This window comes from Aegilops tauschii, chromosome 1, assembly GCF_002575655.3.
Source record: "Aegilops tauschii subsp. strangulata cultivar AL8/78 chromosome 1, Aet v6.0, whole genome shotgun sequence".
Taxonomy (NCBI): Eukaryota; Viridiplantae; Streptophyta; class Magnoliopsida; order Poales; family Poaceae; genus Aegilops; species Aegilops tauschii.
In genome coordinates, this window is record NC_053035.3 from 373,432,807 (window position 1) to 373,576,985 (window position 144,179).

Consider the following 144,179-nt stretch of genomic DNA (forward strand, 5'->3'; position numbering starts at 1 on the left):
TGGAAAAAGGATAGTAGCATTGTCCCTTTTATTTCTCTTTTTTTAATTTGGCCTTTTTTTATTGGCCTTTCTTTTTTTTATTTGGCCTTCCTTTTTTTCTTTTTTGGCCTTTCTCCTTTTTTTTGGGACAATGCTCTATTAATGATGATCATCACACTTCTATTTATTTACAACTCAAAGATTACAAGTCGATACTAGAACAAAGTATGACTCTATATAAATGCCTCCGGTGGTGTACCGGGATGGGCAATGACTCATGAGTGACATGTATGAAAGAATTATGAACGGTGGCTTTGCCACAAATACGATGTCAACTACATGATCATGCAAGGCAATGTGACAATGATGATGCGTGTCATAATAAACGGAATGGTGGAAAGTTGCATGGCAATATATCTCGGAATGGCTATGGAAATGCCATAATAGGTAGGTATGGTGGCTGTTTTGAGGAAGATATAAGGAGGTTTATGTGTGATAGAGCGTATCATATCACGGGGTTTGGATGCACCGGCGAAGTTTGCAACAACTCTCAAGGTGAGAAAGGGCAATGCACGGTACCGAAGAGGCTAGCAATGATGGAAGGGTGAGAGTGCGTATAATCCATGGACTCAACATTAGTCATAAAGAACTCACATACTTACTGCAAAAATCTACAAGTCATCAAAAACAAGCACTACGCGCATGCTCCTAGGGGGATAGATTGGTAGGAAAAGACCATCGCTCGTCCCCGACCGCCACTCATAAGGATGACAATCAAAGAACACCTCATGTTTCAAATTTGTCACACAACGGTTACCATACGTGCATGCTATGGGACTTGCAAACCTCAACACAAGTATTTCTCAATTTCACAACTACTCAACTAGCACAACTTTAATATCACTATCTCCATATCTCAAAAAAATCATCAAGTATCAAACTTCTCTTAGTATTCAACGCACTTATATGAAAGTTTTTATTATACCCATCTTGAATGCCTATCATATTAGGACTAGTTTCATAACCAAAGCAAATTACCACACTGTTTGGGACTCTCAAAATAATATAACTGAAGCATGAGAGTTCATCTATTTCTTCAAAATAAAACCACCGCCGTGCTCTAAAAGGATATAAGTGAAGCACAAGAGCAAATGAAAAACTACTCCGAAAGATATAAGTGAAGATCAATGAGTAGTTGAATAATTATGTAACTATGTGAAGACTATCTAACATTTAAGAATTTCAGATCTTGGTATTTTATTCAAAAAGCAAGCAAAACAAAAGAAAATAAAATGACGCTCCAAGCAAAATACATATCATGTGGTGAATAAAAATATAGCTCCAAGTAAAGTTACCGATGAACGAAGACGAAAGAGGGGATGCCTTCCGGGGCATCCCCAAGCTTAGGCTCTTGGTTGTCCTTGAATATTACCTTGGGGAGCCTTGGGAATCCCCAAGCTTAGGCTCTTTCCACTCCTTATTCCATAGTCCATCGAATCTTTACCCAAAACTTGAAAACTTCACAACACAAAACTCAACAGAAAACTCGTAAGCTCCGTTAGTATAAGAAAATAAATCACCACTTAGGTACTGTTGTGAACTCATTCTAAATTCATATTGGTGTAATATCTACTGTATTCCAACTTCTCTATGGTTCATACCCTCCGATACTACTCATAGATTCATCAAAATAAGCAAACAACACATAGAAAACAGAATCTGTCAAAAACAGAACGGTCTGTAGTAATCTGTATCAAACGCAAACTTCTGGAACTCATAAAAATCTTCCAAAAGAGGAAGACATAGATAATTTGATTATTGATCTACTGCAATTGGAATCAGTATTTTATCACTTTCTGGTGATTTTTAAAAATTGTTTTCTTGAGTAGAAAGTTTCTGTCTTTTTCAGCAAGATCAAATAATTATCATACAAGAAGATCCTATAGGTCTTACTTGGCACAAACACTAATTAAAACATAAAACCAAATCTAACCATAGGCTGGATGATTTATTTATTACTAAACAGGAACAAAAATAAAATTGGGCTGCCTCCCAACAAGCGCTAAGGTTTAATGCCTCTAGCTAGGCATGATGATTTCAATGATGCTCACCTAAAAGATAAGAATTGAAACATAAAGAGAGCATCATGAAGAATATGACTAGCACATTTAAGTCTAACCCACTTCCTATGCATAGGGATTTTGTGAGCAAATAACTTATTGGAACAATAATCAACTAGCATAGGAAGGCAAAACAAGCATAACTTTAAAATTTTAAGCACATAGAGAGGAAACTTGATATTATTGCAATTCCTACAAGCATGAATTCCTCCCTCATAATAATTTTCAGTAGCATCATGAATGAATTCAACAATATAACCAACACCTAAAGCATTCTTTTCATGATCTACAAGCATATAAATTTTATTACTCTCCACATAAGCAAAATTCTTCTCTTTCGGAATAGTGGGAGTATCATAAGAGACTTGAATACTATAAATTGTTTCCACATTAAAAGAGTAATGTTCGGAAAAAGGGTAATCATAATCATCACAAGTTTTATAAATATAATCATCACTACTTTTTATAGCATAAGTGTCATCACAATAATCATCATAAGTAGGAACTTTGTTCTCATCATAATCAATTGAAACCTCTTCCAAGATAGTGGATTCATCACTAAATAAAGTCATGACCTCTCCAAATCCACTTTCATAATTATCACAATAAGATTAAACACCCTCCAAAATAGTGGGATCATTACTTCCTAAAATTGACACTCTTCCAAAGCCACTTTCATCAATATAATCATCATAGGTAGGAGGCATGCTATCATCATAATAAATTAGCATATCAAAACTTGGGAGACTAGAAATATCATCTTCATTAAACATAGCATCCCCAAGCTTGGGACAAACATTAATTTCAGCAAATATATTCTCAAACATGTCATTCTCATAAAAAATAGCATCCCCCAGCTTGGGCCTTTTCATATCATAAGCATAATCACTCTCATCATTAATAGTATGGATAGCACCAATAGTATAGCAATTATCATCATCACAATGAGTAATAGGAGAAACATCATTAGGGAGGGATACCTTTTCACCTTTGCTTCTCCGTCTTTTCTTTTTCTTCTTCATATCATGTGTGGGTTTAACCCTCTTCTTTGAGCTCCTTATTGATGAGATTGGTTGAATAGAAGGCTCCTCCTCGTTACCTGATTCATCATAAGAAATAATAGGAGGATATTGGGAAGCCTCTTCCTTTTCATTAGTATTCTCTTCATCCTCTATTTGTTTTCGTTTCTTTATGTAATTGGCAATATAAGGATTTTCAATGCAATTCACCGCACAATACATATAAATTTCTTCTAGATCAATATCGAGGAATTTCTCAAGGTTATATTCTGGAATATGCTTAGTTTGGCGTTTCATTTCTTCATAACCCAAAAGCAAACTAAGTTCATTATGATGTGCAAGGGAAATCAAGTCATCACAATTTTTGGACACGATTCGATCATGAAACAATTTGCATTTGATATTTAAATGACCATGTTCATTGCAAAGTTCACAAGTATGGCGTAGAAATTTTAAATTTTCAGCACAAACATCTAACCTTTCTTGCAACCATTTGGTTTCTAAATACTTATGCCTCTTGCAAAATCTATTTTCCCTAATTGGTATGTATTTGCAAACTCTATGTCCACAGAAATTGACATGCTTATAGGAAACATTTACATCATGACTAGTGCAATCATCATTAGTATCATGGATATTCAAAGAGTTCATACTAACAACATTGCAATCATGCTCATCATTCAAAGATTTAGTGCCAAACATTTTATAGACTTCTTCTTCTAGCACTTGAGCACAATTTTCCTTTCCATCATTCTCACGAAAGATATTAAAAAGATGAAGCGTATGAGGCAAACTCAATTCCATTTTTTCAGTTTTCTTTTATAAACTAAACTAGTGATAAAACAACAAAACAAAAAGATTCGATTGCAAGATCTAAAGATATACATTCAAGAACTCACCTCCCCAGCAACGGCGCCAGAAACTGCTTGATGTCTACTACACAACCTTCTTCTTGTAGACGTTGTTGGGCCTCCAAGTGTAGAGGTTTGTAGGACAGTAACAAATTTACCTCAAGTGGATGACCTAAGGTTTATCAATCCGTGGGAGGCGTAGGATGAAGATGGTCTCTCTCAAACGACCCTGCAACCAAATAACAAAGAGTCTCTTATGTCCCCAACACACCCAGTACAATGGCAAATTGTATAGGTGCACTAGTTCGGCGAAGAGATGGTGATACAAGTGCAATATGGATGGTAGATATAGGTTTTCGTAATCTGAAAATATAAAAACAGCAAGGTAACTAATGATAAAAGTGAGCGTAAACGGTATTGCAATGTGTTGAAACAAGGCCTAGGGTTCATACTTTCACTAGTGCAAGTTCTCGCAACAATAATAACATAATTGGATCATATAACTATCCCTCAACATGCAACAAAGAGTCACTCCAAAGTCACTAATAGAGGAGAACAAACGAAGAGATTATTGTAGGGTATGAAACCACCTCAAAGTTATCCTTTCTGATCGATCTATTCAAGAGTCCGTAGTAAAATAACATGAAGCTATTCTTTCCATTCAATCTATGCTAGAGTTCGTACTAGAATAACACCTTAAGACACAAATCAACCAAAACCCTAATGTCACCTAGATACTCCAATGTCACCTCAAGTATCCGTGGGTATGATTATACGATATGCATCACACAATCTCATATTCATCTATTCAAACCAACACAAAGTACTTCAAAGAGTGCCCCAAAGTTTCTACCGGAGAGTCAAGACGAAAACGTGTGCCAACCCCTATGCATAAGTTCACAAGGTCACTGAACCCGCAAGTTGATCACCAAAACATACATCAAGTAGATCACGTGATATCCCATTGTCACCACAGATAAGCACATGCAAGACATACATCAAGTGTTCTCAAATCCTTAAAGACTCAATCCGATAAGATAACTTCAATGGGAAAACTCAATCCATTACAAGAGAGTAGAGGGGGAGAAACATCATAAGATCCAACTATAATAGCAAAGCTCGCGATACATCAAGATCGTGCCAAATCAAGAGCACGAGAGAGAGAGAGAGAGAGAGATCAAACACATAGCTACTGGTACATACCCTCAGCCCCGAGGGTGAACTACTCCCTCCTTGTCATGCAGAACGCTGGGATGATGAAGATGGCCACCGGTGAGGGATCCCCCTTCCAGCAGGGTGTCGGAACAGGGTCCCGATTGGTTTTTGGTGGCTACAGAGGCTTGCGGCAGCGGAACTCCCGACCTATTCTGTTCTCCAATGTTTTAAGGGTATATGGATATATATAGGCGAAAGAAGTCGGTAAGGGGAGCCACGAGGGGCCCACGAGGGTGGGGGCGCACCCAGTGGGGGCAGGCGCGCCTCCCTGCCTCGTGGCCACCTCGAAGCTTCCCTGACGTCTACTCCAAGTCTCCTGGATTGCTTCCATTCCAAAAATAACTCTCCCGAAGGTTTCATTCCGTTTGGACTCCATTTGATATTCCTTTTCTTTGAAACACATAAATAGGCAAGAAAACAGCATTTTGGGCTGGGCCTCCGGTTAATAGGTTATTCCCAAAAATCATATAAAATAGCATATAAATGCATATAAAACATCCTAGATGGATAATATAATAGCATGGAACAATCAAAAATTATAGATACGTTGGAGACGTATCAGTGCGTAGTCCCCAGGATATGATTTACTACTTCTATGAAAAATATTTTCCTGCTCATAAGAAACAAGCTGCCTTACAGGAAATATTTAACTTTGTGCAAATTGTAGAAGAGAGTCTCCCACAAGCTTGGGGGAGGCTTCTCCAACAGCTTAATGCTTTGCCTGATCATCCTCTTAAGAAAAATGAAATACTTGATATCTTCTATAATGGACTAACCGATGCTTCTAGGGACTTCCTCGGTAGTTGTGGTGGTTGTGTTTTCAGGGAACGAACTGTTGAACAAGTTGAGGAATTATTGAATAACATACTGAAAAATTATGATGATTGGACTCTTCCTGAACCATCTCCTAAACCCACTCCGAAGAAGAGGGGTTATCTTGTATCTCAGTCCTGAAGATATGCAAGAGGCAAAGAAATGTATGAAGGAAAAAGGTATTAAAGCAGAGGATGTTAAAATTTTACCTCATGTTGAAGTGATACATGGACTTGATACACCACCGCTCAACGTGGTAGAGGTAAACTCTTTAATGAAATTTAATGAAAAGGACAACCCTTATAATATGCATCCTAGTCAATGCCTTTATGAGTTCGATAACTACATTAGAAAACAAGATCACTTCAATGAAAATGTTGTGAAACAATTGAAATACAACTCTGATATGATTGCTCGTTTGAGTGACTTGTTATTTAGAATCTCTAATTATGTTAGAGGTGTAGGAAAACATGCCTCTATGGTTCATACTCAGTAAGAACAAGTTGCTAAATCTCAAAGAGAATTTCTTGATGAAATGAATAATAATATCAATGATCATGCTGTTAGAGTAATGACTAGAGGAGGTAAAATGACTAAGGAACCACTTTATCCCGAGGGACACCCTAAAAGAATTTAACAAGACTCTCAGAGAATTAACACTGATGCACCTAGTCCTTCTAAAAAGAAAAGAAAAAAGAAAAAGAAAAAGAAAAATGATAGGACTTTGCATACCTCTAGTGAACCTGAAGTAGAAAATATTGGGTAACGTAGTAACTTCAAAAAAATTCCTACGCACACGCAAGATCATGGTGATGCATAGAAACGAGAGGGGAGAGTGTTGTCCACGTACCCTCGTAGATCGTAAGCGGAAGCGTTATGACAACGCGGTTGATGTAGTCGTACGTCTTCACGATCGACCAATCCTAGCACTGAAGGTACGGCACCTCCGCGATCTGCACACGTTCGGCACGGTGACGTCCCACGAACCCACGATCCAGCAGAGTGGCGGGGAAGAGCTTCGTCAGCACGACGGCGCGATGACGGTGATGATGAAGCTACCGGCGCAGGGCTTCGCCTAAGCACTACGACGATATGACCGAGGTGGATTATGGTGGAGGGGGGCACTCACACTGCTAAAAGATCAATGATCAACCTGTGTGTCTATGGGGTGCCCCCTCCCCCGTATATAAACGAGTGGAGGAGAGGGAGGGGGCCGGCCTCCTAGGCACGCCCTAAAGGCAATAATAAAGTTTTTATTTATATTTCCTTATATCATGATAAATGTTTATTATTCATGCTAGAATTGTATTAACCGGAAACTTAGTACATGTGTGAATACATAGACAAACAGAGTGTCACTAGTATGCCTCTACTTGACTAGCTCGTTGAATCAAAGATGGTTAAGTTTCCTAGCCATAGACATGAGTTGTCATTTGATTAACGGGATCACATCATTAGAGAATGATGTGATTGACTTGACCCATTCCGTTAGCTTAGCACTTGATCATTTAGTATGTTGCTATTGCTTTCTTCATGACTTATACATGTTCCTATGACTATGAGATTATGCAACTCCCGAATACCGGAGGAACACTTTGTGTGCTACCAAACGTCACAACGTAACTGGGTGATTATAAAGGTGCTCTACAGGTGTCTCCAATGGTACTTGTTGAGTTGGCATAGATCAAGATTAGGATTTGTCACTCCGATTGTCGGAGAGGTATCTCTGGGCCCTCTCAGTAGTGCACATCACTATAAGCCTTGCAAGCAATCTAACTAATGAGTTAGTTGCGGGATGATGCATTACGAAATGAGTAAAGAGACTTTCCAGTAATGAGATTGAACTAGGTATTGGGATACCGACGATCGAATCTCGGGCAAGTAACATACCGATGACAAAGGGAACAACGTATGTTGTTATGCGGTTTGACCGGTAAAGATCTTCATAGAATATGTAGGAACCAAAATGAGCATCCAGGTTCTGCTATTGGTTATTGACCGGAGACGTGTCTCGGTCATGTCTACATAGTCCTCGAACCCTTAGGGTCCGCACGCTTAACATTCGGTGACGATCGGTATTATGAGTTTATGTGTTCTGATGTACCGAAGATAGTTCAGAGTCCCGGATGTGATCACGGACATGACAAGGAGTCTCGAAATGGCCGAGACATAAAGATTGATATATTGGACGGCTATATTCGGACACCGGAAGTGTTCCGGGTAGTTTCGAAGAAAACCGGAGCGCTGGAGGGTTACCGGAACCCCCCCCCCCCCCCCCGGAAAACTAATGGGCCACATGGGCCTTAGTGGAGAGAGAGAGGGCCGGTCAGGACAGGCCGCGCGCCCCCTACCCCTCTGGTCCGAATTGGACTAGGGAAAGGGGGGTGGCGCCCCCCTTTCCTTCTCCCTCTCCTCCTTCCTTTCCCCCTCCTAGTAGGAGTAGGAAAGGGGAGTCCTACTCCTACTAGGAGGAGGACTCCTCCTCTCCTGGCACGCCCCAAGGGCCGGCCGGCCTCCCCCTTGCTCCTTTATATACGGGGGCAGGGGGCACCCTAGAACACACAAGTTGATTGTTCCAAGCCGTGTGCGGTGCCCCCCTCCACCATAATCCACCTCAGTCATATCATAGCAGTGCTTAGGCGAAGCCCTACGTCGGTAACTTCATCATCGCCATCACGCCGTCGTGCTGACAAAGCTCTCCCTCGAAGCTCTACTGGATCGTGAGTTCGTGGGATGTCGCCGAGCTGGACGTGTGCAGTCCGCGGAGGTGCCGTACCTTCGGTGCTAGGATCGGTCGATCGTGAAGACGTACGACTACATCAACCGCGTTGTCATAACGCTTCCGCTTACGGTCTACGAGGGTACGTAGACAACACTCTCACATCTTGTTGCTATGCATCACCATGATCTTGCATGTGCGTAGGATTTTTTTTGAAATTACTACGTTCCCCAACAAGAAGGTGTACCCAACAGTCTCCTTTGGGAATCCTATGAAGACACATTTCTTCGATTTGGGTTCGAGCTTATCAGGTTGAAGCTTTTTTCATATAAGCATCGCAGATCCAAACTTTAAGAAACGACAACTTTGGTTTCTTGCCAAACCATAGTTCATAAGGTGTCGTCTCAACGGATTTAGATGGTGCCCTATTTAACGTGAATGCAGCCGTCTCTAAAGCATAACCCCAAAATGATAGCAGTAAATCAGTAAGAGACATCATAGATCGCACCATATCTAGTAAAGTACAACTACGAGTTCGGACACACCATTACACTGTGGTGTTCCGGGTGTCGTGAGTTGTGAAACTATTCCGCATTGTTTCAAATGAAGACCAAACTCGTAACTCAAATATTCTCCTCCACGATCAGATCGTAGAAACTTTATTTTCTTGTTACGATGATTTTCCACTTCACTCTGAAATCCTTTGAACTTTTCAAATGTTTCAGACTTATGTTTCATCAAGTAGATATACCATATCTGCTCAAATCATCTGTGAAGGTGAGAAAATAATGATACCCGCCGCGAGCCTCAACATTCATTGGACCACACACATCAGTATGTATGATTTCCAGCAAATCTGTTGCTCGGTCCATTGTTCCGGAGAACGGCGTTTTAGTCATCTTGCCCATGAGGCATGTTTCGCAAGTACCACGTGATTCATAATCAAGTGATTCCAAAAGTCCATCAGAATGGAGTTTCTTCATGCGCTTTACACCAATATGACCTAAACAGCAGTGCCACAAATAAGTTGCACTATCATTATCAACTCTGCATCTTTTGGCTTCAATATTATGAATATGTGTGTCACTACTATCGAGATTCAACATAAATAAACCACTCTTCAAGGGTGCATGACCGTAAAAGATATTACTCATATAAATAGAACAATCATTATTCTCTGATTTAAATGAATAACCGTCTTGCATCAAACAAGATCCAGATATAATGTTCATGCTCAACGCTGGCACCAAATAACAATTATTCAGGTCTAAAACTAATCCCGAAGGTAGATGTAGAGGTAGCGTGCCAACCGCGATCACATCGACTTTGGAACCATTTCCCACGCGCATCGTCACCTCGTCCTTAGCCAATCTTCGCTTAATTTGTAGTCCCTGTTTCGAGTTGCAAATATTAGCAACAGAACCAGTATGAAATACCCATGCACTACTGCGAGCATTAGTAAGGTACACATCAATAACATGTATATCACATATAACTTTGTTCACCTTGCCATCCTTCTTATCCGCCAAATACTTGGGGCAGTTCCGCTTCTAGTGACCAGTCCCTTTGCAGTAGAAGCACTCAGTCTCAGGCTTAGGTCCAGACTTGGGCTTCTTCACTTGAGCAGCAACTTGCTTGCCGTTCTTCTTGAAGTTCCCCTTCTTCCCTTTACCCTTTTTCTTGAAACTCGTGGTCTTGTTAACCATCAACACTTGATGCTCCTTCTTGATTTCTACCTCCGCAGCCTTTAGCATTGCGAAGAGCTCGGGAATTGTCTTATCCATGTTCACCTTGCCATCCTTCTTATCCGCCAAATACTTGGGGCAGTTCCGCTTCCAGTGACCAGTCCCTTTGCATTAGAAGCACTCAGTTCTCAGGCTTAGGTCCAGACTTGGGCTTCTTCACTTGAGCAGCAACTTGCTTGCCGTTCTTCTTGGAGTTCCCCTTCTTCCCTTTACCCTTTTTCTTGAAACTGGTGGTCTTGTTGACCATCAACACTTGATGCTCCTTCTTGATTTCTACCTCCGCAGCCTTTAGCATTGCTAAGAGCTCAGGAATTGTCTTATCCATCCCTTGCATGTTATAGTTCATCACGAAGCTCGTGTTGCTTGGTGGCAGTGATTCAAGAATTTTGTCAATGACACTATCATCAGGAAGATTAACTCCCAGTTGAATCAAGTGATTGTTATACCCAGACATTTTGAGTATATGCTCACTGACAGAGCTATTCTCCTCCATCTTGCAGCTGTAGAACTTATTGGAGACTTCATATCTCTCAATTCGGGCATTTGCTTGAAATATTAACTTCAACTCCTGGAACATCTCATATGCTCCATGATGTTCAAAACGTCGTTGAAGTCCCGATTCTAAGCCGTAAAGCATGGCACACTGAACTATCGAGTAGTCATCAGCTTTGCTCTGCCAGATGTTCATAACATCTCGCGTTGCTCCTGCAGCAGGTTTGGCACCTAGCAGTGCTTCCAGGACGTAATTCTTCTGTGCAGCAATGAGGATAATCCTCAAGTTACGGACCCAGTCCGTGTAGTTGCTACCATCATCTTTCAACTTAGCTTTCTCTAGGAACGCATTAAAATTCAACGGAACAACAACACGGGCCATCTATCTACAACAACATAGACATGCAAAAATACTATCAGGTACTAAGTTCATGATAAATTAAAGTTCAATTAATAAAATTACTTAAGAACTCCCACTTAGATAGACATCCCTCTAATCATCTAAGTGATCACGTGATCCAAATCAAAAAAACCATGTCCGATCATCACGTGAGATGGAGTAGTTTTCAATGGTGAACATCACTATGTTGATCATATCTACTATATGATTCACGCTCGACCTTTCGGTCTCAGTGTTCCGAGGCCATATCCGCATATGCTAGGCTCGTCAAGTTTAACCCGAGTATTCTGCGTGTGCAAAACTGGCTTGCACCCGTTGTATGTGAACGTAGAGCTTATCACACCCGATCATCACGTGGTGTCTCGGCACGACGAACTTTCGCAATGGTGCATACTCAGGGAGAACACTTGTACCTTGAAATTTAGTGAGAGATCATCTTATAATGCTACCGTCGATCTAAGCAAAATAAGATGCATAAAGGATAAACATCACATGCAATCAATATAAGTGATATGATATGGCCATCATCGTCTTGTGCCTTTGATCTCCATCTCCAAAGCACCGTCATGATCAACATCGTCACCGGCACGACACCTTGATCTCCATCATAGCATCGTTGCCGTCTCGCCAACTATTGCTTCTACGACTAACGCTACCACTTAGTGATAAAGTAAAGCAATTACATGGCGATTGCATTTCATACAAAAAAGCGGCAACCATATGGCTCCTACCAGTTGCCGATAACTCCGTTACAAAACATGATCATCTCATACAATAAAATTTAGCATCATGTCCTGACCATATCACATCACAACATGCCCTGCAAAAACAAGTTAGACGTCCTCTACTTTGTTGTTGCAAGTTTTACGTGGCTGTTACGGGCTGAGCAAGAACCGTTCTTACCTACGCATCAAAACCACAATGATATTTCGTCAAGTATGTGCTGTTTTAACCTTCAACAAGGACCGGGCGTAGCCACACTCGATTCAACTAAAGTTGGAGAAACTGACACCCGCGGCCACCTGTGTGTGAAGCAGGTCGGTAGAACCAGTCTCGCGTAAGCGTAATCGTAATGTCGGTCCGGGCCGCTTCATCCAACAATACCACCGAATCAAAGTATGACATGCTGGTAAGCAGTATGACTACTATCGCCCACAACACACTTGTGTTCTACTCGTGCATATAACATCTACGCATAAACCTGGCTTGGATGCCACTGTTCGGTAACGTAGTAATTTCAAAAAAATTCCTACGCACACGCAAGATCATGGTGATGCATAGCAACGAGAGGGGAGAGTGTTGATCACGTACCCTCGTAGACCGTAACCGGAAGCGTTATGACAACGCGGTTGATGTAGTCGTACGTCTTCACGATGGCCGATCCTAGCACCGAAGGTACGGCACCTCCGCGATCTGCACACATTCGGCTCGGTGACGGCCCACAAACTCACGATCCAGCAGAATGTCGGGGAAGAGCTTTGTCAGCACGATAGCGTGATGACGGTGATGATGAAGCTACCGGCACAGGGCTTCGCGTAAGCACTACGACAATATGACCGAGGTGGATTATGGTGGAGGGGGCCCCCGCACACGGCTAAAAGATCAATGATCAGCTTGTGTGTCTATGGGGTGCCCCCCTCCCCCGTATATAAAGGAGTGGAGGAGGGGGAGGGGGCCGGCCTCCTAGGCGCGCCCCAAGGGGAGTCCTACTCCTACCGGGAGTAGGATCCCCCCCTTCCCTAGTTGGATTAGGAGAGAAGGAAGGGGTAGGAAGGAGGAAGGAAAGGGGGGCCGACCCCCCTCCCAATTCGGATTGGGCTTGGGGGGCACGCCCCCTCCTTTGCTCCCTTCTCCTCTCTCCCATTATGGCCCAATAAGGAACATATACCTCCCGGGGGGTTCCGGTAACCTCCCGGTACACCGGTAAATGCCCGATCTCACCCGGAACCATTCCGATGTCCAAATATAGTCGTCCAATACATCGATCTTTATGTCTCGACCATTTCGAGACTCCTCGTCATGTCCATGATCATATCCGGGACTCCGAACTACCTTCGGTACATCAAAACACATAAACTCATAATACAATCGTCACCGAACGTTCAGCGTGCGGACCCTACGGGTTCAAGAACTATGTAGACATGACCGAGACACATCTCCGGTCAATAACGAATAGCGGAACCTGGATGCTCATATTGGCTCCTACATATTCTATGAAGATCTTTATCGGTCAAACCGCATAACAACATACATTGTTCCCTTTGTCGTCGGTATGTTACTTGCCCGAGATTCGATCGTCGGTATCTCAATACCTAATTCAATCTCGTTACCGGCAAGTCTCTTTTACTCGTTCTATAATGCATCATCCCGCAACTAACTCATTAGTCACATTGCTTGCAAGGCTTATAGTGATGTGCATTACCAAGAGGGCCCAGAGATACCTTTCCGACAATCGGAGTGACAAATCCTAATCTTGATCTATGCCATCTCAACAAGTACCATCGGAGACACCTGTAGAGCACCTTTATAATCACCCAGTTACGTTGTGACGTTTGGTAGCACACAAAGTGTTCCTCCGGTATTCGGGAGTTGCATAATCTCATAGTCATAGGAACATGTATAAGTTATGAAGAAAGCAATAGCAATATACTAAACGATCAAGTGCTAAGCTAACGGATTGGGTCAAGTCAATCACATCATTCTCTAATGATGTGATCCTGTTAATGAAATGACAACTCATGTCTATGGCTAGGAAACTTAACCATCTTTGATTCAACGAGCTAGTCAAGTAGAGGCATACTAGTGACACTTTGTTTGTCTATGTATTCACACATGTACTAAGTTCCCGGTTAATACAATTCTAGCATGAATAATAAACATTTATCATGATATAAGGAAATATAAATAACAACTTTATTATTGCCTCTAGGGCATATTTCCTTTAGAAGAATCTCCTGAAGATAATAATGATGTTTCTATCTCAGATGCTGAAACTCAATCTGGTTATGAACATTCACCTAGTGATCATGAAAAAGATAATGATGATGTTCATGAAGACACTCAACCAAACAATGATAAAGAACCAGATAGTTATGTTGAGGTAGAACCAGCTGTTGATCTTGATAACCCTCAACCTAAAGATAAAAGATATGATAAAAGAGACTTTGTGGATAGAAAACATGGTAAATAAAGAGAACCATGGGTTCAAAAAACCATGCCCTTTCCACCTAAATCAACTAAAAATAAAGATGATGAAGAATTTGAATGCTTTGCCGAAATGCTTAGGCCAGTATTTTTGCGCACTCGCTTGACTGATACTTTAAAGATATCCCCTTATGCAAAGTATAGGAAAGACATCATCACTAATTAGAGAAAAATACCGGAAGCTGAAATCTCCACCATGCTTGCTAATTATTCTTTTAAGGATGGAGTACCTAAAAAACTTGGAGATCCGGGAATACCAACTATACCTTGCTCCATCAAAAGAAACTTTGTTAAAACTGCTTTGTGTGATTTAGGAGCCGGTGTTAGTGTTATGCCTTTTTATTTATACAAAATACTTGACTTGAATAAACTCACACCTACTGAAATATCTTTGCAAATGGCTGATAAATCAACTGCTATACCTATCGATATTTGTGAGGACGTGCCTGTTGTTGTTGCAAATGTTACCATCTTAACTAACTTTGTTATACTTGAGGTGCCCGAGGACGACAACATGTCAATTATCCTTGGTAGACCCTTTTTAAATACTGCAGAGGATGTTATTGATTGCAATAAAAAAGCAAGGTCACTTTTCATATTAATGGTAATGAGCATACGGTGCACTTTCCGAAGAAACAATTCCAAGTGAATGGTATAAATGTTATTGAAAAATCTCCGACACTCACTATTGGAAGTTTTCAACTACCTCTACCTTCTGCCAAAAAGAAATATGATATACTTATTGTTGGGGATATGCATATCCCCATTGAGGTAACTTAGTGTTTACGAAAGTTCTTCGGTTTCATGCTAATTGAAGGTGGTTGTTAATAAGACTTGATCAACCTTATTAATGGATCACTTTTGAGAGGTATGAAGTTGATGAACTTAGTAGGCACAACCTTCTGTCCTTGCGTTTTGTTTTCTGTTTTTCTTAGTTAAATAAATTAAAATGCCATGTTTATCCTGTTTTCTGGATTTTCCATGCAATAAAAAATGACCAAACAATAAAAGTTCTCAGAATGCCCTGAAAATTTAATATGATTTTTTTCTGAATATTTCTGAATTTTTAGTACAAATAACATCAGAGGGGGGTGCACCAGGTGGGCACAACCCACCTGGGCGTGCCCTGGTGGGTTGTGGTTCCCACGTGGGCCCCCTCACTTACCTCTTTGGCCCATGTCATCACCTTCCTCCAGAAAAAATTCACCATTGCTCTCTCTCCCATTTTCTTGCTCTCAAACCCGTGGATTTCGATCTCTTTGCTCGAAACTCCGTTTCTGAAACTGTTTTGGGGGATTGCTACTTGGTATGTAACTCCTCCATTGGTCCAATTAGTTTTTGCTTTAGTGGTTTATATTTTGAATAATTAGCTACTCTTGGTGCTTCTGTAGATGAGCTTGCATGTTTAATTCTTAGAGTTCTAAGTAGTTTGAATGCTTGAAATAGCCTCTATGCATCTCTATGAGTAGTTGCTATCAATCTTGTGAAGTTTTGTTGACAAAAATTTTGTGGACTAAAAATTTCAGAATTTTATTTACAGGAATAAGATGATTTTCTTTAGGAAGTTTGCTTCCAAGAAGAACTCTAAGGGAGTCATTGGGGAATCATCGGATAGAGACCTCCATACTTGGAGAATGGCGGAAGTGTGTCCGTGCGAATGGCCACATAACCCCTTCATGCAGTGGCGGAGCCAGGATTAGAGCAAGCCCCGGGCCTAAAAAAATTTTTGCCGCGAGGAAAAAACTTAATGTCCATAAGGCTTTTAGCTACCTCAAAAGATACCCCAAACAAAATATGGCTCAACTGCACAAAATATTTAGAATTTAAACTCAATTAATGATACAACAAAATAGATAAAAACACATGGCAAAAACTACAAAGAACAGTATGTGATAAAAAAGAGAGTACCAAATCAATGGTTTTCTTCATGAGTGCCTCGCATAACCTCATCAATGATGCAAGAAGAGCCAACACCTTCAAAGCATCAAAAACAAATTTCATAAGAGAAAGCATAAACATCAAGAAAAACAATTATCATTGATACAAATGTAAAAACTTACTACTTCGTCCAGGTAAAAGCCCTTTGCGAGACCTATATAAGTTCCTTGGATCAAGACAAGCAATGCATCTTAACGATTGAGCAGATCTTTCATCTTCCTTTCCTACAATATATGAAATAAAATTGGCAATTACATCAAAATACCCTAGATATATGACTGCATACATAAACATTATTTGAGTTAAATTTCAGTTCGAAGTAGTTTACACACGGATACGTCATATAAGTAAAACATGTTATAAGTGGAATTGTGGAAAGCTTCAGTGAGGAAATAGCGAAAACATCAAAGAAAATACAAGGTGCAGCAGCCCCCAGTGAAACAGCGGGCAGGGGGATGACGCGCCACGCGGGCGATCGACGCACGGGACAGGATGCGGCGGTCGGAGCCCCAGAGGCCAGAGCAGGAGGAAAGTGGGGGGTGGGGCGGGGCCGGAGGCGAAGCCACGGCGGACGGCGGCGCGAACGGTGGAGTCTGGAGATTGATAATGCCGCCCGACTCTCCTGCCTGCGTGCGACTCGGCGGCGGCCGCGCGAGTGTTGCGTCTCCTTTTTTAGCAAGACAGTGCTGGCGCTGCGTCTCTTCAGCCTCGTGGATCGTGCGCAGGACTCCTCGTGCGTACGAGTTGGATCGTGGGTGGGTTCTGGGTTGCCTCGTGCGTGCGTTTAGACAGCCTAGCAAGGCTCTGGGCCTGCTTTATTTATTGGGCTGTACCCCGGGCCTGCAAAGAAACCTATATAATTATAGCCTGTAAATTTTTGCACGCCCCGGGCCAGGGCCCTGGGTGCCTGGGGCCCAGCTCTGCTCCTGCCTTCATGGATGGAGCCGGAATCCGTCAAGAGTTCGCACAATTTGCTGCTAATGCTGGCCTCACTGACTTCATCACTGCTGAGTGTGAACAATACCATCTCCTTACAGATTTCTTTGTGCAAAGCTTCCATTTTCTAAGTAGGAATAACCCTCCTGAGGTGCAGTTTAATTTATATGCTGAAACCCGTCAGATACCACTTACTGAATTTTTGCGATATATGCTTGATTCCTTCTGATAGGGAAATCAGAGAGCCTAGGCCCGTAGAGTTCGAGGACTTTTATCGTACTCTATCAGTGGGAGATGAGAGAGGGGTGTCGAGTGTCACTTTCACTAGCTTGCAGTTTCCTTCTGTGCACAATTTTGCTCTATTTATCGCGAAGTGATAACTTGCTAGAGAGAAGGTTGGTGCACTTAGTGCTCCCGATTTCGCCATCTTACGCCGTGCACTATATGGCGATAAAACTTAACATGACCAAGGGTAAATGTAACATCCCAAATTTTCAATTTGGTATGTTATACATAGATCATCATTGCATATCATATTTTATTGCATTTTGACAAATCCTCGATAAATCCTAAGCAACTCAAGGACCCTCGGAGAGAGTTGGGGGTTTTCTCGAATTTTCATATTTGATTTTCATCAAATAATAAGACGAGGATTTTTGGTTTTAATTATTTTCTCTCCGGAAAAATATTTCATTTTAAAAATTAAATGAGAGGAGAAAATATGACTTCTCCAAAACAATTGAAATACTGGAGAAAAAGTGTTAAAATCATTTATTGGAATTTATTTGGATTTTATTTGCAATTTTTATTGCATTAAAAATATTGCATGTTTAAAAAACAATTATTTTGTGTTAAAAAAATGTCCACCCTATTCTAGATTTTCTAACTAGACGGGGAAAATTTATTTTATCTTTTTTGGACTTTTATTTCTTTTTCTACGAATTATTTTCCGCGGAACGTATTTTTTAAAAAAAACTGCACCGCGCCGACTGGGCCGAGCCCAGCCGCGCCAGGCCGCCGGCCCATCCCCGCGTCGTCCTCCTCGCGCACGGGAGCCGCCGCCGCCCCCTTCCCCAAGCCACCGCCCCTTCCCCCCCCCCCATATAAATACCCCCGCACCCCCCCTCCTCTCACCTCACCACGCCGCCGCCGCATCGCACCCGTCGCCGCCCGCACTGAAGCCCGCGCCGCCGCCGCTTTGCGCCGCCGCCGTCGCTCGCCGAGCCGCCGCCGGAGCCCCGCCCCTCGCCCCGAGCCGCCCGACCCCGTCGCCCCTCGCCCCGAGCCGCCGGAGCCCCGCCGGAGCACGCCCTCGACGAGGTAGCCGCACCTCGCCTCGTTGCCGGTTTTGGTTTTAAAAAAACCGTTCGCTTTAAAAAAACCCTAGATCAGTTTTTTCGGTTTTGTTATTTTGCGAGCGTTCACCGAACCGTTCGTTTTAACGAACGCGTTCGTCGGTTTTTCTCTGTTAACGAACGTCCGTTCTTTAACCGTTCGTCCGTTTTCTTTTTCGTCGGATTTTTCCGCGATTATCTCAGGTTCGATTTCTGATCGAATCTTCGTTTCTGTTTAACTTCTCGCTCGTTTATCGGAATCAGGCGATTCAAGCGCCTAGAGTTTCGTCTCGAAATTCTCTTACCGTTTAACCTACTCAAACAAGTTTTTGCTACTGTAAAATTTGACCTAGATCCAGATTAGTAACAAAGCTTGTTTCTTTCACCGTTTGACTTTCGTTGCTTCGTTCGAGTTGATTCTTTTTGTAAACCGGAGTTCTTAAGTTGAACTTTCTGGTTGGATCTTTCATTCGAGTTTTACCTGTGCATTAGATGAGTACTGATTGTATGCTTGTTTGTTTGCGATAGAGTACCCGGAGTGTGCCGCTTGTTACTTCGAATCGCTAGGTTTCGTGGATCATCAGCAAGGCAAGTAACACTTTGATCATACTTTCCATACCCAGTTTTATTGCATTAGATCTATTCCTCAAACAATTGCATGATTAGGATCTGATTAAATTGTGGGAACGGGGAACTAGCTGAGGTAGTACCTATTACCTGTTTTCTTATCAAACCCTTGGGAGTTACTTCTACGTTGCTATTATATTGCCATGCTATGCTCGTAGACGTGGATTGGGTTTGAGAGATATTCATGACAGATGTGAGATGTTTATTAATGGTTCAACTTAAGGTGGCAACTAAAACTCACATCTGGGTGGATTGAGGCACCTGGAGAATCCAGTGTTGTCTGATTTTATAAGGTCCGCCACCCAGGCTCAAAGGGATCATAAGATTGTTCCAGCTAGAAACTTCCGTGTGCGGCCACAAGCTATTGTGGGCTCTAGCATAGTTGAGTAGGTTACATGATCTCTTGAAGAGGTGGGCTAGCAGATGTAGGGGAAAGTAGGTGTACCGGTCCATCCAGAGTAAAGAGTGATTGTTTCTGAAAGACTGTGTCTCGGTCATCCGTTTCTCAAACATCATGCAGTGCGAGAATCAAGCGGAGGCGATCGAGTCTTGTGGGGAAAAGTGCGCAAACCTCTGCAGAGTGTACAAACTAATCATGGTTAGCCGTGTCCCCGGTTATGGACAACTTGAGTATCTAGTACCTGGATTATCATTTGAATCTCATCACCATGTTACTTTTAATTAACTTTGTTGGGTTAATGATGATTTTTAATTGGGATTGAGTTGGAGGTACCTTCTCAATGTTTAACAACCACCATGATAGTTAAATAAAATTTATTCCTTTGCAGTAGGGAAAAATTGGCTTTACGCATAAACTTTAACCATAGAGTTTTCCACCAGCCATATATGCATGTAGTATAGCATTATTATTGTTCATTACCCTCTATGTGTTACATTGCCAGCATATTCTATGTGCTGACCCGTTTTCGGGCTGCAACGTTTCATGTTGCAGACTTTTCAGACGACGAGTAAGGTGCCTTAGGTCGTGGTCTTATACTCAGTGATGCCGCTGGAGTTGATGGACTCACTTATCTTCCAAGTCTTCTGCTGTTATCGTTATTAGATGGCCTTAAGCCATATTTATCATACTTAATCTCTTTGGAGATATTCGATGTAATAAGTGTGTGATTGCTACTCTGTTATAAATCCTTCATTTGTACTGTGCGTGTCAGCATTACTGATCCAGGGATGACACTGGTGCACAGCAACACAGACCATTTGAGGTCTGGTCGCTAAAAAGTTGGTATCAGAGCCAGGTTGACTGTAGGACACGACCACTAAGCTTAAGCCCTAGAAAGCTTCTCTCTTCTCATTTCTGACCCCTCTCCACTTTCTACTCTTTTAGGAATGGCGGATGCAAGGAGCAAGTTCATGCAACCAGATGAAGACACGCCTTTTGGTCGACACTTGAAGGAAGTCACTAAGTATTTGAACATAGGAATACCAAGCATCACCGGAACCTACAACGCCACATTACTCGAAGAGGAGAGCTGGAAGATTCAAGTTCTCATTCCAGGAAGGGCGTTTGTGCCAGTTACTGAACCCATAAGATTGGTTTTCGAAGCACCAACCTGGAGTTTAGGGAAGAGCATGGCCGCACACATCGCCATGGGACGCATTGGAGAAGTCTACCACCAGGAGCTTAAGGATACAATTTATCAGATTTGTGGACGCCGAGACGCGCAATGGGAGATGATCAGAACCAAGAAGGATGGATCAATCGCAGCTTTCATCCAGGAGCAAAACCAACATATTCGTCGCCAGGAGAACCAGATGTGCACGGACAAGGAAGAACTGAAGAAGGCACTAACCAAGATCAAGGAGCTGGAGGAAGAACTCAAGGCTACACGCGAGGATTATTTGGAGGAAATCATCGCACTAGTAGGGAAGAATGACGACCTGGAGAAGAAGATTGGAGTATTCATGGGAAATCCAGTGCCAAAAGCAAAGGATGACGAATGCACTTGTCCAGATAACTACATCATCATCGACGACACCGACTCGGAACCAAGTGAAGATGACTGGGTTGACGAAGCTGGAGCAGACATCATGGAGTCTTCAACGGATTAGAATTTTTATTAGACCACCATAACAGTAGTAGTTTTCCCCCATTTAATAGTATAGTTCAAGCACTTTGTAACGCTAGTTAGATCGATTGTTATGCCTTGTTTGAATTGATTGAGTGATATTGATTGTATTTGTCGCATGAGCATATGGGTAGTGTTTTCTCTCTAGACCTCATTCTATTCTTAACTCTCATCTTTTCTAACCTATCAGATGCCTCCGAGACGCGACACCGGATTTGTTTTCCCACCGGAGATCACCCAGTTGATTCAGCAACAGAATGCCCTGATGCAAGTGTTAGTGCAGAACCAAGGCAACAACAACAACACCCCACCGCCACCACCACCTGTTGATCACTTAGCCCGTTTCTTGAGGCTAAACCCGCCGGTGTTTTCCAGTAGCACCGAGCCGATTGTGGCAGATGATTGGCTCCGCAAAGTTGGAAGGGAGTTGACCACTGCAGGATGCACAGATGCGGAAAGAGTGCGTTTTGCCGCACATCAGCTTGATGGACCCGCAGCATCATGGTGGGAGAATTATACAGCCACGCACCCTATTGACACTTTCACATGGGACCAGTTTCAGCAAGCTTTCCGTACAGCTCATGTTTCAGCAGGAGCTATGGCTATGAAGAAGCGCGAGTTTCGCAACCTACGCCAAGGAGGACGCACCATAGGCCAGTATGTGGAGGATTTCAGTAAGTTAGCACGTTATGCACCAGATGACGTTGCTACAGATGCTGCCAAGCAGGAGAAATTTTTGGAAGGACTGGATGATGAACTGAGTATGCAGTTGATGGTAGCAACCTTCAACAACTACCAGGAGCTGGTAGATAGAGCTCTCATGATTGAAGGGAAGCAACAGCAGATTGAAAACCGTAAGAGGAAGTATGGACAAGGCAAGTACAATTCTGGAGCTCAGCAGAAGCCACGATTTGCCCCGAAGCCGGGAGGACAATTTCAGCATACCCATGGAGGAGGTAGTTCGCACAACCATAATGGCTCCAAGAATGGTAATCGGAATGGAGGAAGCAATGGACAGAACCGTACCAACCCATCTACCCCAACCAAGAGGGATCTAAGTCACATTACTTGTTTCAAGTGCCAGAAGACTGGACACTATGCAACTGATTGTCCTGAAGCCCAAAATGGAAATGTCAATGGAAGCTCTGGGAAGAAGCCGAACCCGTTCAACAAAGGACATGTGAACCACGTGAGCGTGGAGGAGGTTGAAGCTCAGCCTGATGCAGTAATAGGTAAGTTTCTGGTTAAGTCATTTACTGCAACCGTTCTTTTCGATACTGGTGCATCGCATTCATACATATCAAGGGGATTTGTGAATAAGTTTAAGATGTCCACCCAAGTTCTCACAACCCCTATGTTAGTAACCTCGCCAGGAGCAGAGTATATGGCAACCCAAGGATGTTTTCAGATACCATTGGCCATTGGAAGGCATGTTTTCCCCTCAGACCTCATTGTTTTGGAATCGCAAGGTTTGGATGTGATTTTGGGAATGGATTGGCTATCGTTGTATGGAGGGAACATCGATTGTGCCAGCAAGACGATTTTGCTTACCACCCCGGAAGGAAAAAGGATCAAGTATGTATCCCGGCATATGCCGAAGAGGACTCAAGTAAATTCCTTATCAGGAGTTGTACAGGAGGAAGTACCAGTGGTGAAGGATTATCCGGATGTATTTCCAGAAGAGTTGCCAGGCATGCCACCAGATAGAGACATTGAGTTCTTGATTGAACTTTTGCCAGGCACAGGGCCAATATCTAAGAGACCGTACAGGATGCCCGCAAAAGATTTGGAGGAAATTAAGAAGCAGATCAAGGAGTTACTAGGTAAAGGCTATATTCGCCCAAGTTCGTCACCTTGGGGATCACCAGTACTTCTAGTGGAGAAGAAAGATGGATCGCTGAGGATGGTTGTTGATTACCGAGGATTGAATGAAGTGACCATCAAAAACAAGTACCCACTGCCGATGATCAATGATTTGTTTGACCGCCTACAAGGAGCTAAAGTATTTTCCAAGATCGATCTACGATCAGGGTACCATCAGTTAAAGATTCGAGAGCGGGATATACCTAAGACGGCTTTTACCACCAGATATGGATTGTATGAGTATACCGTTATGTCATTTGGTCTGACTAACGCACCTGCCTATTTCATGAACCTGATGAACAAGGTGTTTATGGAGTTTTTGGATAAGTTCGTCGTGGTGTTCATTGACGACATTCTAGTCTTTTCCAAGAATGAGGAAGAGCATGAGGAACATTTACGATTGGTACTTGAGAAGCTCAGAGAACATCAATTATATGCCAAGTTCAGCAAATGTGAGTTTTGGCTGAAGGAAGTTGGATTCCTTGGACATGTTATTTCTGGAGAAGGAATAGCAGTAGACCCTGCCAAGGTTGACACAGTGACAAGTTGGGAATCACCCACGACAGTTGGAGAAATCCGGAGTTTTCTTGGACTTGCAGGATACTACCGGAGATTCATCGAGAATTTCTCGAAGATTGCTAAGCCCATGACTGAGCTATTGAAGAAGGACACCAAGTTCAATTGGACTGAGGAATGTGAAGCTAGTTTCCAGGAGTTGAAGAAACGATTGGTTACCTCACCAGTGTTGATTCTGCCAGATCAACGCAAGGATTATGAAGTTTATTGCGACGCTTCTCATCGAGGACTTGGAGCAGTGCTTATGCAGGAAGGAAGAGTTGTGTCATATGCTTCACGACAACTTAAACCCCATGAGAAGAATTATGCTACGCATGATTTGGAGTTAGCAGCCGTGGTGCATGCATTGAAGACATGGAGACATTTTCTCATCGGAAACCATTGTGAGGTGTACACAGATCACAAGAGTTTGAAGTATATTTTCACGCAGAAGGAGTTAAATCTCAGACAGAGGAGATGGTTGGAGCTCATTAAAGATTATGATATGAGATTGCATTATCACCCAGGAAAGGCTAACGTAGTAGCAGACGCGTTGAGCCGCAAGAGTCATGTCAACACCCTCGTGACAGGAGAGTTACCTCAGGAGTTAGCCGAGGACCTTCGCGAGCTATGTTTGGAGATAGTCCCAAGAGGCTATTTAGCGACATTGGAGATTCAGTCTACCCTTATGGAAAGGATCAGAGAAGCTCAGAAGACAGACAAGGAGATTGAAGAGATAAAGAAGAAGATGAGCAAAGGAAAAGCCAAGGGATTTCGTGAGGATGAGAACGATACCTTATGGTTTGAGGACCGCCTATATGTGCCAAATGATCCGAAGATCAGGAAGTTGATTTTGCAAGAAGCCCATCATTCACCGTACTCGATACACCCAGGGAATACCAAGATGTATTTGGATCTGAAGAATACTTTCTGGTGGACCGGAATGAAGAAGGATATTGCAGAATATGTAGCAGTTTGTGATGTGTGTCAGAGAGTGAAGGCAGAGCATCAGAAGCCAGCAGGATTGCTACAACCGTTGCCAATACCCGAATGGAAGTGGGATAAAATAGGCATGGATTTTATCACAGGATTACCCAGGACTCGTTCAGGCTATGACTCGATATGGGTTGTAGTCGACCGTTTGACGAAAGTGGCTCATTTCATTCCAGTGAAGACCACTTACACCAGTGCTAAGTTGGCAAAGATATAGATGACCAGGATCGTATGTTTGCATGGAGTTCCGAGGACCATTGTATTAGACAGAGGAACCCAATTTACCTCGAAGTTTTGGAAGCAGTTACATGAAACATTGGGAACCAGGCTGGAATTTAGTACAGCTTTTCACCCGCAGACAGATGGACAGACCGAGAGAGTCAACCAGATTTTGGAGGACATGTTGAGAGCATGTGCACTAGATTATGGATCTAGTTGGGACGATAATTTGCCATATGCAGAGTTTTCGTATAACAACAGTTATCAAACCAGTTTGAGGATGGCCCCTTTCGAAGCTTTGTACGGAAGGAGGTGTAGAACACCGTTGTTATGGGACGAAGTTGGAGACCGTCAGTTGTTTGGACCAGATTTGATTAAGGAGTCTGAACAGAAAGTGAGGTTGATTCGCGATAGGCTCAAGGTAGCCCAGTCCAGGCAGAAGAGTTATGCTGATTCTAAACGAAAGGAGACAGTTCACGAAGTTGGAGACCGAGTTTATCTCCGAGTATCACCACTTCGAGGAGTGAAGCGCTTTGGAGTTAAGGGAAAGTTAGCGCCCCGTTTTATCGGACCATACAGAGTTGTGGAACGTATGGGAGAGGTTGCCTACAAGCTGGAATTGCCCGAAGGATTGTCAGGAGTTCATGATGTATTTCACGTTTCCCGGTTGAAGAAGTGCCACGCAGAGATGGCTGAGATACCACTGAGAGATACTGTGCCACTGGAAGCGATTCAGCTGGAAAGTGATTTGACCTATGAGGAGAAACCAGTTAAGATTCTTGAGTATGCCAGCCGAGTTACCCGCAGTAAGGTTATCAAGTTTTGCAAAGTCCAGTGGAGTCACCACACGGAAGATGAAGCCACCTGGGAGCGAGAGGAAGATCTACGGAAGGACCACTCCCACCTGTTTTCTAGCCAACCCGAATCTCGAGGGCGAGATTCATCTTAAGGGGGGTAGGTTTGTAACATCCCAAATTTTCAATTTGGTATGTTATACATAGATCATCATTGCATATCATATTTTATTCCATTTTGACAAATCCTCGATAAATCCTAAGCAACTCAAGGACCCTCGGAGAGAGTTGGGGGTTTTCTCGAATTTTCATATTTGATTTTCATCAAATAATAAGACGAGGATTTTTGGTTTTAATTATTTTCTCTCCGGAAAAATATTTCATTTTAAAAATTAAATGAGAGGAGAAGATATGACTTCTCCAAAGCAATTGAAATACTAGAGAAAAAGTGTTAAAATCATTTATTGGAATTTATTTGGATTTTATTTGCAATTTTTATTGCATTAAAAATATTGCATGTTTTAAAAAAATTTACTTTGTATTAAAAAATGTTCACCCTATTCTAGATTTTCTAACTAGACGGGGAAAATTTATTTTATCTTTTTTGGACTTTTATTTCTTTTTCTACGAATTATTTTCCGCGGAACGTATTAAAAAAAACTGCCCCGCGTCGTCCTCCTCGCACACGGGAGCCGCCGCCGCCGAGTCCCGCTCGCCCACGGGAGCCGCCGCCCGCCCCCTTCCCCAAGCCACCGCCCCTTCCCCCCTCCCCCCCATATAAATACCCCCGCACCCCTCCTCCTCTCACCTCACCCCGCCGCCGCCGCATCGCACCCGCCGCCGCCCGCACTGAAGCCCGCGCCGCCGCCGCTCGCCGAGCCGCCGCCGGAGCCCCGCCCCTCGCCCCGAGCCGCCCGACCCCGTCGCCCCTCGCCCCGAGCCGCCGGAGCCCCGCCGGAGCACCTCCCCGACGAGGTAGCCGCACCTCGCCTTGTTGCCAGTTTTGGTTTTTAAAAAAAAACCGTTCGCTTTAAAAAAAACCCTTGATCGGTTTTTTTTCGGTTTTGTTATTTTGCGAGCGTTCACCGAACCGTTCGTTTTAACGAACGCGTTCGTCGGTTTTTCTCTGTTAACGAACGTCCGTTCTTCAACCGTTCGTCCGCTTTCTTTTTCGTCGGATTTTTCCGCGATTATCTCAGATTCGATTTCTGATCGAATCTTCGTTTCTGTTTAACTTCTCGCTCGTTTATCGGAATCAGGCGATTCAAGCGCCTAGAGTTTCGTCTCGAAATTCTCTTTCCGTTTAACCTACTCAAACAAGTTTTTGCTACTGTAAAATTTGACCTAGATCCAGATTAGTAACGAAGCTTGTTTCTTTCACCGTTTGACTTTCGTTGCTTCGTTCGAGTTGATTCTTTTTGTAAACCGGAGTTCTTAAGTTGAACTTTCTGGTTGGATCTTTCATTCGAGTTTTACCTGTGCATTAGATGAGTACTGATTGTATGCTTGTTTGTTTGCGATAGAGTACCCGGAGTGTGCCGCTTGTTACTTCGAATCGCTAGGTTTCGCGGATCATCAGCAAGGCAAGTAACACTTTGATCATACTTTCCATACCCAGTTTTATTGCATTAGATCTATTCTTCAAACAATTGCATGATTAGGATCTGATTAAATTGTGGGAACTGGGAAGTAGTTGAGGTAGTACCTATTACCTGTTTTCTTATCAAACCCTTGGGAGTTACTTCTACGTTGCTATTATATTGCCATGCTATGCTCGTAGACGTGGATTGGGTTTGAGAGATATTCATGACAGATATGAGATGTTTATTAATGGTTCAACTTAAGGTGGCAACTAAAACTCACATCTGGGTGGATTGAGGCACCTGGAGAACCCAGTGTTGTCTGATTTTATAAGGTCCGCCACCCAGGCTCAAAGGGATCATAAGATTGTTCATGCTAGAAACTTCCGTGTGCAGCCACAAGCTATTAAGGGCTCTAGCATAGTTGAGTAGGTTACATGATTTCTTGAAGAGGTGGGCTTGCAGATGTAGGGGAAAGTAGGTGTACCGGTCCATCCAGAGTAAAGAGTGATTGTTTCTGAAAGACTGTGTCTCGGTCATCCGTTTCTCAAACATCATGCAGTGCGAGAATCAAGCGGAGGCGATCGAGTCTTGTGGGGAAAAGTGCGCAAACCTCTGCAGAGTGTACAAACTAATCATGGTTAGCCGTGTCCCCGGTTATGGACAACTTGAGTATCTAGTACCTGGATTATCATTTGAATCTCATCACCATGTTACTTTTAATTAACTTTGTTGGGTTAATGATGATTTTTAATTGGGATTGAGTTGGAGGTACCTTCTCAATGTTTAACAACCACCATGATAGTTAAATAAAATTTATTCCTTTGCAGTAGGGAAAAATTGGCTTTACGCATAAACTTTAACCATATAGTTTTCCACCAGCCATATATGCATGTAGTATAGCATTATTATTGTTCATTACCCTCTATGTGTTACATTGCCAGCATATTCTATGTGCTGACCCGTTTTCGGGCTGCAACGTTTCATGTTGCAGACTTTTCAGACGACGAGTAAGGTGCCTTAGGTCGTGGTCTTATACTCAGTGATGCCGCTGGAGTTGATGGACTCACTTATCTTCCAAGTCTTCCGCTGTTATCGTTATTAGATGGCCTTAAGCCATATTTATCATACTTAATCTCTTTGGAGATATTCGATGTAATAAGTGTGTGATTGCTACTTTGTTATAAATCCTTCATTTGTACTGTGCGTGTCAGCATTACTGATCCAGGGATGACACTGGTGCACAGCAGCACAGACCATTTGAGGTCTGGTCGCTACAGTAAAATTCATGGCGCTATGCCACTCGCTTAGCTAGTCACTTTAACGTTCAGATACGCCAACATGATTATCGCTTGCCCAAGGTTTAATTAGATCGCCAGGCTATGGCAGCTCATCAATTTATTGATGGTGAGAACTATTCATATTCCTTACAACCTGGTTTTCAGCGAGGATACCCGTGATATTATTCCGTTGCGTGCACCTGCTTTGTCTGATTCTGTTGCTAGGGGCGGATACAAGATCATGCCATCGGACATTATTGCTTACCAGAACGCCCAAGCAGCAGCAGCAGAGGAGGAGCCTCAGGAGTGGGATGCTCAGGTGCCCGCCCCCCAGCATTTCTACATGGGACCAGATGGCTAAAGGAAATATACCCTAGAGGCAATAATAAAGTTATTATTTATTTCCTTATATCATGATAAATGTTTATTATTCATGCTAGAATTGTATTAACCGGAAACATAATACATGTGTGAATACATAGACAAACAGAGTGTCACTAGTATGCCTCTTCTTGACCAGCTCGTTGATCAAAGATGGTTATGTTTCCTAGCCATAGACATGAGTTGTCATTTGATTAACGGGATCACATCATTAGGAGAATGATATGATTGACTTGACCCATTCCGTTAGCTTAGCACTCGATCGTTTAGTATGTTGATGTTGCTTTCTTCATGACTTATACATGTTCCTATGACTATGAGATTATGCAACTCCCGTTTACCGGAGGAACACTTTGTGTGCTACCAAACGTCACAACGTAACTGGGTGATTATAAAGGTGCTCTACAGGTGTCTCCGAAGGTACTTGCTAGGTTGGCGTATTTCGAGATTAGGATTTGTCACTCCGATTATTGTATAGCATTGCAACTAATGAGTTAGTTGCGGGATGATGTATTACGGAACGAGTAAAGAGACTTGCCGGTAACGAGATTGAACTAGGTATTGAGATACCGACGATCGAATCTCGGGCAAGTAACATACCGATGACAAAGGGAGCAACGTATGTTGTTATGCGGTCTGACCGATAAAGATCTTCGTAGAATATGTGGGAGCCAATATGAGCATCCAGGTTCCGCTATTGGTTATTGACCGGAGACGTGTCTCGGTCATGTCTACATAGTTCTCGAACCCGTAGGGTCCGCACGCTTAACGTTTCGCTGACAGTTATATTATGAGTTTATATGTTTTGATGTACTGAAGGTTGTTCGGAGTCCCGGATGTGATCACGGACGTGACGAGGAGTCTCGAAATGGTCGAGACATGAAGATTGATATATTGGAAGCCTATATTTGGATATCGGAAGTGTTCCGGGTGAAATCGGGATTTTACCGGAGTACCGGAGGGGTTACCGGAACCCCCCGGGGGTTAATGGGCCATAGTAGGCCTTAGTGGAGAAGAGGAGAGGCGGCCAGGGCAGGGCCGCGGGCCCCTCCCCCCTAGTCCGAATAGGACAAGGAGAGGGGGGCGACGCCCCCCCTTTCCTTCTCCTCCTCCACCTCTTTCCCCCCTTCTCCTATTCCAACAAGGAAGGGAGGGAGTCCTACTCCCGGTGGGAGTAGGACTCCTCCTGGCGCGCCTCCTCCTTGGCCGGCCGCACCTCCCCCCTTGCTCCTTTATATACGGGGGCAGGGGGGCACCCCAAAGACACAACAATTGATCGTTTGATCTTCTAGCCGTGTGCGGTGCCCCCCTCCACCATAGTCCACCTCGATAATACTGTAGCGGTGCTTAGGCGAAGCCTTGCGTCGGTAGAACATCATCATCGTCACCACGCCGTCGTGCTGACGAAACTCTCCCTCAACACTCGGCGGGATCGGAGTTCGAGGGACGTCATCGGGCTGAACGTGTGCTGAACTCGGAGGTGCCGTGCGTTCGGTACTTGATCGGTCGGATCGTGAAGATGTACGACTACATCAACCGAGTTGTGCTAACGCTTCCGCTTTCGGTCTACGAGGGTACGTAGACAACACTCCCCCTCTCGTTGCTATGCATCACCATGATCTTGCGTGTGCGTAGGAATTTTTTTAAAATTACTACGTTCCCCAACAATGGCTACTTCGAGTGGTGATTACCAAGCTAGGCCAAAATCCTAAGCTTGGGGGAGTATGTGTTTCCACCGACATTATATTCATGCTCATACATTTTATCCCATTTGTCAGTGTTCACACTTTTTCATTGTATCATCCATTTTAGATTTGTTTTTCTCGCTTTCTTCTTGCGTGCCAGCGATACGACAACGACCTCACGATGCGTGGTTGAATGATGTACATGTCGTAGAGCGCAATGTGCTTTCGTGCGTGAAATTTTTCATGCACTTGCTCCCAGAAGGGCTCCCCTTTGCTCCCGCCTACAAAATCTGCGGATACGTCCAGCGCGCATCGCATAACAATTCATCCTCCATGGTCGAATAGCTCACCATCCTTCGTACTCTAAAAAACGACATAGCATTTGAAAATAAGCTCAATGGAATTTGACCGAACACCTGATGAGCGTGGTGTCCGCCATGGAGGTCGTCGACAGGGGACGGAGTGTACCTGAGTACAAACGGCTCCAGGGTGGAAAGCTTCGTCGGAACAACGAGCGGGCGCGTCGGTGCTGGTTGCGGACGTCCGGCAATGCCTCTGTGACGGCTAGAGACAAACAACAACAGCAGTGGAGGTGGAGGGTGCGGATGCAAAGCAAGGGGGAGAAGGGGCGAAGTGGAAGGAAATGTGATCGGGAGAGGGGATTGGGTGGGCCGGGGGTGTTTGAGTCCTATGTTTCAGGTGTTCGGACTCTCGCAACCCCCCGTCTCCAATTTAAAGAGAAATCACGTCCGAACCGCCCCGTGGACCGATACTGGCCCGCATTGGATGACTTCCTCGGTCCAAATGGATGCAGGCGGTTTGCAGGTCCGCTTTGAAGATGCCCTAAGGTGAACGGTTTTCAGTGGGTTCTTGTTGTGGTCTATGGTGTGGTGTAGGTGAATCATTAAAGAAATTTTTAGCTGAATCATTTGTGTAAGTAGACTCAGCCTCTTCTTGTCAGATGTGCCTTTCATATCAAATGCTGAGATGAGATGAAGATAGGAACACATGCTGCCCATCTGTCTTCATAATCTGGAATTTAAGATATTCACAAAAGTAGACACCAATCACTTAGTTTAGATGGTGTTGAATGGTATTCGATCTACTCAGACGGCACTTGTTGTATGTCGTCATGATTTTATCCTGAATCGTCTATGAGCTACATATATGATAAAAATAATACTCTCTCTAATCCAAAATAGGTGTCACGATTTTAAACTAAGGTTAGTTTAGCCTTAGTTCAAAACTGCGACGCTTATTATGAATCGGATGAAGTGTAATAATAAAACAAACATCAACATGGCATACGATATACTACTATCTTCAACAAGTTTTGAAGATGGAGGGGTTTTTCCTCGTCTTGTGGGCATGAATAGGTAATTTTGAGCGCTCGTTGCTTGGAAACATACAATGATACAAGCATGGAGTAATAAGCTGGCCCGCGCTGCAGCACTTCGTGAGTAAACACTTCATACTGATCAACCCACGTATGCGTCGCTGCTCCCTCGAATAAGTATCAGTACGTGTAATCCCAATGCTGTTCCTTGCCATGTGAACCTTGATTCTTATGATAATTTTGCTGCCATACAGTGCAACTGCGTGCAATCCCAATGCTGTTCCTTGCATGTGAACCTCTATTCTTCTGATAATTTAGTCATACAGTGCAACTGCGTGCCATCAGATGCAATCGCTAAGTTTGGCCCTTCCGTTGTGCGAGAAGACGTGTACTGGTAGCTTGTCGGCTCGGGAAAACTACGTGATCAAAGCGACGAATATCACACCACTGTGACACCAGTGTTTGTTTGACCGCTCGACCATGGCTCCATGTCGTTTGCTGCACGTGGTGCTGAGTAGGAAAGGGCAGCGGTACACGCCGCCACGTCTGGCTCGTGTTGCTGTCTGCTTATGCATGGCCCCGTGATTTTCTGTGCGGCAACCGGTGGTTCTGCCTTTGAATGGCAGGTGCAGATTACACGAACCAGGGGCATATTCATGAACAGGGCGGCTCTTGACCGAAGAAAAAAAGCCCACGCTAATTCATTTAAAAATGGTAAGGAAAAAGGAGAGTAAAAGGTAAGGTATACTCTGGTCTAAACCCAGACCTACCTATATGTTCATCGTAGCCAGTTTTTTTTCTTGTTTGGATGATTGTCAATTTTTTATGCAAATACCCACTTTAGTTTATTTTCCTATTCATCACGGGTCAAATCATGGGAAGCAAAACCCTCACCAATATTTTTGCTACCTAAATACTCCCTCCGTTAGGAAATACTTGTCGTGGTTTTTGTTCAAATCAATTATATAAACTATGCATCGGCGATAACCAGAAAAAAAGAGAAATATGCTACAAAATCATACACACAAATTAGAAACATGCGACCATTAGTTTAGTAAACCAAAAGATTGCAACCGTTAGATCCATGTTCATGTCTAAAAAATACCCATCAATGCCAGAAAAAAATATAGACAGGCCTAATTTACGGGCAAATGCTATTCGGCGCCTTCATCGCCATTTTCTTCAGTTTTTAAACTGCAAAAAATGTGAGCAACATGTGAATCAAACAAGCAATGCCGAGTTCAGTGCAACCAACAACAACCACCCGCACAGAACACCAATTGTGATTATATTGATATTTTTTGGTCTTTTCTTCTTCCTTCTCTCCTTCTCTTTTTCTTTTTATTTTTTATTTTTACCATTTTTCTTTTCAATGTCACTTTTTATTTGTATTTTAGAATTCTTGAAATTTTTCTTAAAATTTGATAAATTTTTTGTCAAAATCCATGATGTTATCAAATTCGTGTTTTTATTTCAAAATTGACAAAAAGATCAAATTCGTGAACAATTTTCAAAATCAATGAACTTTTTCGAGTGTGGGAATTTGATTTTAAAAAATGATGAACTTTATTTCAAGTTTGTGAACTTTTTCTCAAATTTGATGAACTTTTTTTAAAATTGGTGAACTTTTTTAAAAATTGATGAACAATTTCAAATTTTAATGAACATTTTTTCAACATCGTTTATCTTTTCCAAAAAATTGAACTTCTTTTTAAATGCCGGAACTTTTTCCAAATTTGTGAACTTTTCTAAAAAAATTGAACTTTTTCACAATTTCGCGAACTTTTCTCAGGTTCGTGAACTTTTTCAGATTATATATTTTTTAAATTAGCGATCTTTTCTTACATCGTCACCTGTCAATGGCCACGTCCGTAGCCATTTCCGTCTTTTTTTTAGCAAAAGCAGTCAACTCCGGCTGTGAACAGTCAATTGCGAGCGAGGCGAGTGTAGCAACCGAAGTGTGCGCGGATATGGGGCGGCCTGCTAAGCTCGCGCGTGAGCACCAGAACCCTTAGCTGATGCTAAAGGAGACAATTAGGAGCTCGTTTATTTTGACATCAACGCCCGTATTGAGGGGCAGATCCAAGGTACAAGGTTCTTGACTAAAAGCCCATATAATTAATGAGATTAAGCCCATGCAGACCGCTACTGTTAGAAAAATCCTATTCGACCTAGCGTTTCCTATTTGTAACATCCCAAAATTCTAAATTTTGGAATGTTATAATAAACAGATAGATTGGATTGATTGTTTGATTGATTGACTGAAAGTGAGTGGAATTCGAAATCTTTTGAAAGTTAAATGAGAGGGAATAAAAGGACTTTCCCAAATTTTCATTTTTGCTTTTATGATCTCCATGAATTCAAATTCTTTTCACCACAAAACCCTAGAGAGAAGATGACATGACTTCTTCCATTTATCTAAATGACAAGGGGTGTTGAAAATATTTGAATTTCATTTGAGAATATTTCCAATTCTAAAACTTTATGCAACTCAATGATTTTCACGAGAGAAGATAAAATGACTTCTTCAAAACAAATGAAATATGAGTTGGGAGTTTCAAAGGATTTATTCAAAGTCCCATAGCAATTATTTTTCAATATTGGAGTTATTTGAGTTTTATTCAAATTATTTTTCTCCAAAAATAAAATATACAGAAAATAGGGTAACATGATTCCCTACATCAGAAAATTGGAGAGAAATAAATTGAAATCATTTTGGTATTTTTAAAATGATTTTTATTGGATTTTATTAAGGCAGCAGCACTGTTTGATTTATTAAAATTTGTGTGGATTTTATCTGACTCTACAAAAATGTTCACGCTGTAGGAAATCTTTTTCTGAAAATTTTGATATATTATATGCCTATATAATATTTTCATTTTCTTTTGTTTTATTATTTCTTTCTCTGTAAAAAAAAATTCCTCCGCCGAACTGGGCCGGCCCAGCACCCAGCCAGGCCGCGGCCCAGCCAGCCCGCGTAGCTCATCCCCGAGCTCCGCTCGGTCTCCCGAGCCAGCACGAGAGCGCCGCCGCCGCCGTGACCCCCTCTAACTCCCGCCGCCGCCTCCCTTGCCCCCTCCTCCACGTCTCGATCGCCCCCCCTCTTAAAAGCCGGAGCCCCGGGCCCCTCTCTCTCCTCCTCCCCTGTCGCGCCGCAGCCGCGGATCGCCGCGGCGCCGCCGCCGCAGTTGCTCGCCGCCGGTGCCGCGCTTCGCCTCTGCTTCGCCACTGCACGCCGCCGCCTTACTGCCGGAGCCCGCGCCGCTGCCCCGCACCACCGCCCGCGCTTCCTCTCGCCGGAGCCGCCGTCCGCAGCCGCGCCCGACGTCGCCGCCGGGGTAGCCGCCGCCCCGGTCTTTTCTCTTGAACCGGAGATAAACCAACCGATCCGAACGGTTTATTTTAAGGTTCGGTTTTTGTTTAGAAAACCCGTTTTTTTTAGTTATTTAACGAACGTGTTTGTTTAGTTAGTTTTAGTGAACGTTTTCGTTCTGTAGATCTGTGTAGCGAACGTTCGCTATTTAGTCTTTTTCTTTTATTTTAGTTTTTCGCCAGGGACTTATCTGTGCTGATTTTATTTACAGTTTAGTCCCTGTTCTTCAAACGTCTACAACTTTTTACTCGTTTGTCCAAATCCAACGAAACCAACGCCCACGTCTTCGTTATGATCCCCTCTATCCAGTAAAACAACTTAAACATGTTTTTGAAAATTTAAAATTTGTTTTCAAACAGATTTGAATTTGAATCTTCTTTTGATCATAACTTGAGTTCCGTAACTCCGTTTGAGTTGATTCTTTTTGCAAATCGAAGCTCTTGACCTAAACTTTCTGATAAGGCCAAATTCATATAATTTTGGTACTGTTAGAAATTGTTTTATGTTGCAAGAATTATTTGCTTGGTTTTGATGTTTCCCGAATCGTCTTCTTCGTTCTTTCTGATCTTTTGAGTGATTGCTTATGTGTGGTCACTATTGCTTGCTTACGATAGATTGACCGGAGTGTGACGAGTAGATCTATCCAGAGTATTGAGTGCGAATCATCTTCATCAACATTGCAGGCAAGTTCACATCTTGATCATCTTCATCAACATTGAGTGATTGCTTTTGTGAAGCTTTTAGAAAGCTCCGGTCCGGTTTTCACCGAAATATATATACATATTTTTATTCTTCCTCCTATTTCTTTTACTGATTTTCTTCTTCTTCTTTTTTTCGAAAAGTTCCCTTCCCCAAAATTTGTTGAAAATTGCAGATATTGTGTGGGATTTCGACAAAATTTGTCTTTTCAAATATGTTTCGGAATTTCAAAAAATATTTATGTTTCAAATATTAGTTGAAATTTCATGAACGTTCTTTTTTAAACAATGTTCACAAATTCAAATACGTTTGTGTTTTCACAAAATACTAGGGAATTTTCACAAAAAATTAAGTAATTTGAAAAATGTTCATGTTTTGAAACTTATTACCATTTTCAAATTTTGTGCTGAAATTCAATAAATGTTTCCGTTTCCAGAAAATGTTAGGTAATTTTCAAAAAATGTTAGAAAATTCCATGTTCTCAAAAACTATTCAGAACTTTCAACATTGTTTGTGTCTTAAAAACATTCACGTTCATGAAAAACTCATTCATATTTAAAAATGTCTGAAATAAAGAAATGGCTAAAATACTGGTTGCTTATTTTTTTGCGATAACGGACACTCTACTGATTAATGTGGTAATTCATTGGAAATACAAAAAGGGTCACGAGGATTGCCAGTCTTTTAGCTTAAACCAGGGTTGCCACCAGTGGCTAGGCTAAAAGATTGGTTACTGTAGTGAATCTGTTGCTACACTGTGGTTTCGCTATAGTTTTTTAGCGGACACTGTAGTTGCTAGTCGTGTCGGCACAACTAGCGGTGTACTTTGCGGCAGGGCGACATTTTGATGCACAGAGTGTCCAAAAGGAGCTTGTTGCGAGTAATAGTCTATTTTAGCCATAATTAGGAACAGTAAAAGTCTGGCCCAATAGGATAGCAATGGAGAGCACAGAGTGTTCGCTTTGGTTAGTTTTATAGGCATTTCCTATACGGCGCCCTCTTTTGGGGAACGCAGTATTTCAAAAAATTTACCTACGATCACGCAAGATCTACCTATGTGATGCATAGCAACGAGCGGGGAGAGTGTCCACGTACCCTCGTAGACCGAAAGCGGAAGCGTTATGACAACGCGGTTGATGTAGTCGTACGTCTTCACGATTCGACCGATCCTAACACCGAAGGTACGGCACCTCCGCGATCTGCACAAGTTCAGCTCGGTGACGTCCCTCGTACTCTTGATCCAGCTGAGCCCGAGGGAGAGTTTTGTCAGCACGACGGCGTGATGACGGTGATGATGAAGCTACCGATGCAGGGCTTCGCCTAAGCACTACAACGATATAACCGAGGTGGAAATCTGTGGAGGGGGGCACCGCACACGGCTAAGATCAACTTTGATGTGTTCTAGGATGCCCCCTCCCCATGTATATAAAGGAGGGAGGGGGAGGCCGGCCGGCCATCATGGGCGCGCCAAGGGGGAGGAATCCTCCTCCTAGTAGGAGTAGGATTCCTCCTTTCCTATTCCAACTAGGAGGAGAAGGAAGGAGAGGGGGAGGGAGAGGGAAAGAGGGGCCGCGCCCCCCTCCCCTAGTCCAATTCGGACTCCCTTGGGGGGCGCCACCTCCTGGCTGCTGCCCTCTCTCTCCCCTAAAGCCCACTAAGGGAGGAAAGTGGAACTTGATGAGGTGATAGTCACCCCTTCCGAACCGGAAAGTAGCGCAGCGCGGGAAGATGTTCCTGTGGTGCCTACACCGACTGGGGAGGAAGTTAATGATGATGATCATGAAGCTTCGGATCAAGTTACTGCTGAACATCGAAGGTCCACAAGGACACGTTCCGCACCAGAGTGGTACGGCAACCCTGTCCTGGAAATCATGTTGTTAGACAACGGTGAACCTTCGAACTATGAAGAAGCGATGGCGGGCCCGGATTCTAACAAATGGCTAGAAGCCATGAAATCCGAGATAGGATCCATGTATGAAAACGAAGTATGGACTTTGACTGACTTGCCCGATAATCGGCGAGCCATAGAAAATAAATGGATCTTTAAGAAGAAGACAGAAGCGGATGGTAATGTGACCATCTATAAGGCTCGACTTGTCGCTAAGGGTTATCGACAAGTTCAATTGGTTGACTACGATGAGACTTTCTCACCCGTAGCAAAGCTGAAGTCCGTCCGAATCATGTTAGCAATTGCCGCATTCTACGATTATGAGATATGGCAAATGGACGTCAAAACGGCATTCCTTAACGGCTTTCTTAAGGAAGAATTGTATATGATGCAGCCGGAAGGTTTTGTCGATCCTAAGAATGCTAACAAGGTATGCAAGCTCCAGCGCTCCATCTATGGACTGGTGCAAGCATCTCGGAGTTGGAACATTCGTTTTGATGAGATGATCAAAGCGTTTGGGTTTACACAGACTTATGGAGAAGCCTGTGTTTACAAGAAAGTGAGTGGGAGCTCTGTAGCATTTCTCTTATTATATGTGGATGACATACTATTGATGGGAAATGATATAGAATTCTTGGAAAGTATAAAGGCCTATTTGAATAAGTGTTTTTCAATGAAGGACCTTGGAGAAGCTGCTTATATATTGGGCATCAAGATCTATAGAGATAGATCAAGACGCCTCATTGATCTTTCACAGAGTACGTACCTTGACAAGATATTGAAGAAGTTCAATATGGATTAGTCCAAGAAGGGGTTCTTGCCTGTATTGCAAGGTGTGCAATTGAGCACGGCTCAATGCCCGACCACGGCAGAAGATAGAGAGAAGATGAGTGTCATCCCCTATGCCTCGGCCATAGGGTCTATTATGTATGCCATGCTGTGTACCAGACCTGATGTAAACCTTGCCGTAAGTTTGGTAGGAAGGTACCAAAGTAATCCCGGCATGGAACACTGGACAGCGGTCAAGAATATCCTGAAGTACCTGAAGAGGACTAAGGATATGTTTCTCGTTTATGGAGGTAACGAAGAGCTCGCCGTAAAGGGTTACGTCGACGCTAGCTTCGACACAGATCTGGATGACTCGAGGTCACAAACCGGATACGTGTATATTTTGAATGGAGGAGCAGTAAGCTGGTGCAGTTGCAAGCAAAGCGTCGTGGCGGGATTTACATGTGAAGCGGAGTACATGGCAGCCTCAGAGGCAGCGCAAGAAGCAATCTAGATGAAGGAGTTCATTACCGACCTAGGGGTGATTCCCAATGCGTCGGGCCCGACGACTCTCTTCTGTGACAACACTGGAGCTATTGCCCTTGCCAAGGAGCCCAGGTTTCACAGGAAGACCAGGCATATCAAGCGTCGCTTCAACTCCATTCGTGAAAGTGTTCAAAATGGAGACATAGATATTTGTAAAGTACATACGGACATGAATGTAGCAGATCCATTGACTAAACCTCTCCCTAGAGCAAAACATGATCAACGCCAGAACGCTATGGGTGTTCGATTCATCGCAATGTAACTAGATTATTGACTCTAGTGCAAGTGGGAGACTGTTGGAAATATGCCCTAGAGGCAATAATAAATGGTTATTACTATATTTCTTTGTTCATGATAATTGTCTATTGTTCATGCTATAATTGTGTTATCCGGAAATCGTAATACATGTGTGAATATATAGACCACAACATGTCCCTAGTAAGCCTCTAGTTGACTAGCTCGTTGATCAACAGATAGTCATGGTTTCCTGACTATGGACATTGGATGTCATTGATAACGGGATCACATCATTAGGAGAATGATGTGATGGACAAGACCCAATCCTAAGCATAGCACAAAAGATCGTGTAGTTCGTTTGCTAGAGCTTTTCCAATGTCAAGTATCATTTCCTTAGACCATGAGATCGTGCAACTCCCGGATACCGTAGGAGTGCTTTGGGTGTACCAAACTTCACAACGTAACTGGGTGACTATAAAGGTACACTACGGGTATCTCCGAAAGTGTCTGTTGAGTTGGCACGGATCGAGACTGGGATTTGTCACTCCGTATGACGAAGAGGTATCTCTGGGCCCACTCGGTAATGCATCATCATAATGAGCTCAATGTGACTAAGGAGTTAGCCACGGGATCATGCATTACGGTACGAGTAAAGTGACTTGCCGGTAACGAGATTGAACAAGGTATTGGGATACCGACGATCGAGTCTCGGGCAAGTAACGTACCGATTGACAAAGGGAATTGTATACAGGATTGATTGAATCCTCGACATCGTGGTTCATCCGATGAGATCATCATGGAACATGTGGGAGCCAACATGGGTATCCAGATCCCGCTGTTGGTTATTGACCGGAGAGGCGTCTCGGTCATGTCTGCATGTCTCCCGAACCCGTAGGGTCTACACACTTAAGGTTCGGTGACGCTAGGGTTGTAGAGATATTAGTATGCGGAAACCCGAAAGTTGTTCAGAGTCTCGGACGTCACGAGGAGTTCCGGAATGGTCCGGAGGTGAAGAATTATATATAGGAAGTCCAGTTTCGGTCACCGGGAAAGTTTCGGGGGTTATCGGTATTGTACCGGGACCACCGGAAGGGTCCCGGGGGTCCACCGGGTGTGGCCACCTATCCCAGAGGTCCCCATGGGCTGAAGTGGGAAGGGAACCAGCCCTTATTGGGCTGGGGCGCCCCCCATGGGCCTCCCCCTGCGCCTAGGGTTGGAAACCCTGGGGGTGGGGGGCGCCCCACTTGGCTTGGGGGGGGAAGCCACCCCCCTTCCCCCTTGGCCGCCGCCCCCCTTGGAGATCTGATCTCCCAGGGCCGGCGCCCCCCAGGGGGCCTATATATAGTGGGGGGAGGGAGGGCAGCAGCACCACAGCCCCTGGCGCCTCCCTCTCCCCCTGCAACACCTCTCCGTCCCGCTTGTGCTTGGCGAAGCCCTGCCGGGATCCCGCTACTTCCACCACCACGCCGTCGTGCTGCTGGATCTCCATCAACCTCTCCTTCCCCCTTGCTGGATCAAGAAGGAGGAGACGTCGCTGCTCCGTACGTGTGTTGAACGCAGAGGTGCCGTCCGTTCGGCACTCGGTCATCGGTGATTTGGATCACGGCGAGTACGACTCCATCAACCCCGTTCACTTCAACGCTTCCGCTCGCGATCTACAAGGGTATGTAGATGCACTCCTTTCCCCTCGTTGCTAGTATACTCCATAGATGGATCTTGGTGATGCGTAGGAAATTTTAAAATTCTGCTACGATCCCCTACACATATTTCCTTCAATCTCCCACTTGCACTAGAGTCAATATTCTAGTTCACATCGCTATGTGATTTAACACCAATAGTTCACATCACCATGTGATTAACACCCATAGTTCACATCGCCATGTGACCAACACTCAAAAGGTTTACTAGAGTCAATAATCTAGTTCACATCGCAATGTGATTAACACCTAAGAGTAATAAGGTATGATCATGTTTTGCCCGTGAGAGAAATTTTTAGTCTACGGGTCTGCAACATTCAGATCTGTATGTATTTTGCAAATTTCTATGTCTACAATACTCTGCACAGAGCTACTCTAGCTAATTGCTCCCACTTTCAATATATATCTAGATCGAGACTTAGAGTCATCCAAATCGGTGTCAAAGCTTGCATCGACGTAACTCTTTACGACGAACTCGTTGTCAACTCCATAACCGAGAAACACTTCCTTAATCCACTAAGGATAATTTTGACCGCTGCCCTGTGATCTACTCCTGGATCACTATTGTACCCTCTTGCCAAACTCATGGCGAGGTACACAATAGGTCTGGTACACATAATAGCATACTTTATGGAACCTATGACTGAGGCACAGGGAATGGTTTTTCATTCTCTTTCTATTTTCTGCCGTGGTCAGGTTTTGAGTCTTACGCAACTTCACACCTTGCAATACAGGCAAGAACTCCTTCTCAGACTGTTCCATTTTCAAATACTTCAAAATCTTGTCAAGGTATGTATTCATTGAAAAAACTTATCAAGCGTCTTGATCTATCTCTATAGAACATGATGCTCAACATGTAAGCAGCTTCACTGAGGTCTTTCTTTGAAAAACTCCTTCCAAACACTCCTTTATGCTCTCCAGAAAATTCTACATCATTTCTGATCAACAATGTGTCACTCACATATACTTATCAGAAAGGCTGTAGTGCTCCCACTCACTTTCTTGTAAATACAGGCTTCACCGCAAGTCTGTATAAAACTATATGCTTTGATCACACTATCAAAACGTATATTCCAACTCCGAGATGCTTGCACCAGTCTATAGATGTTTCGCTGGAGCTTTGCACACTTTGTTAGCACCTTTAGGATCGTAAAAACCTTCTGGTTGCATCACATACAACTCTTCTTTAGGAAATCCATTAAGGAATGCAGGTTTGACATCCATTTGCCAAATTTCATAAAATGCGGCAATTGCTAACATGATTCGGACAACCTTTTAAGCATCGGTACAAGTGAGAAAATCTCATCGTAGTAAACACCTTGAACTTATCAAAAAACATTGTGACAATTCGAGCTTTGTAGATAGTAACACTACTATCAGCGTCCGTCTTCCTCTTGAAGATCCATTTATTCTCTATTGCTTGCCGATCATCGGGCAAGTCAACCAAAGTCCATACTTTGTTCTCATACATGGATCCCATCTCAGATTTCATGGCCTCAAGCCATTTCGTGGAATCTGGGCTCATCATCGCATCCTCATAGTTCGTAGGTTCGTCATGGTCAAGTAACATGACCTCCAGAACAGGATTATCGTACCACTCTGGTGCGGATCTTATTCTGGTTGACCTACGAGGTTCGGTAGTAATTTGATCTGAAGTTTCATGATCATCATCATTAGCTTCCTCACTAATTGGTGTAGGAATCACTGGAACTGATTTCTGTGATGAACTACTTTCCAATTCAGGAGAAGGTACAATTACCTCATCAAGTTCTACTTTCCTCCCACTCACTTCTTTCGATAGAAACTCCTTCTCTAGAAATGATCCACTCTTAGCAACAAAGATCTTGCCTTTGGATCTGTGATAGAAGGTGTACCCAACAATTTCTTTTGGGTATCCTATGAAGACGCATTTTTCCGATTTGGGTTCGAGCTTATCAGGTTGAAGCTTTTTTCACATAAGCATCGCAGCCCCAAACTTTAAGAAACGCCAGCTTAGGTTTATTGCTAAACCACAGTTCATACGGTGTCGTCTCAAAGGATTTAGATGGTGCCCTATTTAACGTGAAAGCAGCTGTCTCTAATGCATAATCCCAAAACGATAGCGGTAAATCAGTAAGAGACATCATAGATCGCACCATATCTAATAAAGTGCGGTTACGACATTCGGACACACCATTACACTGTGCTGTTCCGAGTGGCGTGAGTTGCGAAACTATTCCGCATTGTTTCAAATGAAGACCAAACTCGTAACTCAAATATTCTCCTCTACGATCAGATCGTAGAAACTTTATTTTCTTGTTACGATGATTTTCTACTTCACTCTGAAATTCTTTGAACTTTTCAAATGTTTCAGACTTATGTTTCATTAAGTAGATATACCCATATCTGCTCAAATCATCTTGTGAAGGTCAAAAAATAACGATACCCGCCGCGAGCCTCGACACTCATCGGACCGCATACATCAGTATGTATTATTTCCAACAAGTCAGTTGCTCGCTCCATTGTTCCAGAGAATGGATTCTTAGTCATCTTGCCCATGAGGCATGGTTCGCAAGCATCAAATGATTCATAATCAAGTGATTCCAAAAGTCCATCAACATGGAATTTCTTCATGCGCTTTACACCAATATGACTTAAACGGCAGTGCCACAAATAAGTTGCACTATCATTATTAACTTTGCATCTTTTGGCTTCAATATTATGAATATGTGTATCACTACGATCAAGATCCAACAAACCATTTTCATTGGGTGTATGACCATAGAAGGTTTTATTCATGTAAACACAACAACAATTATTCTCTAACTTAAATGAATAACCGTATTGCAATAAACATGATCAAATCATAGTCAGGCTCAACGCAAACACCCAATAACATTTATTTAGGTTCAACACTAATCCCGAAAATATAGGGAGTGTGCGATGATGATCATATCAATCTTGGAACTACTTCCAACACACATCGTCACTTCACCCTTAACTAGTTTCTGTTCATTCTGCAACTTCCGTTTTCGTGTTACTACTCTTAGCAACTGAACCAGAATCAAATACTGAGGGGTTGCTATAAACACTAGTAAAGTACACATAAATAACATGTATATCAAATATACCTTTGTTCACTTTGCCATCCTTCTTATCCGCCAAGTATCTAAGGCAGTTCCACTTCTAGTGACCATTTCCATTGCAGTAGAAGCACTCAGTCTCAGGCTTAAGTCCAGACTTGGGCTTCTTCACTTGAGCAGCAACTTGCTTGCCGTTCTTCTTGAAGTTCCCCTTCTATCCCTTTGCCATTTTCTTGAAACTAGTGGTCTTGTTAACCATCAACACTTGATGCTCTTTCTTGATTTCTACCTTCGTCGATTTCAGTATCGCGAAGAGCTCGGGAATTACTTTCGTCATCCCTTGCATATTATAGTTCATCACGAAGTTCTAGTAACTTGGAGATAGTGACTAGAGAACTTTGTCAATTACTATCTTATCTGGAAGATTAACTCCCACTTGATTCAAGCAATTGTAGTACCCAGACAATCTGAGCACATGCTCACTGGTTGAGCTATTCTCCTCCATCTTGTAGGCAAAGTACTGTCAGAGGTCTCATACCTCTTGACTCGGGCATGAGTATGAAATATCAATTTGAACTCTTAGAACATCTTATATGCTCTGTGGCGTTCAAAACATTTTTGAAGTCCCGGTTCTAAGCCGTAAAGCATGGTGCACTAAACTATCAAATAGTCATCATACCGAGCTTTTGTCAAAACGTTCATAACGTCTGCATCTGCTCCTGCAATAGGCCTGTCACCTAGCGGTGCATCAAGGACATAATTCTTCTATGCAGCAATGAGGAAAATCCTCAGATCACGGACCAAGTCTGCATCATTGCTACTATCATCTTTCAACTTGTATTTCTCTAGGAACATATCAATAATAAACGGGGAGCTACATCGCGAGCTATTGATCTACAACATAGATATGCTAATACTACCAGGACTAAGTTCATGATAAATTAAAGTTCAATTAATCATATTACTTAAGAACTCCCACTTATATAGACATCCCTCTAATCATCTAAGTGATCACGTGATCCATATCAACTAAACCATGTCCGATCATCACGTGAGATGGAGTAGTTTTCAATGGTGAACATCACTATGTTGATCATATCTACTATATGATTCACGCTTGACCTTTCAGTCTTAGTGTTCCGAGGCCATATCTGCATATGCTAGGCTCGTCAAGTTTAACCCGAGTATTCTGCGTGTTCAAAACTAGCTTGCACCCGTCGTATGTGAATGTAGAGCTTATCACACCCGATCATCACGTGGTGTCTCAGCACGAAGAACTGTCGCAACGGTGCATACTCAGGGAGAACACTTATACCTTGAAATTTTAGTAAGGGATCATCTCATAATGCTACCGTCGTACTAAGCAAAATAAGATACATAAAAGATAAACATCACATGCAATCAATATAAGTGATATGATATGGCCATCATCATCTTGTGCCTTTGATCTCCATCTCCAAAGCACCATCATGATCACGATCGTCACCGGCTTGACACCTTGATCTCCATCGAAGCATCGTTCTCGTTATTGCTATCACGACTATCACTACCGCTTAGTGTAAAGCAATTACATGGCGATTGCATTGCATACAATAAAGCGACAACCATAAGGCTCCTGCCAGTTGCCGATAACTGTTACAAAACATGATCATCTCATACAACAATTTATATATCATCACGTCTTTACCATATCACATCACAGCATACCCTGCAAAAACAAGTTAGACATCCTCTACTTGTTGTTGCAAATTTTACGTGGCTGCTACGGCTTTAGCAAGAACCGTTCTTACCTACGCATCAAAAACCACAACGATTTTTCGTCAAGTGTGCTGTTTTAACCTTCAACAAGGACCAGGCGTAGTCACACTCGATTCAACTAAATTTGGAGAAACTGACACCCACCAGCCACCTGTGTACAAAGCACGTCGGTAGAACCAGTCTCGCGTAAGCGTATGCGTAATGTCGGTCCGGGCCGCTTGATCCAACAATACCGCCGAATCAAAGTATGACATGCTGGTAAGCAGTATGACTATTATCGCCCACAACTCTTTGTGTTCTACTCGTGCATATAACATCTACGCATAGACCTGGCTCGGATGCCACTGTTGGGGAACGCAGTATTTCAAAAAATTTACATACGATCACGCAAGATCTATCTATGTGATGCATAGCACCGAGCAGGGAGAGTGTGTCCACGTACCCTCGTAGACCGAAAGCGGAAGCGTTATGACAACGCGGTTGATGTAGTCGTACGTCTTCACGATCCGACCGATCCTAGCACCGAAGGTACGGCACCTCCGCGATCTGCACACGTTCAGCTCGGTGACGTCCCTCGTACTCTTGATCCAACTGAGGCCGAGGGAGAGCTTCGTTAGCACGGCGGCGTGATGACGGTGATGATGAAGCTACCGACGCAGGGCTTCTCATAAGCACTACAACGATATAACCGAGGTGGAAATCTATGGAGGGGAGCACCGCACATGGCTAAGATCAACTTTGATGTGTTCTAGGGTGCCCCCCTCCCCATGTATATAAAGGAGGGAGGGGGAGGCCGGCCAGCCATCATGGGCGCGCCAAGGGGGGAGGAATCCTCCTCCTAGTAGGAGTAGGATTCCTCCTTTCCTAGTCCAACTAGGAGGAGAAGGAAGGAGAGGGGGAGGGAGAGGGAAAGAGGGGCCGCGCCCCCCTCCCCTAGTCCAATTTAGACTCCCTTGGGGGGGCGCCACCTCCTGGCTGCTACCCTCTCTCTCCCCAAAAGCCCGCTAAGGGCCCAATAACTTCTCGAGGGGTTCCGGTAACCCTCTGGCACTCCGGTTTTATCCGAAACCTCCCGGAACACTTCCGGTGTCCGAATAACATGGTCCAATATATCAATCTTTATGTCTCGACCATTTCGAGACTCCTCGTCATGTCCGTGATCACATTCGGGACTCCGAACTACCTTCGGTACATCAAAACACATAAACTCATAATACCAATCGTCATCGAACGTTAAGCGTGCGGACCCTACGGGTTCGAGAACTATGTAGACATGACCGAGACTCATCTCCGATCAATAACCAATAGTGGAATCTGGATGTTCATATTGGCTCCTACATATTCTACGTTGATCTTTATCAGTCAAAACCCATAACAACATACGTTGTTCCCTTTGTCATCGGGATGTTACTTGCCTGAGATTCGATCGTTGGTATCTCAATACCTAGTTCAATCTCGTTACCGGCAAGTCTCTTTACTCGTTCTGTAATGCATCATCCCGCAACTAACTCATTAGTCACATTGCTTGCAAGGCTTATAATGATGTGCATTACCGAGAGGGCCCAGAGATACCTCTCCGATACACGGAGTGACAAATCCTAATCTTGATCTATGCCAACCCAACAAACACCTTCGGAGACACCTGTAGAGCATCTTTATAATCACCCAGTTACGTTGTGACGTTTGATATCACACAAGGTGTTCCTCCGGTATTCGGGAGTTGCATAATCTCATAGTCAGAGGAACATGTATAAGTCATGAAGAAAGCAGTAGCAATAAAACTCAACGATCATTATACTAAGCTAACGGGTGGGTCTTGTCCATCACATCATTCTTCTAATGATATGATCCCGTTCATTAAATGACAACACATGTCTATGGTTAGGAAACTTAACCATCTTTGATTAACGAGCTAGTCTAGTAGAGGCATACTAGGGACACTTTGTTTTGTCTATGTATTCACACATGTATCAAGTTTCCGGTTAATACAATTCTAGCATGAATAATAAATATTTATCATGATATAAGGAAATAAATAATAACTTTATTATTGCCTCTAGGGCATATTTCCTTCACCCTCGGCGCCACTTATAGCCTTAATCACAAAGTGGCGCACACCTCCGTTCCGTACGGAGCCAAGCCATGTGCCTTTTTTCTATTTCTGTTAAGCTGCAAAAAAGGAGGGTGCCCGCCCGCAATCAAACTCGCCACCACTTCCTCACAAACATCCCAAGACAACCACCAAAAGAACACAACTTTTGTGCCGCCTTACGTCTTTTTACCATTTTATCCTTTCTAAGCTCGTGGAAAGCCCCAATTTTGGGAAGCTTCCCAATCCGGGTTTTTTGTAGTCGCTGGACAGTTTTCGGTACGCGGAAAACCCTGGTTCTCCGGACCGGGTTTTTTTGTATTTTTCTTTTTTCCCTTTTTTCTCTTTTCTCTTTTTTCTTTTTTCAATATGCATTACTTTTCAAAATTGGATTCTTTTCAAATTAGATGAAGGTTTTACAAATTCGATGATTTTTTCCAAATGTGATGCACATTTTTTCAAAACTCGATGATCTTTTTCTCAAAACTGATGAACTTCTTTCAAAACCGATGAACTTTTTTTTTCAAATAATGAACTTGTTTTCAAAATGGATGAACTTTTTTCCATATCAATGACCTTTTTAAAAAAAAATCGATGAACTTTTTTCAAAATCATGTAGTTTTTTATTTTTTGAGAAGTCAATGGTCAACGGGATCAAAATGGTCAATTGTCAATAGGTCAGAGGTTAAAAGCATAAACGAACGATTGAAGCAGGAACTAACGAACCAACGAATGGCTGAACGAGTAGGCTTTTTAGATACGACCCACTTAGACGTGGTAGTAGGCGCCGGTTTGAAGAATGGGCGCTTAAGCCGCCCATTAGGGGCTCCCAGTTTTATATTGATTATTACTATGGGCATTTACAGGCTTTATTTTTTTTTCATATTTACGTGCACTTTCTCTACACGTTGGGCGATTTTACCTCTAGGTTTCTCATTTTCCTATTTTCCTTTTTTTATTCTACTTTTATTTTGAATTCGTGAACATTTGAATTCACTATAACTTCTATAAATCCATGTTTGTTTTTAAAAATCCATCACCACATTTTAAGTTCACTAACAGTTATAAAATTGATGGCTAATTTTTTGGCCACAGAATTAATAGTCTTCTAAGTATGTTTTACAATTTATGGACATTTTTTAAACTGTGAACATTATTATTCACAAACCATGGCCAAATTTTAGATTCACAAACAACTTTTTAAAAATCAAAAATATTTTTTGATTTCATCAAATTTTTCAAAACTACTAAAAATTGTAGCCAATTTTTCCTGAGCCTCTAGCAAGCGGAACGAGCCTGCCGAGCAAGCGAGGGCTTTGTGGGCCAACCCATGTGAGTGTTTTAGCCCAACAACATCTAAAACGTGGAATAGGATCACGGACAAATGTTGTGTATCTCCACTCTTTGTGAGTAACGGCCTCTTTGACTTGTTGGGCTTTCACAAGAAGGTTGGTGGAAATAGGTAACAATCGCTTCATGCAGCAACCGAATGTGCATTTAACACTTTTGAGTAAAATATATGAGCATTTTTTTGGCTGTGAACACTTTTTAAAATTAAATGAACATTTATTACAATAAGTGAATATTTTATTTTACACGTTCATATTGATTCATCTTTTTTCCTTGCTAGAACCAAACATATTGAAATAGACTTTCACTTTGTGAGAGACAAGTAGCTATCAAACAATGGGACATTGATTCGACCATTCAAAGGATGATAATGTAGATTACCAAGTTGAGATTAAGAGGGAGGAGGATTTTAGAAGATATTATCTAGAAGGTTCCACAGGCTTTTAGAATGCCCCCAAGAGTTGGTATGATATGTTGTTAGCAAACTATATTCATATAATATTTTTTATTTTCCCAACAACGTGCTAATCACGCTTGTAGAGAAAATCATGTGTAAAGCCTAGGGGATAAGCCATACGGCCCTCTCACAGAGAGGGTAGAACACTTCGACAATCTTCTCAGCCTCATCGCTCAAGGGTACACCCAAATTGAATGTTAGACTTTAGTGCGGCATATGGCCTCATGACACGCCTTGAATATATTGGTATTCTTCTTGCTTATGCTAGCCACCACGACATAACTCTCCATCAAATGGACGTTTAAAGTGTTCTCCTAAATGGTAAAAATAGAAAAGTTGGTATATATTAAACAACCTCCTTGTTTTGAAAAGTCCAAGTTGTCCAACCTTGCTATAAACTCCACAAGGCTATTTACGAACTCAAACAAGCCCATAGGGCATGGTATGAGTGCTTGAAGAGATTCCCTGTTAAAAAAGTTTAAATTAGTATAGTTGACTCAACCATGTTCACTAGGAAAGTTAATTAATGGTGAACTCTTTTTGTGTACGTTTAGCAAAGGGTTTGGTAAACTCGTGGAAAGCAAGCTTGGAGTGTCTGTGATGACACCTTCATGTCTCAAACCAAGTACACCAAGTATATGATCAACAAATTTGGCATGAAGAATGCCAAAGGAATTGTCGAGGTGAATTGGTTTCATCATATTCATGTATCGCGCATAGTTTATTTTGGAAGGAATTGCCGAGGGAAAGTTGTTTCTTCATATTCATGTGTCACACATAATTTATTTTGGAAACATTCACTTAGATTGCATAAAAAGGGAAAGATACTGGGAACGGTTGACAAACCGTAGCCGTTATTTAGAACCTTGGTAACGAGTACAATGTTGTGAATCACATCAAGCCTAATCATTTCAATGGTCGATGTGAGTAACTCAGATGTGCTTGAAGTCCTGGAGCGTCCATCGCCCATCTTCCCCCTTGACCATGAACTTGTGTCTAGGGACCCACCAACACGCCGGCACCGGGTGCTCGTCCGTGAGAGCGTCAGCACCCTTGTTCACCAGCGCTATGTCACGATCCACCTCTAGCTTGAACCCTCCGGCACTTCCCTGCTCCCCGGCCACTCCGTGTAGGTAGCACTCGAGATTGTGGAGTGTTCCCACCGTGGCAGGCTTACGGATGTACGGAGATCGAATTGTTCTTATGGTAAGCTCCACGGCCACATCCACGTATCCCAGAGGTGGGTACATGGGCACGACGTCACCAGCGTTCTGCACATGTAGTGCCTTCAGGTCTGGAAATGAGTTGAACGCCGACCTAAAGAAGCGGCACCCGACGTGAGGGCTCGCGAACACGATAGCAGTCACAGGGAACGACTTAGTGGATCCCTCGGGTTTGTTGATGCCGCTAGACACCAGGTCAACGGCGTTCAGAGTGGCGACCGACGCGCCAAGGCTGTGGCCGCAGACGGTGATGCTGACCTCCTCGTTCTTGTACAGCTCCACGAGCCTCCTGACCTCCTTGACAACCTGCTTGTGTGTTTACATGCATGGTTAATAATCAACTAATTAGATAATTATTATGTGGGATATTCCTTAGGGCGCTCAAAAATAAATAGTTTGTTCTAAGCAACCAAGTTGCATGGAATGTAAATGTGAAACTACTCAAGTTATAGAAATAAGAATTTTTAACCGGCTCAGAAGTATAGGGTAGGTCTTTTTTTTTGGGCAAACGTACAATCTCAACAACCAGCAGCGCCGGCATCGCTTTCATTGATGGATAAATTTAGGACACCGATAAGAGCCACACGTGTGGGCGTTAGGGAGTCTACCCACATATTTTGTGTGGTGTATAAGAGGAACAGCCCACACACCTACATGTGAGCAAAACAAGTAATGTCTACACACCTCTTTTTTCCCTCCCAATCCCGCGAAATAGATAACGCCCGCACGCCCCGTACGTCAGGTCGTATCTAGTGGTCCCGCATGCCCCGCGTGACAGTCACCGCGCGTCCCGCAGTTGCCATGGTCCAGACCCTCGTCCATGTCCGTTTAACTGCAGTTGCCATGTCGCTGAACTTCGGTTGCCATGTCGGACAACTACACTTGCCATGGTTGCTCAACTGCAGTTGCCATGTATGATCTGGTCTACTGCAGTTGCCATGTATGATCTGGTCTACTGCAGTTGCCATGATTTCAAAACTTTAGGAGTTGCCACCCACTAACACTATGCAGTTGCCATGTAGCACTACAAAAAGGCATGGCAAAAAAACATGTTCGGGTAAAAGAGAGAGTTGCCATGTGCTCACAAGCACGCTAGGGCAGTTGCCATGTAAAAGAAAGAGTTGCCATCTGCTTACGTGCACGCTAGGGCAGTTGCCATGTACCATGCAAAAACACATGGCAACTCGGGTAAAAGAGAGTTGCCATCTGCTTACAAGCAAAGCTATGGCAGTTACCATGTACCCTGCAGAAACACATGGCAACTGCCAGCTTTGGGTGTGGGCGAGGAGACGGGCGTATGGGCGAAGTGATAAACGCCCACACACCAGCCCCCTCTGCATGCGTGAAAACTGGTGTGTGGGCGAATTGCTAAACGCCCACACACCAGCCCCCCGTGTGGTGAAAAAGGACGTGTGGGCGACCGAATGAATGCCCACACACCAGCTTAGTCCTACGTGGCACACACAAACTGCTAGAACGCGCCAAGATTCGTGCAAAATTGGTTAGACGAGGATCCATGCGTATGGGCGAGTCCCCAGACACCCATACATGTGGGCGTTAATGTTTCGTAAATTTATCATTTGGAATAACGACTATTAACACGCTGCCCCCGAGTTTGTCAAAGCTGAGGCTGGCTCCATCGCACAGTAGCACCTACCCATTATGGGTAACCCATACCTGAATAATGGCAGCCCATTTTGGACCGTTGTGTTAACTTGCTACCGTGCCATTTATTATTATTTTTGGAGTGTAGCTACCGTGCCATTTTTGAAGGGTTCAATTATTTTGGAGTGTGAGGATTTTTACGAAAGAAAAGGACATGAGCGAACGATAGTTGAGGCCCTGAGCCTCAAGATAAGGCAGTCTTTTCTATCTTCACAAGATTTAACTTATCTTGGGAACATCACATTGACTACCTGTGGCTATCTAGAGCGTCGCCTTGCTTCAGTATAGTCAATCGCTTTGCTTCTTGAGTACAGTCATTGTTTAGTAGATTATTGTAGGTAAGCTGTTGTCATTTTCTATGTTAGAACTGGAATGGAATGGAAGTATAATGTCCGGTTAGATCGACTAGACGTACCAAAGCCCTATTTATTAGTCGCTGTGGCACGTTACTTTACCTGATCTCTGGCGCTGGTCTTGGTGAACTCGGAGCTCTTGTTGCTTGACGTGTACATGGACAGGAACCCATGGTGCACGACGGCAAGGCGGTGCTGGCTCGCCGCGGAGCCCAGCACGGGCCCGGCGGGCACGGGCGCGAAGTCGAGGTCGTTGACCCACTCCATGTTCTGGACGGTGCCGCGCCACGCCACAACGATGTCGCGCCTCCCGAGCGCGGCGGCGCCCTCGTCCGTGGCCACGGCCACGTACCCCATCCAGTTGGACTCTCGGCTCCAGACGTCCGGCAGCGACGGCAGCGGCAGCAGGAGGAACGAGCTGGGGAGTGGCAGCGACGAGGTGGCGTAGATGAACTTGGTGACCTCGTAGTTGTTGCCGTGGTGGGGCACCCCCACGCCGGCGAGCAGGTCCTCGTAGCCGTAGAAGCACGCGCCGCAGTGCGGGGAGCGCCTCTCGGTGTTGAAGGCGTCGTAGGCGGCCTGCACCATCTCGCCGTAGGAGATGATGCTGGAGCGAAGGTGGGGGTCCAGAGGGTCCAGGAGGCCCTTCCACGAGTTCTCGCCGTGGAGCTCGCGCCACCTGCTGGCCACGGTTCCGAGGACAGGCGCCGGCGCCGACGACGTCGTGTCGTCGCCACGCGGTTTCTCTTGGCCGTTCAGCCTGCTGGCTATGTCTCCAACGATTGGCAGCGGGATCGGGAGGAACGACATGGCGAGCGGGTGTTAATTCGAGGGACCTTATCGATCGATCGGCTGCGTACCAGTGAGTTTGGCTCTGTTGGCTACACTCTCTTGCTAGTGTTGTGCCCTCTTTGCTTCAGCTTGGGCGTGTACTTATAGGACGTTTCCGCGTGAACCCATGTGACCTCCAATATTATTTCATTTCTTCCCAGTTTTGCTGCCAACCACTGGACTGTAAATTTACACGGAATTTATTCAAAAGGGTATCTTTTCCTTAGAAGTAAGTGACGATTCCTTTTGCCCTTGATCCACGCATGCTGACTGGCATATGTTTTTTTTTAAGGAATCACCGGGCTTAAAGCAGTCAATTCTTTACGGAAACTAGTCAATGTGTACGTGCAATGCACGTTAATTTGAAAATATATTAAATGCATGCAGATATTAAGTAGGATATTATTTTGCGTGTTATTATGTGATTAGCACTATTTTTGGCATGAAATTAACTGCACGCTAAACGTGTTGAGCGCTCGACATTGAAGCAGTCTAGGTCGTTGGATTGACATGATTTGATGGCCGAGATTATTTGAATCTGCCCCTTTCGGTCTTTTTTATATTGGTATAGATGCTAACTGGCAACTGTGGGCGATTTTGCAGCGACTCCGCAATCTGCCGTCGGTTTCGTTTGCGCGAATATTGGCCATCATCGAATCCACGTCAGATTTTTATAGTAGTTCGATCTGTGATAAATGTCAGCGAACATATTAGCAATCTTTCTGTGCAACCAGTGATAGTCCAAGGCTTAGCCCACCACAAGCCCAGTGACACATGGACTATATATTCCAGAGAGAATGAAGGGAGCAAGCTATCCTGGCTTGGATCAGAACCAGTGGCGGTGGCTTGTAATCTTCTTCTCCCCTCTCGCGAGATCATCTTCTTCCCCAAGTGTATCCCATCCCCTGTACTCGTCGCCATTAACACAGAGAGAACTAGAGTGCCCCTTACATGTGATATCAGACCCAGACGGACTATTGTTGGTTGTGACTACAACATTTATCTTGGTGCCCATGGGCTGGACGATTCCATATGATCCTAGTGGCTATACGCCGAACTATGCAGCTCAAAAAATGGTGGACTGCTCCTCCGAATTTTTTTGAATGATTTCAGTGGCCACTAACACTTTTGGCATGTGCACCTCGGATCAGGTTTGCAGCATGGGCCATGGATGCAACAAAGTCCTCCATTTGCTGCGAACAAGCTTCTTTTCATGGAGGGAGGAGTGCCATGCTTCGAGCAGTCTTTTCTGACCATATTCTTCTTGGTTGCGGCTGCTACATTCATGAAGCTCACTACTATGAATAAGACAGTACTGACCTCGGCCCCTACACCGATGACTACCACAACAAACCAAACAAGATCAAAGAACTTCACAGTCCATGGGACCCTAGCGAGTCAGCCCTTCAATCTCCTGTAAAGATCCAGCTTGGGGGCAAGCAGAGTTTCAAGGAGGGGGGGGTGTTAGAAGTTGCTCATAGATAAGAAATGATGATCTTTTGCCAAAGACGCTTTTGCTGCTGCTTCGACCACGCCTACTATTACTATGATCAAGTCCATGTCGACCACCACTAGTACCTCGACACCTCCCTCGAGGAAGTCCCCAGTGGCTAAGACTACTACATCAAGAACTTCTTCGAACTCGTGCAAGTCGATGTCAACCATGGTTACTACTGCAATGACTATCAGGGTGATTTCGGCACATGAGGGATCTTCAAGCTCCATGCGATCCTGGAAAGCTCTTTCGTAGCAACGGCTTGGGGACAAGCCATGTTTCAAGAAGGGAGGGGTGTTAGCGACCTTCTTGTCTGGCCCAGTGACATTCCAAGGCCTAGCCCACCACAGAGACTCGTCGACGTTAACACACAGAGAACTAGAGTGAAGGAAATATGCCCTAGAGGCAATAATAAAGTTGTTATTTAGATTTCCTTATATCATGATAAATGTTTATTATTCATGCTAGAATTGTATTAACCAGAAACTTAGTACATGTGTGAATACATAGACAAATAGAGTGTCACTAGTATGCCTCTACTTGACTAGCTCGTTAATCAAAGATGGTTAAGTTTCCTATCCATAGACATGAGTTGTCATTTGATGAACGGGATCACATCATTAGAGAATGATGTGATTGACAAGACCCATCCGTTAGCTTAGCACGATGATCATTTAGTTTGTTGCTATTGCTTTCTTCATGACTTATACATGTTCCTATGACTATGAGATTATGCAACTCCCGAATACCGGAGGAACACTTAGTGTGCTATCAAACGTCACAACGTAACTGGGTGATTATAAAGATGCTCTATAGGTGTCTCCGATGGTGTTTGTTGAGTTGGCATAGATCGAGATTAGGATTTCTCACTCCGATTGTCGGAGAGGTATCTTTGGGCCCTCTCGGTAATGCACATCACTATAAGCCTTGCAAGCAATGTGACTAATGAGTTCGTTGCGGGATGATGCATTACGGAACGAGTACAGAGACTTGCCGGTAACGAGATTGAACTAGGTATAGTGATACCGACGATCGAATCTCGGGCAAGTAACATACCGATGACAAAGGGAACAACGCATGTTGTTATGCGGTTTGACCGATAAAGATCTTCGTAGAATATGTGGGAGCCAATATGAGCATCCAGGTTCCGCTATTGGTTATTGACCGGAGATGAGTCTCGGTCATGTCTACATAGTTCTCGAACCCATAGGGTCCGCACGCTTAACGTTCGATGACAATCGATATTATGAGTTTATATGTTTTGATGTACCGAAGGTAGTTCGGAGTCCCGGATGTGATCATGGACATGATGAGGAGTCTCGAAATGATCGAGACATGAAGATTGATATACTGGATGGTTATGTTTGAACACCGGAAAGGTTTCAGATAGGTTCGGGCATTTTCCGGAGTACCGGGGGGTTACCGGAACCCCCCAAGGGGTTAATGGGCCTTCATGGGCCTTAGTGGAAGAGAGGAGGAGGCGGCCAGGTGGAGGCGCGCGCCCCCCAAGCCCAATCCGAATTGGGGAGGGGGCCGGCCCCCCTTTCCTTCTCTCCCTCTTCCCCTTCCTTCCCCCTCCTAGTTGGACTAGGAAAGGGGGGAACCTACTCCTAGTAGGAGTAGGATTCCCCCCATGGGGCGCGCCCCATGAGGCTGGCCGGCCCCCTCCTCCACTCCTTTATATACGGAGGAGGGGCACCCCATAGACACACAAGTTGATTTCTTAACCGTGTGCGGTGCCCCCCTCCACAGATTTCCACCTCGGTCATATTCTCGTAGTTCTTAGGCGAAGCCCTGCGTCGGTAACTTCATCATCACCGTCAACACGCCGTCGTGCTGACGAAACTCTCTCTCGAACTCAGCTGGATCTAGAGTTCGTGGGACGTCACCGAGCTGGCGTGTGCAGATCGCGAAGGTGCCGTGCGTTCAGTACTTGATCGGTTGGATCACGAAGATGTTCGACTACATCAACCGCGTTACTAAACGCTTTCACTTTCGGTCTACGAGGGTACGTGGACACACTCTCCCCGCTGGTTTCTATGCTTATCCTAGATAGATCTTGCATGATCGTAGGAAATTTTTGAAATACTATGTTCCCCAACAGTGGCATTCGAGCCAGGTCTATGCGTAGATGTTATATGCATGAGTAGAACACAAAGAGTTGTGGGCGATAATAGTCATACTGCTTACCAGCATGTCATACTTTGATTCAGCGGTATTGTTGGATGAAGCGGCCCAGACCGACATTACATGACCGCGTTCATGAGACTGGTCTACCGCCGTGCTTCGCACACAGGTGGCTAGTGGGTGTCTGTTTCTCCAACTTTAGTTTAATCGAGTGTGGCTACGCCCGGTCCTTGTTGAAGGTTGAAACAACGCACTTGACGAAAAATCGTTGTGGTTTTGATGCGTAGGTAAGAACGGTTCTTACTAAGCCCGTAGCAGCCACGTAAAACTTGCAACAACAAAGTAGAGGATGTCTAACTTGTTTTTGCAGGGCTTGCTGTGATGTGATATGGTCAAGACATGATGATATATAAATTGTTGTATGAGATGATCATGTTTTGTAACAGTTATCGGCAACTGGCAGGAGCCATATGGTTGTCGCTTTATTGTATGAAATGCAATCGCCATGTAATTGCTTTACTTTATCACTAAGCGGTAGCGATAGTCGTAGAAGCAATAGTTGGCGAGACGACAACGATGCTTTGATGGAGATCAAGGTGTCAAGCCGGTGACAATGGTGATCATGACGGTGCTTTGGAGATGGAGATCAAAAGCACAAGATGATGATGGCCATATCATATCACTTATATTGATTGCATGTGATGTTTATCCTTTATGCATCTTATTTTTCTTAGTACGGCGGTAGCATTATAAGATGATCTCACACTAAATTTCAAGGTATAAGTGTTCTCCCAGAGTATGCACCGTTACGACAATTCGTCCTGCCGAGACACCACGTGATGATCGGGTGTGATAAGCTCTACGTTCACATACAATGGGTGCAAGCCAGTTTTGCACACGCAGAATACTCGGGTTAAACTTGACGAGCCTAGCATATGCAGATATGGCCTCGGAACACAGAGACCGAAAGGTCGAGCGTGAATCATATAGTAGATATGATCAACATTGTGATGTTCACCATTGAAAACTACTCCATCCCACGTGATGATCGGACATGGTTTAGTTGATATGGGTCACGTGATCACTTAGATGATTAGAGGGATGTCTATCTAAGTGGGAGTTCTTAAGTAATTGATTAATTGAACTTTAATTTATCATGAACTTAGTCCTGATAGTATTTGCATAACTATGTTGTAGATCAATAGCTCGTGATGTAGCTCCCCATTTATTTTTTATATGTTCCTAGAGAAAAACTATGTTGAAAGATGATAGTAGCAATGATGCGGACTTGGTCCTTCATCTGAGGATTATCCTCATTGCTGCACAGAAGAATTATGTCCTTGATGCACCGCTAGGTGACAGAACTATTGCAGGAGTAGATGCAGACGTTATGAACGTTTGACAAGCTTTGTATGATGACTACTTGATAGTTTAGTGCACCATGCTTTACGGCTTAGAACCGGGACTTCAAAAATGTTTTGAAATGTCACGGAGCATATGAGATGTTCCAAGAGCTGAAATTGGTATTTCAGACTCATGCTCGAGTCGAGAGGTATGAGACCTCTGACAAGTACTTTGCCTACAAGATGGAGGAGAATAGCTCAACCAGTGAGCATGTGCTCAGAATGTCTGAGTACTACAATCGCTTGAATCAAGTGGGATTTAATCTTCCAGATAAGATAGTGATTGGCAGAGTTCTCTAGTCACTATCACCAAGTTACTGGAGCTTCGTGATGAACTACAATATGCAAGGGATGACAAAAACGATTCCCCGAGCTCTTCGCGATGCTGAAATCGACGAAGGTAGAAATCAAGAAAAGCATCAAGTGTTGATGGTTGACAAGACCACAAGTTTCAAGTAAAAGAGCAAGGGAAAGAAAGGGAACTTCAAGAAGAATGGTAAGCAAGTTGCCACTCCCATGAAGAAGCCCAAAGCTAGACCCAAGCCTGAAACTGAGTGCTTCTACTGCAAAGGAAATGGTCACTGGAAGTGGAACTACCCTAGATACTTGGCGGATAAGAAGGATGGAAAAGTGAACAACGGTATATTTGATATACATGTTACTGATGTGTACTTTACTAGTGTTTATAGAAACCCCTCGGTATTTAATACTGGTTCAGTTGCTAAAAGTAGTAACTCGAAACGGGAGTTGCAAAATAAACAGAGACTAGTTAAGGGCGAGGTGATGATGTGTGTTGGAAGTGATTCCAAGGTTGATAAGACCACCATCGCACACTTCCTTTACCTTCGGGATTAGTGTTGAACCTAAAATAAATTTTATTTGGTGTTTGCGTTGAGCATAATATGATTGGATCATGTTTATTGCAATATGGTTATTCATTTAAGTCAAAGAATAATTGTTGTTTCTATTTACATGAATAAAACCTTCTGTGGTCATACAATTGAATCTCGATCGTAGTGATACACATATTCATAATATTGATGCCAAAAGATGCAAAGTTGATAATGATAGTGCAACATATTTGTGGCACTGCCGTTTAGGTCATATTGGTGTAAAGCGCATGAAGCAACTCCATGCTGATGGGCTTTTGGAATCACTTGATGCTTGCGAACTATGCCTCATGGGCAAGATGACTAAGACTCTGTTCTCCGGAACAATGGAGCGAGCAATTGACTTATTGGAAATAATACATACTGATGTATGCGATCCGATAAGTGTTGAGGCTCGCGGTGGGTATCGTTATTTTCTGACCTTCACAGATGATTTGAGCAGATATGGGTATATCTACTTGATGAAACATAAGTCTGAAACATTTGAAAAGTTCAAAGAATTTCAGAGTGAAGTGGAAAATCATCGTAACAAGAAAATAAAGTTTCTACGATCTGATCACGGAGACGAATATTTGAGTTACGAGTTTGGCCTTCATTTGAAACAATGTGGAATAGTTTCGCAACTCACGCCACCTGGAATACCACAGTGTAATGGTGTGTCCGAATGTCGTAACCGCACTATTAGATATGGTGCGATCTGTGATGTCTCTTACCGATTTACCACTATCATTTTGGGGTTATGCATTAGAGACAACTACATTCACGTTAAATAGGGCACCATCTAAATCTGTTGAGACGACACCGTATGAACTATGGTTTGGCAAGAAACCTAAGCTGTTGTTTCTTAAAGTTTGGGGTTGCGATGCTTATGTGAAAAAATTTCAAACTGATAAGCTCGAACCCAAATCGGAGAAGTGCATCTTCATAGGATACCCAAAAAGAAATTGTTTGGTACACCTTCTATCACAGATCCAAAGGCAAGTTATTTGTTGCTAAGAATGGATCCTTTCTAGAGAAGGAGTTTCTCTCGAAAGAAGTGAGTGGGAGGAAAGTAGAACTTGATGAGGTAATTGTACCTGCTCTCGAATTGAAAAGAAGTTCATCACAGAAAGTAGTTCTAGTGATGCCTACACCAATTAGTGAGGAAGTTAATGATGATGATCATGAAACTTCAGATCAAGTTACTACCGAACATCGTAGGTCAGCCAGAGCAAGGTCCGCACCAGAGGGGTACGGTAATCCCGTTTCTGGAGGTCATGTTACTTGACCATGACGAACCTACAAACTATGAGGAAGCGATGATGAGCCCAGATTCCACGAAATGGCTTGAGGCCATGAAATCTGAGATGGCATCCATGTATGAGAACAAAGTGTGGACTTTGATTGACTTTCCCGATGATCGGTGAGCCATTGAGAATAAATGGATCTTCAAGAGGAATACGGACGCTGATGGTAGTGTTACTATCTACAAAGCTCGACTTGTCACGAAAGGTTTTTGACAAGTTCAAGGTGTTGACTACGATGAGATTTTCTCACTCGTAGTGATGCTTAAGTCTATCCGAATCATGTTAGCAATTGCCGCATTTTATGAAATCTGGCAAATGGATAACAAAACTGCACTCCTTAATGGATTTATTAAAGAAGAGTTGTATATGATGCAACCAGAAGGTTTTGTCAATCCTAAAGGTGCTAACAAAGTGTGCAAGCTCCAGCGATCCATTTATGGACTGGTGCAAGCATCTCGGAGTTGGAATATAACGCTTTGATAAGGTGATCAAAGCATATGGTTTTATACAGACTTGGGAGCCTGTATTTACAAGAAAGTGAGTGGGAGCACTACAACCTTTCTGATAAGTATATGTGAATGACATATTGTTGATCGGAAATGATGTAGAATTTTCTGGAAAGCATAAAGGAGTGTTTGAAAGGAGTTTTTCAAAGAAAGACCTCAATGAAGCTACTTACATATTGAGCATCAAGATCTATAGAGATAGATCGAGACGCTTGATAAGTTTTTTCAACGAGTACATACCTTGACAAGATTTTGAAGTAGTTCAAAATGGAACAGTCAAAGAAGGAGTTCTTGCCTGTGTTGCAAGGTGTGAAGTTGAGTAAAGACTCAAAACCCGACCACGGCAGAAAATAGAAAGAGAATGAAAAGTCATTCCCTATACCTCAGTCATAGGTTCTATGAAGTATGTTATGCTATGTACCAGACCTATTGTGTACCTCACCATGAGTTTGGCAAGAGGGTACAATAGTGATCCATGAGTGGATCACTAGACAACGGTCAAAACTATCCTTAGTGGTATAAGGATATGTTTCTTGGTTATGGAGGTGACAAAAAGTACATCGTAAAGGGTTACGTCGATGCCAGTTTTTGACACCGATCCGGACGACTCTAAGTCTCAATCTGGATACATATTGAAAGTGGGAGCAATTAGCTAGAGTAGCTCCGTGCAGAGCATTGTAGACATATAAATTTGCAAAATACATACGGATCTGAATGTGGCAGACCCGTTGACTAAACTTCTCTCACAAGCAAAACATGATCACACCTTAGTACTCTTTGGGTGTTAATCACATGGTGATGTGAACTAGATTATTGACTCTAGTAAACCCTTTGGGTATTGGTCACATGGAGATGTGAACTATAAAGTGTTAAATCACATGACGATGTGAACTATTGGTGTTAAATCACATGGCGATGTGAACTAGATTATTGACTCTAGTGCAAGTGGGAGACTGGAGGAAATATGCCCTAGAGGCAATAATAAAGTTGTTATTTATATTTCCTTATATCTTGATAAATGTTTATCATTCATGCTAGAATTGTATTAACCGGAAACTTAGTATATGTGTGAATACATAGACAAACAGAGTGTCACTAGCATGCCTCTACTTGACTAGCTCGTTAATCAAAGATGGTTAAGTTTCCTAGCCATAGACATGAGTTGTCATTTGATGAACGGGATCACATCATTAGTGAAAGATGTGATTGACAAGACCCATCTGTTAGCTTAGCACGATGATCGTTTAGTTTGTTGCTATTGCTTTCTTCATGACTTATACATGTTCCTATGACTATGAGATTATGCAACTCCCGAATACCAGAGGAACACTTAGTGTGCTATCAAACGTCACAATGTAAATGGGTGGTTATAAAGATGCTCTACACGTGTCTCCAATGGTGTTTGTTGAGTTGGCATATATCGAGATTAGGATTTGTCACTCCGATTGTCGGAGAGGTATCTCTGGGCCCTCTCGGTAATGCACATCACTATAAGCCTTGCAAGCAATGTGACTAATGAGTTAGTTGCGGGATGATGCATTACGGAACAAGTGACGAGACTTTCCGGTAACGAGATTGAACTAGCTATAGTGATACCGACGATCAAATCTCGGGCAAGTAACATACCGATGACAAAGGGAACAACGCATGTTGTTATGCGGTTTGACCGATAAAGATCTTCGTAGAATATGTGGGAGCCAATATGAGCATCCAGGTTCCGCTATTGGTTATTGATCGGAGATGAGTCTCGGTCATGTCTACATAGTTCTCGAACCCGTAGGGTCCACACGCTTAACGTTCGATGACGACCGGTATTATGAGTTTATGTGTTTTGATGTAACGAAGGTAGTTCGGAGTCCCAGATGTGATCATGGACATGACGAGGAGTCTCGAAATGATCGAGACATGAAGATTGATATATTGGAAGGTTATGTTTGAACACCGGAAAGGTTTCAGGTAGGTTCGGGCATTTTTCGGAGTACCGGGGGCGTTACCGAAACCCCCCAGGAGGTTAATGGGCCTTCATGGGCCTTAGTGGAAGAGAGGAGGAGGCGGCCAGGTGGAGGCGCACGCCCCCCGAAGCCCAATCCAAATTAGGGAGGGGGGCCGGGCCCCCTTTCCTTCTCCCCCTCTTCTCCTTCCTTCCCCTCCTAGTTGGACTAGGAAAGGGGGGAACCTACTCCTTGTAGGAGTAGGATTCCCCCCCTTGGGGCGCGCCCCATGAGGCTGGCCGGCCTCCTCCTCCACTCCTTTATATACGGGGGAGGGGGCACCCCATAGACACACAAGTTGATTTCTTAGCCGTGTGCGGTGCCCCCCTCCACAGGTTTCCACCTCGGTCATATTGTCGTAGTGCTTAGGAGAAGCCCTGCGTCGGTAACTTCATCATCACCGTCAACACGCCGTCGTGCTGACGAAACTCTCCCTCGACCTCAGCTGGATCTAGAGTTCGTGGGACGTCACCGAGCTGAACGTGTGCAGATCGCGGAGGTGCCGTGCGTTCGGTACTTGATCGGTTGGATCGTGAAGACGTTCGACTACATCAACCGCGTTACTAAAATGCTTCCGCTTTCGGTCTACGAGGATACGTGGACACACTCTCCCAGCTCGTTGCTATGCTTCTCCTAGATAGATCTTGCGTGATCGTAGGAATTTTTTTGAAATACTACGTTCCCCAACATAGAGTGCCCCTTACAGTATTAGAGAATCAGAACACCGCATGCAACGTAGTGGTTGGCGACGCGCAAACTCACCCAGGAGACCTCAGATCGAGTCCCAGGCTCCCCCATTTTTCAGCAAATGGCATTTTTGTAGGAGATATGCCCTAGAGGCAATAATAAATGATATTATTTATCTCCGAGTTCATAATTATGTTTATGTTCCATGCTATAACTGCTATGGTTCTCGAGTCTGCAATAACCACGAGGCTCGGAGGAAGACTCATATGCACGTGTGGAATAATAAATGGTAAAATGTATTCCTAGTCAGGCCTCTAAGACTAGCTCAGGTGTTGCATGATGGTTATGTTTTCCTGATCATGGGCATGTCTATGTCAGCAACCTTGAGGGCACAATGTTAAGAGAACATTTGTGTTGAATCGACCCGGATTGATGTTATGCTATGAGATTCATTTGTCACAAGTTTATTGGTACATAACACAGAGATGGTTAACGTTTGCATGATTCCTTAGACCATGAGAGTATCGAGTTTCTTCATGCTTGCTTCATGAACTTTGGGGTTTGTTAAACGTCATCCGTAAATGGGTGGCTATTACGGCGGCTTACGGGTTCATGGAAAAGTGTGTCAAGTAACTTGATAGCTCAAGATTGGGATTTGCTCCTCCGACGATGGAGAGATATCTCTGGGCCCTCTCGGTGTTACGGTATCCATCATCGTCTGGCCAGACACTTTGTGATTTGATCACGGGGATGCCGGAACACGATAACGAGAAAAGAGAACAATACCGGTAACGAGGTAACTAGCATAGTGGACAAGTTGTTGATCCACGGGAATGCCAATATGTCTCACCTCGGGTATTTGTAACATATCGCGAAGCAACAGGAATAGCACACGGCAACTGGAGGTTCACTCGAATATTTATTCGTGTGGGTATAGGGGGTCAATATGGGTGTCCACGGCTCCGATGTTGATCATTGATCGGAAGGGGTTCCGGGTCATGTCTATACTTCACCGAACCTATAGGGTCACACGCTTAAGGGTCATCTATCTGCTGAATACTAGACAGGGAGTCTGAGAGAAAATCACCGGAAAAGTTTCGGACACCGAAAAGTTTCGGACAGCGGAATCGTACCGCAGAGAGAGGTCATCGGATAAGTTTCGATGATACCGAAAAGTTGTTTCGGGATACACCATTAAGTCAAATTGGTTTCGGCACATGCCTGATAATTCTTGGAGGATGCCAGAATCATTCTGGAAGCTTTTTGGAATTTTCTGAGATAAAAACCGGAAATGTTCCGGAGCTGCCGGAGCCACTTCAGATGCGTTTCGCAGATGAAAATCACTAAAACCGGAATTGTTTCGGAACGCGTTGAAAATCATTTTAGTGGGTACTGGAAATGTTCTTAGCCCACATAAATATTTTCAGTTCGATCAGACGCTGAAAAATGTCGTCGTGAATAGTGAAAATCAGCTTTATGGTTACTTTATGGAAAGCCACCTTTTGGGGCTTTGCTCCAAAAGATCTTGGGGATGACATGGATGGATAGGAGCCATTTTTTGGGCCCCTCATGGGGGTGTGGCCGGCCACATGGGGTATCCCCCCTTGGGGACCCTCTTGTTCCTTGGTTTCACTCCTAGGTCCTTGTGGAAGGACTTCATTCATGTGCATTTTGGGTTTTTTGTGAAACTACCCTACCCCCTTGGGATTTCCTATAAATAGAGGTGGAGGGGCAGCCCTCCACACTCATCCCTTGCTCTCATACACATGCCATGCATTATCTGGCTTCTTCTCTCCCTCCCACGAAAAGAGTTTCGTAGAGCCGTAAGGCTGTCTGGGTTCCGGCAGGAACTAGTTCTGGACGGCGAAGCCCTGCTGGATAGATGACACCGTATGTGTGCAACTCTGTAGAGAGATCGTAGTTTCGGTCTTAGTTCGTGAGTGCCTCCCGAAGGGCTGTCCATGTGACCGTCCGAGTTTCGAAGGTCCTCCCGAAGGGCTGTCCGAGTGACCGTTCGAGTTTCGAAGGTCCTCCCGAAGGGCTGTCCGCGACACCGTCCGGGGGGCTGTTCGACCGCCTCCCGGAGGGCTATCTGAGGAGTAGATAAGGGTATACATCCTCGCGGTTGGGAGGTTGTAAATCCTAGCTGCGGGGATCTGCACCGCCGATCGTCATCGACTCTACTTCCCGCTGCGCTACGAGTCGGTAACGAAAAAGATCAAACCATGTATGCAGTCTCCATAGTGGTCCTGGGCTGGTGCGTAGGTCGGAAATTTTTTGTTTTCTGCTGCGTTCCCCTACAGTGGCATCAAGAGCCGTGCTATGCGTAGATGCAGGTTTCGATCTAGAATACATGGAGATGTATGGGTATTGCATAATATAATTAGGTAGTAGATGAGATCTATTGCCGAAAATTATTTATGCGGGTGACAGATGAAATCTGTTACCCGAGGTTCTTGTTGCTTCCCTAGAATTTGCGTTTGCTCAATCTCGAGACAGCATGGTGGAATTTGACAAAGTTTTGGCAATCCGTGATCCTGATTGATCATGGAAGTGCTATCAGTTCTTTGGGTTCTGCCGTAGTCAAAAGAAAGATGAAATTCGCAGATGAAAGGGCATTGCAGATATGATCTGCACGGGGGTCATGCGTATGACGAAGTTTAGTATGGGGCTCGAGATTTAATTATCCCGTGTTTCATACACCCCGAGATGTAAATGTAGCAACTTGAATAATCATACTTGATGATAAAACGTTGGTAGCTGCGGTTTAAGTCAAAACCTTAGAAGCCACGTAAAATAAAATTTTGCATAAACCTATTAGAGGCGTCTAACTTGGTTTTGCAGGATGTGCATGTGATGTGGTATAGCAGTGCTCATACTAATTCGATTATGTATGAGATGACTATATGATGTAATTTGATTAACATGACCTACGTGTCATGATTCGGCATGATGGCTGGAGCCATATGATTGCACTTTAATGACCTGCGTGTCAACCTTGTTGTAATGCATTATTTTGTTAGCTATAGAGATAGCAATATTATCTGGTGCATGGACAAGGTGGTGGCAATCTTCGCGAAGGTGAACACCGACGCGAATGCCGAAGACGAAGAAATGAAATACTTCTCCGTCAGAAAGGGCTATACCATATCATGCTATTATGAATTGCCTGAGATGTTTATCCCTTATGATGCACCCTTCTTGATTGCGCGGTAGTCGCTTTTATTAGGGTGATCTCTCACTTAAAATATCAAGTAGTTAGTGTTCTCCCAAGTGTAGCACCGTCACGGCACCTATCTTTTTGGGGTGCGCCATGGATGCATGGGTACGAACGATTAGAGAAGTGTGAGGCGGGTGAGGTCAGACCTCGCAGCAAGATCACTTGGTTGTCTTGACGTTCATGGCAGGATCGTCCTGAGCTCGGAACACACGCATCGAAAGATGAGCAAGAGTCACATAGAGATGTGATCGGCAAGTTGGCCTACCGATTAAAATTCCCGTTATGAGATGATGATTCTATGGCGATGAATTGAAGTCTGGATCTTGTATCACTCAAAATTAATTGTGAGAGATATTGATTTGAGTGGGAGCGCACTGTTGAATTAACATGTTTAATTCTAAGTGCAATTAATTATGAACACTATCTAAGTGTTTCTTGCATAATAGTTGTAGAATAATGGCTCGCATTTCCACCTTCCCTATTAAAATTGAATTGCTGTTAAATATCTGGTTAAAACTTTACGATTGGTAACGTAATATGAGGATTGTCCTCAAAAGTGCCGAGAAGGACATTGTCCTATCGCATGCTTTCCGTATCCTCCCGCTAATGCTATGGATCATGTGACTCTCGTCCTTCGATCCAAAAGCTAGGATTCTGTTACAGTCAAGTGGAATATGTTTGCTTCCATGAAACCCAAACTTTGAAAGTTGGGATAGTTATATGATATTCATGGAACTGAAAATTATTTTCAGATACAAACAAAGCAATGTTTGTTTGCAAGTATTAGTAAAAGTGTTTACTATGCATTTGACTGTTGGGAAAGGGATCCAGAAGAACGCCTGTCATATAATGAAAGGTGAATAAAACAACAACTTAAAGAGAAAGGAAGTGTCCAAAGGGTGTTAGTATGACTTACACGCCTAGGAAGTCCGGGGCTAATGCCACTCTTAAGTTGGGTGCTTCTTTTGAGAGTAGGAGAAATACTAAAAGTTAAACTGTTAGAAGTATAAAGGCAAAAGGAAAGAAGACTGGAATATCCAGCTCATGTATGAATGTCATACAAGTTTTTGATGTATAGAAGGCTGGTCAAAGATATAGTTCTTGCGAATTATGGTTAAACATGTTAATCACTAATTCTTGGGTATTGTGAGTTCATCACAAAATTTCCCGCTCGATTGCATTCTGTTGCAACTCGATGTAAGAACTACTATGGCCTGAAAGACTAGCTAGAAATGAGGTTAAGGTATACACAGGGAACATAGTAAATGTTACTATACCTTCCATCGGTGTATTGCCGTCTATATTTATTTTCATAATTCATTTAGAGTTTTACAAACTCTATCCCATTGCATAAGGTATCTTGCAAGAAGGTTGTTCATAAGAGAACTTTTTATGTTCGATGTTATGAATAACACAAGGGCCATACTTTCATTATGAATGAGATGTATGTTATGAATATTGATAATAATACAATACCTCTGGGTTTACTTTCATAATTCATTTTAGAGTTTCATACACTCTAGCCCATTGCACAATGTTTGTTGCAAAAGAGTTGTTCATAAAAACAACAATTGTTGTTAAGTATTATGAATAACATGAAGGGCCATGCTTCCATCCAAGATGGCATGTATGTTATGAATATTGATGGTAATATGATACATCCATAACACTGACGCTAAATGTCGCAAGACTAAAAGAATACCACACAAGTGTGGCACTACATTTGGTCACATTGGAGAAACTGCATGGAAAATTCCACTATGATGGATTTTGAAGTCTTCTTGATTTTGAATCATCTGACACTTGCAACTTTCCTTCGAAAAGTGAAGTGACTAAAATACCGTTCACAGGCCATAAGGAACGAACAACAAACTTATTAGTGATCATACATTTGATGTGTGTAGTCCGATAAGTGTTGTTAGTGGTGGATTTATTTATCTTCAGAAATGACTCAAGTAGATATATGGATATTTACTTGATGAGACGTAAGTCTGGATCTTTTGAAATCATTCGAAAGGTTCTCAAAAATGAAGTAGAAGTTATTGTAACAAGAAAATTATGTTTCTGCAATTTGATTGCACAAAGGAATATTTGAGTTACATGTTTAGCGAATGTCTGATGAGTTGTGAAAGGGGTTTCATAACTTGCACCTCCCGGAACACCACTGCAAGTGGAAAGTCTGTGGAAATGTAATCAAACTATTTATGACATGGTAAGGTGAAAGATGACATAAATAAATTTGCCATTATCCCTTTTAAAGTGATGCTTTAGAGACTGCGGCTTTTACACTGAAAAGAGCTACATCGGGTCTGTTGAAATGAAGCCATGGTATGGTACGCCCAACCATGTTATATCTTTTCTTAACATTTGGAATATGGGGCTTGTGTAAAAGGTTACAAACCTATTCCAAATCAGACAAGTGCTACTTTGTAGGTTATACCAAAATGGTGGGTATTCCTCCCTCACTATACCGAGGCAAATAGTTTTGCCGCGAAACGGTGTGCTTTTAAAGAGAATGGTTCTTTCAAAAAGGTGAGTGGGAGAATAGTGCAACTCGACGAGATAAACAGTATCTACGTCATCAGATCAAAGGAAAGAGACCTTGGAAGTAATTCCAGAGTTTCCTACCGCGACTGATACGGAAGTCTCTACAATAAAATGTATGAACTTCGGTCGAACTTGCAGCTGAACCACGTAGGCAAGGCTCGTGCAAACCTCTCAGGTGCGCAAACGAGATATTGTTGTTAGACAACATTATACCTACGATACACAAGGAAGCGTTGATGGGCCCTGACTCCGGAATTGGCTAAATGCCAATACAACCCGAGTTAGTTTCCATATAAGTGATTCAAGATTAAAACCTTGATACACCTTTCGGAAGACTTAGAGTCTAAAGAATATTTATGGAACTTAAAACTGATACGGATAAAATGTTTTATCCATAAAGCTCGACTTGTTGAAATAACAAGTTCAAGAGTTGACTACGATGAGGTTGTTTTCATCGTAGCGATGCTTAAAGTCGGTTCGGGTTAAACTAGCAATTAATACATATTTCAATCATGAGATATGAAACATGGATGATAAAAGGATTTCCATCTGATGGAAATGAAAGCTAGGACTTGTATATGATACAGTCCAAAGTAATTTGTCGATCCAGAGGATGCTAGTAGGTATGCAAACTTCAGAGTTCCAGCAATGGACAGAAGAGAGCAAAATGGAGTTGGAATCTTCGGGTTTTGATGAAATGGTCAAAGGGGTTTTGACTTCATCAATGGGTAACGAAGATGCTTGTAATTCAAGAAAGTAAGTGGGAGCGTAATAATATTTCTAAAAACCTTATGTGCTTGGCACATTGGTAATTGGAAATAAATTTCTTGACACAAATTAGGACTTCATTTGAAAATAGTTTTTCGATGAAGTGCTTAGGCTAAATAGCCTCAATATTAGGCATGATGATCTATGGAGATAGATTTACCTAATGGGTCTAAGCAATGAATACATATTGACAAGATGCTAAAACCTTTTAGCATTTAAAACGCCAAGGAGTGATTCTTGCCAAAGTCACATGGAAAGAGTTTTTGCAAGACTCGGTGTCCCAAAACACTGATGAGTAAAATACATGATGCAGATTCCACACACTTTTGTGTTTGGATTAATCATGTATTCCATGGTATGTAAAACAACCAGGTATGTCCGATACTCCCATGGTGTTGCGAGTATGGATACTAAAGTGATCAAAGTACTGATCGTGGGACAACAGTGAAAGATGTCATTGAGTACTAGAGTAAGTACTGATGATATGTTTTCTTGCAAGCGGAGATCATGAAGAGTTCGTTGTAAAATGTTACATCGATAGTCTTCATATTTTCACCGTGCGATTTTCGATTTAAGTTAAGGGTTTTGTGTAACACACATTGTGGTGGCACAGTTAGTTGGAATTTGTTCAAACTAGTTACTGTGGCGAATTCTATAACAAGGGCTAAGTATGTTGATGCTTTAGAAGCGACAAAGAAGATGTTGAATCATATAGTTCATTCATGAACTTAGTATAGTTCCAAGATGGCTTTTGACAATGGGACACTACTGCAGGTAGTTGCTCCAAAACTCAGTCTGAGGAATCCAGGTTCGACCTGTGATTCACATACATACAAAGCCAAGTCCACACAAAATATGAATTTTGTGAAAACGTGAAAACGCGAGGACATGCAAAGATACACACGGAACTGAAGTCGTCAGATCCGTTGGACATCAGGCTATACCACAAGCGAAGCATATTTACACCGGTGTGCCACAGGTGTAAAGTGCATTAGCATTAACTAGATTATTGACTCTAGTGCAAGTGGGAGTCTGTAGGAGATATGCCCTAGAGGCAATAATAAATGATATTATTTATCTCCGAGTTCATAATTATGTTTATGTTCCATGCTATAACTGCTATGGTTCTCGAGTCTGCAATAACCACGAGGCTCGGAGGAAGACTCATATGCACGTGTGGAATAATAAACGGTAAAATGTATTCCTAGTCAGGCCTCTAAGACTAGCTCAGGTGTTGCATGATGGTTATGTTTTCCTGATCATGGGCATGTCTATGTCAGCAACCTTGAGGGCACAATGTTAAGAGAACATTTGTGTTGAATCGACCCGGATTGATGTTATGCTATGAGATTCATTCGTCACAAGTTTATTGGTACATAACACAGAGATGGTTAACGTTTGCATGATTCCTTAGACCATGAGAGTATCGAGTTTCTTCATGCTTGCTTCATGAACTTTGGGGTTTGTTAAACGTCATCCGTAAATGGGTGGCTATTACGGCGGCTTACGGGTTCATGGAAAAGTGTGTCAAGTAACTTGATAGCTCAAGATTGGGATTTGCTCCTCCGACGATGGAGAGATATCTCTGGGCCCTCTCGGTGTTACGGTATCCATCATCGTCTGGCCAGACACTTTGTGATTTGATCACGGGGATGCCGGAACACGATAACGAGAAAAGAGAACAATACCGGTAACGAGGTAACTAGCATAGTGGACAAGTTGTTGATCCACGGGAATGCCAATATGTCTCACCTCGGGTATTTGTAACATATCGCGAAGCAACAGGAATAGCACACGGCAACTGGAGGTTCACTCGAATATTTATTCGTGTGGGTATAGGGGGTCAATATGGGTGTCCACGGCTCCGATGTTGATCATTGATCGGAAGGGGTTCCGGGTCATGTCTATACTTCACCGAACCTATAGGGTCACACGCTTAAGGGTCATCTATCTGCTGAATACTAGACAGGGAGTCTGAGAGAAAATCACCGGAAAAGTTTCGGACACCGAAAAGTTTCGGACAGCGGAATCGTACCGCAGAGAGAGGTCATCGGATAAGTTTCGATGATACCGAAAAGTTGTTTCGGGATACACCATTAAGTCAAATTGGTTTCGGCACATGCCTGATAATTCTTGGAGGATGCCAGAATCATTCTGGAAGCTTTTTGGAATTTTCTGAGATAAAAACCGGAAATGTTCCGGAGCTGCCGGAGCCACTTCAGATGCGTTTCGCAGATGAAAATCACTAAAACCGGAATTGTTTCGGAACGCGTTGAAAATCATTTTAGTGGGTACTGGAAATGTTCTTAGCCCACATAAATATTTTCAGTTCGATCAGACGCTGAAAAATGTCGTCGTGAATAGTGAAAATCAGCTTTATGGTTACTTTATGGAAAGCCACCTTTTGGGGCTTTGCTCCAAAAGATCTTGGGGATGACATGGATGGATAGGAGCCATTTTTTGGGCCCCTCATGGGGGTGTGGCCGGCCACATGGGGTATCCCCCCTTGGGGACCCTCTTGTTCCTTGGTTTCACTCCTAGGTCCTTGTGGAAGGACTTCATTCATGTGCATTTTGGGTTTTTTGTGAAACTACCCTACCCCCTTGGGATTTCCTATAAATAGAGGTGGAGGGGCAGCCCTCCACACTCATCCCTTGCTCTCATACACATGCCATGCATTATCTGGCTTCTTCTCTCCCTCCCACGAAAAGAGTTTCGTAGAGCCGTAAGGCTGTCTGGGTTCCGGCAGGAACTAGTTCTGGACGGCGAAGCCCTGCTGGATAGATGACACCGTATGTGTGCAACTCTGTAGAGAGATCGTAGTTTCGGTCTTAGTTCGTGAGTGCCTCCCGAAGGGCTGTCCATGTGACCGTCCGAGTTTCGAAGGTCCTCCCGAAGGGCTGTCCGAGTGACCGTTCGAGTTTCGAAGGTCCTCCCGAAGGGCTGTCCGCGACACCGTCCGGGGGGCTGTTCGACCGCCTCCCGGAGGGCTGTCTGAGGAGTAGATAAGGGTATACATCCTCGCGGTTGGGAGGTTGTAAATCCTAGCTGCGGGGATCTGCACCGCCGATCGTCATCGACTCTACTTCCCGCTGCGCTACGAGTCGGTAACGAAAAAGATCAAACCATGTATGCAGTCTCCATAGTGGTCCTGGGCTGGTGCGTAGGTCGGAAATTTTTTTGTTTTCTGCTGCGTTCCCCTACAATTTTTGTAGAAAAATTATTCATGGCAGTTTTATATATATTTTGAACTATGCCACATGGCATTTTTAAATTAAGAGATGTCAATTTTCATTTTATTAAGAGGTGGCATTTTAATATTAAAAGATGGCATTTTTTATTATTAAGGGATGGAAATTTTTATATTAATAGATGGCATTTTTGGTTATTAACAGATGGTATTTTTATTTTTTGTATTAAGAGATGGCATTTTTCTATTTTATTATTTAAGAGATGGCATTTTTCTTTTTCTTTTACATTAAGAGATGACAGTCGTTATTTAAGAGATGATATTTTTTATTAAGAGATGGCATTTTGCTATATTTTATTAAGAGCTGGCATTTTTAAGAGATGACATTTTCCTATGAAGAGATGGCATTTTTATATTATTAAGATATGCCTTTTTAGGTGCATGACATTTTTTAATAACATGGAATTTTTTTATAAAAAGAAAACATCTAAATGGGTCTTTTGGGTCAATGGGGGGTCACCCCGACCTGCCACCCAGCGAATGATGGAAAACGACCGCTTGGAGGGGCGGTGTCCTCCCCAGCAACCCGTCGCCGGATAAGGGCCTCCTTCTATTAAGCATTACAAGATCATGCCAATACGACAATGCACGACGAGGGATAGTCTCACCAAGATAGGACAACAAGCTTATGAAACCGGCCTTAAACTGAAGGGTCAAAAGGTCAAAATGAATATATATAAATATTCTTAATGGCGACTAGACTATAGGGTGATCAATGTTTCTAGAGAGACTTTAGCATTTCTAGAACCAAATCACATATCGTCCACATGACGGAGAGTAAAGTCTCATGTTAAGTGGACTCCTCAAGGTTGGCTGGATTAAGGGTTTAGAGTATCTACAACTGGACCTCTCAAACCCTGTCTATATGTTCGGCCGGATGTCCTGGTCACTTCCTAGTCACAAATTTTCCACCCGAGTGGACCCCTCAAACATGTCCTATATGTTCAGGCTGGCTGCCACCTCGGAAACCAGCCCATATGTGAGACGGATACATGGGCGCCCAGATGTGCCCGCCACATGGAATTGATGGGCAGTGCCCACACAAAAACTCATTGGTCCGACAAGCCTCTCCTATGGTTCGGCGAGGAGGCATTCATGGGGCTACTTCGGCGCGTTGCCTGAGGGACCAGATCCAGCTATTTAAGCCGGACAACGAGGCAACCCTAGCCCGTACCCACCCCTTGGTCTGTGTTGTCGCTGCTCTCTCCTCCTCCTCCTCTTCCACTTCCATTCCTAGCTCGTCGTCCACCATGGTCCGACAGAAGATACACATTATAAGATGCTCACGCCCAAATGCCCAGTGGAAATCCAAGCCGAGATGCGCGTTACGGAGGAGGGAGATGTGTTTCATCATCTTGTGGCCATGAATGGGTAATTTTGTGCAAAAGTCGTTGTTGCTTGGAATCATACAAGCATGCAGCAATAAGCTGGCATGGGTTGTAGATTTGTGAATAAACACTGTAATGATTAACCCATGTATGTGTCTAGGGATGGACAAAAAGTTATACTCGTTAAGATTGTAGCTTGCTATTTAATGAACCAATCCAATCATTGATTTTAGCTCGTTAAACCTAATGCATTTGATAAATGAGGTAATGAGTTTCATGAGCAACTCGTTAAGATCGCTAATACTCCCTCCTTATTAGCCCCCTTGAATTTTGAGCCTAAGTTTGATTAGAAATATTATTAACAAAATATGAATTATATTCTATAGAAAGTATATCATTGTATTCGTATTCGAAAAAAGATTCAAATAATATCTTTTTGGCATATAATTCATAATGCATTAGGCAAAGTTAGGCTAAAATTTGGAGGGAGGGCATATAAACCTGGACATGGAAAGTAGAACACAACACATATCATATCAATCCATCTAATTGACCCAACCAGCCCGCAAGAGGTAAGAACTAGCACACCTCCTCCTCAAAATAGGTCTTCACCCCACTTCATAAATAAAGGCATACGACCAAACAATACAAGTTAATGAGGAAGCCCTCTTACAAAGCATATCAAAAAGAAAATCAGACATAGAAAATGCAGCATAAAAAGTGCACAAGTCCACTTCAAACGCCACAACTACGATGTCCAACATGAGCACATGAGTGCTTGAAGATGACGCCAAACCACGGCCTAAGGCAACTGAGCATCACGATGACAGCCCGGGAGTGTAACAACGCAAAGTGTCACCACTGCTAGGTCTGAAGTGGCGGACATGGGTTTTCACCCAGAGGCTTGGCACAAGGAGAATTGTGACAACATCCCCAAGAAGAAAAATGACGCCTATGGGCGTCACCACCGTCGACACTAAAGCATTTTGCTCGGGACTCACTTGTGCCACAACAAATGACAGATGTTCACTACACAGTTCTATTCTTGTAGATTTTGTTGGGTCTCCAAGTGCAAAGGATTGTAGGATAGCAACAACTTCCCTGAAGTGGATAATCTAAGGTTTATCAATTCGTATGAGGCATAGGTTGAAAGTATACTCTCTAGATCAACCCTGCAACCAAGATACAAGTAGTGCTGGAATTTTGTCTATTTTGGGCCAAGCCCAATAGCAGTTTCAGAAATTCCTAATAAATCCTAGAGGCCCACGCAGCCCATTCGTGCAAGGCAAGAGGTGGAACTAAAGTTTAGTCCCACATTGCTAGTTTAGAGGGAGTTGGACCTCTTTATAAGGGAGGTTCTTTCCCCACATGTATGAGGATGAGAACAAGAGGGACATCCACGCACGCTCCTCCTCCGCCGCCCGCCTCGCCACGCCACGCCATGCCTCATCACAACACGCTGCGGGTTGCGGGAATGAGCCGAGCCGATGTCGTTTCGTCTCCCTTCAGCTCCCGGCGCAGCCTCTCGCCTCTTTCTCTTGCGCCTTTAAAAGGGAGATCGCTCCTCTCAGAGAGACGCACCAGAACTACTTCTTCCTCTTGCCACCGGTTCCTAACGCTGAGTTCCTACTGTCTTCCTCATCCCGGCTTGCGGCGTGCACCGCGAGTCGGGACAGTAGGCCTCCGAAACCGTACCTATTTGAGTCCTGTACAGGAGAAGCGCGACTACTGACTCCTTCGTCACGGACGCCCGGACTCCGACGACTACTTCCCCAACGACGACTTCTTCCCCAACGTCGACAACCTCCTCGACGACATGGCTGGTGAGGATGTCGACCCCAAGTCCAGTGCTTCTGCTGCTGCTGTCCCGTACGTGTTCTTGCTCTTTCTGTTAGTGGCCTTGCCACAGTTCCTTGTTCTAGTGTTTTCCCTAGATATGTGATGTCTACTACGCAACCTTCTTCTTGTAGACGTTGTTGGGCCTCCAAGTGCAGAGGTTTCTAGGACAGTAGCAAATTTCCCTCAAGTGGATGACCTAAGGTTTATCAATCCGTGGGAGGCATAGGATGAAGATAGTCTCTCTCAAGCAACCCTGCAACCAAATAACAAAGAGTCTCTTGTGTCCCCAACACACCCAATACAATGGTAAATTGTATAGGTGTACTAGTTCGGCGAAGATATGGTGATACAAATGCAATATGGATGGTAGATATAGGTTTTTGTAATCTGAAAATACAAAAACAGCAAGGTAGCAAGTGGTAAAAGTGAGCGTAAACAGTATTGCAATGCTAGGAAACAAGGCCTAGGGTTCATACTTTCACTAGTGCAAGTTTTCTCCACAATAATAACATAATTGGATCATATAACTATCCCTCAACATGCAACAAAGAGTCACTCCAAAGTCACTAATAGCGGAGAACAAACGAAGAGATTATGGTAGGGTACGAAACCACCTCAAGGTTATTCTTTCTGATCAATCTATTCAAGAGTCCGTAGTAAAATAACACGAAGCTATTCTTTCCGTTCGATCTATCATAGAGTTCGTACTAGAATAACACCTTAAGAAACAAATCAACCAAAACCCTAATGTCACCTAGATACTCCAATGTCACCTCAAGTATCCGTGGGTATGATTATACGATATGCATCACACAATCTCAAATCCATCTATTCAACCAACACAAAGAACTTCAAGAGTGCCCCAAAGTTTCTACCGAAGAGTCAAGACGAAAACGTGTGCCAACCCCTATGCATAAGTTCATAATGTTACGGAACCCGCAAGTTGATCACCAAAACATACATCAAGTGGATCACGTGAATATCCCATTGTCACCACAGATAAGTGTTGGAAATATGCCCTAGAGGCAATAATAAATTGGTTATTATTATATTTCCTTGTTCATGATAATCGTTTATTATCCATGCTAGAATTGTATTGATAGGAAACTCAGATACATGTGTGGATACATAGACAACACCATGTCCCTAGTAAGCCTCTAGTTGACTAGCTCGTTGATCAATAGATGGTTACGGTTTCCTGGCCATGGACATTGGATGTCGTTGATAACGGGATCACATCATTAGGAGAATGATGTGATGGACAAGACCCAATCCTAAGCCTAGCACAAGATCGTGTAGTTCGTTTGCTAAGAGCTTTTCTAATGTCAAGTATCATTTCCTTAGACCATGAGATTGTGCAACTCCCGGATACCGTAGGAATGCTTTGGGTGTACCAAACGTCACAATGTAACTGGGTGGCTATAAACGTGCACTACAGGTATCTCCGAAAGTGTCTGTTGGGTTGGCACGAATCGAGACTGGGATTTGTCACTCCGTGTAAACGGAGAGGTATCTCTGGGCCCACTCGGTAGGACATCATCATAATGTGCACAATGTGACCAAGGAGTTGATCATGGGATGATGTGTTACGGAACGAGTAAAGAGACTTGCCGGTAACGAGATTGAACAAGGTATCGGGATACCGACGATCGAATCTCGGGCAAGTAACATACCGATAGACAGAGGGAATTGTATACGGGATTGATTGAATCCCCGACATCGTGGTTCATCCGATGAGATCATCGTGGAACATGTGGGACCCAACATGGGTATCCAGATCCCGCTGTTGGTTATTGGCCGGAGAACGTCTCGGTCATGTCTGCATGGTTCCCGAACCCGTAGGGTCTACACACTTAAGGTTCGATGACGCTAGGGTTATAGGGAATAGATATACGTGGTTACCGAATGTTGTTCGGAGTCCCGGATGAGATCCCGGACGTCACGAGGAGTTCCGGAATGGTTCGGAGGTAAAGATTTATATATGGGAAGTCCTGTTTTGGTCACCGGAAAAGTTTCGGGTGCTATCGCTAACGTACCGGGACCACCGGGAGGGTCCCGGGGGTCCACCAGGTGGGGCCACCGGCCCCAGAGGGCTGCGTGGGCCAAGTGTGGGAAGGGACCAGCCCCTAGGTGGGCTGGTGCGCCTCCCACAAGGGGCCCAGGGCGCAGGAAGGGGGGACGGGGGGAAACCCTAGGCTCAGATGGGCCTAAGGCCCACCTAGTGGTGCGCCCCCCTCTCTCCCCCCTTGGCCGCCCCTCCAAGTCCCATCTAGGGCTGGCCGCACCCCTTTGGGGGGAACCCTAGATGGGGGCGCAGCCCCTCCCCCTCCCCTATATATAGTGGGGGTTTTGGGGCTGCCATATATATGAGAACATCTCTTTCTTGGCGCAGCCCTATCCCTCTCCCTCCTCATCTCTCGCAGTGCTTGGCGAAGCCCTGCTTGAGTGCCACGCTCCTCCATGACCACCATGCCGTTGTGCTGCTGCTGGACGGAGTCTTCCCCAACCTCTCCCTCTCTCCTTGCTGGATCAAGGCGTGGGAGACGTCACCGGGCTGCACGTGTGTTGAACGCGGAGGCGCCGTGGTTCGGTGCTTAGATCGGAATCAACCGCGATCTGAATCGCTACGAGTACGACTCCTTCATCCGCGTTCTTGCAACGCTTCCGCATCGCGATCTACAATGGTATGTAGATGCACTCCCCTTCCTCTCGTTGCTAGATTACTCCATAGATTGATCTTGGTGATGAAGGAAATATGCCCTAGAGGCAATAATAAAGTTATTATTTATTTCCTTATATCATGATAAATGTTTATTATTCATGCTAGAATTGTATTAACCGGAAACATAATACATGTGTGAATACATAGACAAACAGAGTGTCACTAGTATGCCTCTACTTGACTAGCTCGTTAATCAAAGATGGTTATGTTTCCTAGCCATAGACATAAGTTGTCATTTGATTAACGAGATCACCTCATTAGGAGAATGACGTGATTGACTTGACCCATTCCGTTAGCTTAGCACCCGATCGTTTAGTATGTTGCTATTGCTTTCTTCATGACTTATACATGTTCCTCTGACTATGAGATTATGCAACTCCCGTTTACCGGAGGAACACTTTGTGTGCTACCAAACGTCACAACGTAAATGGGTGATTATAAAGGTGCTCTACAGGTGTCTCCAAAGGTACTTGTTGGGTTGGCGTATTTCGAGATTAGGATTTGTCACTCCGATTGTCGGAGAGGTATCTCTGGGCCCACTCGGTAATGCACATCACTATAAGCCTTGCAAGCATTGTGACTAATAAGTTAGTTGCGGGATGATGTGTTACGGAACGAGTAAAGAGACTTGCCGGTAACGAGATTGAACTAGGTATCGAGATACCGACGATCGAATCTCGGGAAAGTAACATACTGATGACAAAGGGAACAACGTATGTTGTTATGCGGTCTGACCGATAAAGATCTTCGTAGAATATGTGGGCGCCAATATGGGCATCCAGGTCCCGCTATTGGTTATTGACCGGAGACGTGTCTCGGTCATGTCTACATAGTTCTCGAACCCGTAGGGTCCGCACGCTTAAAGTTACGATGACAGTTTTATTATGAGTTTATGTATGTTGATGTACCGAAGGAGTTCGGAGTCCCGGATGAGATCAGGGACATGACGAGGAGTCTCGAAATGGTCGAGACGTAAAGATCGATATATTGGACGACTATATTCGGACTTCGGAAAGGTTCCGAGTGATTCGGGTATTTTTCGGAGTACCGGAGAGTTACGGGAATACGTATTGGGCCTTATTGGGCCATACGGGAAAGAAGAAAAAGGGCCTCAAGGGTGGCCGCACCCCTCCCCTTGGTCTGGTCCGAATTGGACTAGGGAAGGGGGGCGCCCCCTTCCTTCCTTCTCTTTTTCCCTTCCTCTTTTCCTATTCCATATGGGAGGTGGAATCCTACTAGGACTAGGGAGTCCTAGTAGGACTCCACACTTGGTGCGCCCCTCCTAGGGCCGGCCTCCTCCTCCCTTGCTCCTTTATATACGGGGGCAGGGGGCACCCCAGAGACACAACAATTGATCCTTGAGATCTTTTAGCCGTGTGCGGTGCCCCCCTCCACCAAATTACACCTCGATAATATCATTATGGAGCTTAGGCGAAGCCCTGCGTCGGTAGAACATCATCATCGTCACCACGAAGTCGTGCTGACGAAACTCTCCCTCAACACTCGGCTGGATCGGAGTTCGAGGGACGTCATCGAGCTGAACGTGTGTAGAACTCGGAGGTGCCGTCCGTTCGGTACTTGATCGGTCGGATCGTGAAGATGTACGACTACATCAACCACGTTGTGATAACGCTTCCGCTGTCGGTCTACGAGGGTACGTGGACAACACTCTCCCCTCTCGTTGCTATGCATCTCCATGATCTTGCGTGTGCGTAGGAAATTTTTTGAAATTACTACGTTCCCCAACAGTGGCATCCGAGCCTGGTTTTATGCGTTGATGCTATGCACGAGTAGAACACAAGTGAGTTGTGGGCGATATAAGTCATACTGCTTACCAGCATGTCATACTTTGGTTCAGCGGTATTGTGAGATGAAGCGGCCCGGACCGACATTACGCGTACGCTTACGCGAGACTGGTTTCACCGTTCGGAGCACTCGTTGCTTAAAGGTGACTGGCGGGTGTCTGTCTCTCTCACTTTAGTTGAACCGAGTGTGGCTACGCCCGGTCCTTGCGAAGGTTAAAACAGCACCAACTTGACAAACTATCGTTGTGGTTTTGATGCGTAGGTAAGAACGGTTCTTGCTAAGCCCGTAGCAGCCACGTAAAACTTGCAACAACAAAGTAGAGGACGTCTAACTTGTTTTTGCAGGGCATGTTGTGATGTGATATGGTCAAGACATGATGTGATATAATGTGTTGTATGAGATGATCATGTTTTGTAACCGAGTTATCGGCAACTGGCAGGAGCCATATGGTTGTCGCTTTATTGTATGAGATGCAATCGCCATGTAATAGTTTTACTTTATCACTAAGCGGTAGCGATAGTCGTAAAAGCAATAAGTTGGCGAGACGACAACGATGCTACGATGGAGATCAAGGTGTCGCGCCGGTGACGATGGTGATCATGACGGTGCTTCGGAGATGGAGATCACAAGCACGGTGCTTCGGAGATGGAGATCACAAGCACAAGATGATGATGGCCATATCATATCACTTATATTGATTGCATGTGATGTTAATCCTTTATGCATCTTATCTTGCTTTGATTGACGGTAGCATTATAAGATGATCTCTCACTAAAATTTCAAGATAAAAGTGTTCTCCCTGAGTATGCACCGTTGCAAAAGTTCTTCGTGCTGAGACACCACGTGTTAATCGGGTGTGATAGGCTCTACGTTCAAATACAACGGGTGCAAAACAGTTGCACACGCGGAATACTCAGGTTAAACTTGACGAGCCTAGCATATACAGATATGGCCTCGGAACACAGAGACCGAAAGGTCGAGCGTGAATCATATAGTAGATATGATCAACATAGTGATGTTCACCATTGAAACTACTCCATCTCACGTGTTAATCGGACATGGTTTAGTTGCTTTGGATCACGTAATCACTTAGATGATTAGAGAGATGTCTATCTAAGTGGGAGTTCTTAAGTAATATGATTAATTGAACTTAAATTTATCATGAACTTAGTCCTGATAGTATTTTGCAATTATGTTGTAGATCAATAGCTCGCGTTGTTGCTTCCCTGTGTTTATTTTTTGTTCCTAGAGAAAAATTATGTTGAAAGATGTTAGTAGCAAAGATGCGGATTGGATCCGTGATCTGAGGATTATCCTCATTGCTGCACAGAAAAATTATGTCCTTGATGCACCGCTAGGTGACAGACCTATTGCAGGAGCAGATGCAGACGTTATGAACGTTTGGCTAGCTCAATATGATGACTACTTGATAGTTTAGTGCACCATGCTTAACGGCTTAGAATCGGGACTTCAAAGACGTTTTGAACGTCATGGACCATATGAGATGTTCCAGGAGTTGAAGTTAATATTTCAAGCAAATACCCGAGTTGAGAGATATGAAATCTCCAACAAGTTCTATAGCAAAAAGATGGAGGAGAATCGCTCAACTAGTGAGCATGTGCTCAGATTGTCTGGGTACTACAATCGCTTGAATCAAGTGGGAGTTTATCTTCCAGATAAAATAGTGATTGACAGAATTCTCTAGTCACCATCACCAAGTTAGTAGAACTTCGTGATGAACTATGGTATGCAAGGGATGACGAAAGTAATTCCCGAGCTCTTCGTGATGCTGAAATCGACGAAGGTAGAAATCAAGAAAAACATCAAGTGTTGATGGTTGACGAGACCACTTCAAGTGTTGATGGTTGACGAGACCGCTAGTTTCAAGAAAAGGGCAAAGGGAAAAAGGGGAACTTCAAAAAGAACGGCAAGCAAGTTGCTGCTCAAGTGAAGAAGCCTAAGTCTGGTCCTAAGCCTGAGACTAAGTGCTTCTACTGCAAAGGGACTGGTCACTGGAAGCGGAACTACCCCAACTATTTGGTGGATAAGAAGGATGGCAAAGTGAACAAAGGTATATTTGATATACAGATTATTGATGTGTACTTTACTAGTGTTTATAGCAATCACTCGGTAATTGATACTGGTTCAGTTGCTAAGAGTAGTAACTCGAAACGGGAGTTGCAGAATAAACAGAGACTAGTAAAAGTGAACAAAGGTATATTTGATATACAGATTATTGATGTGTACTTTACTAGTGTTTATAGCAACCCCTCGGTAATTGATACTGGTTCAGTTGCTAAAGAGTAGTAACTCGAAAACGGGAGTTGCAGAATAAACAGAGACTAGTAAAAGGCGAGATGACGATGTGTGTTGGAAGTAGTTCCAAGATTGATATGATCATCATCGCACACTCCCTGTACTTTCGGGATTAGTGTTGAAACTAAATAAGTGTTATTTGGTGTTTGCGTTGAGCATGAATATGATCTGATCATGTTTATTGCAATACGGTTATTCATTTAAGTTAGAGAACAATTGTTGTTCTATTTACATGAATAAAACCTTTATGGTCATACACACCAACGAAAATGGTTTGTTGGATCTCGATCGTAGTGATACACATATTCATAATATTGAAGCCAAAAGATGCAAAGTTAATAATGATAGTGCAACTTATTTGTGGTACTGCCGTTTAGGTCATATTGGTGTAAAGCGCATGAAGAAACTCCATACTGATGGGATTTTGGAATCACTTGATTATGAATCACTTGATGCTTGCGAACCGTGCCTCATGGGCAAGATGACTAAAACGCCGTTCTCCGGAACTATGGAGAGAGCAATAGATTTGTTGGAAATCATACATACAGATGTATGTGGTCCGATGAATATTGAGGCTCGTAGCAGGTATCATTATTTTCTGACCTTCACAGATGATTTGAGCAGATATGGGTATATCTACTTGATGAAACACAAAGTCTGAAACATTTGAAAAGTTCAAAGAATTTCAGAGTGAAGTGGAGAATCATCGTAACAAGAAAATAAAAGTTTCTACGATATGATCGCAGAGGTAAAATATTTGAGTTACGAGTTTGGCCTCCAGTTAAAACAATGTGAAATAGTTTCACTACTCACGCCACCTGGAACACCATAGTGTAATGGTGTGTCCGAACGTCATAACCGTACTTTATTGGATATAGTGCAATCTATGATGTCTCTTACCAATTTACCACTATCGTTTTGGGTTATGCATTAGAGACAGCTACATTCACGTTAAATAGGGCACCATCAAAATCCGTTGAGACGACGCCTTATGAACTGTGGTTTGGCAAGAAACCAAAGTTGTCGTTTCTTAAAATTTTGGGGTTGCGATGCTTATGTGAAAAAATTTCATCCTGATAAGCTCAAACCCAAATCGGAGAAATGTGTCTTCATAGGATACCCAAAGGAGACAGTTGGGTACACCTTCTATCACAGATCCGAAGGCAAGACATTCGTTGCTAAGTATGGATCCTTTCTAGAGAAGGAGTTTCTCTCGAAAGATGTGAGTGGGAGGAAAGTAGAACTTGATGAGGTAACTGTACCTGCTCCCTTATTGGATCACAGAAATCTGTTCCTGTGACTTCTACACCAATTAGTGAGGAAGTTAATGATGATGATCATGTAACTTCAGATCAAGTTACTACCAAACCTCGTAGGTAAACCAGAGTAAGATCCGCACCAGAGTGGTACGGTAATCCTGTTCTGGAGGTTATGTTACTAGACCATGACGAACCTACGAACTATGAAGAAGCGATGGTGAGCCCAGATTCCGCAAAATGGCTTGAGGCCATGAAATCTGAGATGAGATCCATGTATGAGAACAAAGTGTGGACTTTGGTTGACTTGCCCAATGATCGGCAAGCAATTGAGAATAAATGGATTGTCAAGAGGAAGACGGACGCTGATAGTAGTATCACTATCTACAAAGCTAGAATTGTCGCAAAAAGGTTTTCGACAAGTTCAAGATGTTGACTACGATGAGAGTTTCTCACTCGTATCTATGCTTAAGTCTGTCCGAATCATGTTAGCAATTGCCGCATTTTATGAAATCTGGCAAAGGGATAAACAAAACTGCATTCCTTGATGGATTTATTAAAGAAGAGTTGTATATGATACAACCAGAAGGTTTTGTCAATCCTAAAGGTGCTAACAAAATATGCAAGCTCCAGCGATCCATCAATGGACTGGTGCAAGCATCTCGGAGTTGGAATATACGCTTTGATAAGTTGATCAAAGCATATAGTTGTATACAGACTTGCAGTGAAGCCTGTATTTACAAGTGAGTGGGAGCACTACAGCATTTCTGATAAGTATATGTGAATGACATATTGTTGATCGGAAATAATGTAGAATTATTCTGCAAAGCATAAAGGAGTGTTTGAAAGGAGTTTTTCAAAGATAGACCTCGGTGAAGCTGCTTACATATTGAGCATCAAGATCTATAGGGATAGATGAAGACGCTTGATAAGTTTTTCAATGAGTACATACCTTAACAAGATTTTGAAGTAGTTCAAAATAGAACAGTCAAAGAAAAGAGTTCTTGCCTGTGTTACAAGGTGTGAAATTGAGTAAAGACTCAAAGCCCGACCACGGCAAAAGATAGAAAGAGAATGAAAGTCATTCCCTATGCCTTGGCCATAGGTTCTATAAAGTATGCCATGCTGTGTACCAGATCTATTGTATACCCTACACTGATTTTGGCAAGGGAGTACAATAGTGATCTAGGAGTAGATCACTGGACAGCGGTCAAAATTATCCTTACTGGAATAAGGATATGTTTCTCGATTATGGAAGTGACAAAAGGCTCCTCGTAAAAGGTTACGTCGATGCAAGTTTTGACACTAATCTAGATGACTCTAAGTCTCGGTCTAGATACATATTGAAAGTGGGAGCAATTAGCTAGAGTAGCTCCATGCAGAGCATTGTAGACATAGAAATTTGCAAAATACTTACGGATCTGAATGTGACAGACCCGTTGACTAAAATTATCTCACAAGCAAAACATGATCACACCTTAGTACTCTTTGGGTGTTAATCACATAGCGATGTGAACTAGATTACTGACTCTAGTAAACCCTTTGGGTGATGGTCACATGACGATGTGAACCATGGGTGTTAATCACATGGTGATGTGAACTATTCATGTTAAATCACATGGCAATGTGAACTAGATTATTGACTCTAGTGCAAGTGGGAGACTGAAGGAAATATGCCCTAGAGGCAATAATAAAGTTATTATTTATTTCCTTATATCATGATAAATGTTTATTATTCATGCTAGAATTGTATTAACCGGAAACATAATACATGTGTGAATACATAGACAAACAGAGTGTCACTAGTATGCCTCTACTTGACTAGCTCGTTAATCAAATATGGTTATGTTTCCTAGCCATAGACATAAGTTGTCATTTGATTAACGAGATCACCTCATTAGGAGAATGACGTGATTGACTTGACCCATTCCGTTAGCTTAGCACCCGATCGTTTAGTATGTTGCTATTGCTTTCTTCATGACTTATACATGTTCCTCTGACTATGAGATTATGCAACTCCCGTTTACCGGAGGAACACTTTGTGTGCTACCAAACGTCACAACGTAAATGGGTGATTATAAAGGTGCTCTACAGGTGTCTCCAAAGGTACTTGTTGGGTTGGCGCATTTCGAGATTAGGATTTGTCACTCCGATTGTCGGAGAGGTATCTCTGGGCCCACTCGGTAATGCACATCACTATAAGCCTTGCAAGCATTGTGACTAATAAGTTAGTTCTGGGATGATGTGTTACGGAACGAGTAAAGAGACTTGCCGGTAACGAGATACCGACGATCGAATCTCGAGCAAGTAACATACTGATGACAAAGGGAATAACGTATGTTGTTATGCGGTCTGACCGATAAAGATCTTCGTAGAATATGTGGGAGCCAATATGGGCATCCAGGTCCCACTATTGGTTATTGACCGGAGACGTGTCTCGGTCATGTCTACATAGTTCTCGAACCCGTAGGGTCCGCACGCTTAAAGTTACGATGACAGTTTTATTATGAGTTTATGTATGTTGATGTACCGAAGGAGTTCGGAGTACCGGATGAGATCGGGGACATGACGAGGAGTCTCGAAATGGTCGAGATGTAAAGATCGATATATTGGACGACTATATTCGGACTTCGGAAAGGTTCCGAGTGATTCGGGTATTTTTCGGAGTACCGGAGAGTTACGGGAATACGTATTGGGCCTTATTGGGCCATACGGGAAAGAAGAAAAAGGGCCTCAAGGCTGGCCGCACCCCTCCCCTTGGTCTGGTCCGAATTGGACTAGGGAAGGGGGGCGCCCCCTTCCTTCCTTCTCTTTTTCCCTTCTTCTTTTCCTATTCCATATGGGAGGTGGAATCCTACTAGGACTAGGGAGTCCTAGTAACACTTGGTGCACCCCTCCTAGGGCCGGCCTCCTCCTCCCTTGCTCCTTTATATACGGGGGCAGGGGAGCACCCCAGAGACACAACAATTGATCCTTGAGATCTTTTAGCCGTGTGCGGTGCCCCCCTCCACCAAATTACACCTCGATAATATCATTGCGGAGCTTAGGCGAAGCCCTGCGTCGGTAGAACATCATCATCGTCACCACGCCTTCGTGCTGACGAAACTCTCCCTCAACACTCGGCTGGATTGGAGTTCGAGGGACGTCATCGAGCTGAACGTGTGTAGAACTCGGAGGTGCCGTGCGTTCGGTACTTGATCGGTCGGATCGTGAAGACGTACGACTACATCAACCGCGTTGTGATAACGCTTCCGCTATCGGTCTACGAGAGTACGTGGACAACACTCTCCCCTCTCGTTGCTATGCATCACCATGATCTTGCGTGTGCGTAGGAATTTTTTTGAAATTACTACATTCCCCAACAGGTGATGCGTAGAAAATTTTGAATTTCTGCTACGTTCCCCAACAGTGGCATCATGAGCTAGGTCTATGCGTAGTTTCTATGCACGAGTAGAACACAAAGTAGTTGTGGGCGTCGATGTTGTCAATTTACTTGCCGTTACTAGTCTTATCTTGATTCGGCGGCATCGTGGGATGAAGCGGCCCGGACCGACCTTACACGTACAGTTACGTGAGACAGGTTCCACCGACTGACATGCACTAGTTGCATAAGGTGGCTAGCGGGTGTCTGTCTCTCCCACTTTAGTCGGATCGGATTTGATGAAAAGGGTCCTTATGAAGGGTAAATAGAAATTGGCATATCACGTTGTGGCTTTTGCGTAGGTAAGAAACGTTCTTGCTAGAATCCCATAGCAGCCACGTAAAACATGCAACAACAATTAGAGGACTTCTAACTTGTTTTTGCAGGGTATGCTATGTGATGTGATATGGCCAAAAGGATGTGATGAATGATATATGTGATGTATGAGATTGATCATGTTCTTGTAATAGGAATCACGACTTGCATGTCGATGAGTATGACAACCGGCAGGAGCCATAGGAGTTGTCTTAATTTATTGTATGACCTGCGTGTCAATGAAAACGCCATGTAATTACTTTACTTTATTGCTAACCGTTAGCCATAGTAGTAGAAGTAATAGTTGGAGAGACAACTTCATGAAGACACGATGATGGAGATCATGATGATGGAGATCATGGTGTCATGCCGGTGACGAAGGTGATCATGCCGCGCCTCGAAGATGGAGATCAAAGGTGCAAGATGATATTGGCCATATCACGTCACTTTATGATTTGCATGTGATGTTTATCATGTTTACATCTTATTTGCTTAGAACGACGGTAGCATAAATAAGATGATCCCTCACTAAAATTTCAAGAGACGTGTTCCCCCTAACTGTGCACCGTTGCGAAGGTTCGTTGTTTCGAAGCCCCACGTGATGATCGGGTGTGATAGATTCTAACGTTCGAATACAACGGGTGTTGACGAGCCTAGCATGTACAGACATGGCCTCGGAACACATGCGAAACACTTAGGTTGACTTGACGAGCCTAGCATGTACAGACATGGCCTCGGAACACAAGAGATCGAAAGGTCGAACATGAGTCGTATAGTAGATGCGATCAACATGGAGATGTTCACCGATGATGACTAGTCTGTCTCACGTGATGATCGGACACGGCCTAGTTTGACTCGGATCATGTATCACTTAGATGGCTAGAGGGATGTCTATCTGAGTGGGAGTTCATTAATCAGATGAACTTAATTATCATGAACATAGTCAAAAGGTCTTTGCAAATTATGTCATAGCTTACGATTTAGTTCTACTGTTTAAGATATGTTCCTAGAGAAAATTTAGTTGAAAGTTGGTAGCAATTATGCGGACTGGGTCCGTAAACTGAGGATTGTCCTCATTGCTGCACAGAAGGCTTATGTCCTTAATGCACCGCTTGGTGTGCTGAACCTCGAGCGTCGTCTGTAGATGTTACGAAACATCTGACATACACGTTTTGATGACTACGTGATAGTTCAATGCGTAATGCTAACGGTTTAGAATTGTGGCACCAAAGACGTTTTGAAACGTCGCAGAACATATGAGATGTTCCGAAGACTGAAATTGGGATTTCAGACTAGTGCCCACGTCAAGAGGTATGAGACCTCTGACAAGTTTCTTAAGCCTGCAAACTAAGGGAGAAAAGCTCAATCGTTGAGCATGTACTCAGATTGTCTGAGTACTACAATCACTTGAATCGAGTGGGAGTTAATCTTCCAGATGAGACCGTGATGGTTCTCCATAGTCACTGCCACCAAGCTATTAGAGCTTCGTGATGAACTATAACATATCAGGGATAGACATGATGATCCTTGAGCAACTCGCGATGTTTGACACCGCGAAAGTAGAAATCAAGAAGGAGCATCAATTGTTGATGGTTAGTAAAACCACTAGTTTTAAGAAGGGCAAGGGAAGAAGGGATACTTCATGAAACAACAAATCATTTGCTGCTCTAGTGAAGAATCCCAAGGTTGAACCCAAACCCGAGACTAAGTGCTTCTGTAATGAGGGGAACGGTCACTGAAGCAGAATTACCCTAGATACTTGGTAGATGAGAAGGCAGGCAAGGTCAACAGAAGTATATTGGATATACGTTATATGAATGTGTACTTTACTAGTACTCCTAGCAGCACCAGGGTATTAGATACCGGTTCGGTTGCTAAGTGTTAGTAACTCGAAATAAAAGCTGTGGAATAAACGGAGACTAGCTAAAGGTGAGATGACGATATGTGTTGGAAGTGTTTCCAAGGTTGATGTGATCAAGCATCGAATGCTCCCTCTACCATCGAGATTGGTGTAAAACCTAAATAAATTGTTATTTGGTGTTTGCGTTGAGCATAAACATGATTGGATTATGTTTATCGCAATACGGTTATTCATTTAAGGAGAATAATGGTTACTCTGTTTATTTGAATAATACCTTCAATGGTCTTACACCTAAAATGAATCTCGATCGCAGTGATACACATGTTCGTGCCAAAAATATATAAAATAGTAATGATAGTACCACATACTTGTGGCACTGCCATTTGAGTCATATTGGTATAGAACGCATGAAGAAGCTCCATGTAGATGGATCTTTGGACTCACTCGTTTTTGAAAAGATTGAGACATGCGAACCATGTCTATTGGTATATATGCATGAAGAAACTCCATGCAGATGGATCGTTTGGACTCACTTGATTTTGAATCACTTGAGACATGCAAATCATACCACATGGGCAAGATGACTGAAAGGCCTCGTTTTCAGTAAGATGGAACAAGAGAGCAACTTGTTGGAAGTAATACATTTGATGTGTGCAGTCCAATGAGTGCTGAGGCACGCAGTGGATATCGGTATGTTCTTACTTCACAGATGATTTGAGTAGATGCTGAGTGTATTTACTTGATGAAACACAAGTCTGAATTATTGAAAGGTTAAAGTAATTTCAGAGTGAAGTTCAAGATCGTCGTGATAAGAGGATAAAATGTCTATGATATGATCATAGAGATATCTGAGTTACGAGTTTGGCACACAATTAAGACATTGTGGAAAGTGTTTCACAATTAATACCGCCTGGAACACCACAGTGTGATGGTGTGTCCGAACATCATAACTGCACCCTATTGGATATGGTGCATACCATGATGTCTCTTATCGAATTACCACTATCGTTTATGGGTTAGGCATTAGAGACAACCGCATTCACTTTAAATAGGGCACCACGCAATTCCGTTGAGACGACACCGTTTAGAGAAACCTAAGTTGTCGTTTCTTAAAAGTTTGGGGCTGCGACGCTTATGTGAAAAAGTTTCAGGCTGATAAGCTCGAACCCAAAGCGGATAAATGCATCTTCATAGAATACCCAAAATAGTTGGGTATACCTCCTATTTCAGATCTGGAAGCAAAAGTAATTGCTTCTAGAAACGAGTCCTTTCTCGAGGAAAAGTTTCTCTCGAAAGAATTGAGTGGGAGGATGGTGGAGACTTGATAAGGTTATTGAACCGTCACTTCAACTAGTGTGTAGCAGGGCACAGGAAGTTGTTCCTGTGGCACCTACACCAATTGAAGTGGAAGCTTATGATAGTGATCATGAAACTTCGGATCAAGTCACTACCAAACCTCGTAGGTCGACAAGGATATGTACTACTCCTAAGTGGTACCGTAATCCTGTCTTAGATATCATGTTGTTAGACATGAACCTACGAGCTATGGAGAAGCGATGGTGGGCCCATATTCCGACAAATGGTTAGAAGCCATGAAATCCGAGATAGGATCCATGTATCAGAACAAAGCATGGACTTTGGTGAACTTGCCCGATGATCGGCAAGCCATTGAGATAAATGGATCTTTAAGAAGAAGACGGACATGGACGGTAATGTTACCGTCTATGAAGCTCGACTTGTGGCAAAGAGTATTTTCACAAGTTCAAGGAGTTGACTACGATGAGATTTTCTCATCCGTAGCGATGCTTAAGTCCGTCGGAATCATGTTAGCATTAGCTGCATTTATGAAATCTCGCAGATGGATGTCAAAACAAGTTTCCTTACCAGTTTTCGTAAGGAAAGGTTGTATGTGATACAATCAGAAAGGTTTTGTCCTAAGGATGCTAAAAGGTATGCTAGCTCCAGCGATCCTTCCATGGACTAGAGCAAGCATCTCGGAGTCAGAATATACGCTTTGATGGAGTGATCAAAGTTTTTGGGTTTATACAAAGTTTGTTAGAAACTTGTATTTACAATGAAGTGAGTGGGAGCGCTACAGCATTTCTGATAAGTATATGTGAATGACATATTGTTGATCCGAAATGATGTAGAATTTCTGGAAAACATAAAGGGTTGTTTGAAAGGAGTTTTTCAAAGGAAGACCTGGATAAAGCTGCTTACATATTGGGCATCAAGATCTATAGAGATAGATCAAGACGACTGATGATACTTTCAATGAACGCACACCTTGACATGATTTTGAAAGAGTTCAAAATAGATCAGCAAAGAAGGAGTTCTTGGCTGTGTTACAAGGTGTGAGTATTGAGTAAGACTCAAGACCTGACCACAACAGAAGAGAGAGAAAGGACGAAGGTCGTCCCCTATGCTTTAGACGTAGGCTCTACAGTATGCTATGCTGTGTACCGCACATGTAGTGTGCCTTGCCATGAGTTGGTCAAGGGGTACAATAGTGATCCGGGAATGGATCACATGACATCGGTCGAACTTATCCTTAGTATCTAGTGGACTAAGGAATTTTCTCGATTATGGAGGTGAAAAGGAGTTCGTCGTAAAGGGTTACGTCGATGCGAACTTTGACACTAATCCGGATGACTCTGAGTAGTAAACCGGATTCGTATAGTAGAGCAGTTATTTGAAATGGCTCCAAGTAGCGCGTGGTAGCATCCACAAGATGACATAGATATTCGTAAAGCACACACGGATCTGAAAGGTTCAGACCCGTTGACTAATAACCTCTCTCACAAGCATAACATGATCAAACCAGAACTCATTGAGTGTTAATCACATAGTGATGTGAACTAGATTGTTGACTCTAGTAAACTCTTTGGATGTTGATCACATGGTGATGTGACCTGTGAGTGTTAATCACATGGTGATGTGAACTAGATTATTGACTCTAGTGCAAGTGGGAGACTATTGGAAATATGCCCTAGAGGCAATAATAGATTGGTTATTATTATATTTCCTTGTTCATGATAATTGTTTATTATCCATGCTAGAATTGTATTGATAGGAAACTCAGATACATGTGTGGATACATAGACAACACCATGTCCCTAGTAAGCCTCTAGTTGACTAGCTCGTTGATCAATAGATGGTTACGGTTTCCTGACCATGGACATTGGATAACGGGATCACATCATTAGGAGAATGATGTGATGGACAAGACCCAATCCTAAGCCTAGCACAAGATCATGTAGTTCGTTTGCTAAGAGCTTTTCTAATGTCAAGTATCATTTCCTTAGACCATGAGATTGTGCAACTCCCGGATACCGTAGGAATGCTTTGGGTGTACCAAACGTCACAACGTAACTGGGTGGCTATAAAGGTGCACTACAGGTATCTCCGAAAGTGTCTGTTGGGTTGGCACGAATCGAGACTGGGATTTGTCACTCCGTGTAAACGGAGAGGTATCTCTGGGCCCACTCGGTAGGACATCATCATAATGTGCACAATGTGACCAAGGAGTTGATCACGGGATGATGTGTTACGGAACGAGTAAAGAGACTTGCCGGTAACGAGATTGAACAAGGTATCGGGATACCGACGATCGAATCTCGGGCAAGTAACATACCGATAGACAGAGGGAATTGTATACGGGATTGATTGAATCCCCGACATCGTGGTTCATCCGATGAGATCATCGTGGAACATGTGGGACCCAACATGGGTATCCAGATCCCGCTGTTGGTTATTGGCCGGAGAACGTCTCGGTCATGTCTGCATGGTTCCCGAACCCGTAGGGTCTACACACTTAAGGTTCGATGACGCTAGGGTTATAGGGAATAGATATACGTGGTTACCGAATGTTGTTCGGAGTCCCGGATGAGATCCCGAACGTCACGAGGAGTTCCGGAATGGTTCGGAGGTAAAGATTTATATATGGGAAGTCCTGTTTTGGTCACCGGAAAAGTTTCGGGTGCTATCGCTAACGTACCGGGACCACCGGGAGGGTCCCGGGGGTCCACCAGGTGGGGCCACCGGCCCCAGAGGGCTGCGTGGGCCAAGTGTGGGAAGGGACCAGCCCCTAGGTGGGCTGGTGCGCCTCCCACAAGGGGCCCAGGGCGCAAGAAGGGGGGAAGGGGGAAACCCTAGGCTCAGATGGGCCTAAGGCCCACCTAGTGGTGCGCCCCCCTCTCTCCCCCCTTGGCCGCCCCTCCAAGTCCCATCTAGGGCTGGCCACACCCCTTTGGGGGGAACCCTAGATGGGGGCGCAGCCCCTCCCCCTCCCCTATATATAGTGGGGGTTTTGGGGCTGCCATATAGATGAGAACATCTCTCTCTTGGCGCAGCCCTATCCCTCTCCCTCCTCGTCTCTCGCAGTGCTTGGCGAAGCCCTGCTTGAGTGCCACGCTCCTCCATCACCACCATGCCGTTGTGCTGCTGCTGGACGGAGTCTTCCCCAACCTCTCCCTCTCTCCTTGCTGGATCAAGGCGTGGGAGACGTCATCGGGCTGCACGTGTGTTGAACGCGGAGGCGCCGTGGTTCGGCGCTTAGATCAGAATCAACCGCGATCTGAATCGCTACGAGTACGACTCCTTCATCCGCGTTCTTGCAACGCTTCCGCATCGCGATCTACAATGGTATGTAGATGCACTCCCCTTCCTCTCGTTTCTAGATTACTCCATAGATTGATCTTGGTGATAGGTAGAAAATTTTGAATTTCTGCTACGTTCCCCAACAATAAGCACATGCAAGACATACATCAAGTGTTCTCAAATCCTTAAAGACTCAATCCGATAAGATAACTTCAAAGGGAAAACTCAATCCATTACAAGAGAGTAGAGGGGGAGAAACATCATAAGATCCAACTATAATAGCGAAGCTCACGATACATCAAGATCGTGCCAACTCAAGAACATGAGAGAGAGATCAAACATATAGCTACTGGTACATACACTCAGCCCCGAGGGTGAACTACTCCCTCCTCGTCATGGAGAGCGCCGAGATGATGAAGATGGCCACCGGTGAGGGATCCCCCCTCCGGCAGGGTGCCGGAACGGGTCTAGATTGGTTTTCGGTGGCTACAGAGGCTTGCGGCGGCGGAACTTCCGATCTAGGTTATGTTCTGGGGGTTTCTGTATATATAAGAGGTCTTGGCGTCGGGAACAAGTCAGGGGGGTCTCTGAGGCGGTTACGAGGTAGGGGGCACGCCCAGGGGGTAGGGCGCGTCCCCCACCCTCATGGGTGCCTCAAGACTCTTCTCGCCCATCTCCGATGCTCCGTGGGCTTCTTCTGGTTCAAAAATAATCTCCGTGAAATTTCAGGTCAATTGGACTCCGTTTGGTTTTCCTTTTCTGCGATACTCAAAAACAAGGAAAAAACAGAAACTGGCACTGGGCTCTAGGTTAATAGGTTAGTCCCAAAAATCATATAAAATAGCATATAAAACATCCTAGATGGATAATATAATAGCATGGAACAATAAAAAATTATAGATACGTTGGAGACATATCAATATGTTAGCTTCTACTTCATATATGCAACTTGTTATACTGTCTGCTCTAGATGTGTTTACTTACAGTTCATATATGAAGATGCTATTTACCTTCTCTTTGTCACATTGCATGACTTGTTTTATCACTGCTATATTAGTCATGCTTTATCTAGTATTTTTGTTAATAAAATCATTCGGTAAATTGCTCATGTTTCCAACAATCCAAAAACCTTATTATAGGCAATTTACCACGAGTGGTTTTGCTGCTTCCATGAAACCTCCTATGTTTGAGGGTATCCACTATAAGAGGTGGCGCGTGAGAGCAGTCTTATGGTTTCAAACCATGAGTTGCTATGACGCCACTCTTGGCAAACCTGAAGGAGAGTATGATGCTCAACAGGCACAAGCTTTTCAGAAAATGGATACTCTGTTTAAGGCTGCTCTCTTGAGTGTTCTTGGTGAGAACATAGTTGATGCTTATGCTTCAATTGATAATGGAAAAGATATGTGGGACGCACTCGAGGCCAAGTTTGGGGTCTCGGATGCTGGCACTGAGCTGTACATCATGGAGCAATTCTATGATTACAGGATGACTGAAGAGCGCTCCGTGGTTGAGCAAGCTCATGAGATACAGTCATTTGCTAGAGAACTTGGCACTTCAATTGTATTCTACCGGACAAGTTTGTTGCTGGAGGTATCATCACTAAGCTTCCTCCTTCGTGGAGGAACTTTGCTACCTTACTGAAGCATAAGAGGAAGGAGTTTTCCATCCCGGGTCTCATTGGTACTCTTGATGTGGAAGAAAAGGCGAGAGCAAAGGACACACGTGCTCGAGGTATTGAGGGAGGATCTAGTGCCAATCTGGTACAGAAGAAAACCTTCCAGCCCCACAAGTTCAAGAACAAGGGCAAGTTTGATGGTAAAGCAAAGTTTGATGGAAAGAACAAGGCTGTGCAGCACACCAACTTCAAGAAGAAGAATGACAAGAAGAAAGGTGTTTGTCATGTGTGCGGAGATCCTGACCATTGGGCTCCTAGTTGCCCTAATCGTTATGACAAGCATCATCTTGGGAAAGGCGGCAAGACCGCTAATGTTGTCATTGGAGACACTGACATGAAGGATGATGGGTATGGTATATTTCCCACTATTCTTTCAGTATGTCATTCTCCTGATTGGTTAATTGACACGGGTGCTAATGTGCATGTATGCGGTGATATTTCCATGTTTTCGTCTTATCAGACCGCAGGGACTTCCACTGTGCTGATGGGCAATGGTTCAAGTGCTTCTGTTCATGGTGTTGGCACGGCCGATCTGAAGTTTATTTCGGGGAAGATTGTGCGGCTGAAGAACGTGCATTATGTCCCCTCCGTCAATAAAAATCTTGTTAGCGGATCTCTTCTGTGTAGAGATGGCTACAAGCTTGTCTTTGAGTCAAATAAATTTGTAATATCCAAGTATGGAACCTTTGTTGGTAAAGGCTATGAGTCAGGAGGCCTGTTTCATTTATCCTTGTCAGACGTTTGCAATAAAGTTGTTAATCATGTTTGCAATAATAGTGAGTCAAATGTGTGGCATTCACGTCTTTGTCATGTTAACTTTGTTTGCATGTCACGATTAGCAAAGTTGAACTTAATCCCTAGTTTCACCACTATCAAGGGATCTAAGTGTCAAGTGTGTGTGCAAGCTAAGCAACCTCGTAAGTCTCATACGACTGCAGAAACAAGAAATCTTGCACCACTAGAGCTCATACATTCAGATCTTTGTGAAATGAATGGTGTGTTGACAAAAGGTGGAAAGAAATATTTTATGACGTTAATTGATGACTCCACTAGATATTGCCATGTGTATCTTCTGAAATCTAAGGATGAGGCTTTGAACTATTTCAAGATCTATAAAGCTGAAGCGGAAAACCAACTTGATCAAAAGATCAAGAGGCTTAGGCCCGATCGTGGTGGAGAGTATTTCTCAAATGAATTTGATTCCTTTTGTGCGGAACATGATATAATCCATGAGAGGACGCCTCCCTATTCACCTCAGTCAGATGGGGTGGCCGAAAGAAAGAACCGTACTCTAACTGATTTGGTTAACGCCATGTTAGACACATCGGGTCTCTCCAAGGCATGGTGGGGGGAGGCGATATTGACAGCATGTCATGTCCTAAACCGAGTTCCCACAAAGAACAAAGAGATAACTCCATTCGAGGAATGGGAGAATAAAAGGTTAAAGCTCTCTTATCTACGAACCTGGGGTTGTTTGGCGAAAGTCAATGTGCCAATTCCAAAGAAGCGCAAGCTTGGACCAAAGATCGTGGATTGTGTTTCCCTGGGATATGCTTTTCATAGCATTGGTTATAGATTCTTGGTTGTAAAATCTTAGGTACCTGTCATGCATGTCGGTACGATCATGGAGTCGAATGATGCGACTTTCTTCGAAGATATCTTTCCCATGAAGGATATGGCTACCTCATCTAATCAGGAGATGCCTAATTCATCGAATCGGGAACCAGTTATAATTACTGAACCTGCCATTTCGATGGAACACTTTGAAAATCCTGTGGAGGAGAACAATGAAGTTCCTACTAGTAGCAAGAGACAGAGGACTGCAAAGTCCTTTGGTGATGATTTTCTTGTGTATCTCATAGATGACACTCCCAGCTCTATTTCAGAGGCCTATACATCTGAAGATGCTGACTACTGGAAGGAAGCGGTCGGTGGTGAGATGAATTCCATCTTGGCAAATGAAACTTGGGAGATAACTGATCGTCCTTATGGGTGCAAACCTATAGGGTGCAAATGGGTATTCAAGAAGAAGCTTAGGCCTGATGGTACTATCGAAAAGTACAAGGCACGGCTCATGGACAAGGGATATACCCAAAAAGAAGGTGAAGACTTCTTTGATACCTACTCACCTGTGGCTTGACTGACCACTATTCGAGTTCTACTTTCACTAGCTACCTCACATGGTCTTCTCGTCCATCAAATGGATGTTAAGACTGCTTTCCTAAATGGAGAATTGGGTGACGAAATTTACATGGAACAACCAAATGGGTTTGTACTAGATGGTCAGGAAGGAAAAGTGTGCAAGTTGCTGAAGTCTTTGTATGGACTTAAGCAAGCACCCAAGCAGTGGCATGCGAAGTTTGAAAGAACTTTAACAGCTGCAGGCTTCGTTGTAAACGAAGCTGATAAATGTGTGTACTATCGCCATGGTGGGGGCGAGGGAGTTATTCTTTGCTTGTATGTTGATGACATACTGATTTTCGGAACAAATCTGAATGTTATTAAGGAGGTCAAGGATTTCCTATCTCGTTGCTTTGAGATGAAGGATTTAGGAGTGGCTGATGTCATTCTGAACATCAAGTTGTTGAGAGACGATGATGGTGGGATTACATTGCTTCAATCTCACTATGTGGAAAAGATCTTGAGTCGCTTTGGTTATAGCGACTGCAAGCCCTTTCCAACACCATATGATGCCAGTGTGTTGCTTCGAAAGAATCAAAGAATTGCTAGAGATCATTTGAAATACTCTCAGATTATTGGCTCGCTTATGTACTTAGCCAGTGCTAAAAGACCTGACATCTCTTTTGCTGTTAGCAAATTGAGTCGGTTTGTCTCAAAACCAGGAGATGTGCATTGGAAAGCTCTAGAGAGAGTTTTGTGTTATTTGAAAGGCACTGCGAATTATGGAATTCACTACACTGGGCACCCAAAGGTGCTTGAAGGGTATAGTGACTCAAACTGGATCTCAGACGCTGATGAGATAAAGGCCACGAGCGGATATGTATTCACTCATGGAGGTGGCGCTGTTTCTTGGAAGTCTTGCAAGCAGACCATCTTAACAAGGTCAACAATGGAAGCAGAACTCACAACACTAGATACAGCTACGGTTGAAGCAGACTGGCTTCGCCGGCTCTTGAATGACTTGCCGGTTGTTGAGAAACCTGTGCCGGGTATCCTTATGAACTGCGACAATCAAACTGCGATCACGAAAGTGAGCAGCTCAAAGGATAACATTAAGTCATCAAGACACGTTCAGAGAAGGTTAAAGTCTGTCAGGAAAATGAAAAACTCCAGAGTTATTGCATTGGATTATATCCAAACATATAAAAATCTGGAAGATCCTTTTACTAAGGGTCTATCACGTAATGTGATAGATAATGCATCGAGGGAGATGGGTATGAGACATACAATATGAGTTGTCCATAGTGGTCACCTAGTCTATGTGATCAGAGATCCCGTGAATTAGACGTGGAAGGCAAGTTGTTGTTCAACTGAGAGGAGAGTATCCTTACTGTTAACAATACCACTCCATAAAGATGCAATACTCTCCTAAATCTGCATGGCAGGTTGATGTATATCTTAATGTGTTCTAAGTGGCTCTTTGAAGCAGATATGTTGTCCTGCAGAACATCTTTTAAAGAACGCACCTATATGAGTCTGATTGTTAAACGTCGCAATATATGAGAGTAGGGTTCTCTCTAGTAAACTCATGAAAGGTCTCGGAGTATGACGCATAAGCTCCACCTGCGGGGAAGACCCACGGCAGCCATGTATCGGTCTAGGCTTTATGTGAAGCTAGATTCGCAGAAAACTTGCAGTTCAAGGCCCAGTCCACTGTTCAAGTTGCTTACTAGTGTAGCATAGAGTTCTAGGTGGAAGTTCAACTTAACAGTCTCCACTGTAGTACCGGTATATAAAACAGTGTTTTGGAACCAAAGGCAAATTTTGTGTGCCTCTGGGATCTGGTGCGGGATTGCTGGAATTTTGTCTATTTTGGGCCAAGCCCAATAGCAGTTTTAGAAATTCCTAATAAATCCTAGAGGCCCGCGCAGCCCATTCGTGCAAGGCAAGAGGTGGAACTAAAGTTTAGTCCCACATTGCTAGTTTAGAGGAAGTTGGACCTCTTTATAAGGGAGGTTCTTTCCCCATATGTATGAGGATAAGAACAAGAGGGACATCCACGCGCGCTCCTCCTCCGCTGCCCGCCTCGCCACGCCACGCCACGCCATGCCACGACGCGTTGCGCCGCGCCGCGCCGCGGGTTGCGGGAATGAGCCGAGCCGATGTCTAAATTTTTGCCACACACGATGGGTATACGAAAGGTCGCGTGGAAGCTGAAGCGTTTTTCTGTAGTGGACACTGAATCTGAACGGCTCGCCTCTTCGGCTGAAGTCTAGTCGTTTCATCTCCCTCACTCCCTTCAGCTCCCGGCGCAGCCTCTCGCCTCCTTCTCTTGCGCCTATAAAAGGGAGGTCGCTCCTCTCAGAGAGACGCACCAGAACTACTTCTTCCTCTCACCACCGGTTCCTAACGCTGAGCTGCTGCTGTCTTCCTCATCCCGGCTTGCGGCGTGCACTGCGAGTCGGGACAGTAGGCCTCCAAAACCGCACCTCTTTGAGTCCTGTATGGGAGAAGGGTGATAAGGTTTTTGGGGAGCGCTCCGCACGACTACTGACTCCTTCGTCACAGACGCCCCGGACTCCTACGACTACTTCCCCGACGACGACTTCTTCCCCAACGTCGACAACCTCCTCGACGACATGGCTGGCGAGGATGTCGGCCCCAAGTCCAGTGCTTCTGCTGCTGCTGTCCCGTACGTGTTCTTGTTCTTTCTGTTAGAGGCCCTGCCACAGTTCCTTGTTCTAGTGTTTGCCCTAGATATGTTAGCTTCTACTTCATATATGCAACTTGCTATACTGTCTGCTCTAGATATGTTTACTTACAGTTCATATATGAAAATGCTATTTACCTTCTCTTTGTCACATCGCATGACTTGTTTTATCACTGCTATATTAGTCATGCTTTATCTAGTATTTTTGTTAATAAAATCATTCGGTAAATTGCTCATATTTCCAACAAGTAGCCCATTGTGTCAATTCTATATGTGCAGTAGATCATCCAAGAGATTGATAATTTTGATGATAGACTAATAGTTTGGATGGTAACAATATTTTAATTTCTCGGAATAAACATATCAAGGCCATAGCAACATCAATCTCAGAACATACAAGGTGGTAGGCATCAAGCCTATCAAATTTGACATCTATTACATAGGAAATCTCATCCAATTCTCATCCACCACATGTGCATACAAAGAAATTACTCACACATGAGTGTGGATATCATAATGGTGGTGACAAAGAAGAGCTTGCTGATGATGATGGCGAAGAATCCCCCCTCGGAGGCCGGATCAGCCTCTAGACAGCCCTCTGGGAAGGTGAACTATGGTGGCGGCAGCTCTGTGTCGCGAAAAATTCCAGAAAGAATTTATATCGAATGTTTTTTCTTCGGGGGATAAATATAGGTGTCGAGAGGCGGTGCAGCAGAGTCCCGTGGGTCCCATGCGGCCACACCATGTAGCCAGGGGTGGTCACATGGGCCACAAAAGCACTCCCTGGCTCCATCTTCTCGCTCGGTGGTTCTTTTCAAAAGAATTTTCTGTATTCTTTGTGATTTATTGGACACCTTTTCTCCACAAAAGATAAACACCATGAAAAACTTTTTGAAAATAACATCGGTCCGAATTAGTTTTTACTCAAATTATGCAAGTTAGAGGGAAAAAGCATAGCAAAAGTGCTTGGAAAGGTCGGTACATTTGAGACATATCATGGATCTCCATCGACAAGAAAAGAGAATGCGGCAGAAAAATCCACGTAAAAAAATTCTAGGATTTTTTAAGTATATATATAGAGGCAGGGACGCTGTGAGGCATGTTCAGGGGGTGGGGGCACGTGGCCTCTCCTCGCGGCTAGCACCTAGGGTGCAAGGGCCACCTGCCTGGAGGCCCTGGCCCACCCCCCGGCAGGTCTCTAGGCCATGGTGACCTCATGGTCTTAAAACTTCGCAAATATATTATTATTTGTTCATTTTGTTCATGAAAAATATCATTTCTACAAATTTCAAAAATATGCAGAAAACAACAACCAATTAATAGGTTGGTGCAATAAAATTGTATAAAATTTTGACAAAACTATGTAATAATGATATAAAAGGAGCATGGACATAGCGAAAATTATTGATATATTTGAGACGTATCAAGTCCCTAGGCTACAGAGCCCACGCGAGGGAAGACACCCCTAGTCCATGCCTCCGGATCAAAATTTGAGCACCACCACTATCACCAGGAGAGGAGCCAAGTACACCCACCCTTGCACCCCTCGCCACCCACACGACCAAGGAATGCAGCCACCACCGCCTCCATGATGATCACCGGAGAGCCAACCAGGTGGACCGCCACCCGAGATCACCGACCCAGCATCGAGGACCGCCACCCCCACGCACGACCATCAACCTGGACCACGAGCGCCGAAAGACACCCCCGAAGCCTGACAGGGGCATAACCCGACCTTAGCCCACGGTCTTGCCAGGTGAGCCCAGGACCATCGACGATCCCGTTACAACCATGTTGGGTCAGGATGACGGATCTCACCAGCGGCAGAGCCCCCGCCAATGGGCGAGTGGCGGCACAACCCTCTTAGTCGAGAGCCCAGGCACCACCCTAGATTTGAGAGCCAACGGCTCCCAACCAGGTTCCCCGAGGTTGCTGCCAGCCCCGCGACAACACCTTTCCTCAAGCGGTACCGCACCTCCGACTACGATGTCCAGCAACTATGGCTCCATGGTTAGGGAGAGGGAGAGGAGAAAGGAAGCCCCCCCCCCCCCCCCCCGCGCACGTGAAGGCCCACACACACGCGGCCACGTCCCACGAGGACAGGCCCCGCTGTGGACATAGCACACAAGCACTCACTAATTTGCAACATTTTAACCGAAGTAAAATGCGGTAATGCATATTGACAAGCACTCATTAGTGCTTACCAGTTTCAAACAAACAAAACCGAGCAGGGTTTTTGGCTCATTAAGCTTATCCAGCTTATTAATGAGCGAGCAGCTTATTAATCATCCCTGGTCGATCGGATAAAATTAGTACATCTACTCCCGATACTGCCAGCAGTAGCATCTTTCCACCTTGCCGAAGCCCGTACCGTGCTGCAGGAAAAATTCTTCTCAAAATAAGAGCTCGTACGGGCTGCTGCGTATAACGCGGAAAAACGTCGGATCAGTTGCAATCGGCAGATCTCCTTCTATTGTGTGAGAAACGTGTACTGGTAGTTTTCGCGTGGTCAAAGCGACAAATTTAGCACTGTGTGTGACACCGCTCCACCATGGTTTCGTCCTTGTCTGCCCAACGTGGTGCACGCGGCCACACGTCCCGCTCCTGTTGCTGTCTGCTTTATGCATGGCCCCGTGATTATTGAATAGGAGTACTACGTACTTAGCCACGCCACCAATCATCTCGTAAATAAGAAATCACGCACGTTGGCAGGATACGCATCTCGCCATCTCGTCTTGTCGGTCGCTAACATGGGGATGCAAATAAGTAGTACGTTTCATCTCTCTTGTTACTGTAATTTGAGAAAAATGCCGCCGTTTACATGTCATGGTAAAAACATTAGGATTGAAGATGGTGATGCAGATCCATCCCCCGTAGTCCCGCCAGCACGAGCACGTGAGGGGGACCATTGCCCATTGCGCAGGCATTCATGCTCAGGACCCAACATATCTCCAATGACGTGGCACACGTTGCAACCAGCTACGGAAATTCATAACTGGTCGATGGCATAGCAAAAATTGCCATGTTTCCTTTAACCACGCCTACATGTAGAGTTCTTTTGCAGCTCTGCACTGGACAGCAGCACCACGCATTTCACAAGCGTAGAGGTGAAAGGGGGAGGCATGCTTTGATTAAAACGTTTACATCCCGAAAAGAAAAAGAAAAACGTTTAGAAGCAAATGATAAAGCGTATCCTAGTTCTCCAGGCCGTCCTGGCCACTGGACATCGCGAGCAACTACGATGCCGAGTGCAAGATGTGCGTCCAGGCTCAAAGCTGGTCTGTCAAGAAGTTCCGGTGCGATGACATGCACACCGACACCGGCGATGGCTCCTGCGGTGCGCAAGACTGCGAGTACTGGTTAATCAAGCAGCAGTCCTGTTACTGCTGGCCGTGACGTAGCACTACATGAGTAAGCAATTGCTACAGTCCGTAATGTTTTTTATGCTTGGTCGTGCGGTACCACGTTTCGCTCGTGTTGCTCTCTGTTAGAGCATCTCTAATAAGAGCCCAAAAATAGAGCACCAAAAACTGCTTCAGCAATTTTGCTATATCAAAGACGTCAAACTCCAAAAATAGGGCACTTTCAAACATACAAACAACTTTTTTTGAAAGCACGTTGCATAGATCACCTCAAAACAAACATCCAAACATTACAACGATTAAAACCCTAAATATAAAGTTCATCCTACTACTTGATCAAACATAAAGACCACTACTACTCTACTCGTCCGACACAAAGGCGGTGCTGACAGAACTCCAATACGCGAGGGTGTCCTCCTCAAAGGAGTTCATCTCCTTCTCCTCCTCTCCCTGACTTCAGGTTGATCACCGTCAAGGGGCCAACCCCGTCCACGTCCTTCTTATCATGGTCTCGCTTCCAGAAGAATTCCGGCTCATACTGACCAAAATGCGAATTCTCCCTCACGAATCTCGCTATAGACTCTGCATCGTTCTTGCGGGGAACAATGTGTATGTCCTTATTCTCCTCCTCATTGACCAGCACAATGGTCACTGGTGGACAGATGAACTCTGCATCCTCTAGGGATGCGATCTCCGGGAACTTCATTTCCTCTTGTGACCAGCCGAACCGAGAAGCGGCGATGTCGCAGGCTCGCGTTGTAAGATCGAATGTTTTGAATCTGCCGAGGCCGTAGCGACGGCTGTCACACTGGAACTCCACGCCGAAGCAGTCGGAGCTCCACGGCTGCACCCCCTTGAAGCCCATCTTTCTCTTGAACTTGAGCTTCAGTGGCATGGCGGCGTTGCGGGTGCGACGACGGCGCAGCGACGAGGACGAGATGGCGAAGTGCCTGATTCGATCGGTATGGCTACGGCAGCGGTCGCGGAGGTGGTGTGGTCTTGGGATGGGGATGAGCTGTGGCCTAATCGACCAGTGTTGCAGCGGCGCGGAGGTAGTGCGGTGAAATGCGGTCGTACGACGGCCGATTCGGTCGACGTGGCGGGCGGCGACGAGGATGAGGGGAAGGTCCGGCGAAGGCGTGCGGCGGAGTGGGATTTGTCCGATTTGGAGGCGGCAGTGGCGCGGAGGTGGTGCGGTTGTCGCACTTGAATGGAGATGGGAAGTTTCAACACAACGGTTGGATGTTCTAGTGGCCATTTTTTATTTGCAGCAACCGCTCAAGTGTTGCAAATTTGCATCATTTCATCCTGTATTTTGCATGTGCTCTATTCGTGGAGTAATTTTCCTTGGCACCTATTGGAGCAGTGTTTTTTATGCCCCTCGTGTTGTATAAAACGGTGGTGCTCTATTATATGGCACATATCGAAGATACTCTTGTGCATGGTATCGTGATTTTCTGTGTAGTAACCAGCGGTTCCACCTTGCTAAAATATATTAAGCAGCGGTCCCACCTTTGAACGACGGTGCGGATTACACGAACCACTGAACGTCGATGCCCAATACTATTGAATAAAGGCCCACATAAGTTAATATAAATTAAAAAAGATTCAAGCGGTAAACAATATTGAGATCTTGCATCTATTTCCCGCCTTTAACACTCGTTATAGCCTTTTCCATAAAAGTCGCACAACCCCCTCCTTCGATTCGTGTAGAATGGGCGGTGCACCATTTCGGCATGAGTGGGAAGCTCCTGGTGTTGGAAACTACCAGAAGCTTCCGATTGGTTTTCCATTTTTTTTCTTTTCTGGTTTTATGGATGATTTTTATTCGTTTATTCGTATATTTTTTCCTTTCTTTTTATTTTTTTCCTTTTCCCTGTTCTCTTTTTACTTTTCTAAATAGGTAAACCTTTTCCAAATCCATGAATTTTTTTGTGACATTTTTAAATGCATTATTTTGATTTTTTTAACTTTTTTGTTATCCGTTAACTCTTTTCTCACAAATACGTGAACCTTTTCAAATACATAAACTTTTCTCAAAATCGATGACATTTTTCCTTATCCGTTAATTCGTCAACTTTTTCTCAAAATCGATGAACGTTTTCCAAATTTTCAAAAAAATAAAAATCCATGAACTTTTCCCAAATATCATGAACTTTTTCTCAGATTGTGTGGACATTTTTCAAAATGTCAAACTTTTTTATTTCATGAAATGTTTTCAAATTTACATTTTTTCAAATTATAGGAACTTTTTACAAATTTATGAAATCTTTTTAAAATTCGTAAACTTTTTCATATTTGTAAATGTTTTTAAAAAATTATGAATTAACCACCTCTAGACGAAGCCGAAAACGCCTTCACACCAAAAAGAATTAGAAACGCGATGGCGGCAGACAGATCGTGCACGGCTTCGGTTGGCCACCCGTCGATTTTGTGCCGGCCCACTACGGGCCTAGTGTTTTGTTTTTTCTTTCCTTTCTTTTCCCTTTTCTTTTTTTTTGCTTTTATTTAACAAAATTCAGAAATATTCAAGAATTTTTAAAAAAAATTCAATTATTGGAAAAACATCACAATTATATCAAATATTATCAAATCTTCTATTTTACCACAATTTAAAAAGTGTTTGTGCGTTCAAAAAATGTTTGCAAATTTTAAAATGTTAGCGAATTGAAAATATGTTCAGGAAATCATGTTCGTGAATTTCTAAATGGTTCACGAATTCTAAAGCAGGTCATGAATTCAAAAAATCTTCATACATTTTAAAATGTTCACAGAAAATATAAAATGATTATGAATTCATAAAATCTTCGCAGATTTAAATATGTACATGAGCTCAAAAACTTTTTCCCATAATTAAAAAATGTTTGTGAGTTTGATTTTTTTTTCAAATTTTGAGAACTGTTTGCGATTTCAAAACAATTCACAAATGGAAAAAATGTATGTAAGTTTGCAAAAATTTTACAAAATTTCAAATGTTCGAATAGTTGTTAAAAATCCTGAATATGAAAATTGTTTATGATTTTTTAAAAATTACGAATTTTTAAAATATGTTAATGAATTTAAAATTGTTCGTCATTTCCAATATATTCCATGACTTGAAGAAAATTTCGGACTAAAAAAATAAAAAACAGAAAATAAGAAGGAAAATAAAAAAGAAAAATAAAAAAGAAAAAAGAAAAAGGACAGAATAGATGCAGAAAGATACTAACGCGTCGAACCATTGCAGCGAGTAATGCTACATCTACAAAAGGTTACTTAAGATTTTTACACGCAAACTGATGTGAAGTATTCTGATTGCTAATAGGGGATGAAGGGGCCCACCCCATTTAAATTAAGGGAGAGAGAATTATAATTGCAAAAGTTAAGTAAAACATATGTAGATCTTTGTAGGGCTAGCATTATTGTCATTACAGCCTGCAGGGGTGTGTGTATGGTAGCTATCGCCCATCCCACGCGGGGAACACGATCTCTACTGAGAATGACAATGGGTGGATATGGGGCGGGTAGATCAATACCATATTTATACCCATGTAGTCAATGGGTACAAAATTCTAACCATACCAGTACGCACGGGTATGAAACTTTCTCATACCCATACCCGATGGGTACCTAATGGGTAGATCAAACAGTACACAAGTTATTCACAATTTTACATTCATTGATAGCACATTTGATAAAAAAACATTTATCTCAACTCAATAATAGATAGATGAGTACATGACAAGTACCTCGATTCAAATTGACAATTGCTGACAACTTTAACATAGATCACAAGCTCACGATGGTATACTTCACCAAATAACATCTGACGAGTAACAAATAAAAGACATCCATAGCACCCATCAACTAACACAAACATCAACTAGCACAAACCGCAACCACTAGCAAAAACTAGCATATGCTGGAGCTCTAGGGGTAAGGTCCAGATATTAGTATAAACGGGTAGGGTATGGGTATATCCATGGGTACAAGGCTATACGCGTGCCCTACCCACGACTTAACGGGTAAGGTAGAGGTACTGCCCATGGGTATAGAATTATGCCCATACCATGCCCATGCAGGTATGGTATCCGCGGGTACGGGTAAAATTGTCATACTTAATCTCTACCTATCCCCACCAAAACGGCTTGGGCTGGCTTGCATGTCAGCCAAGTTAGGCCTTGGCCCTTCCAAAGGGAACAAGAAAAAAAATAGGAAGGGAAACTACAGAAATAGAGGAAATTTACAAATTGTTCCAAAAAATAAAAAGAACTCATGGGGGATAGAAGGCAAAGGAGGTGGATGATATCGGCTTCAAGCTGTAGTACACGGGGACGGCTGCAAGCAGAAATGGAGTGGGCATCTTAATCAATAAGAGCCTCAAGTATGGAGTGGTAGTCATCAAGAGATGTGGGAGCCGGATTATCCAAGTCAAGCTGGTAGTTGGAGACTTAGTTCTCAATGTTATCAGCGCGTATGCCATGCAAGTAGGCCACAATGAGAACACCAAGAGGGAGTCCAAGGAAGGACTAGAGCACATGGTTAGGAGTGTACCTATTGGAGAGAAGTTCTTCATAGGAGGAGGCCTCCATGGCCATGTGGGTACATCTAAGACTAGTTTTGAAGGGGTGCATGGGGGCTTTTACTATGGCATCGGGAATCAAGAACGAGACGATGTCTTAAGCTTTGTTATACCTACGACTTGATTGTAGCTAAAAACCTCTTTAAAATGAGAGAATCACATCTAGTGACTTTTAGTAGTGGTCAACACTCTAGACAGATTGATTTCATCCTCTCGAGGAGAGAAGACAAGAATGCATGCCTAGATTGTAAGGTGATACCTGGAAGAGTGTTGCCCCTTAGCATAAGCTTGTGGTGGCTGACTTCCGCCTTTGAATTAGTGTCCAGCGGGATAAGCGTGCCAAAGTCACTAGAACGAAGTGGTGGAAACTCAAGGGGGAGGTAGCTCAAGCGTTCAAGGAGAGGGTCATTACGGAGGGGCCTTTGGAGGAAGGAGGTGATGTAGACAATATGTGGATGAAGATGGTGAGTTGCATTCGTAAGGTGGCCTCAGAGGAGTTTGGGTGTCCAGTGAAAGTAGAAGCGGAGCTAAATATACCTAGCAATGGAATGATGATGTCCAGAAGGCTATTAACGAGAAGAAAGATTGTTTTAGACACCTTTACCTGGATAGGAGTGCAGACAACATAGAGAAGTACACGATGGAAGAGAAGGCCGTAGAGCAAGCTATATGAGTGAAGCAAGGGGTCAGGCATATGAGGACCTCTACCAGCGGTTAGACACGAAGGAAGGCGAAAGGGACATCTATAAGATGTCCAAGATCAGAGACAGGAAGGCGAGGGATGTCGACCAAGTCAAATGCATCAAGGACGGAGCAGCCTAGATCCTGGTGAACGACAAGGAGATTAAGCATAGATGGCGGGAGTACGTCGACAAGCTATTCAATGGGGGAGAATGAGAGCTCTACCATTGAACTGAACGGCTCCTTTGATGGTACCAGCAGGCGTTTTGTGCGGTGAACCAAGGAGTCTGAGGTCAAGGAGGCTTTAAAATTGATGAAAGGAGGCAAGGCGATGGCCCTTGATTGTATCCTCATTGAAGTGTGGAGAGGACTCATAGACATGGCAACAGTATTGCTAGTTGTGATCTGCATTGGGATTTTCCTCGAAGAGGAAGAGTGAAGCAATATAGTAGCTGATAAGTATTTTCCTCAGTGAGAACCAAGGTTATGGAACCGAATGGAGAATCACGCAAATCCTAGTGAACAGTACCTGCACACACAAGTGCAAATGCTTGCATCCAACACAGGAAAGTGGGTTGTCAATCCCCTTGAACTCGTTACTTGCAAGGATCAAATCTGGTAGCTAGTGGCAGATATATAAATTGCAAAGTAAAATAAAAGTAAATAAATTGCAGCAATGTATTTTTGGTTTTTGTAATATGATAAAAGTAGACTCGGGGTCCATAGTTTTCACTACAGGATTCTCTCTCGAACAAATAGCATACGATGGGTAGCAAAATTACTATTGGCAATTGATAAAAAATGCATAGTTATGATGTTATTCATGGAAATGATCATGTATATAGGCATTATGTCTATGAAAAGTCAACCGAATCCTGCCTGCATCTACTACTACTACTCCTCCATTTCGAGAGCGCTTCTATGCTTGCCTCTCTACGTATTAAGTTCATAATAAATAGAGTAATGCCTGAAGTATGAAGACATAATGTAGACAACATAAAATCAAGCAATATGATTGAACCCCGTTGTTTTACCCTTAATGGAAAAAATACAAATACGTGCCTTGCTACCCCTTCTATCACGAGGTGAGGACATCGCAAGATTGAACCCATTACAGGTCACCCACTGAAAATAAATCAATCTAGTTGGCCAAACCAAACAGATGGATCAGAGAGAAATACAAAGCTATAGCAATCATCCATAATAAAGTTCATAAAAGACTCAATTACTTTCAATGAATAATCTGATCATAAACCCACAATCCATTGGATCCCACCAAACACACCACAAAAGAATATTACATCGGATAGAACTCCATGGAGATCATGGAGAACATTGTATTGAAGATCAGAGAGAAAAAATAAGCCATCTAGCTAGTAGCTATGGACCAGCAGGTCTATGGTGAACTACTCACACATCATTGAAGGTGCAGCAAGGATGATGTAGAAGCCCTCCGTGATCGATTCCCCCCTCCGACAGAGTACCGGAAAAGGCCTCCAGATGGGATCGCAGAAGAACAGAAGCTTGCGGCAGCGAAAAAAGTGTTTCGAGTGGCTCTCTATTGATTTGGGAATATTTGGGAATTTATGGATTTGGAATTAGGTCAAACGAAGCTGCATGGGACCCACGAGCTCAGGTGGCGCCTCCCCCCAGGGGCGCACCATGTGAGCTCGTCACTCTCCCATAGATCTTCTGGCCTCCTTCTGAACATTATAGGGTCCCTCTTGGTCCAGAAAAATCATTGTAAAGTTTCATCGTGTTTAGACTTCGTTTGGTACTGATTTTCTGAAAAGCCAAAAACAAGCGAAAAAACAACAACTCGCACTAGGCACTGAGTTAATAGCTGAGTGTCCAAAAATGATATAAAATTGCAAATAAAGTATCTAAGATCGGTAATAGAGTTTTTTACATCTGTGCCCCTGGTTCCTTAGCTCTACTCATTCATCCCCGCGCTCTTAACTTTTGCTCAGTTTTCCCCACTCCCTTGCCAGAAACCCTCAGAACTGGTCACAACGGACATTGCCGTCGGGTCAATGGCTTGACCGTTAAGTCTAACGAGTGGGGCCGCGCTGGAGTGTGTCGTCCGTTGGACCTGACAAGTGGGGCCGCGTTGGGAGGTGTCGCTGTTTGACCGTTTGGCTGTTGTTTTGTTGGGCCATCCCTTGCATTAAACGCCTGCGCGCATGCACCCAGCAAAGCCTGCCTGCATGCATCGATGCGCGCCGCCACGATGCGCCGACTGAGCCTGCATGCGCCGACCGAGCCTGCATGCGCCGATGCGTCCGCCACGATGCACTGACCGAGCAGCTTTCTTCCACGCCAGCCGCCACGGATGCAGCGACGGTCACTGCCGCTGGTTCCTCTCTTCTAGCTAGGTGGCTACATATTTGTGGCTTGTGTAAAAAAGAGAAGGTTTGTTGTGGTTGCATGCACTAGGCGGTTACTAACAAGGGAACCCTACTAACAAAGTGAGCTCTCTAAGAAAACAATCAACAAATATGTAGTCCCAATATGTAGATAGGGCCAACAAGCCCATAACACGATCACATAGTTCAAACTAGGAAGAACTTAATAATAGAATAGATAGAAAACTTAATAATAGAACTTAATAAAAGGGCCAACAAGCCCATAGGAACTCTAACATAGTTCAATTACAACTTAACATAACATAGACTAAAAAAACATAGAGGGTTTAGAAGCCTAGCCGCCTCCTTCTCCACCTCGCTCCTCCTCCGGGCGCCCTTTTCACTGCTCCTCCGGGGCGTTGTTGATGGGTACGGAAGAGTGTGCATGCGCGTCGCGGTGGGGAAGATTTTGGTGTACTCCGTGAACCTGTTGTGGGTGGTGAAAGCGATGAACTCGCAGCCACACGAAAACACCCGGCTGAGCAGGTAGAAGGCGTCGAATGTGTTGGTGAAGTGGGCAGGGAGAGCAACCACCACCCCGTTTTGGATGACCTCCTCGACGCGGAACATTGTTGGAGACCCCCGCGAGAGGTGGTGGTAGCCGGACGCGAGGAAGAACTCAGTGAAGTTCCTTGCGGTCCTCAACCTTGATATCGCCCACACACGTAGTGTGCGATCAACGTACACGCCGGTAGGGTAGAGCCTCTCCCGCACGGTGGGTGGGAAGCGGTAGGTTGGTACGGTGTACTGCATGGCTGAGGGATGTGCAGAAGAAGGAGAAGGGGTCAAAGAGCAAGAAGGGCAGATTGCAGAGGATGGGAGATGGATGAGGGATGGCAGAGGCAGAGGGTGGCTTAAATAGCCGTAGTGCTACGTGTTATTTGGTCGTGGCAATAACAGGGTCAAATGTGAAGTAGCCCGTTTTCAAACCCAGTGCAGCATCGGGAGTGTACACGCGTGGGAAACCGTGGTTCGAAAAGAAGAAGAAAAAGAAGCAAATTGCACGCGTGGGAATCCGTGGTCATATATATTATATGAACCAAAAGAGACAATTTTTGAATAGTTTGTGGCCATTTTGCATGATAAAAATAAATCTGGCCCTTATAAATTTGGTCATTTTGCATTTGTATAGAACAAAAAGAACTAAATTTTCTACGCAATGTCAATCGTTGTGTAATTTCAAACGATACAAAAAAAACAGAGCCAGCACGTTCACAAAAAACAGAGCAAACGATGCAAAAAAACGACGCAATTCGACGGACCAACCAGAGCTTGGTTTCCTTTTGGACCCAATAACAACTTTTTTTCGTGGAGTCAATGGTGGGCGAGCAGCTAAGCACAACCAACAGGATCGTCTCTCGCAGATCGCCCCACGATCCAACGATGCGGAGTCGTCCTTGTGATCCAACGTCGCGGAGCCTGCATTCAGCCTGCCCACCGAATTCCTTCTAGAAGACCACATCTGAGGGCTTTCGCTTGGCGCCAGGGTATGATCGGACGGCTGACGATCGGAGCTAGGGTTAGGCGAAACCCCGCGGGGTTTAGAGGGGTTTTGAGCTGGTCAATGGGGTTTCCAAGGCTTTGACTGAGTATAACTAATTAAAAAAATCGAAAAATATGAAACCTTCGCCGTTCATCTTTTTATAAAACACACTAACGAGGAAAAATACTAAACTTGGTCTATGGTCATTTTCATGAAAAAACCCTAGCTGGCACAATCGAGGTCAAATGAGCACCATTAATTTAAAAAAAATCAAAAAAAACCTGCGCACAATGTTGTCTTATGTGACATGTTACCAACAAAAATCATAAACTTGGTCTATGGTCATTTTCATGAAAAAACCTTCACACATATCACGTACAAGATTTCATAGAGTTCAAGGAGAGGAGGTAGGGTTACCTTCTATTTTTGATTTTTTTTTTAAAATCACCAAATCTTTATTTCAAAGTGAATAAGAAGGATCTGAACTTAGTTTTCCATTTTCATATTTTAAACGTGTTTTTAATAGTTTTTATATTAAAGCATATTTTTTCAAAATAAAATGTAAAAATATGAAGATTAATTCAAAAAATAGTGAGACTTCGAATCTACACTATATAGATTGAATAGATGTTAATAAAAAACATTTGGCTCATTTAGAGTAGGTCCAAAAAAACTTGATTACAAATGGGTTGTTTACCCTAGCCTGGGAGCTCATTTGGAGCACATTTCTCAAATTCAAATTTCTTTGACCTCCTCTATATCATCTCAAATTTTGCACACATGATCTCCTACACAAACATAGATAGTTTGCCAAGGTTTTTTTTTCATTTTTTTTAATTTATACTGTCCTGTCGAATGTCAGTTCAAAACATCGGATAATGAAACATGTTGGTGGGAAAAAGCATGCATTTGATTTGATTAATAAACAGTGAAAAAGCAGCATGTCTGATCAGTGAAGCAACACTGAAACAATATGTGTGATCATTGCAGCACCTAAGCTGGTGAGAAAAAGCAGCATGTCTGATCAGTGAAGCAACACTGAAACAACATGTGTGATCATTGCAGCACCTAAACTCATAGTTCACAACATCTAAACAGAACTAACCATACACCACATGCAAATTTAAGGACAGACAAATATAGATAGCATAATACATTACTACCATCACCATAGATTCAGTTCATCACACCATAAACAGCCACATTCAGTTTACCAAAAGTAACCCAAAAGATAAAGATAAAACATGCTGCCACATTCAGTTCATCACATCATCACATCATCACATCACACCGGAGTCATGGCCTTCGCGAGGGCGGCATGCTGCCCCCTGATCATGTAGTCCTCCCCGCGAATCGCTACATCCTCTGCATGAGACACAAGGTGATCGAAGCAGCCATCCTTTAGCATTGGCTTGGTGGTGCAGTAGGGGCAGTGCCACTTCTTGATCTTGCGTTTGTAGAAGGAAGCAACTCCCTTGGCCTTGATCTTCTCCACCTCCTTCGCTGTGAAGGACGCGACGTTGCCCTTGTACACATCTTCTCCAGAATCATACTGCACACATGAATGAATTACATTAATACAATATAGATTCATATACACCATGTCAAAGGAACTAAATGAACAATCTACATTTCAAGTAGGCTTACCCCATATTCTTCGTCGTCACTAAACTCTGGATTGTACGGGTCGTACTGGGCCAGCTTCCTCTCCCCCCAACCATCATCCTCCTGAATATACAATTACATCCATCACTAGTAAATACAGAAGCCAATTGAAAATTTAGATATGCACACATGGCACAGTGATCATAGGGCTAATATACTCCCAATATACTATGATCCTATTTGCATTTTCCATTGTCATGCACACACATTGAACAATAGAGCTAATATAACCAGATACTGTGGACCAATTTATATACTAATGAATCAAATAACTTCTTAATCAATGGATTCCATTTGGGCATATGACATTCAAAACCCCAATTTGAGTAGCATTCAAAAGCAAATCTAATAGAGACCCAATCTAATAAGCATACATGTCTGTAGCATTAAAAAACCCCAATCTATGAGCATTAAAAACAAATCTAATAAGCATACATCTGTGTAGCATTGAAGCGCAGAGATCCCTATCTCTCATACAGATCTATCTAGCATTTTTGCAACGAATTTATCCAATAAACCCTAGTACAAAAACGCCCATCCCCCCAATATAGAAAACCCCGGCCCATCCGCCAAACCAACTATTCTAACCATCTGTACTACCGTATGAATCACAATCTGACCAATGCAACTAACTCTACAAGCTAATATCCTAAATATTGCAACTAACAAGCAAGTGCAAATACCTCCTGCTCCTTGCCAGGCTACGCATCGGGGGTATCGGGATGGACTGTGCCACTCGATGCCATCACCTGTGGAGGAGAGCGAGACGATGCTAGTGGGGGAGAGAAAGACGATGCGGCAGGGAGTGGATTTGGGGGAAAACCCTGGGGGGATGGTAGGGGCGATGCGCCGCGAGGTGGTTCCCCCTCTTTATACGATGGGATGTTTCGGGCATGTCCCATGGACACGTGCTACCCCACAACCGCAGTCAGTTGCATGCGCCCACGTATACGAATACCACTGTACGGTCAACATACGAAACCACTATATGGGTAAACAGTCAAAGGTAGACTCGACCCTATGCGGCTCCACTCGTCAGAGTTAACGGTCAAAGGCATTGACCCGACAGCAACGTCCGTTGTAACCTGTTCTGAGGGTTTCAGGCAAGGGAGTGGGGAAAAGGGAGCAAAAGTTAACAGAGTGGGGATGAATGAGTACAACTAATGAACCAGGGGCACAGAAATAAAAATCCCTTGGTAATATAATAGCATGAAACAATAAAAAATTATAGATACATTGGAGATGTATCAACATCCAGAAGCTTAACTCCTGCTCGTCCTTGAGTAGGTAAATGATAAAAACAGAAATTTTTATGTTGAATACTACCTAGCATGTTGATCATGTAATCTCTTTACGGTATAAATATTGAGAAACGATGAAGTAATTGATATGAACATAATAATATCCATGAATATAAGAACATAATCATTACTTTTTTGAAATATACGATGCTCAACGAATGTTATCCCTACTCACTGAATTATGTAAGCATGGCATGACTCTGCCTTCTCCGTATAAGTATAAATCTTGAGCACCCTGGTCTCAAACCAAGCAATTGTATCATACTTTTCAACGCACTTCAGCATTTTCAACTCCACTCAATACATGAGCATGAGCCATGGATATTATCACTAGGGTGGAATAGAATGCGGTGGTAGAGATATATAGGAGAAGTCAAAAAGGAAGAAAGGCTCGCATCAACTCGACAGATCATTAGGCAATGGAGAGGCCTTTCAACCAATATCAATGCGAGGAGTAGGGATTGCCATGCAACAGATGCACTAGATCTATAAGTGTATAAAGCTCAAACCGAAACTAAGTGGGTGTGCATCCAACTTGCTTGCTCATGAAGACCTCGGGCATTTGAGGAAGACCATCATCCGAATATACAATCCAAGTTATATAATAAAAATTCCCACTAGTATATGAAAGTGATAACTCAGGAGACTCTCTACATGAAGAACATGGTGCTACTCTAAGCACACAAGTGTGGTAAAAGGATAGTAGCATTGTCCCTTCTCTCTTTTTCTCTTTTTTTATTGGGCTTTTTTGGCCTCTTTTTTATTAAGTCCTGAAACTCATCCCGACTTGTGGGGATTCATTGTCTTCATCATCCCTTTCCTCACTGGGACAATGCTCTAATAATGATGATCATCACATTTTTATTTACTTACAACTCGATATACTGAAACAATATGACTCTATATGAATGCCTATGGCAGTGTACCAGGATGTGCAATGATCTACCGTAACATGTATAACAATGATCAATGGTGGATTTGCCACAAATATCATGTCAGCTCTATATGATCATGCAAATCAATATGATGATGAACACTCATGTCATAAGACGGAACGGTGGAAGTTGCATGGCAATATATCTCATAATGGCTATGAAAATGCCATGAGAGGTAGGTATGTGGCTGTTTTGAGGAAGATATAAGGAGGCTTATGTGTGATAGAGTGTATCATATCACGGGTTTTGGATGCACCGGCGAAGTTTGCACCAACTATTGAGGTGAGAAAGTGCAATGCACCGTACCGAAGAGGCTAGCAAATTGCGGAAAGCTAGGAGTGCGTAATTATCCATGGACTCACATTAGTCATAAAGAACTCATATACTGATTGTGGAATTTTTATTAGCCCTTGAAGCAAATTACCACTCGCATGCCCCTAGGGAGGAGGTTGGTAGGTGTTAACCATTGTGGACCCCTGATACAAACAACACAAAGGATTTCATCAGACATAAAAATGCTCACACATCCCCGTCATGACATGTCGAGCACTTAAATGAGTAGTTAATAACAAGCTTTAATATCATTATTCTTACTAATCAATGATCATGGACTCATACCCTTTCATATTACGACATCAATATAATTAAAACATATGTTTCATATTTAGTGTTCTACATGAAAGTTTTTATTATACCACTCTTAAATACCTATCCTTTTTGGACTAGTCTTATAACTTGTGCTCATTACCACTTCCTATTTAATAGACTCTTAAAAAGGTTCAAGTGAAGCATGAGAGAACAATCATTTCTATAAAATATAACCACCGCCGTGCTCTAACAGATATAAGTGAAGCATAAGAGCAACTACATAGCTCAAAAGATATAAGCGAAGCTCATAGAGTATTCTAACAAATCACAATGAGTGTGTGTCTCTCTCAAAAGGTGTGTCCAGCAAAAAATGATTGTGGCAAACTCACAAGCACACAAAATAAACCTATGGCACAAGTCGCTCCAAGTAAAACTCATATCATGTGATGAATAAAAATGTAGCTCCAAGTAACATACCGATGAATTATATACGAAAGAGAGGATGCCATCCGGTGCATCCCCAAACTTAGACGCCTGTGTCTTCCTTGAATATTAGCTTGGGGTGCCTTGGACACCCCCAAAATTAGGGAGTTGCCACTCCTTATTCCTTTATCCATCGTGATCTCATCCAAAACTTGAAAACTTTAATACAAAAAACTCAATAGAAATTTGCTCCGAGAGGAGTTAATGTGGAAACAACAGTTGCAAATTAAATGGCTCAAGGAGGGGGATAGAAACACGGATTTCTTTCATAGGAAGGCAACATGGAGGAGGAAGAAGAACAAGATCACAAAGCTTAAAAAGGAAGATGGCTCCTGGGCGGAAAGTAACGAACAAATTCATGATGAGATTAATAATTACTTTAAAGGTTTGTATGAGGAAGATGCAAATGTAGATCCACAACCGCTGATTGACCTTATCCCTAGAAGAGTGGATGACCAAATGAACGAGGCTCTCACCAAACCGTTCTCTGAAAATGAAATAAGTGATGCTCTGTTTCAGATCGGTCCACTGAAAGCACCTAGGCTGGACGGATTCCTGGCTCGCTTCTTTCAAAGGAACTGGGCTACGCTGAAGGAAGAGGTGACCCAAGGAGTCTTGAACTTTTTCGCTGATGTTGTAATGTCGGATGGTGTACATGAGACAACAATAGTCCTGATCCCGAAAAACAATGATCCAAAAGGCATCAAGGACTACCGCCCCATTAGCCTCTGCAACGTTATATACAAGGTCATATCAAAGGTGTTGGTAAACAGATTGCACCCGTTCCTGGGTGACCTCATCTCTGAATCACATAGTGCTTTCATCCCTGGCAGAATGATAACTGACAATGCACTTATCGCGTTTGAGTGTTTCCATAAGATCCAAGACAGCAAAAATCAGAAAGATACCCACTGTGCGTACAAGCTTTATCTTGCTAAAGCTTACGATCAAGTGGACTTGTGCTTCTTGGAAGGAGTGCTACACAAGCTAGGGTTTGAGGAGAAGTGGACGAAGTGGGTGATGACATGTGTCTGGTCGGTCAGGTTTTCTGTCAGGTGCAATGGGGAAATGTTGAAATCTTTCACACCCACCAGGGGACTCAGACAAGGTGACCCTTTGAGTCGTTATTTATTTCTCTTTGTGGCTGATGGGTTGGCAACCCTTCTAGTCCGAGAGGTAAGCTCCGGGCGCATCACGCCTCTGAAGGTGGCTTAGGGAAGTCCGGGAATCTCAAATCTCCTATTTGCCGATGACAGACTACTCTTTTTCAAAGTGTCGCCAACCCAAGCTAGGAGGGTGGGGGAGGTGCTAGAAGAGTTCCAACTGGCCACCGGGCAACTGCTGAGTAGAAACAAGTGCTCACTCCTATTCTGTGAAGCATGTCTGGGCCAGGTAAGAGATGACATTAAGGAAATCTTGGGCGTGGAGGCAGCCTCCTTTGAAAGTAAATATTTGGGACTCCCTACTCCGGAGGGTAGAATGAAAAATGGTTGTTTTCAGCCGATCATGGAGAGATTTGGCAAAAGGGGCAACAATTGGAATGAGAGGTATATGTCTCAGGCGGCAAAGGTAGTAAATGTCAAGGCAGTGGCACAAGCCCTCCCCACCTTTGTTATGGGAGTGTTCAAACTAAACCAAAGCTTCTGTGACAAATATGAAAGACTGACCAGGGACTTTTGGTGGGGGGACAAAGATGAGAAGCGCAAGGTCCATTGGATGTCTTGGGAGAATATGACAAAACCTAAGAGGGATGGTGGCATCGGATTCCAGGATATGCATCTTTTTAACCAGGCTCTCTTAGCTCGACAGGGGTGGAGGTTGATTCAGAATCCGACAAGTTTGTGTGCTAGGGTCCTTAAATCCAAATACTACCCCAACGGAAACTTGCTTGATACAGTCTTTCCCTCTGATGCATCCCCTTCTTGGAGAGGAATTGAGTTTGGGCTGGAGCTCCTAAAGAAGGGCCTAATCTGGCGAGTTGGGGATGGAAAAAAGATCCAGATCACTAGAGACCAAACCCAGGAAGGAGGGCTTGAGAGCGGCCTCATTTACCAGAAGGTCAAGACTAAGATGGGTTAACCAACAGATTAACCCGGAGACGAAAGAGTGGAAGGTCACTGATCAGAAATTTTTTCCATACTTTCGATGGTGATGAAATATGTCAGCTTAAAATTCCGAGGGCGGAACGAGGATTGTGTGGCTTGGCGCTACGAGAAATCTGGAGTGTTCACGGTTAAAAGTGCATATAAGCTAGTAGACTCGCTCGGAAGAAATAGTACACTACTGGCGACTAGCTCCTCGAGCGATCCGGGAGACCGAAGTATTTGGGATGCCATTTGGAAAGCTAATGTACCGGAAAAGGTAAAAATCTTGGGATGGAGAGTGGCTACCAAAACTCTGGCTACCAAGCATAATACCTTCAGAAGGACCATCACTGAAGATAACATTTGTGAAATCTGTGGAGCAGAGAGGGAAGATGAGAACCACGCTGTTATTTCATGCACTAGGAGTGTGGCACTAAGACATGCATTGAGGGATGTGTGGGATCTGCTAAAGGTCTTGGAGTTCAGATTTACAGGGCCAGATTGGCTGCAATTGCTACTGCTAGCAAACCCCAAGGAAGTCAGGGGCAAGATTTTGTTAATGATGTGGCAGGCATGGAATCTGAGGAATAATGTAGTACATGGGGATGGAAAGGGTACAGTTACAGGATCAGTGCAGTATCTTATGAGGTTACAAGATGAATTGCTGGTAGCTGCATGTGGTCTGAGGGAGCATTCGGACAACGGCAAAGTGTCACTACACCCTGCTAAACTGGAAGCGACAGTCCCCCTGGCTCCTAGTCATTGGATAGCTCCCCCGCTAGGAATGGCCAAGTTGAATTCTGATGCGGCTTTCATAGGAGAGACGGGAGACACATGGGGTGGCGGTGTGGCCAGAGATCACCTGGGGCGTGTTTTCATGTCCATTGGAAGGCGCCTGAACCGGTGCAGTTCAGTGGAGGAAGCAGAAGGGGCTGCAGCGCTGCTAGGCTTGACTGAATTTGCGAAACGTTACAGAGGTCAGGTAATACTAGAGACTGACTGCATGTGTATCGGTCGGGAGCTGCAGGGGCATGCAAAGTAGGTCGGCTTACTGTGCCACTCTTGCGGATGTGATGGAGAAGCTCTCTTTGTTCTCCTGCTCGGGAATAAGTATTGTAAGTAGGAGCAAAAAGAAGCTGGCGCACGAGCTCGCAGCCGTCGCCAGAAGATCAGGCGATTTTATTATGGTCGCTGACGTCCTAGTTGACGTTAAACATGTAATGAGTGACGAAAGTGTTCTTACCATGGCCTAAGTTGTATCCATGGTTCTAAAAAAAACTCAATAGAAACCTCGTGAGATCCGTTAGTATAATAGACAAATCATAAATTTTAGGTACTGTTGTAAAATAATTCATAACTATTCTTGCATAATACCTAATGTATTATAACTTCTCCATGACTTATACTCCCCGATATAATCCATAGCACCATTAAAACAAGCACATTATGCAATTAAAAACATAATCTGTCTATAACAAAATAGTCTGTAATGATCTGAACAAAATCTATACTTCTGTAACTCCAAAAAATATGAAAAATTAGGAAAATGTGGGGAATTTGTATATTAATGAAGTTTAAATATTTCATAATTTTATCATGTTGCAGTGAATTATTATAATTCCAGCACTAGGCATGAAAGTTTCAGTTTTTTCACAGAATCAATTCAACTATCAACCAAATTATCCCAAAGGCTTTACTTGGCACAAACACTAATTTAAAAAATAAAAACACAATCATTACAGTGTGAATAATCATGTAATCACACAAGAATAGAAATAAATGCAAAATTTTAAGATAACTATTGGGTTGCCTCCCAACAAGCGCTATTGTTTTATGCCCCTAGCTAGGCATAATGCATTGTTCTCAAGTATTTTCATCTTTAGAAGTTATTACATACGTTGACCTCATAATATATGCATATGGTGGTTTGACTATCTTCCTTGGGAAGTGCTCCATCGCTTTCTTTAGTGGAAATTGGAACCTTATATTTCCTTCTTTCATGTCAATAATCACACCTATGGTTTTCATAGGAAAGGCCTACCAAGTATTATAGGACAAGACGGATTGCATTCAATATCTAGCACAATATAATCCACGTGCACATAATTTATATTAGAAAGTATGAGAACATCATTTATTCTACCCAATGGCTTCTTAATAGTTGAATATGCTAAATGCAAGTTAAGGGAACATTCATCCATATCGGTGAGACTTAGCACATCACATAAAGATTTTGGTATAGTAGAGACTCTAGCATGTAGATCTAAAAATCATTACACTCATAAACCTTTAATCTTAACTTTAATAGTAGGTTCCCACTCACCATGTAATTCCCTAGTATAGAAACCGCCAATTCTAGCTTGTCTTCATGAGCTTTTATCATAGCTTCTACAATATGTTTAGTAAAAGCTTTATTTTGTTCGCAAGCATTAGGTGAGTTCATCATGGATGGCAACAAAGAAATACATTCAATCAAAGATAAATTATCATAATTAAATTTCTTGTAATCCAAAGTAGTGGGCACATCACTATTTAAAGTCTTGACCTCTTCAAACCTAGTTTTATTCTTTTTATCATTAAGGCCATCACCCTCCGAATAATTGGGACATCTTCTAGCTAAAGTTGACTAATCACTAGTCCCTTTTCCATCAAGTTTTATATTACTAAATAAAGTTTCAATGCGTGTCACACCAGTCATTTTAATATCTTCATCATGATTACGATAAAAACCGGGTGGAATAGCTTTTTCTAGGAATTCTCTCTTAACTCTTAACCTAGTGGTTCTTTCTCTACTTTCGTTTATGGAGACTTGAATAGACTTTATAGATTCGTTAATATCATGCTTAGGTGGCAAAATTTAGTTTTGAGAGTTTCCACACCATGAGAAATTCTATCCATGTTTCTAGCCATATTGTCAACTTTATGTATTTTTTCTTCTACCATAGCATTGGAAATATTTTGAGAACTAATAAATTATTTAATGTTGTTCTCATTTTCAGTAGGTATCCTATTATTATTGTATGAATTTCCGTAGGAATCACCATAATTATTAGAGGGATTACCGTGATACAGTCTAGGATTGAAATTACCTCTATAAGCATTGTTGTTGAAATTATTTCTAGCGACAAAACTCACATCAATAGCATCATTATTTTTATTTATCAAATTAGATAGTGGGACATCATTTGGATCCACATGAGCGTTTTTGCTTGTAAGCATATTCATAAGAGCATCCATTTTATCACTCAAAGTAGAAACTTGTTCGACAGAGTTTACCTTCTTACCAGTTGGAGCTCGCTCGGTGTGCCATTGAGAATAATTTGTCATCATATTATCAAGAAGATTCATGGCCTCTCCCAAGTAATTCCCATAAAGGTACCACCTGCAGGAGAGTCTAGAAGATTTCTTGACACAAAGTTTAGTCTTGCATAATTCTTTATATCATCATCCATAAATTTAATCCATCAGTGGGACAATTTTTAATCATTAATTTCATTCCCTCCTAAGATTGTGTGACATGTTCTTGCTCAACTTGCTTAAAGTTCATGATTTGATTTCTAAGAGAAATACTCTTAGCGGGAAAAAATACTTGGCAATAAAGGCATCCTTACATTTATCCCATGAATAAATACTATTGCGAGGTAAGGATGAAAATCAAGTTTTAGCACGACCCCTTAGCGAGAAAGGAAATAATTTCAACTTAATAATATCATTATCCACATTTTTTTCTTCCGCATATCACATAATTCAACGAAGGTGTTAAGATAGGATGCATCATCTTCATTAGGATTTTCAGCAAATTGTTCTTTCATAATAAGATTTAGCAATGCATCATTAATATAATATGACTCCACACTAGTGGCGGGAGGAGAAATTGGAGTGCTAATAAAATCATTATTATTAGTATTTGAGAATTCGCACAACTTAGTGTTTTATTGAGACATAATGGCAAAGCAAACGAACAAGAAAACTAACAAAGTTAAATATTTTTGTGTTTTCGCTACTTATTTGTAATGAGACTAATAAAAGCAAATAAAAATTGGCGCAAGTAAATTATAATGTAAATTAAGTTACTTGTAGGTACTTGATGATGTCTCCCCGACAACGACGCAAGAAACTCTTCCTGCTACTTGTGAGCTGCATTGGGATTTTCCCCAAAGAGGAAGGGTGAAACAATATAGTAGCTGATAAGTATTTCCCTCGGTGAGAACCAAGGTTACAGAACCAATAGGAGAATCACAAAATCATAGTGAAGAGTACCTGCACACACAAGAGCAAATGCTTGCACCCAACGCGGGCAAGGTTGTCAATCCCCTTGAACTCGTTACGTGCAATGATCAAATCTGGTAGTGGTAGATATATAAATTGCAAAATAAAATAAAAGTAAATAAATTACATCAATGTATTTTTGGTTTTTGTAATATGATAAAAGTAGATACCGGGTGCCATAGTTTTCACTAGAGGCTTCTCTCTTGAATAAATAGCATACGGTGGGTATACAAATTACTGTTGGGCAATTGATAGAAAAGTGCATAGTTAAGATGTTATTCATGGCAATGATAATGTATATATGCATTACGTCTGTTACAAGTAGACCGATTCCTGCCTGCATCTACTACAATTACTCCACTTCGAGAGCGCTTCTATGCTTGCCTCTCTACGGATTAAGTTCATAATAACAAACAGAGTAATGCATGAAGTATGATGACATAACGTAGACAGGATAAAACCAAGCAATATGATTGAACCCCGTCATTTTACCTTTAATGGCAACAATACAAATACGTGCCTCGCTACCCCTTCTGTCACGAGGTGAGGACACCACAAGATTGAACTCATTACAAAGCAATTATCCCGCTGAAGATAAATCGATCTAGTTAGCCAAACCAAACGAATAGATCAAAAAGAAATACAAAGCTATAAAAATCATGCATAATAAATTTTAGAAAAGACTCAATCACTTTCAATGAATAATCAGATCATAAAACCCACAATTCATTGGATCCCAACAAACACACCACAAAAGAAGATTGCATCGGATAGAACTGCATGGAGATCATGGAGAACATTGTATTGAAGACCGGAGAGAAAGAAGAAGCTATCTAGCTACTAGCTATGGACCCGTAGGACTATGATAAACTACTTAGACATCATTGGAGGTGCGGCAAGGATGATGTATAAGCCCTCTATGATTGATTTCCCCTCCGGTAGAGTACCAGAAAAAGGCCTCCATATGGGATCACAGAAGAACAGAAGGTTGCGGTGGCGGAAAAAGTGTTTTGGGTGGCTCTTTGTTGGCTTGGGAATATTTGGGAATTTATGGAGTTGGAATTAGGTCAAACGGAGCTGCATGGGACCCACGAGCTCATGTGGCGCCCCCTGGGGGGCTTTGTGTGACCTCATCACTCTCCCGTAGATCTTGTGGCCTCCTCGTGAACGTTCTAGGGTTCCTTTTTGTCCAGAAAAAATCACTGGAAAGTTTCATCATGTTTGGACTTCATTTGGTGTTGATTTTCTAAAAAGCCAAAAAACAAGCAAAAAATAGCAACTGGCACTGACACCGAGTTAATAGGTTAGTCCCCAAAAATGATTTAAATTTGCATATAAAGTATCTAAGATTGGTAATGTAATAGCATGAAATAATCAAAATTGTAGATGCATTGGAGATGTATCAAGTATGGCTACCTAATCTTTTCAACCTTATTTTCGGGCAAACAAGATGCAAGAAGAATGTAGATGTAATATATTACTACCAATCTTCAAGAACAAGGGGGGGGGGTTCTGAGTTGTACTAATTTATGTGCAATTAAGCTGATGAGCTATACAATGAAGCTATGGGAGAGAGTCATTGAGCACCGCTTAAGAAAAATGACAAGCGTAACCAAACATCAGTTTGGTTCCCTACCTAGGAGGTCGACCATGAAAGCCATTTTCTTGGTGCGACTTATGGAGAGACAGAGGGAGCGCGCGGGGGGGGGGGGGGGGGGGGTAAACAAGGCTAATGTAAACCCGTAGCCCAAGCCTCACACTCCACGCCCACACGCAGCCTCTCCTCTCCTCTGCATCTCTCTCTGGTGGCATCCACTCCATCTCTAGCCATGATGTCGCTCTTTCCTACCCTTTTCTTTCATCCCCATCCCATCTCAAGGGTGGGAGCTACACTACTACAACCACATGGGACTACGCACGTGGAATGTTGGCCAAGCCAAAAGCACCTACCCTAGTCCACAATGTGCCTCTTCCCGAATGAACAAAATAAGCAAGCGCATGGAGGGTTTCGTGTCGTCGAAGAGGTAGCTATTGTGTTGCTTCTAGAGAAGCCATACATTCAACAACAGAATGGAGGAGAAACCTTTTTGACATGAAGATGGCGTGACAGAGCAGACATCAATCCACCACGTTTGGAATTGGTTGTTTTGGAATAGCTGAATGACACTGGACTAGAACTATGAGAGGACCTCATGTTAGACTTGCCGGGAGAAAGAGCACCACGAGGAGGTGTGTAGCGATCCGACCTTGATGACACACAAGTATAGGGGATCTATCGTAGTCCTTTCGATAAGTAAGAGTGTCGAACCCAACGAGGAGCAGAAGGAAATGATAAGCAGTTTTCAGCAAGGTATTCTCTGCAAGTACTGAAATTATAGGTAACAGATAGTTTTGTGATAAGGTAACGAGCAACAAGTAACAAAAGTAAATAAAGTGCAACAAGATGGACCAATCCTTTTTGTAGCAAAGGACAAGCCTGGACAAACTCTTATATAGAGAAAAGCGCTCCCGAGGACACATGGGAATTATCGTCAAGCTAGTTTTCATCACGTTCATATGATTCGCGTTCGGTACTTTGATAATTTGATATGTGGGTGGACCGGTGCTTGGGTGCTGCCCTTACTTGGACAAGCATCCCACTTATGATTAACTCCTATTTCAAGCATCCGCAACTACAAAAGAAGTATTAAGGTAAACCTAACCATAGCATGAAACATATGGATCCAAATCAGCCCCTTACGAAGCAATGCATAAACTAGGGTTTAAGCTTATGTCACTCTAGCAACCCATCATCTACTTATTACTTCCCAATGCCTTCCTCTAGGCCCAAACAATGGTGAAGTGTCATGTAGTCGACGTTCACATGGCACCACTAGAGGAGAGACAACATACATCTCATCAAAATATCGAACGAATACCAAATTCACATGACTACTAATAGCAAGACTTCTCCCATGTCCTCAGGAACAAAAGTAACTACTCACAAAGCATATTCATGTTCATAATCAGAGGAGTATTAATATGCATATAGGATCTGAACATATGATCTTCCACCAAATAAACCAACTAGCATCAACTACAAGGAGTAATCAACACTACTAGCAACCTACAGGTACCAATCTCAGACTTAGAGACAAGAATTGGATACAAGAGATGAACTAGGGTTTGAGAGGAGATGGTGCTGGTGAAGATGTTGATGGAGATTGACCCCCTCCCGATAAGAGGATCGTTGATGATGAAGATGGCGATGATTTCCCCCTCCCGGAGGGAAGTGTCCCCGGCAGAACAGCTCTACCGGAGCCCTAGATTGGTTCCGCCTCGTGGCGGCGGAGTCTCGTCCCGAAAGCTTTCTTATGATTTTTCTTCGGACGAAAGACTTCATATAGCAGAAGATGGGCACCGGAGGGCCACCAGGGGGCCCACGCGGCAGGGGGCACGCCCAGGAGGTAGGTCGCGCCCCCACCCTCGTGCCCAGGGTGTGGGTCCCCTCTGGTATTTTCTTCGCTCAGTATTTTTTTATTTCCAAAAATAACTTCCGTGGAGTTTCAGGACTTTTGGAGTTGTGCAGAATAGGTCTCTAATATTTGCTCCTTTTCCAGCCCAGAATTCCAGCTGCCGGCATTCTCCCTCTTCATTTAAACCTTGTAAAAAGAGTGAATAGACATAAGTATTGTGACATAATGTGTAATAACAACCCATAATGCAATAAATATCAATATAAAAGCATGATGCAAAATGGACGTATGAACTCCCCCAATCTTAGACCTCGCTTGTCCTCAAGCGGAAGCCGATAACGATAAATATGTCCACATGTTTAGAGATAGAGGTGTCGCTAAAATAAAATACGGACATGAGGGCATCATGATCTTTCTTATAACAGCAAGGTATATAGATATTGTCATATGATTTCTTATGCTCAAGTAATAATCTATTCACAATGTCAAGTATGAATCAGAAACTTCATTGAGAACCAACAAACTATAATCTCAGTCATTGAAGCAATTGCAATTTATCATAACATCAGAAAGAGTCTATGTAAGAGCTTTTCAGCAAGTCCACATACTCAACTATCATTTAGTCTTTCACAATTGCTAACACTCACGAAATACTTGTGGTTACGGAGTTTTAATCGGACACAGAGAAAGATAGGGGCTTATAGTTTCGCCTCCCAACCTTTTACCTCAAGAGTAATGTCAACAATAATAGTTCATGCTAACTTACATCCAATTGGATATATATATCAGGATCTTTCCAACACAAGGTGCTTGCCAAAGGATAATATGTAAAAAGGAAAGGTGAAGATCACCATGACTCTTGCATAAGGTAGATGATAAAAGTAAAAGATAGGCCCTTCGCAGAGGGAAGCAGAGGTTGTCATGCGCTTTCAAGGTTGGATGCACAAAATCTTAATGCGAAAGAACGTCACTTTATATTGCCACTTGTGATGTGGACCTTTATTATGCAGTCCGTCGCTTTTATTTCTTCCACATCACAAGATCGTATAAAGCTTATTTTCTCCCACACTAATAAGTCATACATATTCAGAGAGCAATTTTTATTGCTTGAACCGATGACAACTTACTTGAAGGATCTTACTCAATCCATAGGTAGGTATGGTGGACTCTCATGGCTAAACTGGTTTTAAGGATATTCGGAAGCACAAGTAGTATCTCTACTTGGTGCAAAGAATTTGGCTAGCATGAGGGAGAAATGCAAGCTCAACATGTTGGATGATCCATGCCAATATACTTTATTTCAGATGTAAGAAAACATAACCCATTACGTTGTCTTCCTTGTCCAACATCAACTCTTTAGCATGTCATACTTTAATGAGTGCTCACAATCATAAAAGATGTCCAAGATAGTATATTTATATGTGAAACCTCTCTTCCTTTATTACTTCCTATTAATTGCAACGATGACCAAAGCTATGTTTGTCAACTCTCAACAACTTTTAGTCATCATACTCTTTCTATGTGAAGTCATTACTCTTCATAAGATCAATATGATCTCTTTTTATTTCTTTTTTTATTCTTTCTTTTTCTTTTATTCCCTCAAGATCATGGCAAAATAATCAAGCCCTTGACTCAACACTAATCTTTATTATAAAGCTCACGGACTTGATTACATAGAGGGATCATAAAGCAAAAACTCAAAACTAAATCATACTAAAACTTTATTCTACTAGATCAAGATATTACTAAAAGGATCGAACTAAGAAAAAAGGGTAAAGATAGAGATGTGATGGTGATACGATACCGGGGCACCTCCCCCAAGCTTGGCAGTTGCCAAGGGGAGTGCCCGTACCCATGTGATTATAGCTCCTTCTTTGGGGGTGAAGAAGTGATATTCTTGGCTATGATACCCCTCAGGATACGATTCTCCTCCTCGAGCTTGTTGACTTGCCGCTTAAGATCCATTATTTCCTTACGGAGCTTACCCATGACGGTTAATGCTCCTTGCACCCATGGATGCTGCATAGCTGCGGGAGAACAAGCAACACTCCTTTTCATATTTTCATAAGAGAGAAATCTAACATTGGAAGGGATAACCGAGTTAGGAATAGCCGAGCTCTGTAGTTCCCCCATCGTGAATCCAGCTCGGAAGCGAGAAGTGACTTCTTGATCCTCCTCCATGGCATCTATCCTCTTCAAATCAGCCTCCATCTCTTTCTCCGTTGCTGGCCCAAAGTGGTCAGCATCGCTGTTTGTCCTTGATCTTGATGCCGGATGAGACACCCGGCTCTCCCCGACTGACTCTTGAGAAGACATCTTGTTCTAATCTGCAGCAGAAACAGCTCGAAACATGAATAGAGGGTAATTGCGTGATACGATGGTCAAAACCTTCGGGAGATTATATAATGAATTTTTACCGACCGAAAGAAGTATCGTGCAAGAAAACAGAGTCCGGAGAGCACACGAGGTGCCCACGAGGCAGGGGGCGCGCCCTCCACCCTCGTGGAGGCCTCGTGTCCTTCCCGGACTGCTTCTTATTTTTCAATTTTTTAAATATTCCAAAACAAAGAAAAGTTGCCATTAGAACTGTTTTGGAGTCGGTTTACTTACCGTACCACGTACCTATTCCTTTTCGGAGTCTGAAACGTTCTGGAAAGTGTCTCTTATGTATTCCTCCGGTGTTACGGTTTCAATAACATTAGTTTCAACATTTATAGGGTTACCTGAGATATAATGTTTGATTCTTTGACCGTTCACAACCTTCGGATTTGTTCCTTCAAAGTTGTTGATTTTTATGGCACCGGAATGATAGACCTCCTCGATAATGTACGGACCTTCCCATTTAGAGAGAAGTTTCCCTGCAAAAAATCTTAAACGAGAGTTGTATAGCAATACATAATCACCTACATTAAACTCACGCTTTTGTATTCTTTTGTCATGCCATCTTTTAACTTTTTCTTTAAACAGTTTGGCATTCTCATAGGCTTGGGTTCTGCATTCATCAAGTGAGCTAATGTCAAATAACCTCTTCTCACCGGCAAGTTTAAAATCATAATTGAGCTCTTTAATGGCCCAATATGCCTTATGTTCTAGTTCGAGAGGTAAGTGACATGCTTTTCCATAAACCATTTTATACGGAGACATACCCATAGGATTTTTATATGTAGTTCTATAGGCCCATAATGCATCATCAAGTTTCTTGGACCAATTCTTTCTAGATCTATTAACAGTCTTTTGCAAAATTAATTTGAGCTCTCTATTACTCAATTCTACTTGACCGCTAGACTGTGGGTGATAAGGAGATGCAATTCTATGATTAACGTCATACTTAGCAAGCATTTTACGGAAAACACCATGAATAAAGTGTGAACCACCATCTGTCATTAAATATCTAGGGACTCCAAACCTCGGAAAAATAACTTCTTTAAGCATCTTAATAGAAGTGTTATGATCAGCACTACTAGTTGGAATAGCTTCTACCCACTTAGTAGTGTAATCAACAACAACTAAAATATGTGTATATCCATTGGAGGCAGGAAACGGTCCCATATAATCGAAGCCCCAAACATCAAATGGTTCAATAACAAGTGAATAATTCATAGGCATTTCCTGACGTCTACTAATATTACCAATTCTTTAACATTCATCACAAGATAAGACAAACTTACGAGCATCCTTGAAGAGAGTAGGCCAATAAAAACCGGATTGCAATACCTTATGTGCAGTTCTATCTCCAGCGTGGTGTCCTCCATATGCCTCAGAGTGACACTTGCGTAGGATCTGTTCCTGTTCATGCTCAGGTACACAACGTCTAATAAGACCATCTACTCCTTCTTTATAAAGATGTGGGTCATCCCAGAAGTAATGTCTTAAATCATAGAAAAACTTTTTCTTTTGTTGGTATGTGAAACTAGGTGGTATAAATTTAGCAACAATGTAATTAGCATAATCAGCATACCATGGAGCAGTCTGAGAAGCATTTATGACATTTAATTGTTCATCAGGAAAGCTATCATCAATAGGTAGTGGGTCATCAAGAACATTTTCTAACCTAGACAAGTTGTCTGCAGCGGGGTTCTCAGCTCCCTTTCTATCAATAATATGCAAATCAAATTCTTGTAGTAAGAGAACCCATCTAATAAGTCTAGGTTTAGCATCTTTCTTTTCCATAAGATATTTAATAGCAGCATGATCAGTGTGAATAGTTACTTTAGAATCAACAATATAAGGTCTGAACTTATCACAAGCAAATAACACTGCTAAGAATTCTTCTCCAGTAGTAGCATAATTTCTCTAGGCATTGTCTAGAGTTTTACTAGCTTATTGAATGACATTTAATTTCTTATCAACTCTTTGCCCTAGAACAGCACCTACAGCATAATCACTAGCATCACACATAATTTCAAAGGGTAAATTCCAATCAGGTGGCTGAACGATAGGTGCAGAAATTAATGCATTCTTAAGTATTTCAAATGCTTCTACACAATCATCATCAAAGACAAATGGTATATCTTTCTGTAATAGATTAGCCAGAGGCCGAGAAATTTTTGAGAAGTCCTTAACGAACCTCCTATAAAAACCGGCATGACCAAGGAAACTTCTTATACCTTTGAAGTCCTTGGGACATGGCATCTTTTCAATAGCATCAACTTTAGCTTTATCAACTTCAATACCGCTTTCAGAAATTTTATGCCCCAAGACAATACCTTCATTAACCATAAAGTGGCACTTCTCCCAATTCAAGACAAGGTTAGTTTCTTCACATCTCTGCAAAACTCGATCAAGGTTCCTCAAGCAATCATCAAAAGAGGATCCATAGATGGAGAAATCAACCATGAAAACCTCACAAATCTTTTCACAAAAATCAGAGAATATAGCCATCATGCATCTTTGAAAGGTAGCAGGTGCATTACATAAACCAAAAGGCATACGTCTATAAGCAAAAGTACCGAAAGGGCAAGTAAAAGTGGTCTTTGATTGATCATGAGCTGACACAGGTATTTGAGAGAAGCCAGAGTAACCATCTAGAAAGCAAAAGTGTGTATGTTTGGATAATCTTTCTAGCATTTGATCAATAAAAGGCAAAGGGTAATGATCTTTTTTAGTAGCCTTATATAATTTGCGGAAATCAATTACCATCCTATAACCTGTAATAATTCTTTGCGGGATCAATTCATCTTTATCATTAGGAACGACAGTAATACCTCCCTTCTTAGGGACACAATGGACAGGACTTACCCACTGACTATCAGCAACGGGATAGATTATACCTGCCTCAAGGAGCTTTAGTATTTCCTTTCTTACCACTTCTTTCATCTTAGGATTCAGCCGTCGTTGGTGATCAATAACTGGTTTGGCATCTTTCTCCAAATTTATTTTGTGTTGGCATAGAGTGGGACTAATGTCCTTAAGATCATCAAGAGTATATCCGATAGCAGCACGGTGCTTCTTCAGAGTTTTCAATAATTTTTCTTCCTCCTTCTCTGAAAGGTTAGCACTAATAATAACATGATATATCTTCTTTTCATCAAGATAATCATATTTAAGAGTAATGGTTTAAGTTCAAACACGGGATCACCCTTGGGTGGAGGGGGATCCCCTAGGATTTCAACAGGCAAATTGTGTTTCAGAATAGGTCCCTGTTTAAAGAACACTTCATCTATTTCCCTTCTTTCATTCATGAACATATCATTTTCATGGTCTAGCAAATATTTTTCTAAAGGATCACTAGGAGGTACGACAATAGAAGCAAGACCAATAATTTCATCTTTACTAGGCAATTCTTCATCACGAGGTTGTCTACGAAATTTAGAAAAATTAAACTCATGAGACATATCGTCCAAACCAATAGTAACAACATCCTTTTCGTAGTCTATCTTACCATTAACAGTGTTCAAGAAGGGTCTACCAAATATAATGGGACAAAAGCTATCTTGTGGGGAACCAAGAACAAGAAAATCAGCAGGATATTTAACTTTCCCACACAAGACTTCAACATCTCTAACAATCCCAATCGGTGATATAGTGTCTCTATTGGTAAGCTTAATGGTAACATAAATTTCTTCTAACTCAACGGGTGCAATATCATGCATAATTTCTTTGTATAAGTCAATAGGTATTGCACTAGCACTAGCACCCATATCAAACAAGCCATGATAACAATGATCTCCTATTTTAACAGAAATAACAGGCATGCCTACCATAGGTCTATGTTTATCTTTAGCACCGGGTTTAGCAATCCTAGCAGTTTCATCACAGAAGTAAATAACATGCCCATCAATATTATCAGCCAAGAGATCTTTAACCATAGCAATATTAGGTTCAACTTTAACTTGCTCAGGAGGTGTATAGGTTCTAATATTGCTTTTACGAACCACAGTTGAAGCTTTAGCATGATCCTTTATCCTAACAGGAAAAGGTGGTTTCTCAACATAAGCAGTAGGAACAACATGATCGTTATTGTAACATCCCAAATTTTCAATTTGGAATGTTATACATTAGATCATCATGCATAACATATTTTATTGCATTTTGTTTTGCGATCCTAGAAATTCTACGCAACTCGAGGACCCACGGAGAGAGTTGGGGATTTCGTTATTTTCATATTTTGGGTTTTCTCAAATTTTGAAAATAGGATCATTGTTTTAATTATTTTTCTCTCCGAAAATATTTCATATCAAAATATATGAGAGGGGATAATATGACTTCTCCAAAAATAATGAAATATTGGAGGAAAAATATTAAAAACAAATATTTGATTTCATTTGATTTTATTTGGATTAGGAAAAATTTGCGTTTTTCAAAATTGCATTTTAGGCCCAAATAAATGTTCATCTTGTCCGGCTTATTTTTAGAGGACGGGGAAAATTTATTTCGAGATTTTTGGAGTCCGTTTAGTATTTCTTTTATTTGTTTTTCTGCGTGATTTTTTTTTAAAAACGCGAACCGACCTTGGGCCGTATTCGGCCAGGACTCCGCCCGGCATGGCCTTTATAAGGCGCGCCCCCGAGGCCCTGTCAGCCCAAGTCGACCCAGCCGCCGCCGAAAAACCCTAACCCTAGCCCGATCCGCCGCTGCCGCCGCCGCCTGCCGACGCCGTCGCCCGAGCCGCCCCGCCGCCCGACGACGGAGCCCCGCCGCAGTCCCGCCGCCGACCCTGCCGCCCCGCCGCCCCGCCGGAGCCGCCCGTCGCCCCGCCGAGGATGACCACCGCCCCGCCGCCGGCGGTTTTCCTCAAGAAAACCATTCGGTTTTCCGTCCGATTTTTCGTTCGGTTTTTTTTAAACCTAGATTTTTTCGGTTTAGTTTATTTAGCGAACACTCGTTCGTTTCGTTTTAACGAATGGTTTTCGTTTTTTTTTCCGCAGACAGCGAATGTTCGTTCGTTAGCCTGTTCGTCCGTTTTCTTTTTCTCGGATTTTTCGCGATTATTTCTGATCGCGATTTCCGATCTGTTTTTCGTTCTTGTATAACTTTTCGCTCGTTTATCGGAATCAGGCGATTCAAGCGCTTAGAGTTTCGTCTCGAAACCCTCTTTCTGTTTAACCAACTCAAACAAGTTTTTGCTACTGTAAAATTTGACTTAGGTCCAGATTAGTAAACGAAGATTGTTTCTTTTGTCGTTTGACTTTCGTTGCTTCGTTTGATTTGATTCTTTTTGCAAACCGGAGTTCTTAAGTTGAAATTTTTGGTTAGATCTTTTATTTGAGTTTTACCTATGCATTAGATGAGTGCTTATTGTATGCTTGTTTGTTTGCGATAGATTACCCGGAGTGCGCAGCGTGCTACTTCGAATCTCTAGGTTTCACGGATCATCAGCAAGGCAAGTAACACTTTGATCATACCTCTTTTCATACCCAGTTTTATTGCATTAGATCAGTCCTCAAACAATTGCATGATTAAGATCTAATTAAATTGTGGGTATCGGGAAGTAGATGAGGTAGTACCTATTACCTGTTTTATTATCAACCTTTGGGAGTTACTTCTACGTTTGCTTATTGCTATACTATGCTATGCTAGTAGACGTGGATTGGGTGAGTGTATCCATGACAGATGTGAGATTGTTAATTAATGGTTTACTTAAGGTGGCAACTTAAACACACATCTGGGTGGATTGAGGCACCTGGGTATTCCAGTGATTGCCTGTTTTTCTTTATGGACCGCCACCCAGGCTCAAAGGGATCATGAGATTATTCATGCTAGAAACTTCCGTGTGCAGCCACATGCTATTATGGGCTCTAGCATAGTGGATTAAGTCGTGTGAACTCTTACAGTGGTAGACTAGCAGATGTAGGGGAAAGTAGGTGTAACTGTCTACCCATCGTAAGGTGCTAACGCTTCTGAAAGACTGTGTCTCGGTCATTCGTTTCTCAAACACCATGTAGTGCGAGAAATCCAACGGAGGAGATCGAGTCTTGTGGGGAAAAGTGCACAAACCTCTGTAGAGTGTACAATCTAATCATGGTTAGCCGTGTCCCCGGTTATGGACATCTTGAGTATCTAGTTCTTGGATTATCATGTGAATCTCATCATCTTATACTTAACTAATTTTTTTGGGTTGTTAATGATTACTTTTAATTGGGATTGAGAGGGGGTTTACCTTCTCAATATTTTTCAACCAACTTTGTAGTTAAATAAAAATATATTCCTTTGCAGTAGGGAAAAATTGGCTTTTCGCAAAACTGTAACCATAGAGCTTTCCACCAGCCAAATATGCATGTAGTGATAGCCTTATTCTGTTCATTACTCTCTATGTGTTACATTGCCAGCATATTCCATGTGCTGACCCGTTTTCGGGCTGCAACGTATCATGTTGCAGACTTTTCAGACGACGAGTAAGGAGCCTTAGGTCATGGTCTTATACTCAGTGATGCTGTTGGAGTTGATGGACTCGCTTTATCTTCCAAGCCTTCCGCTGTTATCGTATTTAGATGGCCTTAAGCCATATTTATTGTAATAAGTTCTCTCTTGAGACTATTCGATGTAATAAGTGTGTGATTGCTACTCTGTTATAAATCCTTCAAGTACTGTGCGTGTCAGCTTTACCAATCCAGGGATGATACTAATGCACAGAGACTAGACTGTTTGAGGTCTGGTCGTTACAAAGATGGTATCAGAGCACACGCTGACTGTAGGACACGACCACTAAGCTAAAGCCCTAGAACACCACTCTCTTCTCATTTCTGACTCCTCTCCTTTCTTCCACTCTTTTAGGATGGCGGATGCAAGGAACAAGTTCGCGCAACCGGATGAGGATACACCTTTTGGGCGACACTGGAAGGAAGTTACTAGGTACCTGAACATCGGAATACCAAGCTTCAACGGGACCTACAACGCCACACTACCAGAAGAGGAGCGCTGGATGATTCAAGTTCAAGTTCGAGGAAGGACGTTCACGCCAGTCACTGAACCTATAGAGTTTTCCTTTGATGCACCAACCTGGAGTCTAGGAAAGAGTATGGCAGCTCACATTACCATGGGACGCATTGGAGAAGTGTACCACAATGATCTGAAGGATACTATCTACCAGATTTGTGGGCGCCGAGACGAGCAATGGGCGATGATCAGCACCAGGAAGGATAGATCTATTGCAGCTTTCATTTAGGAGTTAAACCAGCACATTCGTCACCAGGAAAACCAGATGTGCGCAGACATGATAGATCTGAAGAAGGCAAAGACTAGGATCATGGAACTGGAAGAAGAACTCAAGTCTACACGCGAGGATTATATGGAGGAAATCGTGGCACTAGTGAGGAAGAACGGCGACCTGACACAGAAGCTAGGAGTATTCATGGGAGACCCAGCACCAGGAGGAGAAGATGACGATTCTACTTGCCCGGAGAACTACATCATCATCGACGACACCGACTCAGACCCCAGTGAGGATGATTGGGAGGATGAAGCCGGAGCAGATATCATGGAGTCTTCGACTGAGCAATTTTTCTAGTAGACCACCAAATTAGTAGTGGTATTCCACCATGTATATAGTATAGTCCAAGCACTTTGTAATGATAGTTAGATCGATTGTATGCCTTGTTTGAATTGATTGGAGTGATATGATTGTGTTTGTCTCATGTGCATATGGGTAGTGTTTTCCCTCTAGACCTCATTCTATTCTATTTTCTCATCTTTTCTAAAACCCATCAGATGCCTCCGAGATGCGACACCGGATTTCTTTTCCCACCGGAGATCACTCAGTTGATTCAGCAGCAGAATGCCCTGATGCAAGTGCTAGTTCAGAACCAGGGGAACAGCAACAACAACAACAACAACCCACCACCACCACCACCTGTGGACCACTTAGCCCGTTTTCTTAGGCTGAATCCGCTGGTGTTCTCCAACAGCACCGAGCCGATTGTGGCGGATGATTAGCTCCGCAAGGTTGGAAGGGAGCTGACCACTGCAGGACGCACAGATGCGGAGAGAGTGCGTTTTGCCGCACATCAGCTTGATGGACCCGCAACATCATGGTGGGAGAATTACACAGCCACACACCCTATTGACACTGTCACATGGGACCAGTTTCAGCAAGCTTTCCGTACTGCCCATGTTTCAGCAGGAGCTATGGCCATGAAGAAGCGTGAGTTTCGCAACTTACGCCAAGGAGGACGCACCGTAGGCCAGTATGTGGAGGACTTTAGTAAACTAGCACGTTATGCCCCAGATGACGTTGCTACAGATGCAGCCAAGCAGGAGAAGTTTCTGGAAGGATTGAATGATGAGCTGAGCATGCAGTTGATGGTAGCAACCTTCAACAACTACCAGGAGTTGGTTGATAGAGCTCTCATGATTGAAGGGAAGCAGGAGCAGATTGAAAGCTGCAGGAGGAAGTATGGACAAGGGAAGTACAATTCTGGAGCTCATCAGAAGCCACGTTTTACCCCAAATTCGGAAGGACCTTTTCAGCATACCCATGGAGGAGGAGGTTCGCACAACCATAGTGGACCCAAGAATGGTAATGGGAATGGAGGAAGCAACGGACAGAACCGTACCAACCCATTGACCCCAGCCAAGAGGGATCTAAGCCAAGTCACTTGCTACAAATGCCAGAAGACTGGACATTATGCAAACGAATGTCCCGAAGCTAAGAATGGAAATGGCAATGGAAGCTCTGGGAAGAAGCCCAACCCTTTCAACAAAGGACATGTGAACCATGTGAATGTGGAGGAGGTTGAAGCACAACCCGATGCAGTAATAGGTAAGTTTTTGGTTAAGTCATTTACTGCAATCATTCTTTTTGATACTGGTGCATCGCATTCATACATATCAAGGGGATTTGTGGATAAGTTTAAGTTGCCCACCAAAGTTCTTAGAACACCTATGTTAGTAACCTCGCCAGGAGCAGAGTATATGGCAAGCCAAGGATGTTTTCAGATGCCATTGGCCATAGGTAGGCATGTTTTCCCCTCAGACCTAATAGTTTTGGAGTCGCAAGGTTTGGATGTGATTTTGGGAATGGATTGGCTATCGATGTATGGAGGAAACATCGATTGCGCCAGTAAGACGATCCTGCTTACTACCCCAGAAGGAAGAAGGATTAAGTATGTATCCCGGCATGTGCCGAAGAGGACTCAAGTGAATTCCTTATCAGGAGTTGTACAGGAGGAAGTGCCAGTGGTGAAGGATTTCCCTGGCGTATTTCCAGAGGAGTTGCCAGGCATGCCACCGGATAGAGACATTGATTTTTTGATTGAGCTTTTGCCAGGCACAAGGCCAATATCTAAGAGACCATACAGGATGCCCGCTAAGGATTTGGAGGAAATTAAGAAGCAGATTAAGGAGTTACTGGATAAAGGATATATTCGCCCAAGTTCGTCACCTTGGGGATCACCAGTACTTCTAGTGGAGAAGAAAGATGGATCGTTAAGGATGGTTGTTGATTATCGTGGTTTGAATGAAGTAACCATCAAGAACAAGTACCCACTGCTGATGATCAATGATTTGTTTGACCGACTACAAGGAGCTAAAGTATTTTCCAAGATTGATTTGCGATCAGGATACCACCAGTTGAAGATTCGAGAGCAGGATATACCCAAGACAGCTTTTACCACAAGGTATGGGCTATATGAGTACACCGTTATGTCATTCGGTCTGACTAACGCACCTGCCTATTTTATGAACATGATGAACAAAGTGTTTATGGAGTTTTTGGATAAGTTCATCGTAGTGTTCATTGATGATATTCTGGTCTATTCGAAGAATGAAGAAGAGCATAAGGAGCAGTTGCGTTTGGTACTTGGAAAGCTCAGAGAACATCAGTTATATGCCAAGTTCAGCAAGTGCGAGTTTTGGTTAAAGGAAGTTGGATTCCTTGGACATGTTATTTTCGGAGAAGGAATAGCAGTTGATCCCACCAAGGTTAACACTGTGACAAATTGGGAAGCACCCACGACAGTTGGAGAAATCCGGTGTTTTCTTGGACTCGCAGGATACTACCGGAGATTCATTGAGAATTTCTCGAAGATTGCAAAGCCTATGACGGAGTTGTTGAAGAAAGACACCAAATTCAATTGGACTGAAGAATGTGAGGCTAGTTTCCAGGAGTTGAAGAAACGTTTGGTTACATCGCCAGTATTGATTCTGCCAGATCAACGCAAGGATTATGAAGTATATTGCGACGCTTCTCGTTGAGGACTTGGAGCAGTGCTAATGCAGGAGGGAAGAGTTGTTTCATATGCCTCACGACAACTTAAACCCCATGAGTTGAATTATGCTACACATGATTTGGAGCTAGCAGCCGTAGTGCATGCGTTGAAGACATGGAGACATTTTCTCATCGGAAACCATTGTGAGGTGTACACGGATCACAAGAGTTTGAAGTACATTTTCACGCAGAAGGAGTTGAATCTCAGGCAAAGGAGATGGTTGGAGCTCACTAAGGATTATGATATGAGATTGCATTATCACCCAGGGAAGGCTAACGTAGTAGCTGATGCGTTGAGCCGCAAGAGCCATGTCAACACACTCATGACTGGAGAGTTACCCAAGGAGTTAGCAGAGGATCTTCGCGAACTATGTTTGGAAATAGTTCCGAGAGGCTATGTAGCAGCATTGGAGATTCAGTCTACTTTGATGGATAAGATCAGAGAAGCTCAGAAGACAGACAAGGAGATTGCTGAGATAAAGGAAAAGCCAAGGGATTTCGTGAGGATGAGCACGATACCTTATGGTTTGAGGACCGCGTTTATGTGCCCAATGATCCGGAGATTAGGAAGTTGATTTTGCAAGAGGCCCATGATTCACCATATTCGATTCACCCAGGAAATACCAAGATGTATCTGGATTTGAAGGACAGTTTCTGGTGGACCGGAATGAAGAAGGATATTGCGGAGTATGTAGCAGTTTGTGATGTATGTCAGAGAGTGAAGGCAGAGCATCAGAAGCTAGCAGGATTGCTACAACCATTGCCGATACCCGAATGGAAGTGGGATAAGCTAGGCATGGATTTTATCACGGGATTGCCCAGGACTCGTTCATCCTATGACTCGATATGGGTTGTAGTCGATCGTTTGACGAAGGTAGCTCATTTCATCCCAGTAAAGACCACTTATACCAGTGCTAAGTTGGCAAAGATATACATGACCAGGATCGTATGTCTGTATGGAGTTCCGAGGACCATTGTATCAGATAGAGGAACCCAGTTTACTTCAAAGTTTTGGAATCAGTTGCACGAAACTTTGGGTACCAGGCTAGAGTCCAGTACCGCTTTTCATCCACAGACAGACGGACAGACCGTGAGAGTCAATCAGATTTTGGAGGACATGCTGAGAGCTTGTGCGCTAGATTATGGATCCAGTTGGGACGACAATTTTCCATATGCAGAGTTTCTTACAACAATAGCTACCAATCCAGTTTGAAGATGGCTCCTTTCAAAGCTCTGTACGGAAGGAGGTACAGGACACTGTTGTTGTGGGACGAAGTTGGAGACCGTCAATTGTTTGGACCAGATTTGATTAAAGAGTCTGAACAAAAGGTGAAGTTGATTCACGATAGGCTCAAGGTAGCCCAGTCCAGGCAGAAGAGTTATGCGGATTCTAAATGCAAGGAGACAGTTTATGAAGTCGAAGACAGAGTTTATCTTCGAGTATCACCACTTAGAGGAGTGAAGCGCTTTGGAGTTAAGGGAAAGTTAGCGCCACGTTTTGTAGGACCATACAAAGTTTTGGAGCGTATGGGAGAAGTTGCTTACAAGTTGGAATTGCCCGAAGGATTGTCGGGAGTTCACGATGTGTTCCACGTATCCCAGTTGAAGAAGTGCAATGCGGAGATGGCTAAGATACCACTGAAAGGTACAGTGCCCCTGGAAGCGATTCAGTTGGATAGTAATTTGACCTACGAGGAGAAACCAGTTAAGATTCTCGAATATGCCAGCCGAGTCACCCGCAGCAAGGTTATCAAGTTTTGAAAAGTTCTGTGGAGTCACCATACCGAGGATGAAGCCACCTGGGAGCGAGAGGAAGATCTACGGAAGGACCACTCTCACCTATTTTCTAGCCAACCCGAATCTCGAGGGCGAGATTCATCTTAAGGGGGGTAGGTTTGTAACATCCCAAATTTTCAATTTGGAATGTTATACATTAGATCATCATGCATAACATATTTTAT

At 43.2% G+C, this 144,179-nt stretch overlaps 1 protein-coding gene across 1 annotated transcript; it reads right to left on the bottom strand.

Moving 5' to 3' along the window:
- Positions 1-50,809: 50,809 nt before the first annotated feature.
- Positions 50,810-54,245, bottom strand: LOC109755129 (phospholipase A1-II 7). Its single transcript, XM_020314014.4, has 2 exons — positions 53,433-54,245; positions 50,810-51,618 (listed from the first exon to the last, which is right to left on the bottom strand). The coding sequence occupies exons 1-2, from the start codon at positions 54,138-54,140 to the stop codon at positions 51,022-51,024; spliced, it is 1,305 nt and encodes a 434-aa protein (XP_020169603.1). The 5' UTR covers positions 54,141-54,245; the 3' UTR covers positions 50,810-51,021.
- Positions 54,246-144,179: the final 89,934 nt, after the last annotated feature.

Excerpts from the sequence above, each read along its gene's own strand:
- LOC109755129 (XM_020314014.4), bottom strand. The coding sequence starts at position 54,140 with ATGTCGTTCCTCCCGATCCCGCTGCCAATCGTTGGAGACATAGCCAGC. Across the intron at positions 51,619-53,432 it reads AGACCAGCGCCAGAGATCAG|GTTGTCAAGGAGGTCAGGAG; the intron begins GTAAAGTAACGT and ends ACACACAAGCAG.